Source organism: Pleurodeles waltl, chromosome 1_2, assembly GCF_031143425.1.
Source record: "Pleurodeles waltl isolate 20211129_DDA chromosome 1_2, aPleWal1.hap1.20221129, whole genome shotgun sequence".
NCBI classification, from domain to species: domain Eukaryota; kingdom Metazoa; phylum Chordata; class Amphibia; order Caudata; family Salamandridae; genus Pleurodeles; species Pleurodeles waltl.
The window spans coordinates 1,290,728,551-1,290,872,729 of NC_090437.1; positions in this window are offsets into that span (position 1 = coordinate 1,290,728,551).

Sequence of the window (144,179 nt, forward strand, 5' to 3'; positions counted from 1 at the left end):
CTTTGAAGTTTGCCTACTTCAAAGACAGAAATGGGTATAAGTTCTAGACCTCTGGCACCACATAAGAAGAATCCTTCTGGACTGAGGATATTCTGCCATAAAAAGAAGCTGGATGCTGTAGGAGGAACTGCCACTCTGCCTGTTCCTTTGCTGTGCTGGCCTTCTTCTTGCTGCTTCTTTGCTGGGAGTGAAAGGACTGAGGTTGGCTTTTTACATCCTGCTTCCAAAGGTTCTCCAAGGGCTTGAGCTGAGCTTGCCTCTTGCTAAGAAGTCTCAGGGACAATAAATACATTATATGCCAGCATCTGGGCTCTCTTCCTGAGAGTCTTGACTTGCCAAGTGGTGCCAAATCCAGTTCCTGGGCCTTTGGGAGTGAGTTCTGGTGCAACCAAGAAGAAATCAAGTATATCGACTCCAGAGCAACTTCGGAATTGGCACCGCTGTCCAGCTCCATGCCGCTGCCTGCACTGGAGCCATGGTCCGCGCTAAGTGCAATGACTGCGACTGACGGCGCAGGCCTGATGCCTCCCCAGTGCCTCTGAAGTCGTGCCACAATGTGAGTACCAGGTGCCCGCCGCAGCACCTGTGGCCCTGTGGTGTGACCATGACACAGCACTCCACAAAGTCGACGCCTTGCATCTTGACCTGCTGGATTCATCGATTCCGCTGTGTCGTAAGAAACCAATGAATCACAACTGATGCTGCATCACCTCCCCTGCAACCGTAAGGAACCAAGGCCTCACCTCCCCTGCCTAGCAGTAAGGAACCGGTACCTCACCTCCCCAGTAGCAGAAAGGAACCAACGCCTCACCAGCTCCAGTGACGCCTCACCTCCCCAACTCCAAGCAACTTCTTTATTTCCTCATTGTTTTCAAAGGTACTGTGCCTAGGGTCTGTGCAACTCCGTGACCGGCATGCACTCCCTTGTGAGTGGCATTGGACTTTTGGGAACTACTCTGTCAAGATGCCATTGTAGCCCCAGTTGGAGCTATTGTGTTTCTAAGTACTTTACTAACATTTAGGGGGTCATTACGACCCCGCGGTCCTGGATCGCCATGCCGGCGGTAGCGGTAGTACCGCCAACAGGCTGGCGGTGTCTACCAGGGCTATTATGACCGTGGCAAATTCGCCACGGTCATACCGCCGGTACCGCCAGCCTACCACCAGGCAGTCGTAATCCGCCAGGGCAGCACTGCAAGCAGCGCTGCCCTTGGGATTATGAGTCCCCATCCGCCAGCCTGTCCATGCCGAATTACAGGCAGTGAAATGCGCGACAGGTGCTGCTGCACATCAACATTGCCGCCGGCTCTAGGCTTCAATGTTGATATGACTTTTCCGCTGGCCCAACGGAAAAGTCAAAATAGGGCACCACGCATACCGCCAGCACTGGCGGTATTCTGGCGCCTGCGGCTTCGGCGGTCTTTGTCAAAGACCGCCGAAGTCGTAATGAGGGCCTTAATCTTTAAAAATGTGTATCTTTACTTGCATATGTTGGATTACTGTAATTTTGGTCTTGTTTTACTCAGATACATATTGCCTATTTTTCGAAACTGGTCTGGAGTACTTTTGTGATGTCTTCACTGTGTTATTGTGTGTGTGTACAAATACTTTACACATTGCATCTGAGATAAGCCTGACTGCTCGTGCCATGCTACCAAGGGAGTGAGCAGAGGTTATTTTAGCTGTGTGACTCCCTTACCGTGACTAGAGTCAGGGCCCCTACTTGGACAGGGTGCAAACCACTGCCAACTAAAGACCCCATTTCTAATAATTCATGTAGACCAAAAATCCTTAATTGTCAGGTACGTTGTCTGTAGTCAAACTAAAGACACATTAGGAAATGAAAATACAATTCTGCTGGTTAATTCACCAGGTAGGAGTAAACTCAGGTATGACATACAAAACTGCATTGACAGCTCAATGTTTCTTGGCCCTGCAGCCACATGGGCTACCTTCCTTGTCGTGTTGCAGCATGTGTTCAGCTGCTGCTGCATCTCAGAGGGTTGGTACCTGAGGTGGAGACACTGCTGATGATAAATCTGTCTTCGCTATCAGCCCCTTTTCTGCCTGTGACCCCTGCAGTGCGGTCAGCCTGTATTGCCTCAACCGCAGATGTTATCTTTTGCTAACCCCTTTGTGACATCGCCACTAACGTGGCCCATCTCTACCTGTGCATTGACAGTCCTCCTGCACAGGATTACTGTAGCATGTGCCAGTCACCCCGATTGACCGGCATAGGATGTCCATCCTGGCTCCACTGGGTCTATCCCTCTGTGTTTGACTAGAATCAGTGTTAGAGAGTTGTAGATACAGCTACTCGAGGGCAGCTGCCATGCTGTCCATTTTCTGGTACAAGTGGCTTTGGTTCTCTGCCATTTGTCTGGCAACATTTTGAAACCCCACTTCCACACAGTCATGCATGCTGTGGAAGTTCTTGTTTATTAACTTCATCTCTTTACGTTGCAGGCTTTGAGTTCATTGACCTTTCCAGCTCTCCATGCACCTGTGATGCCTGGGGGATTGGTGGAAGTACATGCTGTGCCCTGTGTCGCTGTCAACCATGTCTCAATTTAAGCGGCTGGCATGGTCTCACTATGGCAGTCATAGCTTCACTTGTTTGTGGATGGACCTCATCATCATAATCTGCTGAAGCGTGCTTCTGTGAAATTGTAGCTCTGGTGGGGACGGTATGCGATATGGGAAGGCAAAGTTGTGGCTGATTGGTGCCTTCCTTCTCATCCATGTGAGGTGCCTCACCTGCTTTGGACCTTGCCCCTTCTGTGTTTGGTCCTAATACACTTGTTTTGCAGAAAATAATATAGTTAACTTTTGTTTTATCTGTGTGAGTGCCTACTACTCATACCTTTTGTGTTTTAGCTACATACACTTTGATTACATTCACTCTGTGTCTAGTACTACATACATTAGTATAGCAGCAGTAAGTGTTACCTCAACATGTGTATGACACATTTGCATTAACAGTACAATGTACATGCAGCACTTACTAGGGTTGAGTTCAGGATTTGAGGTGTCTACACGTCTGAATCCAACCTCTGCCTCAAGCTCAATGGTGCCTTTCACCAGTGTCTCTATGGCTCTCAGTGGGAGTACTGTGAAGGGTCTGCCCCCTGTCACACAGCTCTCTGCAAGACTTCTGGCAATCTTCTCCTTTGTCCTCGACATGAGTCCTGAGTGACCCCAACAGCATTGATTTTTGCCTGCATGTCACTCCAGATTTTCTTCTGTTGGGCGTCAGGGACCGTCATGGAGGCCTTACCAAACATCAAGTCATGGTGGGTGCAGCTTTCATCCATTGGGATTTCAATATCTATCTCACTGAATTTACCTTTTCTCTTCCTGACTCGTTCTCTCCTTCCTGGCTTACCATATTGTTTGTATTAAGGGTGTTGTGTTCAGAAGCTCACAGTTTTAAGTGGTCAGAGCAGCCTGCCACACCTTCCTCCTCTCTCTCTCCTTCTCTGGCAGCCACTGATAAGCACTTTCTGGTTCAGGTGTTTGGACTTTGGGTGTGACCCTTGTTCTAGGAAGTGTTTTTCTACTTTTTAAATTGCATTCACAGTTTACAAATGCGAGGGGCACATCGCAGCTGAAGATAGTTCTATGCAGGGTTCAATGAAAAAAACAGTCTCAAATAAAATAAGAAAAACACAAAATATTCCTCTTAGGCAAGATGCTTCTCCACCTCTGGATGAATGTCATTCTGCCACAGGACTCCTCACTTCTTGGGCCTTCTCTGACAGCCGGCATGTTCTTTTGTCCAGAAGCAGAAAACGTGTAAATGTACTAACAGTCTTTGGAAGTAATATTTCAAGCTGCAAGGTTGCTGGAGTCCAACTCCAGCAGGCACTAAAAGCTGGAGTCCAAATCCAGCACGGACCAGAGGATATAGTCCAAGTCCAGCAGGCGGTAGAGACTGTAGTCCAAATTCAGCACGGACCAGCGGCTGGAGTCCAAATCCAGCAGGCGCTAGAAGCTTGAGTCCAACTCCAGAACGGACCAGAGGCTGGAGACAAACTCCAGCAGGTGCTAGAGACTGGAGTCCAAATCCAGGACAGACCAGAGGCTGGGGTCCAGAGGCTGGAGTCCAAATCCAAAGGCCCTAGAGACTGTAGTCCAACTCCAGTAGTGACTAGGGGCTGAACTCCAAATCAAAGCAGGCGCTGGAGACTGGAGTCCAACTCCAGCACGGATCAGAGGCTGCAGTCCAAATCCAACAGGCGCCAGAAGCTGGAGTCAAAATCCAGCATGGACCAGAGGCTGGAGTCCACATCCAGCAGGCGCTAGAAGCTGGAGTCCAAATTCAGCACGGACCAGAGGCTGGAGTCCAAATCCAGCAGGCGCTAGAAGCTGGAGTCCAAATCCAGCACGGACCAGAGGCTGGAGTCCAAATCCAGCAGCCCCTAGAAGCTTGAGTCCAAATCTAGCACGGATCAGAGGCTGGAGTCCAAATCCAGCAGGCACTAGAGACTGGAATCCAACTCCAGCACGGACGAGAGGCTGAAGTCCAACTCAAGCAGGCACTAGAGGCTGGAGTCCAATTCCAGCACAGATCAGATGCTGGAGTACAAATCCAGCAGGCACTAGAAGCTGGAGTCCAAATCCAGCATCGACCAGAGGCTTGAGTCTATATCTAGCAGGCGCTAGAGACTGGAGTCTAACACCAGCACGGACCAGAGGCTGGAGTCTAACTCCAGCAGGCACTAGAGTCTGTAGTCTAACTCCAGCATGGACCAGAGGCTGGAGTCCAACTCCAGCAGGCGTTAGAGGCGGGAGTCCAAATCCAGTAGGTGCTAGACTCTGAACTCGAAATCCAGCATGAACCAGAGGCGGGAGTCCAAATCCAGTAGGTGCTAGAGACTGGAGTCCCACTCCAGCAGATGCTAGAGGCTGGAGTCAAACTCCAAAAGGCGCTAGAGACCGGAGTTTAAATCCAGCAGGCGCTAGAGGCTGGAGACCAACTCCAGCAAGCGCTAGAGGCTGGAGTCCAACTTGAGTAGGTGCTAGAGGCTGGAGTCCAACTCCAGCAGGCGCTAGAGGCTAGGGTTGGACTCCAACAGGTGCTAGAGGCTGGAGTTTAACTCCATCCTGGACCAGAGGCTGGAATCCAAATCCACAGGTGCTAGAGACTTTAGTCCAACTCCAGTAGGGACTATAGGCTAGAGTCTAAATCAAATCAGGCCCTAGAGGCTGGAGTCCAAATCCAGGACTGGTGTGAGAAGAAGACAGGTCAGTGGCATCTGGAGCTGGAGGGGAGCAGTAGGATTTCCGATAAAAATTAGTAATTGGCCTCATTAAAATAATATTAATTATGATGGTTTCTTTGCCATAAATATAACTGTTGTGTGAGATGGCCATGGTGGGCAGTGGCTGCGCCACCATGAGTACGGTGGTGCTGCGGAGCAGGGCTTAATTTGAGCAGGTGGTTTCATGTGCGGGGCACAAGCACTTATTTTTGAGGGCCGGCACTTCTTTTTCTGCCTCAAGCATTTACTGCGAGGAAAAGACTCATATGGAAAGACTAGGAAGAAAAAAACTAAAAAGCGTCCCAAAGGGAGAACGCACAAAGTTACATGAGTGAGCTGAAGGGGCAGGGAGTGGCTATAAATGAATTAAAGAGGCCTGAGATGGCTTCAGGATTACGCTGTCTCAGTATTCTGTGCTCACACATTTGTTTGCAGCAGCAGCTTGTTTCAGAGAAGAGGTTTGGGCACCGGCACGTTTTTATTTACAAATTAAGCAAAGCTGTGGATTGTACATGCGCATGCGTGGTGGTGGCCGTTAGAGCATCATCAGCTCTATATGCACTTTGCACTTTAAAATTTGCTGCCAGTGAGCATGGGCCTGCTTCAGTCGCCCCAAACCCTTCATTTATGATTACAGGTAGGTCGTCGGGCAGGAAGAACGTAAAGCATGGAATTAATGTTGAGAGTATCTGCTTCAGAGTAAAGTTGGCTCCCTTTTTTTCACGCAGTTTGGTATCCTGATGTCAGACAATCCCTCAAAGTCGAGGTGTACCATTGAATGTTGACACATCTGATTACATCTTTACAAGGGATACCTGGTATCCTTGCATGTTGGAAGTTACGCAACTGAGATGTACAGTAAGACCGTTGTGTAGATTGCGCAATTGGGCCTGATAGGAGCAGCTCACACTGGGGCAGGTCATTGAATCCAAGACCAGATCCACAGTCCGAGTCCACCAGCAAGACCTGAGTGGTAGGAAGCAGCGGCGGCCACCCCAAATGTCAAGGGGCGGGGCACACCTGGGACAGGGGGAATAAATAATAATAATTAAAAAAAACACTTACCCTTCCTTCCTCCGCCGCCGTCTCCTGCCGCCTTGCTCCTCTGCTGTTCTGGTGTCCCAGCATTCAGTGGGACACCAGCACAGGCTCCCCAGCAATCCTGGTGCTGCTCTCATCCTAAACCTAGCATGAGAGCAGCATCAGGATTTGTCTGTGCGGATTGGACTGCTCTGGGGTCTGTTCAGTTTCCCCAGCCCGGCTGTTCAACCTAAGTGTGCATGTGTGTTTGGCCAGCCTAAGACGGCTGGCCAAACACACATGCGCACTTAGTGTGCTTCATTCCTCCTCCCACCTCCCAGGGCCCAGCCCCTCCTCTCCCTTCACATGCAGGCTGAGCCAGTAGCAGAAAAATAAAACAATAATGAAGTATCGTTTTATTTTACAGCTCCTGGCTCTTAGCCGGGAGGGGCGATGCTTCTCCGCCATTGCGGAGGAGCAACCCCTGGGTTACTAGGAAGGAAAATAGAAAATGATTTAATTAGTGCTGAAATACGCAATGGCTTTATTCTGCTTTTAAAGGGAATGTTTAAGGATGCACACAAGAAGCAGCCCATTTTGCCTAAACCATGTAAGTCCCTGTTCAGTGTCAGAGATCGCTGCACAGTGTGAGAGGCCTGGGTGTGAAGGGGATGCTGAATGCTGCCTCGTTTTACAGTGCCTGATTCCTACTAGCAGGGTCCTATTTTCTTATCCTTAATATTACATGCAATAGCACTGATTGAGTGAGTTCTCAACAGTGACTACAACAACTCTGAAGGTAATGAATGTCAGCCACACAGTACCTCTTCACTTTTCACATATTTTACTTCACCTCCCTTTTGCAATTTTTTTTTCCTTTTCCATTTGCCATGTTTCTGTAATTTTTTTCCCCTTGTAACATGTGGCTTTGAACAGTGCATACGTGAGAGTGTTTCTCACGGCCTGTCAGTGGGTCAGAAGGTTGCCAGACTACATGCACTTCCAATCATTGGCCTCTCTGAAAGAGATGGTCACATGTGCCATTTGTAAATGTGGGAGGGTGTGTGAAGGAGGCAAACAGCTGTAGAAATATGGGGAGCACTAAAGGAAAATAAAATGTACTTCCGAAAGGTGAGTGTGTGGTGGATGTTGAAGTGGAGAAGATAAAAGTAAGTATTTCCATAAGGAGAGAGTGAGAAGATGATGCTGAAGAGTGGATGTGTGAGATATGCAGAAGGAGGATTTAAAAAAGAAGTAGGGAGGAAAAGGGTGTAAGTTTCTAACAGAGTGAGGGACTGAAAAGGAAAGTGTTGTACTCAAGAGAACAGGAATGACTGAGACACTTAGAAGACCGCAACTCCTTCCTCAGACCCTAATAATGCTGAATTCACAGAGCCTTGCTTTCAGAATTAAAACATTTTCAAATCTATTCTTTACAACATTTTTTGATACTGTTCACAAGCGCTGAGGAAAGCTTATAGGTCTGGCTTATTTCAGGTGTGATCCATTATTGTCTTATGTGTATGGAAGCAATGACAGAAAACTCACAGAAAGCCCCCACCCCCTAAATACTAGTCAAGTCACTCATTAAGTAAAACATAGAATTTTAGCTCACATGTTTTAGCCATGTATTTAATTACATGGCCCATGCTTCTTTGAAAGAATCTCTGGTTATGATACTTCACCCACACCACTCTTAAACTACCCCCCACCTTTTTAATCTGTCCTAAAGCACTTCTACTAGTGCACTCACCTGATGCTTTCTTATTGTACGGTCCAGGTGCACCGACTAAGTGCTTTCTGGAGGAGAATTGGAAGGTATGTAGGTGGTAGTTCAAAATTACACAGTAAATAGAAGGGTTGGGGGCATATTTATGAAAAGTGGCGCATCATGTCAAGGTGCGCCACTTTTCTTGCGCCCCCCCCTAACACCATCATGTGTGTCTCGTATTTATGATACAGCGCACCATGGCGCATGTTAGGGAACTAGCGTCAAAAATATTGATGCTAGTTTGGTGCTTTGCATGATTAGCGCCACAAATATTGACGCTAATCCTGCAAAGTGAAAGGAGGCCCATTGAAAACAATGGGAGCCTCATTTTAACACCTGCCTTAGGCAGGCGTTAAAAATGACACTAGAAATGCCACAGTGGAATCTCATAGATTCCACTGCACCATTTTTCTAGGCTTCCTAACACCGGAACGCACCCCCTTGCATACATTATGCCTGGTGCAGGCATAATGTAGCGCAAGGGTTTACAAAGTGGCGCAATGGATGCAATGCATCACTTTGTAAATATGGCGCGGCATTTGTTGCCAACCTAACGCCACATTAGCGCCAGAAAAATGTTGCTAATGTTGTGCAAAGTGGCGGGAGGGGCTTCTTAAATCTGGCCCCTGGTGTCTCACTGTTGTGAAGAAGGGAGTGGGGTGGATGAGGAGAAGGCTACCTCAAGCCGCTATGCATTCCTTTGATTGATTGTGCTGGTTTGGAGCCCTGTTATGGATTTGCTAGTTTTTTGGCGCATGCGCACAGATCCACTCTCTTCAGTCTTGTCTCTGGAGCCTTAGGGTAAAGCATACTTCAGGGTGCATTGGGCCCCCAATCCACTTTAAAACAATGTGTTTGACCAACGGTGCTTTGGCACGATGCATCATTTTATTTTGACCAGAAGATGCATTTCTCAGGCTTAACAACTGATTCCCAGTACAGGTGCCCAATCATAGGAATGGTTGTGCATAAGGGTAGATAATGTCCCTCTTTCTCCCAGATCATCCAGACTGCACCTAGCACCTCCATCTGAGCGCAGCACCTTGCCTGCTCTACTAACTTCCCACTTCCGCAAGGTGAGGGTCTGCACCAAAACACATTCATTTCTCTGCCATCCAATCCGGCAGTCAGTGCTTAAAGATCTCCATAGCCATGTATGACTTGTGCACATTCACTGCAAAGAACTGAGTTGGTGGTGAACGCTGAATAAGGCATCTCTGGAGAGGTAGCGATGTCTGTCTGGCAGTGGCTCTCTGGGACTAACTAAACCAACCAACTATCCATTGGTGGGGGCTCCTCCACTATGGCGAAGGAGCGTCGCCGCCCTCCCCCGCCAGCAGCAGCAGCTGCAAAACTTTAAAAGTAAAACGATAATAAACATTGTTTATTATCATTTTATTTTTAAAGGGGCAGGGACCTGGGGGGATGACAGCCATGGAGGGGAGTGGTGTGCACTCCCTTCAGTGCGCATGTGTGTTTGGCTGGCCATCTCAGGCCGGCCAAACACACATGCGCACTGAGCTCTCTACCCGGTACTGTGTTATCAGGTGGGAGACAGCAGGCACAGGCTCCCAGTCAACCTGAAAGCACCATGTCATGGCGCTCCAGTCAATCTTAATGCTGCTCTCATGCAGCGTTAGGATTGGTTGCAGGTGTGCTGAGAGGAGAAGAGCAGCGATGTCAAGGTAAGTTATTTTTTTTGTTTTATTAGGTTGGTTGTGTTCTGCATTTATTGGTTTTGTTTTGTTCTGCGATCCGCGTCCCCCCTGCCCCACCCCTTTGTACTGTCTCCAGCCGCGACTGGTATCCATACCAGCCTACTCAAAGTTACTGACTCGAAATAGAGAATTCTAATTTCCATATTAAAATGTTTGGTGTTCCCAGAATGTGGTAGCAATGCAACTGTGCTTCTTCTGCAGTACAGGTGTAACAAGTTAGTAAGCTGATATCCAGGAAGATGGTCTAGCAAATATGTGTGTGCCTGCCTCAGATTAAAAGGAATCCCCATCTTCCTTCAAACCCACTTATGAACATTGCAGACAGCATTATTCATGTCTGAGACAAAATAGCAGTCTGACCCTCAAAAAACAGTATCCAGGGGTTTTATAACATTAGATCCTAAGCTTGGTAATCATAGGATCAGAGCACCGCGTCTCACTCTCCCTTCCCCTTTCACTCTTATCTTCTCTGTTCCAAGTTTACCTTCTCTTCTCAATTGGTCTCCCTCCAAGTGTAAACTGCTGCTTTACTTTCTGAAACCTCTGTCTTTGCCAGTTTTTTCCCTCTCTTAATCTCTTCAGTCCATCATTACTTTTCTTTATGTTCACTGATTCCAGCCATTCTTTATATTTCACCCCATTCTCCTCTCCTGTAACTTTAACTTTTGATCATTCTCTCTTTCCTCCCTTGTTTGGTCCTGCTTTCTGTTCTCTCCCTTCTTTAATTTCCTTTTCCTTCATTTATCTCATTTCTACAGCTTACACATTCAGCTTCCTTACCTTTGCCTCACTCACTATCGTACACATATGGCCCTCTCATCTCTTGTCTTCGTTTTCTTGTTTTTTAGGGTCGAGCCCGCGAGTGCATGTGCTAGCGCATGCGTGTCGCTTGCGAGACTCTGTTGTGTTCAGTAAAGGGTTTGTAGCCTGCCTGTCGCTCACCATTTGTTGGTTTTCGTGGTTCTCTTCTTTACAGCCTCGTAATTCGTCAAGGCATGTCTAGCATCATTTCCATTCCTCTGTGTGGAGCAGGGATCAAGCACTAATTGATTTCAACTTAATTAGTGTCCATCTACTGCTCCTGATGTGATCGAGGTACTATTTTGTTCTATCTTCCAGTGCCCCTCAAACAGAAGGCTCGGACCTGGTAAAATTGTGCCCAGCCGGACAAACAAAATTGTGAAGTTTTATTTTTTAAAGCTAACTTTATTTTATTTTGTTAAGTCATCTTTTCTCACTTTCCACTCATGTTTTTTTTGTTTTTGCTCCTGGGCGCTGTTGTCAAAAGATGACAGTTACCTTCTTTGAAATATGTGAGACCTATTACATTGCAAATGCTAGCCTCTTTTTCTTCATTCATTAACTGTTCCCAGACGTGGTACTCTCATTCCTTTTTCAACATTATTTTAATATATCACGTGTGAAGGAGCAATCACACCCCCTAAGTACTGTGATGCTCGTGGTACCACTTCCAGGACCAATTGTTCACGCTCCACTGCACTCTTATAATGTTGGTATTTGCATACTGCACATCTGCTAATGGTATTGCCTTGTAATAATGTGGGCTGTCAGGAGGGAACATATCTCCACTGCTCTGGGATTTTGTGCAGAGCTGTGTGTGGTTTGAGGAGAGTTGTTGAGTCTTATGAGTATCTGTGCGTGGCCATGCTCAGAGGGAACCACTGTGTGTTGCGTTTGTCAGATTGCCGTATTATGAGTTGGTTGGGCGGGTTTGCATATTGCCTGTGTGGAAGGAGAGGCCATGCTGGAGTGGTCTCTGTTAACACTGAACCCTTACATGAGGGGCTCCATTGAATAGCTCAAATCTATAGCTTACTGACCTTAATTTGAGCCATCTGCTCACTTCTGCATTGTACGTTTTGTAAAAGACATAGGTCCAGATTTACAAGGTCCTAGAGCCACTGGAGCGCCACTTTCAGCTACGCTCTGGTGGCGCTTTTAATTGCACCACATTTACGAGGAGGTGTTAAGCCACTTTTTGTGGCTTAATGTCTCCTTGTAAATAATGGGCCCCTCCGACGCAGTTTTCTGCATCAGAGGGGCGTGCAATGGGTGTTGCTGTGGGCATTCCACCGCAACACCCATTGCTTTTGACTCTGCCCCAGATTTACACGAAGGCGTAAATCTGAGGCAGTGTCAAAAACTAACACCACCCCAGGAGTGCAGCACACATAGAAAGAAACAAAAGGCCGTGAATGATTGTGTATGTGCAGGAAAGTGTTCTTTCCTGCACATAAACAATCATCCCAAAATGACACTTTGGTACTTCATGTGGCCAAACTGCCATTGTAGATTGCAATCTGTTCCTGTAAATACAACGCATCCCTGCGTTTCAAAAGTGGTGAAGCATGGCACTGGTGTTTTTGGCACAGCACAGCACTGCAAATCTGGGCCATAGAGCGGTGGCACTGCTAGACATTTTTCTGTGTTTTGGGGAAAGGTTTGAAGCTTGGGCAGCCTCATGTTAACAAGATGTCCTTGATTGGGCCCCCTACCTGAGCTCCAGGCCAGTGCTGTTGTCTCATTGGATCATGTGTTCCTGCTGAGTACTTTGTTGTGGCCTCTTGCTATCTTATGCATTCTCCCCACTACCTTAATGTTCCCTGCTGCTCAGCCAGTGAGTGAGGTCATTGTATGTTTGGAATGTTGACAGTGTTTGTGCGTGGATGAGTGGACAGTTGGAGTGAGAAGGGCTGAGCGGCAGAATGCTGCTCCTGGTGGGGTTTTATCTGTAACCTACAACTAAGTTAATAAACCTACTTCTTTTATAATCTATGAGCATCCATCATTGATTACAACACTGGCGACGATTTAAGAAAGAACCAACGAGTGAAAAAAGAAAGAAACTGAACCTACAGAAAATCTAAGGAGGAACCAGATTACAGAGGAAAACCAAGAGAAGAGAGATTGAAAACCTAAGAGAAAAATGGAAAACAAAAGAGACTGAAGTGAAGAAGAATGCCCTGGAAGCCCCACCAGTGTCTTTTCTACCAGACAGCCTGTACTCAACAGAAGTTAGAGGGCGAGTGACCTGTTTAACTTCAAGGCAAGCTGTTTAGTCTACTAGGTATGCAGCAAACAGGGAGTGCAGTGGCCTGAAGATTGAGAAGGTGGGCTGCTCAGCTGTGCATGGAGCCAGACCTGCTGTACCTGCTTGTATGGACTGGGCATATTGAGGAAATGGTCTGCTGAACTGCCTGTGTACAGAGTTAAAAATTTATGGCACTAAACATTTGGTAACCTAGTAGAAAGTCAGATGGAGGAACAACTGGTGTCAGCATTTAAACACTATCTGAAGAGTGATCAGTGAACCTGCGCAGCAGCCGCTTGAAGCGCTGTCCTTAGGGCACACATTGTGAGTAACATTTACAGTCTACCTGTTGACTGGGTTGCTGAGTTTCCCCATCTCCTATTCTACAAGAGAGATCATTGGGTACCTGATCTGTTTCCAGGAAGCTTTCTGAGAGGAAGACTACAGCGCTGACCTGGCACATGGGAACAGCTCATGTGCAGTGAAGAACATTTGTGCAAATTTTTCGTATGAGGATAAAGAACTGTGCGTTCATTTTAATGGGATAAACTGTACAGTGGCAATGTATTCGGGTGAGAAGTCGCTCACCGGCGTCGAGTATTTGAATATTTTCCTGGAATAATTTAACTTTAGATTTACTGTCATGTGCATTTTACTCAATACCATACATTGCTTGAGTGTATTTTTCAATACTGCTACCCTCTATTTTAAAGATGCATTGGGTTGAATTGAGTAATGTTATTTTTATGCTGACATTGTTTGCTGCTGCTGAAATAAATTTTTATTGCTGTATTGAATTGAGAAATGTTATGCCGTTACTGACATGTTTTAAAGTTGCTGAGTCGTGGCATGTATGTTACGCATGGGAGGTGCACCCTAATGCTATTTTAGCATGAAATTTTGCATACCATATTTTGCATGTGTATATTGGCCTGAAGTTTAAATCCATGCTTGATTTTAAAGATGTATAATTTGAGGTTGGATGCTAGTCACATGCAGAGTGACATTTTTATGCTGTGATATTAGTATTTTGATCCATATTTGGGATTGTGTTTTTGATCATCCTTCCTAAGGGGTTAAGGATGTGGGGGCAGTGTGTTAAGCCCAATGTTAAGGGGAGTACACCCCAGTGATATGTGCCAATCCTTCCTATGGGGATAAGGAGGTGGGGGCAGTGTGTTAAGCCCAATGTTAAGGGAGGTACACCCCAGTGATGCGTATCAATCCTTCCTATGGGGTTAAGGATGTGAGGGCAGTGTGTTAAGCCCAATGTCAAGGGGCGGTACACCCCAGTGATATTTGTCAATCCTTCCTATGGGGTTAAGGATGTGGGGCAGTGTTTTAGGCCCAATGTTAAGGGGGTAGATAGTTACATCCCAATGCAGTAGAGGGTAGGTGAAACCCTGGTCCTGTTCGAGTATAGGGTGATGGGAGTATGTGATTACACCCCAGTGCAGTAGAGGGTAGGTGGAACCCTGGTTCTGTTTAAGTGAATGGTGATAGGGGTACATGTTTACACCCCAATGCAGTGGAGGGTAGGTGAGACCCTGGTTCTCTTTAAGTGAATGGTGATGGGGTAGGTGGTTACACCCCAATGCAGTAGAGGTGAAAGAAACTCTAGTCCTGTTGAGTGTTGAGTTGTGGAAGGCCACAGGTTGGTCCTGGTATAGTGTGCATGATGTGGAGGGGAACAGGTAGTTTGTGTTCTCTGTTGGGTGAGTAGGGAAGTTCTGTGTTATTTGTACTCTTGTATTGTAAATGTGTGGAACGTATTGATTAACTGTTTTTTACCTTCTTACATCCCATTGGAGTATTGAAGTTATGCAGAGTGAGCGTTTGTTAACCTGTACTGTTTATTTCGATGGGGCAGTACTCAGTTTTGGAGGAAGGTTGATGAAGGGTGTTTTGATGTTTTCTGTTCTGTTGAAAATTTCATTCTTTTCATAAGGGGGAGATGTGTTGGGGCTTCCTGCTATCTTGTGCATTCTCCCCACTACCTTAATGTTCCCTGCTACTCAGCCAGTGAGTGAGGTCATTGTGTGGTTGGAATGTTGACAGTGTTTGTGCGTGGATGAGTGGACAGTTGGAGTGAGAAGGGCTGAGCGGCGGAATGCTGCTTCTGGTGGGGTTTTATCTGTAACCTACAACTAAGTTAATAAACCTACTTCTTTTATAATCTACGAGCATCCATCATTGATTACAACATACTTGATCTTTCCTCCCCGGGGTTCATAAATTTCGATCATTTTTTGGTGGTCTTTATGATGTCTAAGATACTTATTTGTGTTGTAAATTATAAGATTCTTAAAAAGTCTTAGGGGAGGATCCTTCTTAAATCCCTTTCAGTGGTAGGTTCACTTGCTCGTTCCACACAGCATGGGAGCTGAGATGACATGTTTTGCCAGGGCTGCTTTTGGTTCCCTGGGAGAGCTCACAGTGGAGTAGATGGACAGATGCCCAGCCAGCTCCAAGGTCAGAAAAAAGGCACTTGGGAGATCCGATCTTTGAACATTTTGGCGAAAAACAAACCCGGCCTGGTGGTTTGTTACTAGAGAAGGCACACGTCATGTGGTAGGTTGATTCTGCTCTTTTTATTTCTTTAATTTTAACTTGTGACGTGTAACTGTTTTATAAGGGTTGCAGATTACTGCTTTAAAATTCCTGACCATTTCACTGTGCTGAGCACCGGGCACTTATTCTGAAGGGATAAAATTCAGTCTAAGGTTGTAGCCTTAAACACCAATATCATGGTCACAGTAGACGATAGTAAGATAAACTCAATCTTAGGTCTGTAAAATTAGGGAAACTGAGCCACTGCCATCCACTTTTTCCCAGGTAGCAATGAGAGATGACTGGTACCCTGTCTGGGGAGACATCCTTCCATCCCGATAGCCAGTGCGTAGTTTGCAAACAAAAACGTGCAGGTGCTCAAAGCCCTCCTCTTAAACACGCGGCTGCTGCAATTAAATGTGGGAGCACGGAATACTGAGGCAGCGTAATCCTGAAGCCATCTCGGGCCTTATTTATCCATTTACAGCCATTCCCTGCCTCTTCAGCTCACTCCTGCAGCTTTCTTCTTTTCCCCTTTGTGACGCTTTTACGTTTTTCTCTTCCTCCTCTTTCCCTTATGTGTCTTTTGCTAGCAGTAAATGCTTGAGGCACAAAAATAAGCACCGGCCCTCAAAAATAAGTGCTGGTGCTCAGCACCGAAAACAACAAGCACAAATTAAGCACTGCCGGCACCCAAGTCTGTCTGTAGTTGCATCAATAGGTTTTGTCAGTTCTGGAGATATTAAGGGGAACAGCATAAGCTCTTTGGAAAATGAAACAGCAGGAATTCTGGTTTAACACAGGGTGAAAGGAGGAAGTTAGAATGAGACGGCTGCAGAAAAGGGTGGAGGGCAATTATTGTGGGAGCTGGTGCTGGAGGAAGGGAGGAGGCAGCATGTCTGATCCTCGGCAAGCATCTTTTCTGAGATGTGGCTCTTAGGATCTGGAAATTCCTTTCTCAAAATGGTGGGCCAGAGCATCACTCAAATTTTGTGGAGCGGTCAATTCATTCACGGATTGTGCCAGGTTATGGAATTCAGATGAGCTTTTTTGTGTTGTTAAGCATCAAATGTGTCTGTATATCAGTCGAAACTAAGTGATTCACCACATTTTCCATCAAAGTGAACCTACCCAATATTAGCCTGCCGCTTCGCACGACAGTGAGCTGTGGGGAACCACCCCCACCTCAGAGAATGCGCACATCCTGTCCTCGTGCCCTTCGCGGAGGAGCACCTTGAGCCTGAAGCGCACCACTTAGCGCCTCGTGAAAACCTACAATAAATGCATCACTTTCAGAACACGAAAGGATTGTCATAACGTGCAAAACCACGCAACCAACAATAGCCATTTAAATTACACGGAAATAAAGCTACCTTGCTTTGATACGGAGCGTTACGCTCCATTTGCTGCTGAGTTTCCAGCTCACAGTTGGACATATCCAATTCCACATAATAGCGACGCTGGGATACAATAGCAATCAGAGGGAAAGTGATGACAGTTCAATCAGAGCTGGCTATTTACAAGGCCCCCGACCACCCTGCCTAACAGCAACGCGTCACTGCAACAAATACATTGCTGCCAAGCGGGACGCCCCCTGCACATCCTTTCAGAAAGACAAATGCGCGCGTGGCACAGGCGGTGGGCCTGGGTGGACCTTCTGTCATGGCGCCCAGGCTGGACACACTCAACAAAAGCCAGCATTCTGCACTGCACCCTAGACAGAAAACAACCAATTGGTGACTCCAGTGTGTGTGTGTAATTTGCATCTCATTAAATAACCTGCAAGACTGCACCAGCAGTGGGCTCGACTCACAAAGGTAAAGTTAGACCAAAAATCTAACTCTACTACTTTTCGGTATTTACAAAAGTAAAGTTAGACCAAAAATCTAACTTAACTACTTTTCGCTATTCACAAAGGTAAAGTTAGACCAAAAGCCTAACTTACACCAAAAGTCTAATTTTACTACTATTCAGTTTTAAAGTTAGCCCAAAAGTCTAACTTACACCAAAAGTCAAATTTTACTACTATTCTGTATTCACAAAGGTAAAGTTACCCCAAAAGTCTAAATTAGAGCAAAAGTCTAACTGTACTACTTTTTGATACTCGCAAAGATAAAGTTAGACTAAAAGTCTAACATTACTAGTAGTAAAGTTAGACTTTTTTTCTAAGTTAGACTTTTGGTCTAACTTTACCTTTGTGAAGAGCGAAAAGTAGTAAAGTTAGACTTTTGCTTTAAGTTAGACTTTTGGTCTAACTTCACTTTTGTGAATCACGCCCAATGTCTTTGGACACACAAAATATTAATATTTGCAGTCTGTCTTCAACAAAGTTAAGATTGTTTCTTTTTTTACATCGTGTAATCACACTGGTTTCCGACTTTGTGAATGGATAAATGGATAAAAGGGGACCTTGATTAAAAAGTACATTTTAGGAATTACAATGAAAACCCTTTATGGACATATAGGGCATCTTATAATGTATTATGTGAGGATATATTTCACATTATGTCCTGATGGTTATGTTTAGTGTATATGAGGAGGGTTTTAGTTTCCCTATACCAGAGCCTAAGGCCCATATAATAATATCCATAGGCGTGATTTTCTGTTTTATGACTAAGGGTCTCATTTGGAGTTTGGTTGAGTGGTAGCACCACCATAAATCAGTTGTACTCCCACCCCGAAAAACTCACGGTTCACTCACTCTATTTAAAGCTCTCCAATACTGGGGTAGATTGGTCAAATCGTTTAATTGTTATAAGGGGAGTATCATAGCTTTACACTTAGAAATTTAACATGAGCTTTCCTTTACTAAAGTTAATCCAGAATGAAGGTCCAAAACCTTGGCGAAACGTCCACTAGATCAAAATGCACAGCTGTCTTTCCATCACTTGGTGCCTTTTTATTTGGTGATTTTTTTAGTCGTTTTGAAGATATATGCTGAAATGTGTATGTGTAATGCGCCTGTGAAAGTGCTATGTATTTAATAAAGGATCACTGTCTCTGGATAAAAAACGCAGACTATATTGTGAACACAAGATCAAAGAATAATGCACATCTGTCCACTGATGTCCTTATGCACTGTGCCTTCACCCCACCTCACTCCCTCTCTACACAAAAATAAAGCAATAGGGAGGGAAAAAAGGGGTACCGGTTCAGCGGGGAAGTTCATGCTCCAATATGTCAAACTGGTAGAGCCTTGAGCATGCTCAGTTATGCACATCTTTCCTTGGCATATCATTCAAGGTGGGAATAAATCTAAAGCGAAAATGTCAATTTAGCCCCCACTTTGGACTTGAAAAGATGGGTGAGAGTCTGAAATAACCATTGCCTTGCCCAACCGGAGGGCAGGGGTATAGTAAAAGCCACTCCCAGCCTTGCCAAGTAGCCATGGAGTACTAAATTATGCCCTCACCTACCATGTTGCTCAAGGATGGGAAGGTTTACTTTGCTTCCTTCTGGGGCCTGCCTAATAGGGGAGGGGGGATTTAATTATGCCCCCTCACCCAATCTTCCCTAAAGCGCTAAGGGGGGGAGGGTTGCTTCAGTTGCTTTTTCCTCCAGCCATGCCTTAGAGCCATGTAGAGGTAAAAATTGGCTGCAAACCCCTACTTTCCCCACTGGTGACCAAGGGGAGAGCTGACAGATGCCTCAGTGTCACACAACTCCCCCAATGCCCAACCCTAGTACCAGGGGTGGTTCATACACCTTAGCCTTTCCTAAAGGTAAGGGTACTTACTAGCATACCATCCGCATTGCCATAAGATGGGAGGCATTGGCTCAGCCTCCCTCAAATTTTCCCAAGGCCACAAGGGAGATAAAAATAGAGGATGGCGCAGCTGTCAGCTGCCAAATGCCTCCTTTGATCACCCAATGCTGAGGGGCACGCTATGCTAGTGCTGGGAATGGTGGGATTTCGATTTAAAAATTATACTTTTCCACTCTTAGGGATGGTTTTGCCTCCTCACCGCCACCGACAGCTGCAAATCTCAAGGGGAGGGACAGGCAGGGGAGAGGGGGGGAAATAAAATAATAACTAGAAAAAAAAATTGAACCTGTTTCTGCTGCTGCCGCCATCAGCCACCTCAATCCTCTTCCCTTGATGGTGTTGGTGTCCCAGAAGTCCCTGGGACACCAGCAGAAGCCCCTCATGCAATCCTGGTGCTGCTCTCGTGCTATACCTAGCATGAAAGCAGCATCAGGATTTGTCTGAGCACCTTGGTCTGCCGCTCAGACAGTGCACTGGGGTCTGTGCAGTTTCTCCAACCCAGGTATGCAGCCTTGCCTGATTGGAGAAACCTAAGGGCACATCTCAGTTTGGTCGGCCTAAGACAGCCAATCTAAGATGCCAGCCAAACGGACATGCGCACTCAGTGCACTGACTCCACTCCTCCTCCTCCCCCTTCCCATGAACCAGCCCCACCACTCCCTGCACATGCTGGCTGAGCCAGCAGCTGAAAAATAAAACAATATTCAAATATCATTTTATTTTTCATCTGCTGGCTGGGAAAGAGGAACATAATCAGAAAGAAAACATAGACACTGGATATCATGACTGTGACTCATCACTTTACTGAGCATTGACTTCTACTGGGTCATAGAGGATATCTAAAGAAATGATTAGATTAAGATCTTTAATATCTGTTCAATGTACTTCAGAGTTTAATACTTGTTATTGCAACTTATATACCTTCGAAATATCTCTTTGTCTCAGACTCCCTGTGTACTGGCAGAACTCTGAAGTTCTTGAAAACTGGCACATAAATAAAATATATGAAACCAAAATTATAATTATCTCACGCTTTTCCTTTCCTTCTGTTTTGTGAGAGCACACTTTCTGCTTAGATTAAATACTGAAGGTTATTAAAAACATATATCAAATCTATAATGGTCTATATTGACTCCAATCACTTCCATACGCTCATATCACAACATTAACACAATATGTGCATCAGGAGAAAAGTGTGAAAGCCTTTTAAAGAGAGGAGGTTCCTTTCTGCTCCTCATGCAGGTAGGTAGGTAAAAAGTATGCAAATTAAAACATGAGTTTAAACTCTTTTAAGGATAGCTCCAAAACAGTACGTAAACAATAGTTTGTTTCCATGCTACAGTCAGATTCCCAAGAATACTTCACTGTATTCAATTCAGACTTCACTGTCTTAAAAAACATAAACAAATAATACCCAAGGTTTTCCACGAGATCTAGCAACAGGGTCCTTGCTATAGTAACAATGGCCCAGATTTAAGAGGGCCTAGCGCCTTCTTGCGCCACATTAGCATCATTTTTTTATACTAATGTGGCCCACTGAGACCAAAATTGCAGCACCAAATTTACAAAGGGGCGCAATGCATGCATTGCACCACTTCGTAACCCTTTGCGCTACATTATGCCTGCGCCAGGCATAAGGTATGCAAAGGGGGTGTTTCCCTGTTAGGGGGGGGCGAAAAAATGCTGCAAAGAAATCTATGCGTCATTTTTTCGGCACTTTTAATGCCTACTCAGAGCAGGCGTTAAAAGGAGGCACACCATTGTTTACAATAGGCCTCATTGGGCTTCGCTGGACTAGTTCTGCATTTTTTACTCTAATCCTGTTAAAGCTCCGAAATAACGTAACAATTTTTGATGCTAGCTCCTTAACTACCGCCATTGTGCGCTGTATCTTAGATACGGTGCACACAATGTGGCATTTGAGGTGCGTTAAGGAGCGCAAGAAAAGTGGAGCTGCACTGGGTGCAGCGCCACTTTCCTTAAATCAGGCCCAGTATCTCTTGAGTGCCAAGCAAGGATACACTGAGCCATGAAGCATTTATACCTACAAAATGTGGGCTGCCATTTGCAAACCTTGTGAGGGTTCTGCGGCTTTATGTGAAATGTGGTCCCCTGGATTATATTCAGGTGCCTTGCTCAATAAGTTCTTTGAAGATACAAAGCCTCTGCTCAAGATCACCAACACACCGTGTATACTTCTGGACTTTCATTACTCTGACCTATCACTTCAGAGCTTCCTGAATGCAGAGAGATGCATGCAGGCCACAGATCATGGCAGCAAGAACAAGGCAGAGTTGCTGAAGGCCCCTAATGTCCTAAAAATGGAAAATGTAAGGGCATTTGCAACCCCCCATAAACCATACCTTGCCTTCATGTGGATAAATTAAAAAACTCCTCCTATCTCCTTTTTCTAAAACCTTGAGCAAGACAGAAGAGGCTTAAAGCTTGCTGTGCCCCCTCCATCTTTGAAGACGGTATGGTGCATTGAGGCTCCTCAATCATGCATATCTCAGAAAAGGTATTTTCCTGCCATGGTCCTGGCCAGTACTGGAGAGGTGGTCAGAAAGATCACCATGTCTTGACAGGTTGGACGAATAAAAAACACACTCCCCAGCTATGGTTAGTGGATGGGGAAAATTGGATTTGGCCTCTGCATTCTTTTACATTGGCCAAGGGCAGAATTTGACTCCCTCCTTGGCCTTGACTAAGAGACAGAAAGAGGTGAGTTATCCCCCACACTCTATGGGTTTCATAGCATTTTTCATTGGCCTCACATTTGGATAAGGAAGGGATGTATTTTGTCCCCTCCATTTCACCTTTCTCAGTGGTAGGAGTAGAATAGATTAGATTCACTTGGACATGACCTTATTGATCAAGTGCAGGGATGGTATTTTCTATACCCAAGTGCACAGTGGTGTGTATTTGCTTTCCCTTTATCTTATCGATAGGCAAGGGTGAATTAAAAATCCCCTCCCACCTTTTTTTCTCAACAAATCTCTTGATGTTTAAAAACATTTCCCAGGAAAAAACAATATTGTGTAAGCCACCATGGAGTAAGCTTGGTTTATGCTGCACTTGACAGTCAGAGAGACGCAGGAGCATGAAATGAAAATGGTTACCTGTTATTTTGTGTTCACCCAATGTTTATGAACATTTTCAAACTAAACTAAACACATCTGCCTATGGTAAAGGCCACTGGAGTAGGTGGGGAGATAAATGTATACCCTGCCCTTGGGCATGTTGGGGGAGGAGGCTACACAACACTCAATCTCTTGGTCAAAGCAGGGTTATGAAAAATCTACCCCTAGTCACCTGATTTGGAAGCAGTGACAGCTGCTGCATAAACATGTATGGACTTGAGAAAAGACTAAAGTTAGAGGAAGTTAAGAGGTAGTTAATGTTTACAGATGTAATAGGTGGTCTTCTGAAAAACACAAAAAAACAGGAATTCCCAGGCCCTGGCCCCAGTTCAATATAGCTCCTACGTCCCACTGCTGACTATTGCTTCGCCACTTGTTTATTCTCTGCAACAATTGAGGAAAAGGGATATATTATATGGTGTGGTTGTGAGACCTCACCATGTAATACACTGCCAGCCCTTCTAGGACAAACCAGGTTTTGTTTGTCAAACCTTAGCTCTACCCTGTGGTGAGAGTCTGTGCTCCCTCCTGCACAGCTTCACCTGCTGCTGATGCTGCTGCTGCTGATCCCTCTGAGAGCCTGCCGGCTCTGAGATCGAGGCCCACCTCCACCCGCAGCCACCTGCCTGCGCCTCATCCCTGGTGGTCTAGCGGCCATCTCTATCTGTACGCCTCTGTCTTTTTTGCCTTTTTCATCTTTTTCCATTTTTTTTGTCTGTCTTTCCTCTTTTTGCGCTCTTGTGCTGCTGCTATTGCTGTGTGCCATTTTCCTGTGCTCTGTCCCTGCCGCTGCTGCCCCGGAGGCCCCGCTCCCCTCCCTGCGAAACACTTTCCCGCCCTCCCGCCTCCCAGCTGACCAGCCCTTCCCATTTCCCTCCTCTTCTTGGTGGCAGCTGCTCAGCGATCGCACCGCTGGCGCACGAAGTCCTGCCAAAGGCAAGCCGGTCTGTTCCCATCCATGCCAGGACCGCGCCCAGCAACTAGATCCTGGTTCCCGCACCACTCACTGATACAACACCAACGCTCTGCACGCCCTCAACCCTGGCAGATCCTCAGACTGCCAGCAAGCCGACCCGAAGAATACTCATGGACCATTCTCTTGCTGCTTTTGCTCCTTCGCCTGTTGCTGCATGCCACACCACCTCACCCATAGCCCAGACGGACACCTCAAGTGGATACTCGTCAACATCCGCTAACTCGCCAAACATGCAACAGAGGTTGGGTGCCTCCTCAATTCAATTGCCCCTGATATCGCCTTCCTCACAGCGACCTGGATCGCCCCCACATCAGCCCCGGACATAGCCACCGCCATGCCTACGGCTACAAAATCGTCCACAAAGACAGAGTCATTTGACCAGGAGGAGGCATTGCCATAGTCTACAGGAACACCCTCCACATGTCGGCCACCATTGAGACACAGAACCAGCCAACCACCCTCGAACACCTACACTTCGAAATTCAGACCAACTCAAATACCTCCCTTTGTGGCACGCTTGTTTACAGACCGCCCAGGCCCCAGCCCCAGATCAGCGAATCCATCACCGATCTCATCGCCTCCACCGACTACATCATACTCGGCGACCTCAACTTTCACCTTGATAACCACGACGACCCAAACACCAAAACCCTCCTGGACAACCTCACCACCCTTGGTCTCAAACAACTAGTAAACCTTCCCATTCACTCAGCAGGTCACACCCTTGACCCTGTCATCTCGGCAGGAAACAACAGCACCAGCTCTCACACCTCTGAACACCATTGGACTGATCACAGATGCGTCCATTTTGCTTTCACAAAAATTACCCCACACCACCATGCCCCGCCCCCCTGGCAGAAAATGGAGCAAAGCCACCAAAGCCCAGCTCACCGACACACTCAGCCACTCCCCCCTCACTGGATGCCATGTACAGGAACGACTCAGCTTGCAACCTGCACCGCTGGATCACAGAATGTGCTAACACCATAGCCCCCGTTCAGAAAACCCGCCTGAAACTAGCACTATAAAAACCTAGCTGGTTCACGACAGAACTCCAAGAATCAAAATTCACCTGCAGATGACGAATGAAAGCGGAGGAATAGCAAAACAACCGCAGACCACACAACCTACAAAAAATGCACCACCATCGCATCAGAGCCTCTGAGAAAGCTGCTATTCAAGAATGCATCAGCACCAACACACACAACAGCAAGGAGCTATTCACCATAGTCAAGGAATTTACGAACCTCGGAAAAGACACCTTAGACATCCCCCCCACAAGACCTTTGCAACAACCTTACCACTTTTTTCCAAAATCCAGGACATATACGAAGGGTTCAAGAACCAAAACCGGCCCCCACCACACCCCAGCATCACCACGGACCCCACACCGCACCAGACTCTGAACCACTGGACCCCTATCTCCACAGAAGAAACTTGGTAACTCATGAACTCCATCAATTCAGGGGCACCCTCGGGCCCATGCCCACATCACAGCTTTTACTAGGCCAGTGCCACCATTGCACCAGAGCTTTTGCTGGACTAACAACAGTTCCATCAAAACCTCCACCTTCCCATCCTACTGGAAGCATGCATAGATCAACCCACTCCTAAAGAAATCCTCCGCCGACCCAAGAGAGATGAAGAATTGCAGACGCATCTCTCTTCTCCCTTTCCCAGACAAGGTAACAGAAAAGGCCATCAACATGCAACTCACAGAGTTCCCCGAGTCGAACCACATCCTAGACCCCTCCCAGTCCGGATTCAGGAGCAACCACAGCACCGAAACAGCCCTCCTTGCAGCCACCGACGACATCCGAGCCATACTGCACCACGGTGACACGGCCACTCTGATCCTCCTCAACCTTTACGTCACGTTCAACAGTCTCCCACCCCATCCTTTGCCCCAGATTCCACGACGCCGGCATCCACGGGAAAACTGTGGAATGGGTTTGATCCTTCCTCACTGGAAGAACCCAGAGTGTCAGACTCCCACCATTTACCTCAGCCCCCAAAGAAACCTGCTGGGGAGTACCTCAGGAATCCTCTCTAATCCCGACCCTCTTCAACGTCAACATGGCTCCACTCGCTAGAATCCTTAGACAACATGGCCTAAATATCGTCTCCTTCGTTGACGATACCCAACTGGTCCTCTCCCTGACTGATGACCCATCAACAGCCAAGAGAAATTTCCACAACAGAATGAGAGCAGTCATTCCTGGATGGAAACCAGCTACCTCAAACTCAGCTGAGACAAGACAAAGATCCTCATACTCGGTTCCACCCCCTTCATCTGGGACAACTCGTGGTAGCCAGTTGCCCCAGGAAACACACCCACGGACCACACAAGCAACCTGGTCATCATTCAGGACTCCAATATTTCCATGACCCATCAAGTCAATGCCGTCCCGTTGTCTTGCTTCCACACTCTGCTTCTCTTTCAGAAGATTTTCAAGTGGATCCCACTGAGACAAGAAGGATAGTCACCACGCTTTTGTCAGCAGCAAATTGGACTACGGCAACACACTCTACGCCGGTATCAAGTCAGGCTTAATGTAACAAGTTGTTTGAAACATGGAAGTACCAACTTTGTTAGTCCCATTCAGAAGTTAGCGCAGCTGAATTGTCAGTGTGTAACTGTGTACTTGCCAATGGGGCTATTAGTCTCTTTTCTAGTAAAACCAGCAATGGCATAGTTTTTATTGCCAGAACATATTAAACCCATGTTCTACATTTTAATATGTGCTCCCTGACATAGGACTTGCTACGTCTGCTGTAGGGGTGACTTATACTTATTCAAAAAGAGAGCTTGGGTTTTGCTATTGGTTAAAATGACAAAGTCGAGTTAGCAGTTTTAAACTGCCCTTCCAGTCTGCACTGTTAGGCTGGGAGTCACATCTTACCTTATTATATTAAGGGTGGCACAACAAGTGCTGCAGTCGCTGAGGGGATAATCTAAGTTACAGGCCCTGTGTACCCCAGTACCATACACTAGGGACTTAGAAGTAAGTTTGGTTACGCCTATTGGGTATTAACTTACACGTTTAAGGGTCAGGGCACTGAATCTGAGGTCTGATTAGCAGGCCTCAGTGCACTCTCAGAGACAAAAGAAACAGCAGCATCAGTCCAAAATCTTTGGGCTGACCGTATAAAAAGAGACATTTCCATACACAACCCATCTTTGATATTCTGCACAGTACCTCTTTTAGGGGGTGAAAGTTTCAGCTACAGTGTTGGTTTACTTTAGCCACTACATATCTGCTGGAACTATTTCCAGACAGAAGCAACCATTTGCCAGATAATCCCCGTATATTGGTGCCATTTTGTAGGCCATACCATTTGGTGCATATGGCACAGAGAACACAAACCTCACAAGATGTATTTTCTCAGTTTCAATTTCCCGGCTTTCATTGGTCCAAGCAACTATTACATGTTTTAACATACTACATTGACCTTATTGATATTTGTCTTTATTTCCTTTGTGTTAAAATACTCATCCTGCTGGAGCCGGTTTAATATTACCTTCTTAGCCCAACCACAATGGCATTTATATCACTTAGCACATTGAAAGTGCCCATGTTACTGTATTGTTTAGCGGTATTTTAATTTGTCAGTGATGTTGACTGAAAAATGGAAACTGTATTTCAGATGTTTGGCTGTGAAAACTACTCATGTTATTTGTAATTAAGGCTACCGGATTTATGGTGCTTATTTTTTTAACATATTCATACATATATCTTCTCATCTTTATTGTTACTTAGTGTAAAAAAATGAAGATCCAACAGGTATATTTCTACGCAGGGGCGGCTCCTCCATTAGGGTGGAGGAGCATTGCCCTCGCACCAGCAGCGGCAGCTGCAAAACCTTGGAATAAAATGATAATAAACTTTGTTTATTATAGTTTTTTGGTAAAAGGGTGGGGCCACGGGGGTGACGAGCAGTGAGGGGGAGTGCTCAGCACTCTCCCTCAGAGCGCATGTGTGTTTGGCTGTCCGGGTCTGGCCGGCCAAACACACATGCGCAGTAGACTTTCTCCGAGAGAGCTTGCACAGGCTCCCAGTCTGCCTTTGCCTGCAGCAAGAAGACGGAGGAGCAGAGCAGAGCGGAGCGGTGCGACGGCGAGGAGGTAAGTGTTTTTTTTTCTTAATTTATTTTAATTGTCATCCTTCCCCATCCTCGCGCCGCCCCCTCCCTTCTGTGCACCGCAGGCCGCCACTGTTCCCACGTTTGTTTATTTTACTGACAAACGTTTGCACATGTTTGAATGTCCAATGAGGTTAGGCCATTTACAGTACAATGCAGTCATCTGAAATGACTTGCAGTGTAGAACAATTTAAGCAGCTTGGCTGCTGCAGTGGTTTAAGCATCATTAGGAAGTCTTTTTTCTTTTTTTCACTCCACTATCTGTGAATCTGCCCAGCTATTAACTGAACATTCATGATTGACAGCCGAGAGAATTGTCCAAAAGAAAATCAATTTTATATATTTTTCCAGATGTGAAAATATTTTTCTTTAAAAAACGAAAACTGGGAGCCTTAATTTTAATCTGGAATGTGTGCAGTGCTTGATGGCCTCCACACATTAAACAATACTGTAAACAAATTAAGATATTCCACACTCCAAACTGTTTAGGTGATCCGTGATGCATGAAAGATTGTCCTTACTCATTTTGAGCATTTTTGCATTTCAAGTTACAGTGCACACTGTATCATTTTATGGTGCTCTTAAGATTAAACAGGGTTACCATGACAAAAATGTATTCATAAAGTTTTCAAGATGCAAATGCAATGTAAGCAGTTGAGGAATGATTTCAGATGAGATCGTTGATTTCTCAGACTGTGTGAAGGATATTATTTGTACATAGTTTATTTTACTAGCACAGGCTACATATATAAATGATATTTGCAGAGAGGGTTGATAGAGCCAAGTTGCTAGCGAGACGCTTTAGGAATTTGAAAATGGCTCGGAGCCCCATCCACGTCACGTCAGTGTCTTTCATTGGTCCGTGGACTTGCCGGTTAGAATCTGCTTGCTTTCATTAGTGGAAGGCACGCACACGTCATGTCTTTTCCAGTGGTTAGCCCTTCTCGAGCGCAGCGACCAAGTACAGAAAACAACAAAGAGGGCGTCTCGCCATCCAAAATCATATAATTAAATCGATTTTAACGATCTTTGTTAGAGGAATTTCCCCTAAAACATCCAGCTCTCAAAAAGTGGGAGTGGCTCGTTTTTACATTTTCTTGGTTCATTTTTGTTCGTAAATTGTGTATCTTTATAAATTGTTGAACTCCCCTTGGATTCCCGGGTACAGTATTTCGGTTCTTTATTTGTGGTGTTTGCCTCAGTGTGGGGTGGTCCTGTTAGGAGGGGGCAGGGGGGCTCGTACAGTCCTCTTCTCTCACCCGTGGGAGTGAGGCTCAGAGCTCAGTAACACAAGCTCAGAGATCCGGGGACACTAACAGTGGGAAGAAAAGACCTTTAAAGCGCAGGGGTTCGGGGGCCCAGTCAGGGGTGTTCGGGCACCGAAGGGAACCCAAGGCTGCTGTGTAGTGATGAAGCAGAAAATGAAGGTTTTGATTTATTAACGTATAAACGTAGTGCTGACATAATCATGTGTGACATTAACCGAATTAATGAAGATTGTACGGGGACAAAATGTGCCCTCAGAGTAGTTTGCCATCATTTATACGCGTGCTTTATGTAACGTGGTGTATTAAAATTGCACTAATCCGACATAATCATAAACGTGTGCTACGATTTGCCTATTTGAAATGCCTTAAGCTTAGCATTACTTTAGCGGAGGCTTTGGCCTAGTTGCCTGGTCTCACGGTTTAGATGTTCGTATTTTTCCACTGTGCTATTAAACGTGTATTTCTGCTTGAAGCTGTACTTTTCCACAGAGACTGTTCACATGCTTATCTTAAAGTTGGTGCCAGCATGGCATATTTTCTCCTTAATTCAAGGTCGGCTTGCAGGTGCGGACAATGGAGGCTCTGAGAGTAAGCTAATCGAGAGACAATGTTGCAAATTACGTACCCATCTCCAAGGATAATGTATGCTTAAGTAAAAGCTTGAGAACTGTCGTTTTTGATTGGTCAATTTGAAGCTAACCTATGAACCCACCAATGGAGACCCTACAGGACTTGAACTGTTGTCTATAAAACCCAGGTGCACGAGAGGAAAGCTCTCTCTCTATCTTCGGACATCCCGCCATTTTGACTTCGTAGCTACTATGACCCATTTTGCTGCGACGCCATTTTGAGAGACTTTGATACTTTCTCTAATCGAGAGAAAGAGACCTTAATGATTCTTGCCCTAGAGACTTAACTTTGATTTGCCCCTTTGCATGAAGTAGTAATCTTATCTTGCCGCCGTGAGGCAATTGCCCCGTTCACCTTTGCCCCTTTGTCCCGTCCCATGCTGATCGAGAAACGGTACCTGTGAGACGAAGACTTCATTGATTGCTGATTGGAATTGGTAATTATGAAAGGAAATTGTAAAATTGCATTGTGTTTCTTTTAGGTAACCAACTGCTGATTTTGATAAGGACCCTAGCTAGGAGTTTTCTAAATTGATGTTGCCAAATCGTTTTTGCATGAAGTCCCACATGCTGATGCTAATTTGAGGTTAGACGAGGATTCCATATGTCGCACGATGCAATTGGAAATCTTGTTATGCTGACTAAATGTACGCAATTAGCCCATTGCAGATTATCGTATTAGTGCTTTGCATTGCCACTATCGAATGCCTTGTGATTCAAATGCTACATAGATTACACTTGTTTCGACGTTATGGACAGCTATTAATGTTCATTTATGTCTATCATTTGGTGTTGAGACACATTTATATTGTGCTAGCTTTGTTAATATAGGGAAATAAATTCACTAACTTTGCAATAAACTGGTGTGGTTATTCCTGGCTGAAAGGTCAGGGTTCGCCGAAATGTATTCTGGATTAATTGTTAAGTGTTATGTCGTTCAAGGTGTTGCTTATGTACGTTATTGATTATCGATTAGATGAGACTGTTCGATTAATAGTACAGAGAGTTCCCACTTAGTCAAAAGATTCATCGACCTAAAGAGCGTCCGAACGCAGGTAAATTGTTACCACGTTCCGCTCTATCAGTAGATGGTAGCAGAGGATGGTTACGTCTTTTGGGACCCTGTATCAGTAGAGTACATGGTGTTGAATTAACGGTTACGCATTTTGAGGCCTCATTCGAAAAGTTTAATTAGATTTTCTTGGATGAAAATAATTGACAAGATGATGATGGGCTAGGTCCACCGCGACTTTCCCGGGATCTCGAAGCTTGCGAATGGAGAGAAAGGAGATGTGGAATCAGCGTTGGCGGTACTAGTGATGGTATGAGTGAAGTTAGGGTTTTGCGCTTGCACAGCTTATTGCCGCAGAGTGTGTGAAGAGGTTGCGAGGGTTCTCTTTTTAGGATCGCGGAGGTGCGACTCTGAGTGTAGAACTAAGAAGTCGTCGAACTTCATAGAAATAGCGGAGGTGCGGCTCCGAGTGTGAGAGTAGGGAAGTCGTCGAACTTCATGTGCGTCTGGCGCTTTGTGCATAAAAAGGTCCACGTGGTTGTTGTTGTTGAGACGGGCCCTGCGAGGTCAAGAGACTCCGGAGTATGTTGATCCATGTTGTGGTCTGGGCGGTTTAGTAGGTTGATCGGGCGTGGTCAACGAGTGGGTACGTGTGTTACGGAGTGAAAGAAACTTCGACTTCGGGCTTTGACAAGATTCTAAGTGCACTAGAACAGATCATTGACAAGTTGAGAGTAGGTCTGCGGGTCAGATTTGCTTGCGAATGTGGGGACTGAGAAAGACGGAATAGCGGCCGAGGCTGGTGAAAGAGATCGAATAGTGGCCGAGGTTAGTGAAAGGTCCCTAAGGTCCTGAAGCGACTGTGTTACCCTTCCTGTAGTAAACCGACAGATCTGTTTTAGTTTTTGGTAGCTCGCGATACATGCAAAAAGTTGTTACGGGAGGAACTGAGTGAAGGAGGATTAGCCGCGAGGCTTTGTCAGCCGCAGTGTGTGTGAGTGTGACGTCACTAAGAGCCGCGCTGGGATAGGTAGGTTGGAGAGAAGGGTCGCGCACGGATTGGACGCAGTCCGTGGCACTCGATTGGAAGGGGAAAGGCAGGTGAAGAGTATTCCGGGAATTAAAGTCACCTATTGATTACAAATTTTGTGGAATAACAGTGACCTATTGATTATAAACTTTGTGAATTAAAAGACGAGAAAATGAAATTCCTTAAAGCATTCAGGAGCGCGATAAAGGGAGAGTCTTACATCAAAGCGAGCGTAGGGGAGGAGACGCCGCCCGAGGGTACACCAGCTTACATTGTAATGGAGGAAAAAGGGGTAGCTCCGTGTCTTTAGCTAAAGCAATGGCACAAATGGACAGAGAAACATGGGAGCGTAGCATTCCCGATACATGGGACATTCAATATAAGGGTCCTAGAGAATTTGAGATTCACGATGTATGACATGAAGGTACCTCCAAGGCCAGCACAGTTTGAGGCTCTAGCAATATGGGAACTCATGGCTAGGCAGCAACAGAAGAACAAGTTTGAAACAAGGATGAGGAAGGTAGAAAAGACACTAGCGGATGCTAGGTGGGATAATGCGCAGAAGGTATGGAGGTCAGATGTATTGCAGGGAATAAAATTGTTCCCCGCAATTACTAAGGATGAAGAGGAGACAGGTAAAAAAGCTACCTGTAAGACAGACAGGAAGTGTTCCAAGGACAGAGAGGACGAGGAAAAGTTGAGAAGAGAAGAGGAGTTAGAGGATGAGGAGTTGATAATGCAATTGCTGAACGACCGTCCACCACCTTATGCAGAAAATGGACAAGGTCCAAGTACCAGTTCTGCCCCTCCGGCATCGGTACAGAACAGTGAAACGCAGAATACAGGAGTACCATCGGGATCTAAGGATCCGAGCTTACTGCTCACCCCACAGATACCGCAGGTCAGGAGAATGTACCCAGATGTGCCCGTGTTGAAACCAGCAGAACATTATCAGCCGCAGATGCCAGGGTACTACAGCAATGACAACAATGGAGGGATGATTCTAGATCCAACCGTAAGGGGCGTACAGAATGGTTACAACCCAACAATGGCACAAGCTGAATCAACTCAGTTTATGATGCCTCAAAAGCAGATGCAGGGAGGAAATGTTCATGCTCAAATGACGGGGAGTCAGATGGGCATGCCGGCAATGATGGCCCATAATATGGGGATGAACATGCCTCAGAATATGGGAAATGGACAGAATCCAGATGCAATATCACTGCCCATTACCGTAGGTCCAGTGGTACCTTTGTATAGTCAGCCTAATTTAGGTATGAGCAGTCAGGGACAAATGCTGCAGAATGGGACAGAAAGAAGGTGCATAGAAAATACTCCAGGGATAACTCCGATAGCGGCTCAGCCAACTGGACCCGGATCCTTGATGGAGTTTAGTCCCGTATGCGCTCAGTCAACACTGGTGAGGTCGAGCCCCCCACTGATAATACCATTAACATCAAACACTGAAAAGTTGCCGCAACCATCGATGGCAGTCGATGTGAATGCTACACTGATGGGGGTAAATGCGCAACAACTGACACAGTGGTTCAACAGTTTAAATTCCACACAAAGTTCAGACAGTGGGAAAGGAGACGATTACTTGAGCAGGATGAGGCTGAACATGGAAGCACAAGAATTGGTGGAAGGGAATATGGGTGTGAACAGGTTAGAATCCTACACGGAAGAGGAATTGAGGTATCTATGTCCAAAGATCACGAAAGAGGTAAACAAGGTACATAAAAGTTTGCAGGAAGTAGCAGACAGGAACGGGATTGACATAGGCAAGACGAAACACTTGAGCAGGAGCTATAGGTTGGATTTTGGGACCACAGATTTTGAACACATGAGATCAGCAGGCATGAAGGCACACCTTAGAGAATTGTTGCAGAGTGCCCAAGTGTGGAGGTGCTTAGACAAGTGGGAAAGCAGATGGGTAAAGAGGAAGGATAAGAGGAGGGACAGTGCCACAGAGCACAATGAGAAAAGACCGCAGAGCAGCGAGACCGTAACCATGTTACCCATGAGGGAGACAGCAGGGGGAAAATTAGTACATGTACCATGGCACAGGAGTGATATTCAGTCTTTTACGAATGATTTTCCCAAACTGAGGGAGAAGCCGATCGAATGGTATCAACAGACTGATAGGTTTGTGAAGCTTGCCAAATGTCTCTGGGAAGACCTGAACACTTTATTCGAGATTGTGGTTCCGGCAGATTTGTGGGAGGATTGCAAAAGAGCTGTAGGTTGGCCGACAAGTGAACTAGAGAGAGACAGAGAGACGGGTGCACCATCACCTATGGTGATGTGTCTGTACTATAAGGTGATTGAGCATTTGAAGACGAAGGTTGCCGCGAAAAATGTGGATTGGCAGAAAATTGATCGAACTGCCCAAGAGGCTAAAGAATCGATTCATAGTTACTATGAGAGGTTGTTGAAGGCGTTCAAGAATTACAGTGGCACAGAAGCAATTGAGGCGAAAGATATGCTTCATTTTGTGTTCAGATTTGTGGAAGGGCTGAGACCAGAGATAAGTCAGATGATAAAATCGCATTTGATCTGCTGGCAGTCGAAACCGATTGATGAAGTCTTGACTTATGCGAAGTACTATAGCGACGAAATTGAGGTGAAACAGAAAAAGCTGAAAGAGAAGGTGATGATGATGCAGCTTAAGGCGGCTCAGACAGGCTTGCAAGGTCTGTAAGGACTGCAAGGGTTGCCAGGGATGCAAGGGTTCCAACAGCAGATGCCGCAACAGCAGCCGCAGTTGCAGGGAAACATGGTGTTTCAGCAACCGCAGCCGCAGTTGCAAGGAAACATGGCTTTTCAGCCACAGGGCAGAGGCAGAGGCAGAGGAGGTTTCGTGAATAATGGTCCGGATTTGAACACTGTTGTGACGGGTGTGCAGGCAATGAAAAAGGTGATGCCGTGTCACCTGTGCGGAAACGTAGGTCATTGGAAACGCGAGTGCCCAATGGTGGTGCAGGAAGGCGCAGGTGCAGGTGTAGGTGTTGGTCAGCAAAACAATGATGTCAATGTATTTCAGACAATGAGAGGACCGAAAATGAGAGGTCTAAACCCAAACTTTCAGACTATAAATCAATTGCAGGGATTACAACCTATGCAGCCGCAGCAGATGCAGATGCCCCGTGTGCAGATGACGCAAATGCAGCCGATGCAACAGCAGTTACCTTTGGTACCTAATCAGCAAATGCAAATACCTTTGGCACCAATGAGTCAGCAGCAAATGATGGTTCCTCCACAGGTAACGGGTCAGGTAATGAGCACAAATGGCACAGTACAACAGTTCCCATTACACAGTGAGAGTGGAATAAACAATGTATGGGAGAGTGAAAGCTCAGAAGAGGAAGGAGATTGTGTGCTTGCGGCATCCTTGGAAGTTGATCAAAGGGGTCCGTACGTAGAGGGAAGAGTAATGGGTCATCGTGTCTCATTCCTGGTTGACACGGGAGCCACACGTTCAACTGTTAAGAGCAGTGAAGTACCAAATTTGCCACTCTCAGGGAGGACAGTTCAAGTGGTGGGCGTAGCAAACAGGCATCTGACGAACCCAATAACAGATCCGATACCAGTCAACATTGGTAACTGTCAAGGGGTACATCAGTTTGTAGTATGTGACTCAAGCCCGATTGCACTGTTAGGAAGAGACCTATTGTGCAAGTTGGGTTGTTCGATAATGTGCTCGAACGAGGGAATAACAATACAGACGAGCAGTGATGGGGAAGAAGAGGACAGTGTAGAGGGCGATGAAATAGAAACAGTTGACGAAGAGTATCCTCTGATTTGTCTTTTACCAATGATAACTGAAGAAGATATCCCAGCAGAACTACGGGAAACAGTCGGAAAGAAAGTGTGGGACATGACAGGGAAAGAGGTGGGATTGATGAAAGGAGTAGAACCAGTAAAAGTGATGGTAAAGCCCAATGCGATCTTTCCCCAGACCCCACAATACCACATGCCACAAGATACCCTCATGAAAGTTGCCCAACTTATTGACGAATTCGTGAAGCAGGGAGTACTGAAAGAAGTATTAAGCAGCCCATGTAATTCACCGATAATGGGACTAATAAAGCCAAGTGGGAAAGTCCGACTTGTACAGGATTTGAGGAAAATAAATGACATCATAATCAAGTGCTGCCCTGTCGTACCGAATCCGGCTGTGATAATGTTTCAGATCCCTTGCGAAGCTGAGTGGTTCTCAGTCATCGATTTGTCACAAGCATTCTTTTCTGTGCCTCTTCATGAGGACAGCCAATTCCTCTTTTGTTTCAAATTCCTAGACAGAGTGTACAGTTGGTGTCGAATTCCTCAGGGGTTTTCTGAGTCACCGTCAATATTCAATCAAGTCCTAAAGAAAGATTTGGAAGAGTTAGAGTTGCCATTCGAGTCAACCCTAGTACAGTACATTGATGACTTACTGGTTGCATCAAAAACAGAAAGTGGCTGCACAGCCGATACCATTGCTCTGTGGAACCATTTGGGAGGGAATGGACACAAGGTGTCTCCTTCCAAACTGCAGTTCTGTCAGAAGAAAGTGAAATACTTGGGTCACCAGATAGAGAAAGGGTCACGGAAAATAATGAAGGAAAGAATTACCAGTGTACTTCAAATGAGTCCACCAAAGACAAGGAAGGAGGTGAGGAAGTTTTTGGGAATGGTGGGATACTGTCGCCAGTGGATTCCCAACTTCTCGTCTCTAGCAAAGCCTTTACTGAAATTGACCCAGAAGGATGCCTTGGATCAGATCGAACTGAAAGGGGATGAGATGGATGCTTTTGTTGAATTAAAGGAGTGCATGTGTAGGGCTCCAGCTTTAGGTATGCCTGATTACACGAAGCCTTTCACATTGTTTTGTCATGAACGTGATGCATGTTCTTTGTCTGTCTTGACTCAAGCCCATGGTGGCGTAAATAGACCAGTAGCGTATTTTTCAGCTACTCTGGATCCGGTCGCAGCAGCACTCCCAGGGTGTTTGCGCGCCGTAGCAGCAGTTGGTATCAGCCTCACTCAGAGTGAAGGAATAGTGATGGGACACCCAGTAACAGTCATGGTCCCTCACTCAGTTGAGATACTTTTGACCCGCTCCCGAACGCAGCACATGACTGGAGCAAGACTCACAAGGTATGAAACGACTATTCTGGGCTCACCAAATGTGCAGCTGAAAAGGTGCACTACGTTGAATCCAGCTACCTTGCTTCCTGGAGAAAATGCTGAAATTGAGAACGCTGAAGACGTCGAGCATGAGTGCCTTCAGGTGACTGAATTTTGCACAAAACCCCGACCGGATATCAAGGATACAAAACTTGATGAAAATGACCACATTCTTTTTGTTGATGGTTCATGTCTAAGAGATGGGGTGGGAATTTTGAAAGCAGGATATGCTGTATGTACTGTAACAGGGGTCTTGGAAGCGGGATGGCTTCAAGGAGTCTATTCTGCACAAGTAGCAGAACTTGTAGCCCTTACTAGAGCATGTCAATTGTCTGCATTGATGAAAGTCACCATTTACACTGATAGCCAATACGGGTTTGGGATTGTGCATGACTTTGGACAACTGTGGTCACAGAGAGGTTTCCTAACTTCTTCAGGATCCCCAGTGAAAAATGGGGAGAGAATAAGGGAGTTGTTACATGCCATTCAAGTGCCAGCTGAAGTTGCAGTGGTAAAGTGCAGTGCTCACACGAAAGGACAGGATTATGTGTCTCTGGGAAATGCCTATGCAGATCAAGTCGCAAGATTTTGTGCCTTGAACTGTATATTGTTAAGGGATGATTGGAATACAATAAGTGAACCAGAACTCGAACCAGCTGAAGCATTTGCCTTGAAGGTCGTAGATACAATAGAAGAACTAAAAGCACTACAGAATAATGTCAGGGAAGATGAAAGAGATTCCTGGATTAAATCACAATGTATAAAGAGACAAGACGAGCTATGGGTTTCACATGAGGGAAAATTTGTTCTGCCAAATGGTCTCTTATCACAGCTTGCGCGGTTCTATCATGGGCAAGCTCACCTAGGGAGAGATGCCATGATAAGATTGTTCAAAACTGATTGGTTTAACCCCAGATTTCGCCAAGCTGCGGAAGCAGTTTGCCATCGATGTGTCACTTGCCAACAGATGAACCCAGGAAAGGGAACAGTTGTGAACGCGAGCCACATTGGTAGGGCAAGCGGTCCTTTTAGTCGTATGCAGATGGACTTCATTGAGATGCCTGTGCATGGAGGTTTAAGATATGTGTTGGTGATTGTGTGCATTTTTAGTCATTGGATTGAGGCATACCCCACACGTAGAAATGACAGTCTTACAGTTGCCAAGCTATTATTGAGGGAGTTAATACCACGTTTCGGATTCCCGATCTCTTTAGAATCAGATAGGGGAAGTCACTTCAATAACGAGGTGATGAAGTTACTTTGCGAAGCACTGAACATTGAGCAAAAGCTGCACTGTAGCTATCGCCCTGAAGCATCAGGACTGGTGGAGCAGATGAATGGTACGCTGAAGTCGAGAATGGCAAAAATATGTGCATCAACAAATTTGAAATGGCCTGACGCATTGCCCTTAGTGCTAATGTCAATGAGAAACACTCCGGATAGAAAAACTGGATTGTCTCCGCACGAAATTCTCATGGGCAGGGCTATGAGACTTCCTGCAGTTCCCGCAAACATGCTTTTGAATATTACAGATGATATGGTGTTAGACTACTGCAAAGGTCTGGCTGACGTGGTTCGCTCTTTCTCTCACCAGGTGGAGGCGACCACCTTGCCACGATCCAAGGTCCAGGACACGCACTGAAAGCAGGTGACTGGGTCGTGATAAAGAAGCACGTGAGGAAGTCGTGTCTGGAACCCCGTTGGAAAGGCCCTTTCCAAGTGATCCTGACAACAACTACTGCTGTGAAGTGCGCGGGGGTTCCCAACTGGATTCACGCCAGTCATACAAAGAAGGTGTTGTGTCCCACAGATGAGGAAGTTGAAGCGCTGAAACTACCAGTGCCTGATAAAACGGTGCCGAGTGCTGAGACAGAACAAAAGCGAACTGAAAGCGGACAAGCAACAGCAGAAGAAAAGGAGATATTATTGGAGAACGAAGAGTCCGACTCACTTGGGGAAGACCAAGGAGAAAGTTCAGACAGCGACGACGAAGCTGCAGGTGACAGAGAGCCTGAAGCCGCTGAGGGTAGCAAAAAGCCTGAAGCAGCTGAAGGTGACAAGGAACCTGAAGCAGCTGAAAGTGATACAGAGCCTGAAGAAAGTAACGGTGACGAAGGGCTCGAAGAGAGTGAGAAGGCAGGAGAGCCTGAGCAGAAGGGGGCTTTCCCAGAAACAGACGATACAGAAAAAGAGAAGGAAAACGTGACTGATTCCCCTGAAGGTGGGGACAAAGAAGAGCAGAACGAAAAAGTTCAAACCTCTACAGAAAAGATCGCAGGTCCATCAAATGGACACGGTGCAAAAAGAAGATTAAGTATCTCACCGATAAAAGAAAAGGGTAAAGAAGGTTTGAACGAAGGAGGAAGGCCGAAAGTGAAAGAGAAAAGAAAGGAAGTGACCGTCGTGGAACAATCGTCAAGTGAAGAAAAGGACTTGGCGAAGGAGGAGAGTGCCAGCGAAGCAGAATCAAAGAGAGAAGCAAAATTGAAAAGGAAAAGGATACCAAACAGGAGGTATTCCGGTCCTGAATGGGCATATGCAGTAAACAATGATTGGACTGATGAGTTTGTATCTCTAAGCATCGAGAACGAAGAAGGAGAAGAGATACCAATAGAAAAGAAAAGTTTCATAGACTCTGTTGATTGAAACGGTAGTAAATGGCATTGCTTGCTGCAATCTAACGTGAGACAAACAACCAGCTGAGACATTGCTAAACCGAATTGAGACAAATGCTGCTAACCGATAAGTGACTGGCCTTTTGAAGAAGACGGTGTGAACATTGTGCTCGTTCAAGCTTTGTAACTGAATTGCTAAGTAGTTTCATTTATAAGTGCTTCTAGCTTTCTGATTCTATACAGATCATGCCTGGGTACGCTCTGCAAAAAATAGAAAGAAGTATTGTAAATACGTTTGTATAGGCCTGGTACTAACATGTGTACTAATAATAATGGCAATTGTGTTTGGAATGCATGGGAAAGGTGAGAAGGAAACTATTGCTGCTTCCACTATTGTTCCTGTTACTGTCACTGAACTAACACCATTGAAAAGACTAGCATTGGATGAGAGGCTCTTGCATGATAAGAAAGAGCTTTCGTATAACGTTTTCTATCGCTTACTAACAGAATATGTTGAGACTATGGATGCGAAAGATTGTTATGTGTGTACCCAGATACCAACATCAGTAAAGGAAGGGGTGACTTATCACCACATGCCTCTTACATACGGGATTATATGTAGTATAGTAATGTCTAGGTTTTATGGTCAATCTAATATACAGTATTTTTTCTCAAATTATGATGTTACCTTTGCTTATGTTCCTATAATAGCGCAGCTAAGCGAGACTGCAAAATATTGGGATTACAAAATTATGAGGGACTTTTTCGAGCCAATGCAACCTTTTGAAACGGCTCATGCTCATAGGGAGAACCTTACTTGCTCCGTCTCTGCTGTAGAAATAAGCTTTTTAGATCGCACAGATGATAGAAGGGCACAAATGAATGCGAAATTAGAAAAGGAATTGCATAAGAGGACTTCAGTAGATAATTATGACTTTGCTGCTATAAAGACACAAGGGAAAATTGCTTTAGATGCTTGGCATGTAGGGAAATTTTGTATATATCGAGGTGAATCTTATTACGACAATATTTTTGTAGGAGCGAGTGAATGCAAACATACGTTTATCTTTAAGGCCAAATGGACATTCATGATGGACGGACTTGACCCTGTCATTCCAGGGGTGTATTACATTTGTGGGCATAATGCCTATTATCGTCTTCCAAAGGGATGGTGGGGAAGATGTTATTTGGGTATAGTGTTTCCAAAGGTTTATCAACTGGATGACATATCGATGATTGAAAAGACACCTGGATCCCATCGTATCCAGAAAAGAGAGACCGCAGCTGCTGTGGTAGGTGATATATTTGGAGCCATGATTCCTTCATTGGGAGTTGTGATGAATTCCATCAAAATAAGAAAGTTGTCTACTATAGTGGATAACATGTTGACAAAGTTTTCAGGTGCTATAATCCTGATGGATGCTGAACTTGCAGCGGAAAGAGCTATGACTCTTCAAAATAGGCTTGCTTTAGACATTCTTTTAGCAAAGGATGGAGGCGTTTGCAAAATGATTGGTGCACGTCACTGCTGCACCTATATACCTGATAATAGTGTGAAAATTAAAACTATGCTTGCTAATCTAACAAAAGAAAGTGCAGATTTGAAAGAACTGAAAGAACCAGGAGTGTGGGAAAAGGTTGGAAAGGGACTTGCTTCAGTGGGACGATGGATTGGGGGAATTTGGAATGGAATATTATTGAAAATAATAGAAGGAATATTAATAGTGATAATTTGTGTATTTGGAATTTGGGGAATAAAAAGGGGAATAATAATGATTATGGAGAAAATTAAAAGAAGAAAGGAGGAGAAAATAATGAAAAGAATGGCAGAAGAATACAAAGAGCAAACTAGGGGAACTAAAAGGAAAAGGGAGCTGACAGAATTTTAATGGGATAAAATTTGTGGGCTAAAATTGTGTGATGACAAGTAGTCATCAGAGGAGGGATTGATGAAGCAGAAAATGAAGGTTTTGATTTATTAACGTATAAACGTAGTGCTGACATAATCATGTGTGACATTAACCGAATTAATGAAGATTGTACGGGGACAAAATGTGCCCTCAGAGTAGTTTGCCATCATTTATACGCGTGCTTTATGTAACGTGGTGTATTAGAATTGCACTAATCCGACATAATCATAAACGTGTGCTACGATTTGCCTATTTGAAATGCCTTAAGCTTAGCATTACTTTAGCGGAGGCTTTGGCCTAGTTGCCTGGTCTCACGGTTTAGATGTTCGTATTTTTCCACTGTGCTATTAAACGTGTATTTCTGCTTGAAGCTGTACTTTTCCACAGAGACTGTTCACATGCTTATCTTAAAGTTGGTGCCAGCATGGCATATTTTCTCCTTAATTCAAGGTCGGCTTGCAGGTGCGGACAATGGAGGCTCTGAGAGTAAGCTAATCGAGAGACAATGTTGCAAATTACGTACCCATCTCCAAGGATAATGTATGCTTAAGTAAAAGCTTGAGAACTGTCGTTTTTGATTGGTCAATTTGAAGCTAACCTATGAACCCACCAATGGAGACCCTACAGGACTTGAACTGTTGTCTATAAAACCCAGGTGCACGAGAGGAAAGCTCTCTCTCTATCTTCGGACATCCCGCCATTTTGACTTCGTAGCTACTATGACCCATTTTGCTGCGACGCCATTTTGAGAGACTTTGATACTTTCTCTAATCGAGAGAAAGAGACCTTAATGATTCTTGCCCTAGAGACTTAACTTTGATTTGCCCCTTTGCATGAAGTAGTAATCTTATCTTGCCGCCGTGAGGCAATTGCCCCGTTCACCTTTGCCCCTTTGTCCCGTCCAATGCTGATCGAGAAACGGTACCTGTGAGACGAAGACTTCATTGATTGCTGATTGGAATTGGTAATTATGAAAGGAAATTGTAAAATTGCATTGTGTTTCTTTTAGGTAACCAACTGCTGATTTTGATAAGGACCCTAGCTAGGAGTTTTCTAAATTGATGTTGCCAAATCGTTTTTGCATGAAGTCCCACATGCTGATGCTAATTTGAGGTTAGACGAGGATTCCATATGTCGCACGATGCAATTGGAAATCTTGTTATGCTGACTAAATGTACGCAATTAGCCCATTGCAGATTATCGTATTAGTGCTTTGCATTGCCACTATCGAATGCCTTGTGATTCAAATGCTACATAGATTACACTTGTTTCGACGTTATGGACAGCTATTAATGTTCATTTATGTCTATCATTTGGTGTTGAGACACATTTATATTGTGCTAGCTTTGTTAATATAGGGAAATAAATTCACTAACTTTGCAATAAACTGGTGTGGTTATTCCTGGCTGAAAGGTCAGGGTTCGCCGAAATGTATTATGGATTAATTGTTAAGTGTTATGTCGTTCAAGGTGTTGCTTATGTACGTTATTGATTATCGATTAGATGAGACTGTTCGATTAATAGTACAGAGAGTTCCCACTTAGTCAAAAGATTCATCGACCTAAAGAGCGTCCGAACGCAGGTAAATTGTTACCACGTTCCGCTCTATCAGTAGGAACATACAAAAGTGCAATTGTGTGAACACATTAAAGCCAGGACTATTGGCTTTGCAAGGTTTGTTTCTGATGCTACATTGAAAATAAATCTCAGCCTTTCAACTTCCGTCCTCACTTAACCCGGCTCCAGCAGGAACCCAGAGCGAAGGGCAGACAGGCAGCAGCCCCTGCACTGGTGATGAGATGATGATGTGGTTCGTCCTTCTTGCCAAGCTGGACCTCCTACAGGGATCCTCTATTGCAGGTGCTTGGATACCCAAGGATGTGCCCACCAAGTGCACAGCACTGAGAGTCAAACAGCTCGAAGACCTTCCAATGTGAGCACCTCTCACCAGGGGTACCGCACCAGGTGCAGGAACCATGGCTCTGTTTGAATGGGGAGAAGATGGTCCTGTAGACCTGTCTCCATAGCCTGCCCTGAATCACTAGATGCTCCTCAGTTGCAAACAATAAATCAGATTCAATCAGAGGGAGCATTGTCAACAATAGGCTTTCCTTCCTGCTATAAACAAGCATTGGCAATGCTAACAGGTCTCACCTATACAAAATCTGTTGGTTTGTCAATGTTTTTAAATGTGTTGCATAGGTCTAAAAAACTTGCAGCTGCACAGCATGGCTTAAAGTGCCCCCCCCCAAAAAAAAAGTACGATGCCACCAGCGTTGACCTTGTCATAGCGCCTTTTAGGGTCAAGCGCAAAGCCCTCTGTTCCTGGGGGAATCCCTCTACGGGCTTGTAACCACGCCCATGTCACTCCCATCAGTTTCGTTGGTTTGTAGGCTTGCTTTTCAAAATTTGTTTGCTTTCATTAGTGAAAGGCATGCATACGGCATGCCTTTTCTGGTGTTTAGCCCACCTCGAGTATACCGACCAACTACTGAAAGCATACAAGGCTCAATGTTTTCCGTATGGTTTCTGCACTACCTTTTCTCTTTATTTCGTAGTCAGCGCGATCTCACTGGGCAGTAGTCGAGTGCTTTGCATGACATCAACCCTGTTACATGGATGTTTGCACTTTTGCCAGTTACATGGATTATTGCACTTTGGCTGATATGTTTCACAGCGAGCTAACTTCTGTTTTCTTTTGTGTTTCTGCTTTGCGCTGATGGCGGCCGTTGGCTCTTTTATGTAAACATTTACTTTTCAGCTTACGGGGCAAGAAAAGTCTGGTTAGTTATGTGAAAGTGTTTTACTTTTAATCTTCAATTTATCTGGCAAGAAAAGTCTGGTTACCAGTTTACAACACTAATAGCTCTAACTCGAGCAAATGCGAGACCCATTGCATTGCAAATGCTTGTTAGGACTGGTATTGCTATTGCTTTAATCATCATTGTGACTATGCAACCAATGACAAAACACTGGGCCCCATTCACAAAGGGAAATTTAGTTGTAAACTCAAGCTTATGTCTGAATTTGCCTGTTTTATGGCGGTCAGGAATTTTTAAAGTGATACTTAGCAGGGGTAAATCATTCATGAGTAACCACGTGTACAGGGTCCTGCAAACTAGATTATTTTACTGAAGGGATGAGAAATGAGTCTTCCATGGTGTGGTTTTCACTCCAACCAAGGGCTGGTGTAAATCCCCTTGCAGGATTGGAAGGGAATTTATTACCCTCAGATTTGGTGGTTGTTCAGATGAAGGACTTTCTCCAAACGTAAAAATATTGTCCTTTCAAAACAAAAGGGTTCATTTCGAAAAGGAATCATGTCTCCTTTGTGTGGAGTTTTCTGCTTTGGAGAACTCTTCACAGCAAACATAGGACCCAAATGGGAATGCCACACGACCTTCCTGGAAGCACGCCTGGACACCTGCACCTGGCTGAGCTTTCTAGTAAACTTTCTGCTCTGTGGATGTTTGTGAATTTCTGAGAGGTAGTAGATTATATCCAGGAAGTGGTGGAGATCCCTGCTCATTAATTTTCAACTTTCTTTGTGAATCGAGCTCAACCTCTTCTTGAGTTGACAATATTCCAAAGTGGCCACATGTACATTATTTCACTGGTCACAGAAAGATCATAAAAGAAACATGTCTACTAGACATTGGCATAACTTTAGGTGGAAGACATACACTAATGAGATGGATGGGTAAGTTTGAGGCGGAGGTAGTCATATTAAAATAATAGTACACAATTAACTGCTAAGTCAACATGGGGTCCAGGCTTCTGGGGGACGTTACTAGATGTTTTTCGGGGTCTGTCTGATGTATTTGATGAGCTATGAGGAGCTTTGTGAACCCTTCTGTAGAGTGGGAAGAAGAAGCCAGATGATCAAGCTCAGAATGGGGTGTTGTGGATAGGGGGACAGCCTATCAATACTGAAGGAGCAGCTAAAAAGGGAGAGGAATACAAATTTAAGTCATGCCCAGGTTGCTCAGGCAGCGTGAAATCAAGCAGTGAGTTCAGAAGTTTGGGGAGAGGGCGCGGTTGTGTTAAACGTTACAATAGATCAATAATGATATAAATAATTTTAGATCCGGCAGATTATACAGGATTTGGGAATACTGATTACCCTTCCAAAAAGGCTACATTATCCAACAGCATTCTTAAACAAAGAGCACAAACAAGATCCCAGCTTGCCCCCTTGGAATCAAGAAAATGTTTACATACAGTTGTGGAGGAAACTCCCTCAAAGGCCATGGTCTCTCTCAAGAATTGCAGCAGGCCCTCTTCAACCAATCGTACCTGCCAAACTTCAATCTCTAATCGTCTCCACGCATAATCGGGTCGGAAGACACTGCAAATTTGCTGCACCATCAGATGAAAATCCTTAGGAGGACTAGGAATGGCTTGCTTCAACTCTAGCCAGACCAAAACCAAACTGACTTGGGCCTAAGGATTACAACAAGCCGAAGCCAATGTTGATGGTTGACAATACGTGTGCCATCATGTCCTTAGTCCCCTGGAACGTGGCAGGATTGGAAAATCTACTAACAGACTCTGATGCAATGTCTTTTTTTTAACATAGCAGGTATCATTTGAGTTCAAGAATTCTGGTGTGTTACAGATACACCAATAAAAGGCTATTTTGAATTTTTCTCCCCTGCTACTAGATTGCACACAAGGGGTCATGCAAAGGGAGGCCTTTCCATTTTTCTATCAGCCCGTTGGGATTTTACTGCCTTTGAGTACGCTACCAGATACAAGATTTTCTATGTATCAAAATTAACAATTGCTGACACAACCAAACAAGCTGTAACTTATTTCTTTTGAATGAGTACATCCATCCAGCACTCTCAGGGATACATGAGAAGGTAAAGAAACTGGAGCAGTTGATTTCTGAAACTAAGCATAATCATTCTAAGGCCCACCTCTTCTTGAGTAGATATCTTAATTTAAATTTGCTACACGCATTGCAGAAGAAACAGCGGATACCCGGTGGATGATTTTCTTTCACGCCACAAAGAGCAGATCCCACTGGATGCACCTTGCTAGCAACATTAGAGGCACTGTCCCTGCGAGCACTGAATGGACGCTTTACGGAAGACCGATCACTGCATCCTACTCATCTCCATCTGAAGAGATCAGCTGTGTTGGACCATACATTCTGCTCAGTCACTCCGCTTAATACTATCACTTATTTCTTATCCATCCATGGTGTGAAAGGGACCATATACCCCAGACTTTGTGTATCAAAAACTCTACCAATGCTCACACCACCTAAAGTCTCATTGGCTCAAGTGACTCCCACCATAATTGGAAAAGGCTCAGATGGAGCTCGGAAGTTGCCATAAAGTATAATAACTGGAAAGAATTATCACTTAACCAAGACAGTGCTTCAATACACACAATTAATGATTGGGAAATGCTAGTGCAAAGGTTACTCTCTGCTCTTGCTACCAGTCATTGAGCTAACACTTCAACAATGCTCACTTCTTCAAAACCATGGTTTACAAAAGACTTAAGGATCCAGAAAAGAACATTGAGCAAGAAGTTGCATTCACTTAAGCCATGGTCAAACTCCATCTTGTTGGCAGAAGCTGACACCTTACACAGGGAATACAAGAAACAAATTTGGGAAGCTAAGCATGAGGAAGCAGTCCAGATCAAACTCTTTTTAGCCTGCTGAAAAAAAAATTCAAAGGACTCTTGGATGATAATTCACCGCTTAAACAGGGAAACAGAACCAATTAACATAAATGGGAGCAATGTCACCCCGGAAAATTGGATAAAACACGTCACCACTCTGTATAAAAACCACAACTAAAGGGCCCAACCAACAGCTCACCCTGAGCGAGCAAAAACTCGGGTATCAGAGTTCTGAGGCAACAGAAGCACCGAACCAGCATTCTGCGACAACTCTAATGGCCACAAGAATAGCCAATTTGATCCAGAAAATTAGGCCTACATCTGCCCTGGACCCCAACGGAATTCCAGATGTCGCATATAAATAAGACATTGAGTTCTGGTCTGGGTCCTTGGAACATTTGTTCAACCTCTGCATATTCACTGAATCTATTCCATCCTCCTGGCGAGGCTCCATTTTACACCCTATTTATAAAAAGGGACCTGTGGCACTTCTTGACAGCTTTCGTCATATTCCTCTTTTGAAAGCAGAGACCAAATATTTTGCATTGCTTTTGCTGGAGGATTTAGAGGAATGGGCTACCACAAACAACCTTTTGCCAAGCTGGCTTCAAACCATTCTCTGGCTCTGTTGACAACCTTGTGGCCATAGGGATCCCTGCAGCAGAACAGATAATGAAAAAGGAGCTGCTTTGCTGCTGTTTTATAGACTACAGCAAGGCGGTCAATCATGTTAGTTTCCAATTGATAATCTCCAAGCGCAAAGAGTAGCAAATCCCGGAACCATTATTCCATGACATTTTGATGCTCTACTCTGACACATGGACAGGAGAAAAACTGGGCTACAACACAGCAGATCCTGATAAAATTAATACGGAACAGGGTCTCACGCAGGGGTGGGTATTAGCTCCAGCTCTCTACAACATGTTTATGTCTGATCTGGTACCTCCATTAAATCTAGCAGTCAGCCATGGACCAAAATTTGTGAAGCATCACATCACATTGCTACTCCATGCTACTCTGAGCTCTAAAGACTGCTTGATGTCCTACTTAGCCATTGTTGTTCAAACGGCATGATCATAAATTATGAAAAAACAAATATTGTGATTTGTGGTAGGAAGAAGGAAATAGGTGGCTCATGGCATCTTAACAACCATTGTAAATGTAAATAACTAGACTGTTGGGTGGATGACAAGGGAGGTCATTTATTGCACCTTAGTTCATTAAAACCAAAACCCTCGTTACAATTTGCCTTTCAAGCCATCTTAAACAGCACAAAACAGCAAACCTTTGAACCATTGCTGAAAATTGTTTCTGCCAAACTTATACCAACCTTAGCATATGGGTCAGAAGCTTTACCAGGGAAATTTAGCGCCTTTCTGAACATTTCACAGACCGCTGTATTTAGGGCATTGTTCAAACTCTCACATAACACTTCTCCAGACCACATTAGGATGGAATTTAAGATGAACAACTAAATCTTATGTGGTTAGAGACTTCATAGAGACTTCACATGACATATGACAACATATGACAACAGCCTAAATCTTCCAAATGCTTGGTCGATTGCTCTTTCTAAGGCCCTGGAGCTATAAGGTGCTGCAGCATTGTGGATTCTAAATCTACCATATCCACAATATAAAAAAAGCTTTTGCATCTGATTATCGGACCTTTAACTGCGTTAGTCTTTTCTAGCTATGCTCAAAGAGGGGTTAACAAAAGTCACTGAACCATTCTCATCGTATTATAAAACCAAGATTTGCCAACTTCGAATGGGCTGCTTTTCATCATTAGATCTATTGCCCCCATGGATATATGAACCAGCAACCAAACTTGCCATCTACACAGCCTGTTTCAGGAGTCGTTAACACATCTGCTCTGTATATGTCCTGCCTTACTCGATGAAGGCAGAAGGTTCCATCGACATCCCTTGAGCAAAGAGGGGACACTGACAATTCCAGCAGCCGTGAAATGTCTGCTGAACGATGCCCAACCACATGTGTTCACCAGACGACCATACATTTCTGGATGTGGTGGATAAATCCTTAAGGCAAAAAAAAAAAAAACACCACCTCAAACATAGGCCCAGTCTCACAGATTCAGAAATAAACAATGCAAAACTTTCACCAGAAATGACATGTTTAAAAAAAAAAAATCAAAATATTTCTAAGCTGTCCTTATTTTTCCCTGTCGATTTTTTGAGAACCATTGCCACAAGCAAACTATTTTGCTATGCCATAAAATTGTATTAACTTTTAGGGTTTGAAACTAAATCTCTTCGCTTTCGAGGTGCAGACATTAACTGTCAAGCGCTAAATTGTTTTTATTATATGGCATTAACAATACCAATTTTTTATATGTGGTACGTTTATGTTTTTATCTGTGTTTACTTTATAGGAATTTTCAGAAACTCTATGAGTGAGATGCTGCTATTTTCCCTCAAGTTACATTTTAATTTGTTCAATTTTAGGATTTAAGGTGCTTTTAGCTGCACATGGCACTTTAATGGACTTGATTGTCTAAATAAATTATATTGTGATTTGATTTTAATTTTAAATATAAAGGTAATCAAGGAAATTGAAAGTAAAGACAAGACTGATGAGATTGGGGAAGGCTAAGACCTTAGTAAGAGGGTTTTCATCCGAGGAGGTTCTCCAGGTGGCCGGTAGAGATGTAGAGGGTGAATCAGTTGTACACTAGTGATGCCAGGGACCTGGAATCAAAGAAAAATAACTCAATGAAGTGGTTGAGTTAGTAATGGGGCTGAGTAACATGGCAGCAGTAGAGAGAGAAAGGAAGGAGGGTTTCTAAACGCATGTGGCATGAGTTTTGCAGGAGTAATGTCTACAAAGTTGAGGGTGTGAATGCAATATAACGTCATTTTTAGAGTGGTAAGGGTGTATGTGTAACGCAGGTATCATCCAGAGTAGTGACGTGCAAGTACAAGTTTGTGGCAGTAATATCTCGAGAGGTGAGTGTGTAAATGTGTCTAATGGGAGCGCCTTCTAGAGTAATCCAGAGAGGTGAGCTTGTAGATGTCGGAATGATCATGGATTGCAGGTGAGCTGCGTAGTGGAAGAAGGGATAAGTCCTAGAAAGTGCTCAATGCCGACCTCATGCCTTCATTGGGCAAGGAGAGAAGGTCATGGTGGGGTTAGGAAAGAGAAGAAGGATTTCCTGGAATCTTACAACGGGCTCATGTACTATGGGGCATATTTACAAGAAAGTGGCGCATCGGTCCCGATGGGCCCCTGCCCCACCTAACGACACTGTGGTTGCGCTGTGATTTACATTAGAGTGCACCATGGCAGTCGCTGGACAATAGCATCAACAATTTTTATGCTATTATGACGCTATTGTGGCGTTTTGCTCCACAAGCATCAAGGTTATTGACGCTAGTGCAGCAAAGCACAGGGAAGCGCATTGATTAAAATGGGTGCGTCATTTTAACGCCTGCTCTGAGCAGACATTAAAAATTACGGAAGAAATGGTGCAGTGAAATGTTGTAAATTCCAGGGCATCATTTTTTCGGGCCTCCCTGTCTGGCGAAGGCATAATGTGGTGCAACGGTCTACAAAGTGGCCCAGTGCAAGCATTGGGCCAATTTGTTTTAATACGCGCGGGGGAAAGTTCTCCTTAACACCAACTTATCGTAAAAAAAGATAACACTAGGTCGGCACAAGGTGCTGCTATGAGCTTGTAAATGTGCCCCATAGTGTTGATGAGGGCTAGTAATGAAAATGAAAGTACGTCCACCATCGGAGAGGGAGGTACCAATGGTGCAGGTGTGGCCTTACAAGGAGATGGGGACATTATAAAATGCACTCCTGAATCTGCCAGGTGAAAGATGCTCTAAATGGAGTAAACCTGTGTTTTTTCGAGGTGATAAAAGGGAACAATCCACGCCGTATCTCCTCTGCATGGCAGATGAGGTGCCGACCGCTGCTGATGAATTGAAACACGTAGAATGGCCTCAGGAAGCAAAGTCAGTGACATTAGATTAGTCTGATGAATCTGTTGTCAGACAACCACTCCATCCTGTCTGCGACGATCACCTCATCATCACTATTCATCACACATCCCTGCAAGCCCACACACACTTCCAAGTCACAGACACATTTAAAGGGAAATGTTTCACCTCAAAATGAGTGTTGAATTGTGATCGGGATTCAACACGGTGGCTCTTATCACATGGCGTGAGCATTGCAAGTGGCAACTTAAACTTCGGGCTCTGGCAGTTTTGAGCAGTCTGGGGCCTTAAATAGTTGAAGAGCTGGAGCAGCGATATTTTACCACCCTTGACAGTGAGAAATGGCTGCTTGTTGCAAGAACCTTAAAGGTATGAGCTGCTTTTGGCTAGAAATGTAGAGGTATTTGTTGACATCTTGAAAGTAAACAACAGAACATAACACAATAACATTCATAAAGCAACACAACAACGCAATTAAAACAAACAGAGCACAATGAAAGAAACAGTGCAGTGCTTAATTTGTGCTTGTTGTTTCTGGTGCTCAGCATTGGCACTTTGTTTGAGGGCTGGGGCTTATTCTTCTGCCTCAAGCATTTTCTGCGAGCAAAAGACACATATGGGAGAGACGGAGGAAGAGAAAAAGGAAAAAGCATCACTGAGGTAGAAAGCAGAAAGCTGCAAGAGTGAGCTGAAGGGACAGGGAGTGGCTGTAAATGGATTGAAGAGGCCCGAGATAGCTTTAGGATTACGCTGCTCCAGTATTTTGTGCTCGCACATTTGAATGCAGCAGCCGCGTGTTCAAGAGGAGGGCTTTGGGCACCGGCATGTTTTTATTTACAAATTAAGCACTGAAACAGTGCAACACATCATCCACAGCCCAGCTTCACATTGCTATAATGCAGTACAAAACAGCATCCCAAAAATACAACAGAATGCATCACCATTGCAACAAAATGTGACAGAACAAATATGCACAAACGTTCTTGTCACACATTATCACCTCCAGAAATCAGCTTTCAGAATGCAATGGTAAAAGGTGTTTGCACCAAACACTGCCTTACTTATGAAAAAAAAATGAAATAGTGGCAGTCAAGAACTATTGGTTAACTGGCCCTATTCACTCAGCATCTCTTCCACCGCCCCAAGCTCATGTGTAGTTTCATGGGGTGTACACAATAGGTATTTTTTGTATTTGACGTTGAAGGCACTAGCAATCATGGCAGGTGACTTTAAGCACAATAGTCCTGAGTGTTTGTTTTCCTGATTTTGTTATCTAAAATATTGCATACCTAAAGAACACCCACACCTGCCAACTTCCCCAAAAAACTCAGTGTGAGGAGGGGGCAGGACTGGGAGGGAGCGTGGCCTCATTCCAAGATGCACCTATGAGGCACTTTTGCCCGCGGCCAAACCCCAACCTCAGACAAAAAAATCCATAAGCTTGCTGAAGCTGCTGCCGATGTTCTGCGGTGTTTTCACACCCATTAATGGACATCAGCAGTTAAAAGTCCCCCCAAAACGGGCTGAAATCCACTGTTTACAGTGGTTTTCAGCTCATTTTCCCTGTCACTGTGTGATATTGGCTCCTCACCGGGTGACCGTGTGAGGGGAGCCAATATCGTGTGTCACTCGGTGGCACCGTGTGAGTTGGCAGGTCTGAACACCCCAAAACTGATTTAGCGTAACAGATAGGCCCCGATCACTGGTGGAGGAAGGTTCAGGCACACTTTGACGACCTGCACTGAGCATGTAGTAAATGTGTGTTGGAGCGCCTATGTCGGGCGGGGAACAAGAGGTGTTGGAGGTGGATGGAGAAGGGAAGAAGAAGATGTCACCTTGACTTGCCTGATGGTTGGGTGAGGAATCCTGAACACATATGGGCTGTAATGCAGCCCATTTCCGAAACAATTTTACTAAACAGAATTTTTGGAGTTTCATTCAAGGAATTTGTAAAGCGCACTACTCACCTGTGAGGGTCTCAAGGCGCTAAAATCGAGTGCAGTGTCCCCGCACCTGGAAAATTCAGGTATGGGAACTCTCTGTCGGTCTTGATGGGTGGAGCTGAATTCAACACAGGAATTATGCTCCACCCAACTATTATTTTTTAGTAAATACCTTTCATTCCATGTTTGAACTCCGAAATAAGACAAAACATATAGAATTCTGTGCTTTCCACGCCAAATTGCACCTCCTACTAATTGTCAGGCATTTTTCACAATTCAGCATCATTTCTACAGGTCTGTCGGGCGGAAATTGTTCAGTGGATAATTGTGAGGGCTTGGCTTTTAACCCATCCAGTAATTACCGACTGCGGTAAAATCTACTGTACTGAACAATCTTTTCCCTGAACAGAAATTGAACAGGGATCTGAATTTACCACCGCACCTTTGGTGACCTGCGAGGAACTCTGTTATGTACCTTTCACCTCAATGAACAAAGGTTTTATTTCAACCTCTGTTGGTGGTATTTCCAAGCAGTGCTCAATGCAAGGGCTCAACCCTGTGTGGTTATTTTATTTAAGCACCATAAATGTTTGGAATGAGGCTGAAAGCCTCAGCCTGGATTTTAGGGAGTGTGTAATGTCTTTGTAGTATCTGGTTATGTACCAGAGTGCCCACTAAAAATCCTTTATTAATTTTGAATGTCTGAACAATTAAATTGTTTACACTTCCATGCAGAGATATACTGGGATGTCAGAGCAGGCTCCTTTCTCTGTTTTTAGGGGAGTTGCTCTATTCCTCGGCCTCTGAATACAGAGGTCAGACACTCACTTCTCATTGCAACTGGAAAGTTGGAAAACGTTGATTAATCATGCTGGTTAAACTTTATCAGACTTGACTATATGTTTCATGTCCTGTACACAAAGAGCTCTAGGCCCCGAGAAGTACAAAGTAAAAAACATGCCTTGCACCTAGCATAATTGTCATATTCCAAAATAGACCTCTATGCAAGTAACATACCATAACTCTATGAGGTGTTCTATTGATCTTGTAGATTGACTAGTAATATATCTTATCTGCCACTAGGCGCTATGTCCTCAGGAAATGTATTGATATGAGCGTATGCTTACCCCTGACAATTCGCCAAATTTGTCTAGTATGTCAATTACAGGTGCATCCTGGGTACAGCAAAACATCATCGACTTACAGCGAGATTGCATGCATGTGACCATCTATCTGAATACCCCTGGGGCCCCTTCATCTGCAAGTATGCAATAAGTGGTTATTTTGCTAGCAAAAACGGGAGGGGAGGCAAGGCGCTACCCTGTTGAGTCCTTTGCGTCACCTGCCAGGTATCAGATACGATAAAGTAGTTTTCTCAAGGTCGTTATTTCTTCTGCTAACCCCATTTCGTTCAGGGCTGTGGACAGAAAATCTCAATATAATGCAGAAAATGTGTTCTCCAGATTTAAAGGGGCTACTGATAATTTTTTCTGTGTAGACCAATGAGTTATTCAATAGATAAAACAGGCAAGGTGCTTGTATGAGGCACAAGACTAGATTGCTTAGGGTGCAGTGGCGAAACCCAAAATGATGGGTCCCCTGCACAGTGTGATTCGGGTGGCATGAGCCCCCCATATCTCACAGATGTTAATTGAGCTTGATCTGAATGGGGGCTACGTTGAAGGTTTGGGGTGCCCTTGGAGGGGTGGGCCTCACTCAGTTCCCCCGCCTCTTGGAGGGATGAGCCCCCCTGCACCACGGGGGCTGCAGGGACTTGTGCTACCTTATGTTTCTAACTGGAAAGATTTTCCCCAATAATTACGAACTAAGTTAAGGACCTACTGTGTAAGTTACCTTTTTGCAGTTTGGACAATGATACTAAAAAGGCTTCTTTTGTTCCTTCAGGCACAAGACCTATATCTTTTCCTCCTATGTCCACCTCCAATCGGTGGGGTGACAGTCTGGTATGATAAATTGCATGAAAATTGGCACACAGCCCATTACTTCAGTGTGTTTTGTCCTTTATAGTTTTTCTGAAGCAGCTTTCAACCCCACCAACAATAAAAGGGTGTTAATTTATTCAGTATGTGTTGGAGACAGTCTAGCTCCTCCAATGTAATTTCTCAGTCCATTTGGAGGGTGATTGGACATCTTATATTAGATAGTTTATGAATGTAACAGTTGGTCAATGTATCATTGTCATCTGTTTGAGCATATAGGACCTCATTACAACCCTGGCGGTAAATCCCGCTGACCGCCGTGCCGACGGCCTCCAACATACCGTGTCCGTGGCGGAAATCCGCAATGGGTATTGTGACCCACACTGAGTATTCCTCCACTATACAGACACCCACACAAGTCCGCCAGCCAAAAGGTCAGTGATAAACTGGCAATAGCAAAACCCACACCATTACTCCAACAGGAATACACCCACAGTATCACGACCCATGAATCAACGCGGCGGTCTTTCAACCACGGTAAACCATTAGCGGTACACACCACCGTGCTCAAAATAGACACACACTTCCAAAACGACACCACATTGGACAATTCAAACTACACACACCTGACACACATACACACACCACACCCACACATCCACACCACTATAATACACCCACCCACATTACCCACAACCCCTTACATTGAAAATTTTTGAAGAAGCAGAGAGAGAGAAAAGCAAAGACCACACGAGCATCCAGAGGCACACAACACCATCACTCATACACCATCCACGCACAACACACCACACACATCAAATCAACCATCACCTCACACATCACTCACACCACATCATAGCACCTTAAAGACACCCCAGGTTTTCTGAGGAGGAGCTCAGGGTCATGGTGGAGAACATCATCCGGGTAGAGCCACAGCTATTTGGATCACAGGTACAGCAGACATCCATTGCAAGGAAGATGGAGCTATGGCGGAGAATTGTCGACAGGGTCAACGCAGTGGGACAGCATCCAAGAACAAGCGATGACATCAGGAAGAGGTGGAACGACCTACGGGGGAAGGTGCATTCCATGGTATCCAGACACCAGGTAGCCGTACAGAGGACTGGCGGTGGACCCCCACCTCCTTCCCCACAACTAACAACATCGAAGGAGCAAGTCTTGGCGATAATGCATCCTGAGGGCCTTGCAGGAGTAGCAGGAGGACTGGACTCTGGTAAGTCAAATCTTTACTATTATATCCCCCACCCTACCTGCATGCCATCACATACTCCCACCGTCACCCTCACTCCCATGACTCCACCATCTCCCACACACCCCTCCATCACGCCCCACCACTCCCACAACCAAGCCCTGCATGCAACAACAATGCATGGACACCCATCACAGTCATGCATAGACACCCATCACCAAAGTATGTCCAATAGAGAGACTCACCCAGGGCACACAATCACCACTCACACAAGGGCCAAGGCGATAGTGCAAGCACAGTAATAGAGGGAAACACACCCATTACACAAGATGGCACACACAGATAAAATAACAATGCATTTACACCCCAACAGGACCCCTACCCAACGTCACCGGGCAGGAGGTGCCAGCCATATCCAGTCTCCGCACAGAAGATGCCCACAGTGACGACAGCATCTCTGCACGCCTGAACCAGGATGACCAGCCTGGCCCATCAGGGACCTCTGGACAGTAGGTTCCCCTGCCACAGTCCCAAGCCACCACAGAACCTCCCCCCTCAGGAAACACCACCACAGCACCCACCCAGCGGGTCCAAGCCACTGTCCCCAGGACACGTCAATCAGCAGTGTATCCACCACTACAGGGACCCCAGGTAACCCCACAAACCCAGGACGATCAGGGGCCTGGGGTCCGTGGCAATGGGCACACGGTTCAGGGGACAGAGAGGCACAGGACAATAGGGAGGCTGGGAGGACTGCTGTGCGACAGGGGGAGGACAGGCCCAGGGAACCGACCCTCCACGAGGCACTATCAAACATCATGGGAGCATAGCACCATTCCCAAGAGACCATGGGCATGGTACTGGCAAAGTTTCAGGAGACCCAGCGGCTGCAGGAGCGATACTACATGGGGATCAGGCAGGACCTCACCAACATCTACACCATCCTGGTCACCATAGCAGGGGTGCTGGCTGACATAGGCAAGACCATGAGGGAGGCAGTGACACAACAAAGGGCCCCTGACATTAGCCAAATTGAGGAACAGCCCTCCACCTACGCCGGCGTTAGTGGACAGGAGACCCAGCCACAGGAACAACAGCCCACCAGCACCCCACCCCCGCAGAAGGAGAACCACCCCGCAAGCGGTCCCTGTGATCCAGGCAGAAGACAGAGAACATTTCCAAGACCCCCGCCAGTAAATAGGACCCTCCTGATTGTCACCCTTTTGTCCCACTATGTCACCCTGTCCACCTTGAACTGCCGTTACTCCCCTTCCTATTCCCCATTGGACAATGACCCTGTGATACAAAGAGACTGGACTCTACTATGGACCTTCCTCCACCATCAACCCAGCCCCTTGCACGTACCCCTATACCCATTAGCCCCTAAATAAACACCCTTGAATCACAAACCAATCTAGAGTCAGTCTGTTCTTTCACAAATGTATTATTACAAAATCACCAACAAATATCAATGTAAATGTTCATTTGCTCATACCAATGTATGACAGTTGTTGGGCAGCATACATATAGCAGAAGGCAGAATGAGGTATCCAGATCTGAAAAATGGAAAGCCAAAGTGAACTGTCAGTGTCCATAGACAGAGGTGAAGAGGCTGACTTATACAATGTCCTACAGTATTCAGAAATGTGAGGAATAGTGACAGTCTCTTACCTGTGTGTCACTGGAAGTACTGCATGATGATGTTCGTTCGGTTGTCAATATCTTCTTCCTCTGCCTCCTCTTCCTCACTGTCCACAGGCTCCACCGCTGCCACAAGACCTTCATCAGGCCCATCCTCCTGCAGAAAAGGCACCTGGCATCGCAATGCCAGGTTGTGCAACATGCAGCATGCCACGATTATCTGGCACACCTTCTTCGGTGAGTAGTATAGGGAGCCACCTGTTAAATGGAGGCACCGGAATCTGGCCTACAGGAAGCCAAAGGTCCTCTCAATGATATGCCTAGTTCGCCCATGTGCCTCGTTGTAGCGGTCCTCTGCCCCTGTCCTGGCATTCCTCACTGGGGTCAGTAGCCATGAGAGGTTGGGGTAACCAGAGTCACCTGCAAATATTGAGGGACAACTGTTAGACACACACTAACCCTTATGGACTGCCTCATACCCAGACACCTACTCATACTGTGTGGGGACCTTGGGCTCACCTATTAGCCACACATGGTGCCTCTGGAGTTGGCCCATCACATAAGTGATACTGGTATTCCTCAAAATGTAGGCATCCTGCACAGAGCCAGGATACTTGGCATTCACATGAGAGATGTACTGGTCCACCAAACACACCATCTGCATATTTATTGAATGGTAGCTTTTTCGATTTCTGTACACTTGTTCATTTCTGCGGGGGGGACAAATGCCACATGTGTACCATCAATGGCACCAATGAAGTTGGGGATATGTCCCAGGGCATAAAAGTCGGCTTTCACTGTGGGCAAATCCTCCACCTGTGGAAACACGATGTAGCTGCGCATGTGTTTCAGCAGGGCAGACAACACTCTGGTCAACACGTTAGAAAACATTGGCTGAGACATCCCAGATGCCATGGCCACTGTAGTTTGAAAGGAGCCACTTGCCAGGAAATGGAGCACTGAGAGGACCTGCACTAGAGGGGGGAGTCCTGTGGGATGGTGGATAGCTGACATCAGGCCTGGCTTCAATTGGGCACGCAGGTCTTGGATTGTGGCACGATCAAGTCTGTAGGTGATAATGATGTGTCTGTCTTCCATTGTCGACATGTCCACCAGGGGTCTGTATACCGGAGGATGACGCCATCTCATCATCTGCCCCAGCGGATGTGCCCTATGGAGGAGAATGGTGAGCAGAGGGTCATGTACCACATTAGTTGCACAAGTGTGTTTGCAGTAATGTGAGTAAATCCGTGTGTGGCATAGTTTTTCCGTATGTCTGCCAAATTGTGCTGTGACACAGTTAGGTGCCATGCCAAGTGCCCCCCTGAAATGGCGGCTGCCTGACCTGTGAGGAGGGACAAGGGGAAATGAGGTAACTGCACTGGCGTTGTGCAGCCAATGATGATGTACGCCGGAGGTGACGGTACGCACCGCCGCGGACGTGACCACCATTTTCTATCTGTTCACTCACTTGCTACCTGACCTTCAACAGCAGAGGACCTACACTGCAAGTGCTGCTGTGACCTGAGTCTGGAAGCGACAATGGCTACAGTGTCTAGGGAAAGGGCCCCTGCCTTCACCATGGAGGAGTTGGACAAACTGGTGGATGGGGTCCTCCCCAAGTACACGCTACTCTATGGTCCTCCAGACAAACACGTGAGTATACTGTGAGCATGATGCGTGGGCAATGCCTGTTTGGAGTGGTGTTGATGGAAGATATATGTGGGGGGGAGCTAAGGCGTGCATGTAAGGATGGTGAGTGTATGTGTGTCAGGGCATGGGTGGGAACTGGTGGGCAATGAATATAACGGTCCGGACGGGTGAGTAATTTCCTTTCCTCCTGTACCTTTCCTCTAGGTCAGCGCCCACCAGAAGAAGGGTATTTGGCGTGCCATCGCCAAGGAAGTGCGGACCCTGGGGGTCTATCACAGACGGAGCACCCTCTGCCGCAAGAGATGGGAGGACCTGCTCTGCTGGAGCAAGAAGACGGCGGAGGCCCAGCTGGGGCTAGCCTCCCAAAGTGGAAGGGGTGCCCGTAGCACCATGACCCCCCTGATGTTCCGGATCCTGGCGGTGGCATATCCGGAGTTGGATGGGCACCTGAGGGCATCACAGCAGCCACAAGGGGGTGAGTACAGTGTCATTAAGCTGACTCTGCATGCTTTACGAAGTGTCTGGGTGGGGGATGTGGGATGTGGGATCCCCTAGGCCAGGGCGAACTTGGTAGGGTAGGTCCCATGTTGGGAAATCTCTGAAGCACTCCAACCCCAATATTTTTAGTGGGCATCTACAACTGGACAGGCTCCTATGGGTTCCAGATGCGCAGCAAATGGTGTTAGGCATAGTACCCCATGGCTTGGAGAATTTCCTACTAACTGCTAGTGCATGGCCTAGTGCATAGGGCTGCTCTCTGTGTGTTGTGTCCGCCAATGGAAGTGGTGTTGCTGGCATTGACCATGTGTGTATTCTGTCTTCCTCCCCATTCTTGTTTTGTCACCCTGTCCTTTTGTGCATTAGCATCATCTGGCGGAGGAGCAGAGGCACCAGCGACGGAGGGAGCTGCATCCCACATGGCCATAGAGGGTGAATCTACAGAGGGTGAAGGCACCAGTGGGACGGAGGGCGAGGGGAGCTCCTCTCCCCAACTAACAACATGGGAGTAGCCAGTCTTGGCAATCATGAATCCTGAGGGCTTGGCCGGAGTAGCAGGAGGACTGGACTCTGGTAAGTCAACTCTATAATTCTACTACCACCTTACCTGCATGCCAACACAAACCCCCACCCTCAACCTCACTCCCATCACTTCCCACACCCCCCACCATCACATCTCACTCATCCCAATGCCAAGCCCTGCATGCCATACTAATGCATGAACACAACTCACAGACCTGCATGGACACCTATCACTAAAACATGCACACTAGAGAGAATCAGCTAACCCACCACATACCAACTTACACAAGTAAAAGCTGCCAGGGCAAATACAACCAAACAGGGCAACCCACAGATGCACAATATGTCACACACAGAAACAATAACACTACATTTGCATCCCCACTGGTACCCCAGCCAATGTCAGCAGCAAGAGGTGCAAGCACTATCCAGTCCCCCACAGAAGAGGCCCACAGTCATGACAGCAACTCTGGTCGCCTGAATCTGGATGACCAACCTGGCCCATCAGGGATCTCTGGACATTCGGTTACCCAGGCACAGTAACACACCACCACAGAGCCTACCCCCTCAGGAAACACCACCACAGCACCCACCCAGCGTACCCATACCTCTGTCCCCAGGACACGTCAATCACCAGTGTGTCCACCTCTATTGGGACCCCAGGACACACCTCGCACCCAAGACAATCAGGGACCTGGGGTCAGTAGCGGTGGGCACATGGTTCAGGAGACAGAGGCACAGGACAACAGGGAAATTGGATGAACTGCTGTGTCCCAGGGGGAGGACAGGCCCAGGTAACCGACTCTCCAGGAGGCACTCACTGAGATCCTGGGAGCAAATCAACATTCCCAGGATACGCTGGGCCAGATCGTGGCCAATGTGCAGGAGAACAGGCGGCTGCAGGAGGGACGGTACCAGGGGATCAGGGAGGACTTGCAGGCCATTTACACCACCCTGGTCTCCATTGCAGGGGTGCGGGCAGACATGGCCAACATCATGAGGGAGGCAGTCCTACAACAGCGGGCCCCTGCCCTGGGCCAGATATCTGAACTGCCTTCCACCTCCACTGCCGCTAGTGGACAGGAGGCCCCGACACAGGACCAACAGGCCACCAGCACCCCTCCCCCCGCAGAAGGAGAACCACCCCACAAACGTTCCCTGTGATCCAGGCAGAGGCCAGAGACTATTGCCAAGACCCCTGCCAGGAAATGAGACTTTCCTGATTGTCACCCTTCTGTCCCACTCTGTCACCCTGTCCACCTTGAACTGCCATTGCTCCCCTTCCTATGTTGCCTTGGACAATACACCTGTGCTACCAATAGACTGGAACAGTACCCTGGACTTTCCTCCATCATCACCCCAGCTCATCTTACTTGCCCTTCTACTTCTTAGCACTTAAATAAACACACTTTAAAAAAAATACAAGTATGGAGTATGTTAAACTTATTTCAGTATGTATTGGTTTTACCAGGTTCAAACATTGCAAATCAACTGTACCGTAATGTTCAAATAGGAAAGACCTGTAGTTGGCTGCAGTGATCACACCAGGAGCAATAGTGTGGCACCAACATCTGCAAAATGAGTTGCCAAATGGTACAGTAAGTGGGCATAAAAGTGGGAAATAACATCATGCCAGTGACAAAGATAAACCGTAAATTGAAAGTAAAATATAAAGTAACACTGTCTTACCTGTGTGTCATTGGTAGTACTGTCGAATCACTGCAGTTCTGTTGTCCTCATCCTCTGCCTCCTCATCCTCACTGTCCACAGGGTCCACTGCTGCCACACGGCCATCTCCAGCCTCCTTCTCCTGCAGGAAAAGGCATATGGCGTCTGAGGGCCAGGTTGTGCAACATGCAGCATACCACGATTATCTGGCAGACCTTCTTGGGTGAGTAGCACAGTGATCCACCTGTTAGATGGAGGCACCAAAACCTGTCCTTCGGGAGGCCAAAGGTACATTTGATAATCCTTCTTGTTCGCCCATGTGCCTCACTGTAACGTTCTTCTGTTCTTGGGATTCCTCACAGGGGTCAGTAACCATGATAGGTTTGGGTAACCCGAGTCACCTGCAAATATCGAGGGACAAGATTTAGCCACACACCATCCCATATGGGCTATATGGGATGGTGTGTGGCTAAATCTTGTCCCTCGATATTTGCAGGTGACTCGGGTTACCCAAACCTATCATGGTTACTGACCCCTGTGAGGAATCCCAAGAACAGAAGAACGTTACAGTGAGGCACATGGGCGAACAAGAAGGATTATCAAATATATCCATATCCATATCCATATCCATACACCAACATCTACTGGGTGGGAACCAGGGCTCACCTATTAGCCACACCCTGTGCCTCTGTAGTTGGCTCATCACATTTGGGATGCTGCTATTCCTGAGGATATAGGCATCATGCACCAACCCGGGATACTCAGCATTGACATGTGAGATGTACTGGTCCGCCAAGCACACCATCTGGACATTCATTGAGTGAAAACTCTTTCGATTTCTGAATACCTGTTCATTTTGACTGGGGGGACAAATGCAATATGTGTACCATCAATTGCCCCAATGATGTTAGAGATATGTCCCATTGCATAGAAGTCAGCTTTCACTGTGGCCAAATCCTCCAGCTGGGGGAAAACAATGTAGCTGCACATGTGTTTAATCAGGGCAGACTACACTCTTGTCAGCACTATTGAGAACATTGGTTGTCACATTCCTGCTGCTAAGCCCACTGTTACTTTTAAAGAATCAGTTGCCAAGAAGTGGAGCACAGAAAAGACTTGCACAAGAGGTGGGATCCCAGTGGGGTGACGGATAGCAGAAATCAGGTCAGGCTCCAGTTGGGCACACAGCTCCGTGACTGTGGCCCTGTCAAGTCTGTAGGTGAGGATAATGTGCCTGTCCTCCAGTGTTACCAAGTCCACCAGGGGTCTGTACACAGGGATATGTCTTCATCTCCTATTCATACGCTGTGGTAGCAACCAATGGGGCAAAAGAGTGAGGAGCTGGTCACAAACTGAACATCGTAGCCACAAATGTACAATGCATGATGTTAAATTTCACTGTGTACGTGGCATTTGTCCTGTATGTCAAAATTTGAATTGTGACACAGTTTATATCCAGGGCCTGCCCTCCCCCTCCTGAAATGGCATACGCCTGTCCTGTGTGGAGGGACAGGTGGAAGTGAGGTAATTCTGCTGACGTTGTACGCCGTTACGGGAGGCGGTCAGGAAATGCCGTAAAATTCCTCATTGGTTAGCATTGTGCCCTATGGGGTACAGTGGCCAATAGAGATGTATGCTGGCGGTGACGGTATGCACCGCCGCGGATGTGACCGACATTTTCTATCTGATCACTCACTTGCTACCTGAACTTCAACAGGAGAGGACCTACACTGCATGTGCTGCTGTGACCTATGTCTTGAACCTACCATGGCTCGTGTGACTGGGGAAAGGTCCCCTGCCTTCACCTCGACGGAGTTGGAGTGACTGGTGGATGGGGCCCTACCCCAGTACGGACTGCTGTATGGACCTACAGACCAACAGGTGATTACACTGTGAGCACGATGCATGGGGTTTGAATGCATGGAGTTGTGTGTGTGAAGGCCTCAGGCGGGGAGGGGTGGTGGATGTCCCCTGGGCGGCGTGCAGCTCGTGTGCTGGGCCCAGTGTGTGCAAATGGCGATGTGAAGGGCTATGGTGGGCCTTAAGTGTAACAGGCAGGACCGTTTGTCTAAATCTATTTTCCTGTGTGTAATACCTCTGCAGGTCAGCGCCCATCAAAAGAATGGTATATGGCATGCCATTGCCAAGGACGTGCACCCACTGTCAGAAACTGTGGGAGGACCTGAGACGCTGGGCACGGAAGACGGTGGAGGCCCAGCTGGGGATGATCTCCCAACAAGGAAGGGGTGCCCGTTGAACCCTGACCCCCCTGATGGCCCACATACTGGTGGTGCCTATCCAGAGCTGGATGGGAGCTTCAGGGCATCACAGCAGCCACAAGGGGGTGAGTACAGTTCCCATCATTACAACTTTCACATGGTAGGGGGGTACCGGGGTGGGGGATGTGTGTCAGTGGGTGCCCCCAGGCCAGGCCTGACATTGTAGTGTAAGTCCCCTGGTGGGTAGAGTTCTGTAGGGATAATCCTGCTACCTAGCTTGCAGGCATCCACTACTGGTCAGGGCTGTGTGGGTCCCAGGTGTGCTGCAGTTGGCGGTATGTGTCCCTCCCCATGCCATGTTGGCTAGAATTATCACTGGTAGTGCATTGCTTTCTGTGTAGGGCTGTTCCCTGTGTGTGACGGTGGTGTGTACGCCAATAGTGGTGTTGAAGAAACCATTGACCAAGTGCATCCTTTGTCTCTTCCCCCACCTTTTTGTTTTGTCACCCTGTCCTTATGTGCATTAGCATCATCTGGCAGAGGAGCAGAGGCACCGGTGACGGAGGGAGCTGCATTCCACAGGTCCCAGGAGGCAGAGCCCACCGACGGTGAGGGCACCAGTGGGACGGAGGGTGAGGGGAGCACCACGGCGGAGACAGGAGGGAACAGTTCTGACACAGATACCTCCTCCGATGGAAGCTCCCTGGTGATGGCAGACACTTTTGTGACCACTCTAGCTACAGGTACAGCCGCCAACCTCGTACCAGCACCGCCCTCCCAGCAGCCCCTCATTGAGTTGCCCGTGCCCGCTCACCCATGAGGGTGGGCATCTTCTTCGCCCCAGGCACCTCAGGCCCTTCCCCAGTTAGCCCTCCTGCCCTGAGTGAGGAGGCTATTGATCTCCTTCGATCCATCTCTGTAGGGCAGTCAACCATTGTGAATGCCATCCAGGGGCTGGCACTCCAAATGCAACAGACCAATGCATTTCTGGAGGGCATTCACACTGGCTTGGCAGCCCAACAGAGATCAATCCAGGGTCTGGCCTCCTCTCTGATGGCAGCCATTGTCCCTGTTTCTACCGTCCCCCCTCCAGCGTCCTCTTTCCAATCCCATTCCCCTCAACCCCAAGCTATCCCAAGCACACAGGCATACCAGCATGCACACAAGACAACATACAAGAGTGGCACAGGCAAACACAAGCACCACACTTCATCCCACAGGCACTCACACAAACACCATCCAGATGCAGACATACCAACATCCACTGCCTCCACTGTGTCCCCCTCATCCTCCTCCACCTCCACCTCCACCTCCACCTCCCTCCCAGTTGCGTCTACACTCACACCTGTATGCACTGCACCATCATCCACTACCGGCATCACCACCACACCTAGCAGAACACACACCTCACTTGCAGACACCACTATAACAGCCATGCACATGTTCCTTGTGTCCTCTCCCACTGTGACTGTCCCCCCCCCACGGTACATAAATTCAAGTACTCAGACATCCAACAGCCATCCACCTCACAACAGCATAAAGCCCATGCACCTGCACCCAAACACAGCAGACAGACACCTCCTACAACCACTTCCTCTTCCTCCACTCCCAAACCTTTTCCCTCTTCCCACCCTAGTGTCCCTAAGAAGCTTTTCCTCTACACCATTGACGTCTTCCCTACCCCTCCCCTATCCTTCACGTCTGGCCAGGGTGCCAAAAACCCAGGCAAGCACCTCAGCCACCCAGTCCACGGGACCACTAGTCTCCACACCCGCTCGTGGGGGTAAGGATCCAGGGCACCAGCCAGCGTCAAAGTAAGTGTGCCTGCCCCAGCTGCTGCCCAGAAGGGCAAGGAGCCATCCCCAGCTGCTGGCCGTAAGGGCAAAGAGCCTGCCCCAAGTGCTGCCCGGAAGGGCAAGGAGCTATCCCCAGCTGCTGCCAGGAAGGGCAAGGGGCCTGCACCAGCAGGCAGGAAGGACAAGGGGCCTGGTGCAGGGACTCAGTCAGAGCCCCCATCACCAACTATGGTTGTGCAGCCATCCGAGGCTGCAGGGGATGGGCTGGAGCCTCCCCCCACCATCATCATCATCAGCAGCAGCACCACCACCAGCAATGGACAGCCATCTGAGGCTGCAGGGGATGGGCTGGAGCCTCCCCCCACCACCATCAGCAGCACCACCACCACTGAGCAGCCGTCACCGCCGGCGGACGGTCTGTAGTCTTGCCTCCATGGGCTGGGGTGTGGCCTGCCCCCTTCAAATCCTGTGGGAATGACACCCAGCTGAGAAACTGTGACCTTGCACTCCCCAGGATCAGACGTGCAAGGCACGATGCCTCCTCCAGAACCAGGGGTAAGCCGCCCACTCACCCCATCCTCCCCAGGATCAGAAGCACAGGGCATGTTGCCCCCTCTAGAGCATGTGGGCAAGTCACCCACTTGAGAAACAGTGGCCTTGCACTCCCCAGGATCAAGCACAGGGCATGTTGCCCTCTCCAGGACCAGTGGGCAAGTCACCCACTTGAGAGACTGTGGCCTTGCACTCCCCAGGATCAAGCACAGTGCATGTTGCCCCCTCCAGAACCAGTGGGGTATTCACCCACTTGAGAGACTGTTGCCTTGCACTCCCCAGGATCAAGCACAGGCCATGTTGCCCCCTCCGGGACTAGTGGTGTTGTTCTATCTCCCGGCTGAGGTGCTCCTCGTCCCACTGAGGTGCCTGCCTATTTATCAACTGATGCCCCTGCAGTGTTCGCTCCGTGTTGTTGCAGGTGACAAGTGGGGCGTTGGATTTTGGCCTGTGGCCCTGAGGCTCACGGACAATATGGACTGGGTAGTGTCCCTTGAACTGTACATATGTATATACCATTAGATTAATTTTTCGTATTTCTACAGTATTTATATTATTACACTCACTTTTCATCAATTCCTGTAGTCCTTGCATTATTCCTGAGGGGTACGGGGTAATTAAGTTTTATTATTGCATTTGATTGTGTATGGTGTTGGGGGGGTGTGTGTTGCGTGTGTGTGTCACTCTCTTTTCCTCCCCCTTCCCCTGTGTGCTAGGCGGCTGTACTCACCTTGGTCGTCTTTGCCGTCGTTGATGTTCGTAGTGGAGAAGGACATAGAAGAGCATGGGGAAGATCTGTAGTTCAGGCTCCATGGCAGCGTGGTTGTTCCCTGTGTCTCCCAAGGTGAGTCCTTTCACTTCTGTGCAGTGTTTCTGCCAGGTTTTTGATGCCGTTGGTACCGCCCCAGAACAGGTGGCGGATTGGGTTGTCATAATATGGTGGGCGGAACATCGACTTCTGCCTGGCTGTAGGCGGCTACGGCTGTGGTGGCTGTTGTTTTCGCCCTGGCAGTCTGTGTGGTAAAGTGGCTGTCTATAAGAGTTCTCACCGCCATGATCATAATTTGGCGGTAGTAACCGTCAGCCTGTTAGCGGTATTACCACCACTTTATCACCGACCGCTAGGGTTGTAATGAGGGCCATCGTATGTCTCATTTTTCATTCCTTAATGCGGCAGTGGGTGAGTCTGTGGTTTATCATCAGATACGCTGGGTGAGTCTTTGGTTTATCATCAGTTGCGCTACATGAGTAGTCGATCAGCCTTAACATACTTCTCATGACATCTTCCTGAATAACTTTTGAATTTAGAAATCCTTAATTTCTATTAGTTTTGCAAAATCAGATTAATTCTGCTTAAATTGTTTTCTAAATTTTGTGTCTGTAACTGATAGAGCGGTCCGTAGTAATAATTTACCTGTATTCGGACGCTCTTTAGGTCGATGAATCTTTTGACTAAGTGGGACTCTCCGTACTCTATATCGGTCAATTTAATCAAATCAATAATCAATAACGAACATAAGCAATACCTTGATCAACATAACACTTGACAATTAATCCAGAATACATTTCGGCGAACCCTGACCTTTCAGTCAGGAATAACCACACCAGTTTATTCAAAGTTAGTGAATTTTATTTCCCTATATTAACAAAGCTAGCACAATATAGATGTGTCTCAACACCAAATGATAAACATATATGAACATCAATAGCTGTCCATAACGGCGAAACAAGTGCAATCTATGTAGCATTTGAATCACAAGGCATTCGATAATAGCAATGCAAATCACTAATACGATAATCTGTAATGAACTAATTGCATACATTTAGTCAGCATAACAAGATCTCAAATTGCATCGTGCGACATATGGAATCCTCGTCTAACCTCAAATTAGCATCGGCATGTGGGACTTCATGCAAAAACAATTTAGCAACATTAATTTAGAAAACTCCTAACTAGGGCTCTTATCAAAATCAGCAGTTGGTTACCTAAAAGAAACACAATGCAATTTTACAATTTCCTTTCATATTTACCAATTACGATCAGCATACAAGGAAGTCTTCGTCTCACAGGTACCGTTCTTCGGTCATCATGGGTACCGTTTCGATCAGCATGGGACGGGGCAAAGGGGCAGGGGTGGACGGGGCAATTGCCTCACGGCGGCAAGGTAAAACTACTACTTCATGCAAAGGGATCAAATCAAAGTTAAAGTCTCTAGGGCAAGAATCATTAAAGTCTCTTTCTCTCGATTAGAGAAAGCATCAAAGTCTCTCAAAATGGCGTCGCAGCAAAGTGGGCCATAATAGCTACGAAGTCTACAAAATGGCGGGATGTCCAATAATGGCCAATGATAGCGCAATGGCAATCATAGCGCGTAATGGCTGTAATGGCTACCTTCTTCTCGTGCACCTGGGTTTTTATAGACAACAGTTCAAATCCAGTAGGGTCTTCCATTGGAGGGTTCATAGGTTAGCTTCAAATTGTCCAATCAAAAACGACAGTTCTCAAGCTTTTACTTAAGCATACATTATCCTTGGAGATGGGTACGCAAGTTGCAACATAGTATACCAATTAGCTTACTTTCAGAGCTTCCATTGTCCGCACCTGCAGATCGACCTTGGAGTAAAGAGAAAATATGCCAGGCTGGCACGAAACCTTAAGATAAGCATGTGAACGGTTTCTGTGGAAAAGTACAGCTTCAAGCAAAAATACACGTTTATTAGCACAGTGGAAAAATACGAGCATCTAAACCGTGAGACCAGGCCACTAGGCCAAAGCCTCCGCTAAAGTTATGCTAAGTTAAAACATTTCAAACAAGCAAATCATAGCACACATTTACGATTATGTCGGATTAGTGCAATTCTAATACACCACGTTACATAAAGCACACTTATAAATGTTGGCAAACTGCTCTAAGGGCACATTTTGTCCCCGTACAATCTTTATTAGTTCGGTTAAAGTCACACATGATTATTTCACACTACGTTTACGCATTAATAAAAGCAAAACCTTCATTTTCTGCTTCATCAATCCCTCCTCTGATGACTACTAGTCATCACACCAAATCATGCCCACAAATTTTATTCCATTAAAATTCTGTCAGTTCCCTTTTCCTTTTAATTCCCCTAGTTTGCGCTTTGTATTCTTCTGCCATTCTTTTCATAATTTTCTCTTCTTTTCTTCTTTTAATTCTTTCCATAATCATTATTATTCCCCTTTTTATTCCCCAAATTCCAAATATGCAAATTATAACTATTAATATTCCCTCTATTATTTTCAACAATATTCCATTCCAAATTCCCCCAATCCAATGTCCCACTGAAGCAATTCCTTTTCCAACCTTCTCCCACACTCCTGGTTCTTTCAGTTCCTTCAAATCTGCACTTTCTTTTGTTAGATTAGCAAGCATAGTTTTAATTTTCACACTATTGTCAGGTATATAGGTACAACAGTGTCGTGCACCAAGCATTTTGCAAACGCCACCATCCTTTGCTAAAAGGATGTCTAAAGCAAGCCTATTTTGAAGAGTCATAGCTCTTTCCGCTGCAAGTTCAGCATCTATCAGAATTATAGCACCTGAAAACTTTGTCAACATGTTATCCACTATAGTAGACAACTTTCTTATCTTGATGGAATTCAACACAACTCCCAATGAAGGAATCATGGCTCCAAATATATCTCCTACCACAGCAGCTGCGGTCTCTCTTTTCTGGATACGATGGGATCCAGATGTCTTTTGAATCATCGATAGGTCATCCAGTTGATAAACCTTTGGGAACACTATACCCAAATAACATCTCCCCCACCATCCCTTTGGAAGACGATAATAGGCATTATACCCACAAATGTAATATACACCTGGAATGACAGGGTCAAGTCCGTTCATCATGAATGTCCATTTGGCCTTAAAAATAAACGTATGTTTACACTCACTTGCTCCTACAAAAATATTATCATAATAAGATTCACCTCGATATATACAAAATTTCCCTACATGCCAAGCATCTAAAGCTATTTTCCCTTGTGTCTTTATTGCAGCAAAATCATAATTATCTACTGAAGTCCTCTTATGTAATTCCTGTTCTAATTTCGCCTTCATTTGTGCTCTTCTATCATCTGTGCGATCTAAAAAGCTTATTTCTACTGCAGAGAGCGAGCAGGTAAGGTTTTCCCTATGAACGTGAGCCGTTTCAAAAGGTTGCATTGGCTCGAAAAATTCCCTCATTATTTTAGCATCCCAATCTTTAGCAGTCTGGCTTAGCTGCGCTATTATAGGAACATAAGCAAAGGTAACATCATAATTTGAGTAAAAATACTGTATGTTAGTTTGACCATAAAACCTAGACATTACTATACTACATGTAATCCCGTATGTAAGAGGCATGTGGTGATAAGTCACCCCTTCCTTCACTGATGTTGGTATCTGTGTACACACATAACAATCCTTCGCATCCATAGTCTCAACATATTCTGTTAGCAAGCGATAGAAAACGTTATACGAAAGCTCTTTCCTATCATGCAAGAGCCTCTCATCTATTTCTAATCTTTTCAATGCGGTTAGTTCAGTGACAGTAACAGGAGCAAAAGTAGAAGCCTCAATATTCTCATTCTCACCCTTTCCATGCATTCCAAGCACAATTGCCATTATTATTAGTACACATGTAATTACCAAGCCTATACACACATATTTACAATATTTCTTTCTATTGTTTTGCGTCATGATCTATATAGAATCAGAGAGCTGGAAGCACCTATAAAGAAACTACTTAGCAATTCAGTTACAAAGCTGAACGAGCGCAATGTTCACACCGTCTTCTTCAAAAGGCCAGTCACTTATCGGTTAGCAGCATTTGTCTCAATTCGGCAATAACTCAGTCTTTATCAGTTCAGCAAGTCTCATCCGGTTTAGCAATGTCTCAGCTGGTTGTTTGTTTCACGTTAGATTGTAGCAAGCAATGTCATTTATTGCCCTTTCAATCGACAGAGTCCATAAAACTTTTCTTTTCTATTGGTATCTCTTCTTCTTCTTCGTTCTCGATGCTTAGAGATACAAACTCGTCAGTCCAATCGTCATTGACTGCATATGCCCATTCAGGACCGGAATACCTCCTGTTTGGTATCCTTTTCCTTTTAAATTTTGCTTCTCTTTTCGATTCTGCTTCGCTGGTACTTTCCTCTTTTGTCAAGTCCTTTTCTTCACTTGAGGATTGTTCCACAACAGTCACTTCCTTTCTTTTCTCTTTCACTTTTGGCCTTTCTCCGTCGTCCAAACTTTCTTTAGTCCTTTCTTTTACTGGTGATATACTTAGTCTTCTCTTTGCACCATGTCCATTTAATGGACCTGCTGTCTTTTCTGTGGAAGCTTGAACTTTTTTGTTCTGTTCTGCCTTGTCCCCTCCTCCTGGGGAATCAATCACGTTCTCTTTTCCCTTTTCTGTATCGTCTGCTTCTGGGAAAGCCCTCCTCTGATCAGGCTCTCCTACTTTTTCACCTTTTTCGAGCCCTTCGTCACCGTTACTTTCGTCCGGCTCTTTATCACTTTCAGCTGCTTCAGGTTCTTTGTCACCTTCAGCTGCTTCAGGCTCTTTGCTACCCTCAGCTGCTTCAGGTTCTCTGTCACCTTCAGCTGCTTCGTCGCTGTCTGAACTTTCTCCTTGGTCTCCCCCAAGCGAGTTGGTCTCTTCGTCCTCAGAGAATATCTCTTTCTCTCCTGTTTCTGCCTGTTCGCCTTCAGTTCGGTTTTGCTCTGTCTCAGCACTCAGCACTGCTTTGTCAGGCACTGGTAATTTCAGCGCTTCAACTTCCTCATCTGTGGGACACAACACTTTCTTTGTGTGACTGGCGTGAATCCAGTTGGGAACTCCCGCACACTTCACAGCGGTAGTTGTCGTCAGGATCACTTGGAAAGGGCCTTTCCAACGGGGTTCCAGACACGACTTCCTCACGTGCTTCTTTACCACGACCCAGTCACCTGCTTTCAGTGCGCGTCCTGGACCTTGGATCGGTGGCAAGGTGGTCGCTTCCACCTGGTGAGAGAAAGAGCGAACCACGTCAGCCAGACCCTTGCAGTAGTCTAACACCATATCATCTGTAATATTCAAAAGCGCGTTTGCGGGAACTGCAGGAAGTCTCATAGCCCTGCCCATGAGAATTTCGTGCGGAGACAATCCAGTCTTTCTATCAGGGGTGTTTCTCATTGACATTAGCACTAAGGGCAATGCGTCAGGCCATTTCAAATTTGTCGATGCACATATTTTCGCCATTCTTGATTTCAGTGTACCATTCATCTGCTCCACCAGTCCTGATGCTTCAGGGCGATAGCTACAATGTAGCTTTTGCTCAATGTTCAGCGCTTCGCAAAGTAACTTTATCACCTCGTTATTGAAGTGACTTCCCCTATCTGATTCTAAAGAGATCGGGAATCCGAAACGTGGTATTAACTCTCTTAACAATAGCTTGGCAACTGTAAGGCTGTCATTTCTACGTGTGGGGTATGCCTCAATCCAGTGACTAAAAATGCACACAATCACCAACACATACTTTAGACCCCCATGCACAGGCATCTCAATGAAGTCCATCTGCATTCGACTAAAAGGCCCGCTTGCCCTACCAATGTGGCTCGCGTTCACAACTGTTCCCTTTCCTGGGTTCATCTGCTGGAAAGTGACACATCGATGGCAAACTGCTTCTGCAGCTTGACGAAATCTGGGGTTAAACCAATCAGTTTTGAACAATCTTATCATGGCATCTCTCCCTAGGTGAGCTTGCCCATGATAGAACCGCGCAAGCTGTGATAAGAGACTGTTTGGCAAAACAAATTTTCCCTCATGTGAAACCCATAACTCGTCTTGTCTCTTTATACATTGTGATTTAATCCAGGAATCTCTTTCATCCTCCCTGACATTATTTTGTAATGCTTTTAATTCATCTATTGTATCTACGACCTTCAAGGCAAATGCTTCAGCTGGTTCTAGTTCTGGCTCGTTTATCGTATTCCAATCATCCCTGAGTAATATACAGTTCAAGGCACAAAATCTTGCGACTTGATCCGCATATGCATTTCCCAGAGAAACATAGTCTTGTCCTTTCGTGTGAGCACTGCACTTTACCACTGCAACTTCAGCTGGCACTTGAATGGCGTGTAACAATTCCCTTATCCTTTCCCCGTTCTTCACTGGGGATCCTGAAGAAGTCAGGAAACCTCTCTGTGACCATAGTTGTCCAAAATCATGCACAATCCCAAACCTGTACTGACTATCAGTGTAAATGGTGACTTTCATCAATGCAGACAGTTGACATGCTCTGGTAAGGGCTACAAGTTCTGCTACTTGTGCAGAATAGACTCCTTGAAGCCATCCCGCTTCCAAGACACCTGTTACAGTACATACAGCATATCCTGCTTTCAAAATCCCCATCCCGTCCCTTAGACATGAACCATCAACAAAAAGAATTTGGTCATTTTCATCAAGCTTAGTATCCTTAATGTCCGGTCGAGGTTTTGTGCAAAATTCAGTCACCTGAAGGCAGTCATGCTCGACGTCTTCAGCGTTCTCAATTTCAGCATTTTCTCCAGGAAGCAAGGTTGCTGGATTCAACGTAGTGCACCTTTTCAGCTGCACATTCGGTGAGCCCAAAATTATCGTTTCATACCTTGTGAGTCTTGCTCCAGTCATGTGCTGCGTTCGGGAGCGGGTCAAAAGTATCTCAACTGAGTGAGGGACCATGACTGTTACTGGGTGTCCCATCACTATTCCTTCACTCTGAGTGAGGCTGATACCAACTGCTGCTACGGCGCGCAAACACCCTGGGAGTGCTGCTGCGACCGGATCCAAAGTAGCTGAAAAATACGCTACTGGTCTGTTTACGCCACCATGGGCTTGGGTCAAGACAGACAAAGAACATGCATCACGTTCATGACAAAACAATGTGAAAGGCTTTGTGTAATCAGGCATACCTAAAGCTGGAGCCCTGCACATGCATTCTTTCAGTTCAACAAAAGCATCCATCTCATCTCCTTTCAGCTCAATTTCATCCAAAGCATTCTTCTGGGTCAGTTTCAGTAGAGGCTTTGCTAGAGTCGAGAAGTTGGGAATCCACTGGCGACAATAACCCACCATTCCCAAAAACTTCCTCACCTCCTTCCTTGTCTTTGGTGGACTCATTTGGAGTATGCTCGTTATTCTTTCCTTCATTATTCTCCGTGACCCTTTCTCTATTTGGTGACCCAAGTATTTAACTTTCTTCTGACAGAACTGCAATTTGGAAGGAGACACCTTGTGTCCATTCCTTCCCAAATGGTTCAACAGAGCAATGGTATCGGCTGTGCAGCCACTTTCTGTCTTCGATGCAACCAGTAAGTCATCAATGTACTGTACTAGAGTTGACTCGAATGGCAATTCTAATGCTTCCAAGTCTTTCTTTAGGATCTGATTAAATATTGACGGTGACTCAGAAAACCCTTGAGGAATTCGACACCAACTGTACACTCTGTCCAGGAATTTGAAACAAAAGAGGAATTGGCTGTCCTCATGAAGAGGCACCGAGAAGAACGCTTGTGACAAATCGATGACTGAGAACCACTCAGCATCGCAAGGGACCTGGAACATTATCACAGCTGGATTCGGTACTACTGGGCAGCACTTGACTATGATGTCATTTATTTTCCTCAAGTCCTGCACAAGTCGGACCTTTCCGCTTGGCTTTATTAATCCCATTATTGGTGAATTACATGGACTGCTTAACACTTCTTTCAGTACCCCCTGTTTTACAAATTCGTCAATAAGTTGAGCAACTTTCATGAGGGTGTCTTGTGGCATGTGGTATTGTGGGGTCTGGGGAAAGATTGCATTGGGCTTTACAGTCACCTTCACTGGTTCCACTCCTTTCATCAATCCCACCTCTTTCCCTGTCATATCCCACACTTCCTTTCCGACTGTTTCCCGTAATTCAGCTGGGATGTCTTCTTCAGTTATCATCGGGAAAAGACAAATCAGAGGATACTCTTCATCTACAGTTTCCATCTCGTCCCCCTCTACACTGTCCTCTTCTTCCCCATCACTGCTCGTCTGTATTGTTATTCCTTCGTTCGAACACATGATCGAACAACCCAATTTGCACAATAGGTCTCTCCCTAACAGTGCTATCGGGCTTGAGTCACATACCACAAACTGATGTACCCCTTGATAGTTACCGATGCTGACCGGTACCGGATCTGTAATTGGGTTCGTCAGATGTCTGTTTGCTACTCCCACCACTTGAACTGTCATCCCTGAGAGTGGCAAATTTGGTACTTCACTGCTCTTAACAGTTGAACGTGTGGCTCCCGTGTCAACCAAGAATGAAACACAATGACCCATTACTCTTCCCTCTACGTACGGACCCTTTTGATCAACTTCCAAGGATGCTGCAAGCACACAATCTCCTTCTTCTTCTGAACTTTCACTCTCCCATACATTGTTTATTCCACTCTCACTGTGTAATGGGAACTGTTGTACGGTGCCATTTGTACTCATTACCTAACCCGAGACCTGTGGAGGAACCATCACTTGCTGCTGACTCATCGGTGCCAAGGGTATTTGCATTTGCTGATTAGGTACCATAGGTAACTGCTGTTGCATTGGCTGCATTTGCGTCATCTGCATATGAGGCATCTGCATCTGCGGCGGCTGCATAGGTTGAAGTCCCTGCAACTGATTTACAGTCTGAAAATTTGGGTTTGGACCTCTCATTTTCAGTCCTTTCATTGTCTGAAATGCATTGACATCATTGTTTTGCTGACCAACACTCACACCTGCACCTACACCTTCCTGCACCACCATCGGGCACTCGCGTTTCCAATGACCGACAATTCCGCACACGTGACACGGCATCACCTTCTTCATTGCCTGCACACCAGTCACAACAGTGTTCAAATCCGGACCATTATTCACAAAACCTCCTCTGCCTCTGCCTCTTGCCTGTGGCTGAAACGCCATGTTTCCCTGCAGCTGCGGCTGCTGTTGCTGTACCTGCTGTTGGAACCCTTGCATCCCTTGCAAACCTTGTAAACCTGTCTGAGCTGCTTTAAGCTGCATCATCATCACCTTCTCTTTCAACCTTTTCTGTTTCACCTCAATTTCGTTGCTACAGTATTTCGCATAATTCAACACCTCATCAATCGGTTTCGACTGCCAGCAAATTAAATGCGACTTTATCATCTGACTTATCTCTGGTCTCAGCCCTTCCACAAATCTGAACACAAAATGAAGCATGTCCTTCGCCTCTATTGTTTCCGTGCCACTGTAGTTCTTAAACGCCTTCAACAACCTCTCATAGTAACTATGAATCGATTGTTTAGTCTCTTGGGCAGTTCGGTCAATCTTCTGCCAATCCACATTTTTCGCGGGTACCTTCGTCTTCAAATGCTCAATCACCTTATAGTACAAGCTCATCACCATAGGTGATGGTGCACCCGTCTCCCTGTCTCTCTCTGGTTCACTTGTCGGCCAACCTACAGCTCTTTTGCAATCCTCCCACAAATCTGCCGGAACCACGATCTCAAAGAGAGTATTCAGGTCTTCCCAAAGACATTTTGCAAGCTTCACAAACCTGTCAGTCTGCTGATACCATTCAATCGGCTTCTCTCTCAGTTTGGGAAAATCGTCCGTAAAAGACTGAATGTCGCTCCTGTGCCATGGTACATGTATTAATTTTCCCCCTGCTGTCTCCCTCATTGGTAACATGGTTACTGTCTCGCTGCTTTGTGGTCTTTTCTCATTGTGTTCTGTAGCACTGTCCCTCCTCTTTTCCTTCCTCTTTACCCACCTGCTTTCCCACTTGTCTAGACACCTTCACACTTGGGCACTCTGCAGCAATTCTCTAAGGTGTGTCTTCATGCCTGCTGACCTCATGTGTTCAAAATCTGTGGTCCCAAAATCCAACCTGTAGCTTCTGCTCAAGTGTTTCATCTTGTCTATGTCAACCCCATTTCTGTCAGCTGCTTCCTGCAAGCTCTTATGTACCTTGTTCACTTCCTTCGTAATCCTGGGACATAGATACCTCAGCTCTTCTTCCGTGTAGGACTCTAACCTATTCACACCATTAGTCCCTTTCACCAATTCTTGTGCTTCCATGTTCAACCTGACCCTATTCATATAGTCTTCTCCTTTCCCACTGGCTGAACTTTGTGTAGAATTCAGACTGTTGAACCACTGTGTCAGCTGTTGCGCATTCAACCCCATCAGTGTAGCGTTCACATCGACTGCCATCGATGGTTGCGGCAACTTTTCAGTATTCGATGTTAGGGGTATTATCAGTGGGGGGCTCGACCTCACCAGTGTTGACTGAGCACATATGGGACTAAACTCCATCAAGGTCCCAGATCCATTTGGCTGAGCCACTATCGGAGTTATCCCTTGAGTGTTTTCTAGGTACCTTCTTTCTGTCCCATTCTGCAGCATTGTTCCCTGACCGCTCATACCTAAATTAGGCTGACTATACAAAGGTACCGGTGGACCTACAGTAATGGGTAGTGATATCGCGTCTGGGTTCTGTCCATTTCCCATGTTCTGGGGCATGTTCATTCCCACACCATGGGTCATCATTGCCGGCATACCCATCTGGCTCCCCGTCATTTGAGCATGTGCTGTTCCCCCCTGCATCTGCTGTTGGGGCATCAAAAACTGGGTTGATTCGGCTTGTGACCATGTCTGGTTGTGACCATTCTGTACTCCCCTTACGGTTGGATCTATAACCATTCCTGCTCTGTTATCACTGCTGTAGTACCCTGGCATCTGCGGCTGATAATTTTCTGCTGGTTTCAACACGGGCACATCTGGATATATTCTCCTAACCTGCGGTATCTGCGGGGTGAGCAATAAACTCGGGTCCTTAGACCCCGATGACGCTCCTGAACTCTGGGTTTCACTGTTCTGTACCGATGCCGGAGGGGCAGAACTGGTACTTGGACCTTGTCCATCCTCCGCATAAGGTGGTGGACGGTCGTTCAGCAATTGCATTATCAACTCCTCATCCTCTAACTCCTCTTCTCTTCTCAACTTTTCCTCGTCCTCTCTACCCTTAGAACACTTCCTGTCTGTCTTACAGGTAGCTTTCTTACCTGTCTCCTCTTCTTCCTTAGTAATTGCTGGAAACAGTTTTATCCCCTGCAATACATCTGACCTCCACACCTTCTGTGCATTATCCCACCTAGCGTCCGCTAGTGTCTTTTCTACCTTTCTCATCCTGGCCTCAAACTTCTTCTGCTGTTGCTGTCTGGCCATTAGTTCCCAAATCGCTAGAGCTTCAAACTGTGCTGGCCTTGGAGGCACCTTCATGTCGTACATCGTGAATCTCAAATTCTCTAGAATCCTTATATTGAATGTCCCGTGTATCGGGAACGCTACGCTCCCATGTTTCACTGCCAACTTGTGCCATTGCTTTAGCCAAAGACACGGAGCTACCCCCTTCTCTTCCATTACAATGTAAGCTGGTGTGCCCTCGGGTGGCGTCTCCTCTCCTACGCTCGCTTTAATGTAAGACTCCCCCTTCATCGCACTCCTAAATGCTTTAAAGAATTTCATTTTGTCGTCTTTTATTTCACAAAGTTTGTAATCAATAGGTGACTTTAATTCCCGGAATACTCTTCACCTGCCTTTCCCCTTCCAATCGGGTCCCACGGACTGCGTCCAATCCGTGCGCGACCCTTCTCTGCAACCACCCTATCCCAGCGCGGCTCCTAGTGACGTCACACTCACACACACTGCGGCTGACAAAGCCTCGCGGCTAGTCCTCCTTCACTCAGCTCCTCTCGTAACAACCTTTGCATGTATCGCGAGCTACCAAAAAACTAAAACAGATCTGTCGGTTTACTACAGGAAGGGTAACACAGTCGCTTCAGGACCTTAGGGACCTTTCACTAGCCTCGGCCGCTATTCCGTCTTTCTCAGTCCCCACGTTCGCAAGCAAATCTGACCCGCAGACCTACTCTCAACTTGTCAATGATCTATTCTAGTGCACTTAGAATCTTGTCAAAGCCCGAAGTCGAAGTTTCTTTCACTCCCTAACACACGTACCGACTCGTTGACCACGCCCGATCAACCTACTAAACCGCCCAGACCACAACATGGATCAACATACTCCGGAGTCTCTTGACCTCGCAGGGCCCGTCTCAACAACAACAACCACGTGGACCTTTTTGTGCACAAAGCGCCACACGCACATGAAGTTCGACGACTTCCCTACTCTCACACTCGGAGTCGCACCTCCGCTATCTCTATGAAGTTCGACGACTTCACTACTTCTACACTCGGAGTCGCACCTCCGCTATCCTCTAAAAAAAGAAAAATCCTTGCAACCTTTTCACACACCTTGCGGCAATAAGCAGTGCAAGCGCAAAACCCTAACTTCACTCATACCATCACTAGTACCGCCAACGCTGATTCCACACCTCCATTCTCTCCATTCGCAAGTTCCGAGATCCCGGGAAAGTCGCGGTGGACCTAGCCCATCATCATTCTGTCAATCTGTTTTATCCAAGAAAAATCTAATTCAACTTCTCGAGTGGGGTCTCAAATGCGTAACCGTTAATTCAACACCATGTACTCTAGGAGTACAGGGTCCCAAAAGACGAAACCATCCTCTGCTACCATCTACTGATAGAGCGGTCCGTAGTAATAATTTACCTGTATTCGGACGCTCTTTAGGTCGATGAATCTTTTGACTAAGTGGGACTCTCCGTACTCTATATCGGTCAATTTAATCAAATCAATAATCAATAACGAACATAAGCAATACCTTGATCAACATAACACTTGACAATTAATCCAGAATACATTTCGGCGAACCCTGACCTTTCAGTCAGGAATAACCACACCAGTTTATTCAAAGTTAGTGAATTTTATTTCCCTATATTAACAAAGCTAGCACAATATAGATGTGTCTCAACACCAAATGATAAACATATATGAACATCAATAGCTGTCCATAACGGCGAAACAAGTGCAATCTATGTAGCATTTGAATCACAAGGCATTCGATAATAGCAATGCAAATCACTAATACGATAATCTGTAATGAACTAATTGCATACATTTAGTCAGCATAACAAGATCTCAAATTGCATCGTGCGACATATGGAATCCTCGTCTAACCTCAAATTAGCATCGGCATGTGGGACTTCATGCAAAAACAATTTAGCAACATTAATTTAGAAAACTCCTAACTAGGGCTCTTATCAAAATCAGCAGTTGGTTACCTAAAAGAAACACAATGCAATTTTACAATTTCCTTTCATATTTACCAATTACGATCAGCATAAAAGGAAGTCTTCGTCTCACAGGTACCGTTCTTCGGTCATCATGGGTACCGTTTCGATCAGCATGGGACGGGGCAAAGGGGCAGGGGTGGACGGGGCAATTGCCTCACGGCGGCAAGGTAAAACTACTACTTCATGCAAAGGGATCAAATCAAAGTTAAAGTCTCTAGGGCAAGAATCATTAAAGTCTCTTTCTCTCGATTAGAGAAAGCATCAAAGTCTCTCAAAATGGCGTCGCAGCAAAGTGGGCCATAATAGCTACGAAGTCTACAAAATGGCGGGATGTCCAATAATGGCCAATGATAGCGCAATGGCAATCATAGCGCGTAATGGCTGTAATGGCTACCTTCTTCTCGTGCACCTGGGTTTTTATAGACAACAGTTCAAATCCAGTAGGGTCTTCCATTGGAGGGTTCATAGGTTAGCTTCAAATTGTCCAATCAAAAACGACAGTTCTCAAGCTTTTACTTAAGCATACATTATCCTTGGAGATGGGTACGCAAGTTGCAACATAGTATACCAATTAGCTTACTTTCAGAGCTTCCATTGTCCGCACCTGCAGATCGACCTTGGAGTAAAGAGAAAATATGCCAGGCTGGCACGAAACCTTAAGATAAGCATGTGAACGGTTTCTGTGGAAAAGTACAGCTTCAAGCAAAAATACACGTTTATTAGCACAGTGGAAAAATACGAGCATCTAAACCGTGAGACCAGGCCACTAGGCCAAAGCCTCCGCTAAAGTTATGCTAAGTTAAAACATTTCAAACAAGCAAATCATAGCACACATTTACGATTATGTCGGATTAGTGCAATTCTAATACACCACGTTATATAAAGCACGCTTATAAATGTTGGCAAACTGCTCTAAGGGCACATTTTGTCCCCGTTCAATCTTTATTAGTTCGGTTAAAGTCACACATGATTATTTCTCACTACGTTTACGCATTAATAAAAGCAAAACCTTCATTTTCTGCTTCATCATAACTACCTGTTGTTCCCATCGTTGTATATCGGTTTTCAATTCTACGGAGTCTCTGTTTAAGACCATTTTCTCTCCGTATGATGTTTTAAAACATATTCCTCTTCGGTATACTTTAAAGACTTCCTATTTAGTCAGGGTCTTACTGACTGATGACATATTTTTTATTTAAGTATATCTTTATATTTTTTCCTATGTCGCTCCTGAAGGCTGTGTCTACAAGAGACTCTACTCTTAGTTGTCACGTGGATAATGATGTCAGTCATCTGCTATAGTTAATCGCCAAGTGGATTGTCCCATAATGGCCTGCCTAGGTATTCTGCCACTCGTGTTTGGCCCTGTAGATGGGACTTCATAAGAAACATATCCAGTTTGTAGTGTGGACCATAAATGGGGGAATGGAAGAGTTTTCCTTGTTGTTCTTTGGTGTGTGGTTTGGTGTGGTTTGTTTTGTGGTTGGAAAGCCCTTGAAGCATCACCCTGATGCGAGAAGGTCTATCTGACCCACAACTGTGTTGCGGTCTCTTGTCACTCCACCATACCTTTGTGTAGCTGAGCAGATACACTGTAACCAAGGATAATGTTTTAAACACAGGAAGTGAATCACACCGCCCTGTGCATCCTTGAATACAGATCAATCTGGATTGTATAGGTCGAGTGCGCGGTTTGCCTAGGCTTCAGTTCCTGAAGAGAGCTGTGCATTCAACAAAATTATACATCATCCCTTAGATTTCTTGCAACAATTACATCACTTCTCAGTGCTGATAATACCCAGGGCACCATCCTGCAGGGTGGCACAGGAGAGAGTGAATGGGAAGTGATTACCGCCCATTCTTCGCTGTTCAGACCCTGCACCAAGGGAATAATTGGCCATTCACTCTGTGTTGACTCTTTGAAAGCTGCCTCGGCAGAAAAATGGGAGTCTTTATGTATTTATTCTGCACAGTGATTTCGAATAGAGAGTGCTCTACATGAAAGACCTGATAGTACGAGTGTGTCAGTCAGTTTAAAAGACCTGCATTTCTAGTGTGAGTTTTGAATATTTCTGACTTCAAAGGCACTGATCAGTGGCTGCCTCTGAGAGGTTTTATTCCCTGCCAACTGCGTTCAGTTCCAGAGGAGCCCTGGCATAACCAGGTTTCTGAAGACAGAAGTACTAGAAAGCATAAGAAAAGTTATAGCAAGAATACTATAGGCAGGGGACAGATGTAGGACACAATGAGGTGACCAGGCTGTGTCCGTGAGTCTCCCAAATAAAAAAACTCTAGATATGTACACCTACGCAGATTTGTTTCAGTGTTTTAGAACTTCCATGTGGTGGTATATGGTAATTCACATGCACCTATTTCCTAACCCCATGTGAGGGGAGTCCACTGCTTAATTTGTAAATAAAAACGTACCGGTGCTGAAAGCCCTCCTCTTAAACACGCGGCTGCTGCAATTAAATGTGGGATCATAGAATACTGAGGCAGCTAATCCCGTAGCCATCTCGGGCCTCTTCAATCCATTTAAAGGCACTCCCTGCCCCTTCAGCTCACTCCTGCAGCTTTCTACTTTCTCCCATATTGACGCTTTTTCGTTTTTCTCTTCCTCCGTCTTTCTCATATGTGTCCTTTGCTCGCAGCAAATGCTTGAGGCAGAAGAATGAGCGTCGGCCCTTAAAAATAAGTGCCGGTGCTCAGCACCGGAAACAACAAGCACAAATTAAGCACTGGGGACCCTCTGAATACAGATTGTCTTTTCTCACTAGTACATTTCAACCGCGTGCTTAAACAGTGCAATTCAGTCTATTTTTCATCGGTTTCTCTAGCAATTACACCTCTAGGGAAGTGTAAAACTGCACCTACGTGCTCGAAAAGGCATTTCACGTGTATAAAAAATTATAAATCACATCTAGCTTAATTTACAATTTGTTTGCACAATATATGGGTACATAACTTCAATTTACGCGCAAAAACTCATGTATTTGAACGGCTAAAACCCGTGAATGAATGAGAAGTTTCCTTAATAAGTATGGTGGAATTTGCACGTGAAGAAGTCGACTGCAATTGGCAGAATTGGGCGCATCCATCATCAGGCTTGTGGACATTCATTCATACACTTGCATGTCATTTCTGCATTACATCTGCTCCTGGCAGTATTAGACTGGTTGCTTCCGGTTTATTCGGCGTGTTGCTCATCATATCTCTCTTTCCAGGCCCCATGGTCTGGTTTCAGGACTGGCAGAGTGTCCTGAACCCCAGCCACCGCGCCAGGAGTGGTCAGTGAGATGTGGATGATGCTCATCTGTCATCTGGTGCTGTACCACATGATGCCACATCAGTTTAAACTGCTTTGGGGTGATGGGAAGTTCATTCTTAACTATGATTTTCAAGACATTAGTTCAGGCTCCTCACCTTTTTCTCCAGGCTGGACTATTGTAACTCTCTCCTCATTGGCTCTCTGAGCATGCATCCACACACTACATTTAAACAAGGTGATATGTGGTTGTGGTCAGCTCTTACCCGTGATTGACATTACTTTTGTCTATGCCCATATAATCGCTTATGACCAAGATCTATGTTTAATGTGGGCTCTTCTGCGTAGCGCTCTAACCCCATTGGGTGGCGCTACAGAAAACCTGCATGAGTAAATAAATGCATAATTAAAATAAGACCATCATCCACATCTTGAATTGTTGTTCTATGGCTGAGCCTCTGACATAGGGTGTGCCCAGATAGGCCTGTGTTCAAGAAGGGGTTGGCAGGACTGAGTATGCTTGAAGTTTGAACAATTAGAGACTAGAAAGACACCCATCAACAGCACTCTTCACTATTGGCATGTCTGATGCTACACATACACTGAATGGCAGCGCAGGGCTCAATGAGATGCAGCATGTTCACTAAGTGTATGTGTGATGTCACACATGCCAACCGCAGGGAAAATGATGTGCTCAGGAGCGTTGAGTCCAAACAAAAGGCTCCATTGTCTGTTGACAAAGTCTGGGTGAGCCGTAGTGCTGGCCGGGAGCAGGAACTGAGGGTGCATATAGCTTTGTAGCCCAGTGATGAGGACTATTCTAGTTGTGAAAGCTGCTGAACCTGAGGGCCTATAACGAGGGAGAGGGCCTTTGACAACCGGTGCAGCCTGAGGCATAGAGGCTATAAGGCTATTAGAACATTCTCCCCCTTCACTTAGGATACAATGTTACAAATATAAAGGAAGAGGCAGAATGACAACCATTGGAATGTTGAAGCGGAAGGTTTACAATAGCCTCTGTAACCCCTGAGCCACTTCATTGTCCTAAGTGGAACTCCCACCATTCTAATCTTTGAACAAATAATAAGACATTTCCAATGCCGTGTGCTCATTTGATGCCCTCAACATACAATCGTATACTCAATATTGAGCACAGGGCACTAGCCTCCACCTGCCCACACTACATCAACATGCAAACAGGGCAAAAGGTGAGGGTCTCCAGCTGTCACTTAACACAGCTACAAACTCATTTCTGTGTGTAGAAAGCAGACTCAAACTAGCCTAAATACAAATGCTGGGGGGAAAGGTAAGGGTTGGGACTCTTAAGTGAAATGTGAAATGAAAGATGTCCTGCGGTTCATGGAAGAGTGTGGTGCGACACAGGCAGATATTCCAACAACATGAACATGAGTGGGTGGTCAGCTATGGTGCAGAGGGGAACGACATGCTGACCTATTTAGAGAGGTGGCGGACGGATGAAGTGTCCCCTGAAGGACCATCACCATTCTATGCCTTGAAAAGAGTATACAGAGTTCCAGCGTGACTCCGCAACCAGTAGTTGCCAGATGTTCACATTAGACTGTAGACTAGGATCATATGTAGCTCAGGCCAGACAGAAGGGTGAACGTAAACTTGAAAACAGTAGAATTATCTTCTTTCTCGACTTTACCAAAGAAGTGCAGAAGCAACAGACAACATTCATAGAAGCAAAGAGGTGCCTTTGCCAAATGGGAGTGTCCTACGCTATGTTGTTCCCCGCCAGACTCAGAGTTGCAACCCCGGAGTACAGTTTTTCAATATCCCACAAGATGTGTGGGAATGGATTGATCTGCCCCACAGGTCCCAGTCAGGGTCCCATGACACCTAGTCCCGTAGGTGGAAACGTGGAGAATGAGGACTGAATCCCAGGAACAGAAGCCCTCATGGGGGTGCCCCCTGGAGAGTGGAGGGCCATAGAGAACAACAAAAGGCCACTGAGATGGCAGCCGCGGATGAGAAATCCCAGCCTCCACGCGGTGGGCAATGCAAACTGCCCATCGGATTCGGATGGAGACTCCAACTCACTCACTGACTCAGAAACTGAAATGCTCAAGGTGACACCTGGCACTGTCGATGAACTGATATGATGTGAAAATGGTGATGCACGCCTTGGTTTTTTTTCAAAGGTGGGAGAACACAAAGGGTTGGGAGGGGGAACATTGATGCTGATATGCAATGAATGAGGAGGGATCTGCTGCTTATTCTTAGTACTCTTCGGGTCAAGTGGGAAGCAGAGTTGGGGTATCCAATACCAGACAAAGACTGGATCGAAATATTACAAAGGGAACCCAAAATGTCAAGGAACGCTCGCTTTAAGCTGATACATTTGGTTGTGATACACAGAGCATATCTGACACAGAGAAATATTAATCAGTATTTTGCTACCCCAAGTGCCAGATGTCCAAGGTGGTGCAAGGAGGAAGGAGCTGACTTCCTGCATATGTTTTGGTCTTGCGCAACAGTCGCACTCTGTTGGGAGGAAATAACTGCTATACTCACTAATCTCATTGAGAGAGAGGTCTCATGCACCTCACAACACTGCCTTTTAAGCTGGTTCGAACTGCTAAAAGCAAAGCCACAAGCAGGTTTCAGGGCCTGGCATTCCTGCTTGTGAAGCTCAGAATGGTCCCCGGGCGGGAGTATGGCAAAGGGAACTCAAGTAATGGGCTGGTGATGAAGAAGCAGTGATGGAAGAGAGGCTAGAGAGGGGCGGGACTCAGTGGAAATGGCCAGAGCTTGGGAAACAATAGTTAATAATGTGAAGCATCCAGATCCTTTTCCATTGGGAACTCCAGCTAGAAGACCCTAATAGCAGGCACTTACATCACAGATTCTTAGTACCCCTGCCACACCAAAGGTTATGGATGTCACACGTGGAATAGGCCCTCGATGATTGCAGAGCTCCTTGATGACCACCAGCGTTCATAGGAAACAGTCGACAACATCCTGCCTACTCCATCAACAAACGTCAATATCAGGAGGCACGACAGGTATTGGCAGGTGGGCTTGTTTGGTGGGTTAGCAATGTTTTGACGGTACAGGTGAAACTGCAATAATATCTGTACAATTGTATAGTTCAGAATTCCCAGCAATGTGTGAAGGTTTATATCAATGACATTCAATAAAATCTGTTTTAAAAAATAGTAGAGGGAGTTTTCTGGTCACTTAAAAAAGTTGTTGGTGACAACTAGAGAGCGGTCTGTGCACGTCAGAGAGGGGTTTCTAAGCATTAGAGAAAGTTGTGTGTTCTCTGCATGTGGAGCAATAATGCCCAGCAGAGATCATTTTTGGTGCACTGCAAATAGAGACCTTTCTGCAGAACAGAGAGAATTGTCTGTGCAGAGCAGAAAGAGGTGTCTGCAGTACCAGAAAGCAGGAAGCAGAGCTCAAAAAGAGTTGGTAAAATGCAGATGAGGTGTCTGTGTAGGTCAGGGGAGGTGTTTGCGAGGGACAAAACGTTGTGGCTTCAGAGGACACCGAAAGCTCCAGAACACTGCAGAGTGGGACACTTGTGGACCCTACACCACAGAGAGAGGTGCTTGTGGAAGGCAAAGAGGGTTGTCTGTCAACTGAAGATGGGGGAGCAACTGAAGATGGTGTAGGGGGGTGTTGGTGGACCCTGCGAGGCAGAGGGGTGTCATCCCCTCTGAGAGTAATATGTATGTGAACTGCAAAGCGAGGTGTCTCTGCAACAGCGAGAGGCGCCCAGGCCAATGATGTGGTGTTGACTTAGGAAGGTTGCCATACTGTCCAGGTGCTGCTCCCACCTGCTGCAGGTGAAATGGTAGTTCCTTCCTCTGATAAGGATGTGACGCTGCAGAGCACTGTGGCCCGTATTTATACTTTTTTTGCGCCGCAGTTGCGTCGTTTTTTGACGCAAAAACGGCGCAAACTTGCAAAATGCCATTGTATTTTGTAGGTTTGCGCCGTTTTGCGTCAAAAAGCGGCGCAAATGCGGCGCTAAAAAAAGTATAAATACGGGCCTGTGTGCCTTGGTAGCGACTTTCATTGCTGATGATCTATCCTGTCCAGAGGCTATTGCGAGTGCTGCCCCCTCAAAGGGTAGTATTTTTTGTCCTGCAAATGAATGGGGCACAGTTTCCCCTGCCCAGTGAGGAGATAATGATGTCATCAGCCCACTGACTGAGGAGGCAGTGGTGTCACTGGCACAGTGAGTGAGGAGGAGGTGGTGGCACTTTACATCACACACATATTGTACAGAGGCAATGAGTCATGGAATTGTGTAAATCAATGTACAGGAAATGTTGTTTAAGACAATGAGGAGTACAAGGTGTAGGTGTTATATGTCATCGGTACTGGTAGGCCTTACATGTGAAGAGTGCTTAGTCTGAAAAGCAGATCAACTAAGTTTTGATGCTGCGAGTAATCAATGCTGCACTGCATGAAATAGAAAGAGCACAACAGCACCACATTTCTCTTGCATTGCTGGTATACCTCAGGCTGCCTTGCACCAATTTTGTGTGATGTCAAGTTTGTGTTTTATACTGGAAGGGTACCCTTCCAGCACAAAATGCTATGCTTTGACAAAGTTTAATACTTTACCACTCCTCATGTATGCTGCTTTTCTCCAACTTTATGCCTGCCTCAAGGACATGTCATTTTTTTCTACCAAAGTTAGTAGATAGGGATTAGCGTCAAAATTCATGGATGAGTGCATGGGAACATCCATGTACTATCCATGGTATATCTCCCTGACGTAAACTAGAGTGTAATGCTACTTTGAGTTACATTAGGATTTGCCATGGTAAGTAAGCGGTGAAACACTTTGTACCAGGTTTGCATCACTTCTGCGATGCAAACCAGGCTCTAAGAATTTGTAAATCTGCCCCATAAACTTAAACAATGATCGGGGTGTCATGCTAATAAAATTGTATTGCTACCCAAATGAACCATTTTTAGCAACTTTAGAATAATGAAAGATGGGGGAGTGTTAGAAATTGGGCTTCTGGTTGGCAGAGATATGCACGCTGTCCAAGCAAAAACCACAATCCTAGTCAAGGTAAGTCATGTACATACACTAAATTGACCTGTGCTCATCCCATGGTAGCTTGGCACAGAGCAGTCAGACTTAATGTCAGATGCAGTGTGTAAAGTATTTGTGTAACACTTCAAACAGTAAAACAGTAAAAACACCTTACAAAAAGATACCACACAAGGTTAGAAAAACAGATTTTGATTTAATAAACAAGACAAAAAAGGGCAAAATCCAATTAGTAGAGCTCGAGATATGAATTTTTATATAATAAACTCAGTTGTGTTTATAAGCATAAAGCACCAACTGATGTTATCTAGTTGCTCTAGACCAGGTAAAATTTTACAAGTCAGGCTGACTGCAATAGAGTGTGAATTGGATACAGGAACGAGCCTTGGTCCACTGAAACAGTACCTTTGTTCGGAGATGCATCAACGTCAAGAGCAAGATGCGAGGAGCAAAGGAGGTGATGCACTGGTGTTGATACGGAATTTGTAAGCAATGTGTTGGTTCCGAGCTGTGCAAAGTCGGAGATGCGTCGGGAATGGATATGATACGTCCTGCAGTCAGTAATACAGTGTTCCCAATCCTCGCAGCAGGAGCAACACGCAGGCATCATCAACAGTGCAGACTCCACGTTCCTCGCAGCACTGGGGATGTGTCAGCATTGATGGAGATATGCTGGTTCCAAGTGGTGCAACAGCATTGATGCATTAATTTTGCACTTTGTATCTACTTCCAAGGGCCCAGGACTGGATTGGCACTACTTGGCAGGGCAATACTTGCAGCAAGCAAAGTGCAGGTGCTGTAGGTGAAGAGGTGGAAGTCTTTTGTGTTCTTGAGATTTGCGTTAGTCTGCTCTAGGGAGGCATTCAGTGGGTGGGGTATGGGTGTTCCCATGCATCTACCATTGGATTCTGGAGCATTTCCAGATTTACTAACACTGGTAGACCTTGGAATGTGCCAGAATGCTACACCTTCCCAAGGCAGGTGTAACAAGAAGAAATATATTTTTTTCTTCTCGTTTTTTCCTCTTTCATCATGTGCTGCATTGTGCGGCACATGTAGAAAGAGGAAAGAACCTCAGAGGATTGTATTTGCCTGTAACACAGGTACCCTTGTACCCCACATTGCACTAGGCAGCAGATTGGTGCGTCAGCGCAGGCAGACAGCAGGAACGCACCATATCACAATAGATATGGCACATTACTGCCCTCTCACTTTCATGCAGTGCAGAACAACAAGTTGTCTTGCTGCGTTGCATGAAATGTGGTGAATTCAGTTCAGCAGGCATTTTGGAAGATTTATCTGCAAGTAGGCAAGCACGCTACAAAGTGGAAACATTGCTTACCATCTCCCTCCTCATTTCCTCCTTCTAAAGAGGGTACGGGAAGTGAAAAGGAAAAAGAGAGGACTAGGAGTAATTATTTTCAAGACTTTTGCCCTAATTATGAACTTAGCGGCAATCACCGCCGACCGCTGTGGTGATGGTGAACAGAAGACCGCCAGTGGTGGAAGACTGGACACCGCCGAAGTATGATGCCAAAAAGTAAAACATCCAAAAATCCTGCAACCTCCACCCACCATCAGGGCCCACAACGGCGGAAAGGCAGTACAACCCACCCCGCCACCACCATGCAGACAAATCCGCCGCCCTCCAAATAATGAAGTACAAATCAGCGCGGCGGATAGTGGATGCCCAAGGACAATTGGTGGTACGGACCGCCACGGCCAGCAATGGGACCCACCATCATCAAATGCACACATTGGCAACTTTGAAACCCAAACACCTGACACACATCCTCAACACTATAAAACACACACATACACTCCCCACAATCCTTTGCATCGCCAATAGCACAACTGAGATTGACAACACAACACGCATACACTGAACACAACATAACACAAGTCACACACAGAAATACACCACCAAAACACATACAAACCCCAAACACCTTTATAAGCCACACACACAACCACACAACAGCACCCTCACCAATACATCCACAGCACACCAACCACAACACACACCAGGGCACACCCTAAGCACCCCCGCTTCACAGATAGGGAGCTAAGGACCATGGTGGACGAAATACTCAGGGTCAAGCCACAACTATTCGGGGCACAGGTGCAGCAGACACCTGTGGCCAGGAAGATGGAGCTATGGCAGATGATTGTCAACAAGGTCAACACAGTGGCAAATCATCCATGCACAAGGGATGACACCCGGAAGAGATGGAGCGACCTGCGTGGGAAGGTTCGGTCAATGGCATCCAGGCACAACATCGCCGTATAAAAGACCGGTGGCGATCCACCACCTACACCCCCCAAATACACTGACTGGGAGGGCCTCACTGGACTCACTGGAGGACTGGACTTGGGTAAGTCAACCACAATACCTTAACAGGCACCCCACCTATAATGCATGTATCACCCCACCCCTCTCGCTCCCACCAGGACTCCATCCCCAGCCAGTCCACAACACCCACATCCAACTACCCTGGATGCTCACTATCCCACAAACAGACCTCCATCCTGCTCCTTGTGCACAGTCACCTACCCCTGCATGGATTCCCAGTGGCACTACAGCACCCACAATGCGCCTCCACCCCCCACATTAAATGCAAAGATATGTACAAGAAGGGCCCTTGCATGCCCCAACAGGGGAATATAAGCACAAAATAGGGCAGTGCATCAATTGCCAAAAAAGTATCTGACACCCACATGTCCATTACCCCCCCACAGGCACCACCATCCATGCTACCAGGACGTAAACGCCAAGGCGTGCCAGTGCCCCACACTCATGCAGAAGCCTCACTCAGGAGAGTGCAGAGGGATGTATGGAAATTGAGGAATACCCTGGCCCATCACACAGTCCTAGACTGTCACCCTCCAGCTGCCCCACCCAGGATACCACTGACAGCCCTACCACCCAGCCATCATCATCAGCTCTGGCCAGACGACCCCACACCAGTGTCTCCTGGCCACAGACTGGCGGCCCACATGTACAGAGGCCACAGTGTCCACCCACCAACAGGCAGGATGATGAAGGGCCCAGTGCAAGTGGGACTGCCAGACCTGTGCAGGGGACACAGGCACAGGGCACTTGGCCAGTGGGAGGACATCAGTGGCCCAGGGGGGTGGCCAAAGGATGGATGCAGAAGACCAGGATTTGATATCTGAGGTCCTGGGAGCATACCACCATACCCAGGACAGGATGGGCCAGATCCTGGCCACCTTGTATCAGACTCAGAGGCCGCAGACAGCACACCACCAGGAGGCCATGGAGCAATGGAAACAGCTAAATGCAACCATGGCCACCATTGCAGGGGTGCTACAGCACCAGTATCACAGCCAGTCTGAGACCTCCACCCACCTGCAAGCCCCTACCACTAGCAAGGACACTGCCCTGCCATCTACATCTGCAGCAGCTACTGGACTGGTGGCACTGCCAGAGGACACCCAGGAAACCAACACCCCATACCCCTGCAGCCTAGCTCCAGCCACGCAAACGTGCCCTCAGACCCAGACATGCCACTGAGACACAAGCCAAGACCAAGCCCACCGCTAGGAAGTGACCCTGCCCTGAACTCTCTCCCTTGTGTGCCACTGTGCCCCCTTGTTGACTAGCCACTGCCAACACACCATCGTCCAATGGCCACATGGAACAAAACCCAGTGCTACCAATAGCTGAGCATATGTATCTGAGTATGAATATGGATATGCACCATGTGCCCCCTCGCTATCACTGTTCCAAAAAATATGTATATTTTGTCACTTAATAAATACACCTATGCACTCAAATGGTATGTCCCTTGTCAATATGAGATATCAATTGTGAATGTGTATGCATTAGCCAGTCAATTTCATAATCATACCTTTATTGCAGGAGGGCATCCAACGCACTGTAGTGTCTGAAGTATGTCACACTCTACCTAATATTGGGTTACCTGGCACATGCCACTTCAGTCATCAGTTAACAGTGTTAATGACTATAGACACCACATTACCAATTACATGAGTCAGACTGAAACTATGCAGTGAAGACATCAGCATCATTGAACCGTACCTTACAGTCACTGGAAGTATAGGCGGATCAGCTGGTTCCTGGAGTTGATATCTTCCCCCTCTTCTTCCTCATCATCACTCACATCCCCTCTCTGAGGCCACCACTATCTTACACAGCTTGTCAGGGACATAGCACAGGGATCCCCCGGAGAGATGGAGGCAACAAAATCTAGCCTTCTGGAGACCTATACGGTGCACAATCACCCTCCTAGTACACACATGGGCCTCATTATAATTCCTTTCTGCATCTGTTCAGGGATTCCTCACAGGTGTCAGGAGCCATTGAAAGTTGGGATAGCCTGAATCACCTGCAAATGTGGGTGAAACAGGACCTTAAGAAACTGACTTTACATGCACATTGGCTGGCTGTCAGCTATGTACAGATCCAGTGTCATACACACTCACCTATGAGCCATCCTCTATTCCCTTGTATTTGTTCCATCAAGTGTGGTGCACTGCTGTTTCCCAGGAGAAAGGAATCATGGCCTGAGCCTGGGAACCTGGCATTGACATGTGAACTGTACTGGTCAGCAGTACACACCAATTGTATATTTGTGGAGTGATAGTTCTTCCGATGCCTGTACCCCTGTTCATTCACTCTTGGGGTACAAAGGCTATATGTGTTCCATCAATGGCACCAATCACATGTGGGATGTTAGCAAAGGCATACAATCCAGATTTGATGGCAGGAAGTTCAGCCCTTTGGGGAAACTGGACATATGCTTGCAGGTGTTGGACGAATGCATCCAGGAATTTTTACAGGATGAGGCTGAACACTGGCTGTGAGACCCTTGCACCCATGCCCACTGTCACCTGAAATGAGCCTGTAGCCAAATAATGGAGTACAGATAGCACTTGCACAGTTGTAGGGATGGCATGCTGATTCCAATTAGCCAGTTTCAGTACAGGATCCATTAATGCACAGAGGTCATGGACAGTAGCTCTATTGAGTCTGTAGGTGACAATGATGTGATGTTCCTGCATAGTTTCCAAATCAACCAGAGGTCTGTAAACAGATGGGGCCCTCCCTCGCCACATGGATCTGTACCTATGGGGGAGGAAAGAACACATATTGAGTGTAAACATACACCTACATCACATGATGTGACTGTATCTTTGTAAGTGCGACACGTAGGTAACACACACAGACGCAAAGTATGAAGTACACTGTCAGGCATATATGTGCTGAGTTAACTCTTTAATAATGGCATCCCAGTGTGGACACAATTCCAAAGATGGGTGCATGTGAGGATCCTAAACTCATGTCAGCAAGCGACTAAGGTTGGAGATTTGGAGGCCTAGGATGAGGCCCCTGACCAGGCTATGGTGACGTAGTGGTAGCAAAATGGCAGCCTCCTGCCATCCAGGTATGAGGGAGTGGAAATGACTTCATTCCGCTGGCATTAGTCGTCATAGCCGTGCACCCGATCATCGGTTTACATGCTTATCAATGGGGAACCTGGGCCAATCATGATCGCCGCCAATGGTGACGGAGCACACCGCCGCGGTACCTATGCCATGTCATCAGCCCCTTGACACTTGACTCCTGATTCCCGTGCAGGGTAGTACTCCACTGCGTGTGCTGCTGTGTCCTGACTCTGGTCCCTGAGATGGCGCGGGTCACAGGGGAACGGGACCTGGCCTTCACCGCAGAGGAGCTGGAGAAGCTGGTGGACAGGGTCCTACCCTTGTATGCCAAGTTGTGTGGGCGACCAAAGGAGCAGGTGAGTTGGCGTCTGTCATCCTTAGATGTATGTGATTGTGGCGGATGCCTGTATGCATGTGGGTTCGATATGTGACTGTCCAGCCGTAGACTGTATGGCATGTACTGTATGTGAGTTGATAACATGGCTTTCAACAATGGCCGTTCCATAGGGAATGACATGTCATCTGTATTCAGTGCACACATACTGACGTCTGTTTCTTTGCTCTGTGTGTCCCATGCAGGTCAGCGCCCATCAAAAGAAAGGCCTGTGACAAGCTATCGCCAAGGAGGTGCGGACCCTGGGGGTTTTTCAACCGGTGGAGCACCCTTTGCAGGAAGCGGTGGGAGGACCTGAGGCACTGGGCCAGGAAGACCGGAGAGGCCCAGCTGGGGAAGGCCTCCCAATGAGGAAGAGGTGCCCGTCAGACCCGACCCCCCCAAATGGCCTGCATTCTGGCGGTGGCCTATCCGGATTTGAATGGGCGCTTGAAGGCAGCACAGCAGTCACAAGGGGGTGAGTACCAACACTGTTGTGATACTGCTTTGATGGATGTATGTTGGTGCTGTGGTATGTATGCATTCTAGTGCCAGGCACTTGGCCAGGTGTGTTCCTGCAGTCCTGCCCCCTCAAAGTCCCTGTAATGATGTGACGGCTAGTTTGGGCAGTCTCAATAGGCTCATGGGCGGTCCCCTTTCTGTCCTCTGGTATGCTTTGTGGTCTCATGGACTTGTAAGTGCATTAGCTGGGCATGGTCCCTCATGGGTGTACTCCACACAGTGTATCAGGTCCGTGTTTTCTGTGGGTAATGTTGTGTATTCTGGGGTAATGTTGGGGTGTGGTGTGCACATGTGTGTACTTTGGTGCAGGTCTTTTATTGACTTGTGTCTGGTAAGTACATCTTGTTATGGTATGTATGGGTTGGGCTGGTGGGAGGGGTTGGGAGTGCGTTGTGAGGAAGTACACAGATTCCCAGACTCCCCTCAGCCAATCACCAGCCTGACAGAAGCATTGTGATTAGTGTGATTGACCTGGTTCGACGCTCACACAGGGAGTGGGACCTTGTGCACTTTCTCCTCGTGGAGAAATGCAAAGTGCTCAAGGCTGGCCAAACAGACATGCACACTGAAGGTGCACAAACCACTCCTCCTCCTGCCCGCCCCGTCCCGATCTAACCTGGCTCCATATAAAAATAAAATGATAGTAACGTTCTGTTATTATCATTTTTATTTTTTTACTTCTGCTGAAAGCAGAGGCGATGATCCTGCAAAGCACTAGAATACTTCCTTTTCCAAAGTCGGAAGAGATCAGAAGGCACTACAAGTTGATGGTGATGTTGGTAGCAACGGCTTCTAAACAACGGAGAAAAAAAAGAGAATTGTGCAAATACACATAAGTGATGACTTTCTCTAATGCAGGCTTGCACTGAATATTAAATTCTGCTTTGTGGGAATCCCAGCATTGGGAAACATAAGGAAAGAAGAAATCAGTTCTACGACATGGAAAGTAACTAAAAATATAGATTGGATTTAAGACTTACTCAAATTAATTGGTGGGAAATAATTGTTTTGTTATTTCAAAAAGAACAACCAAATTAATATAATTCTCTACTGAATTTCTAGAACTGAGTGACTAAGTGAATTAATAAGTGATTATGAGTTCATATTCAAAGATACACAAATGTACATGAAAGTAGGTGCTTATCTAATTTGATACATCAATAAAATCCACAATACTTCCTGAATTCATTCTTTTTTTTTTTGTCTTTTTGTTTATGTTTATTTAAAAAATTATTTATATTTTCTCTAGTTAGAGTTATATCTTTGGAAGACATGGGTCTCCTATATGCAGGTACACAATATTTATTAGAAGATATAATTTATGTATCAAATGTCTTATTAAATTATTAAATCTGTATTCATCTTGTATAAATCTGATTTCAAAATTCCTTAAGCGGTAATACATAGAAAATTGAAGAATGTGCTTTTACACAGTTCCATCTCCTACATCTCCTGGATTGTCCACTAAACAGACGATATAGGGAAGTCTGCATGACAGAAGTCTATGCTTCCACCTCTTTTTTATGTGTATAAGAAAAATATATAAAAATTGTAAACAGTAGTGTATATATATTTGTGCATGTATTTAAATGTTCTGGCTCGTGCCCTTTATCTCCTTTCCAATGCTGTGGTTCGGGAAGGTTCATGAGTGCAGAGTGCTCAAGTAGAACAAGGTTCTCAAATGTTCTTTCATAGATTGTGATCACTTTCATTTACTGGAAGATCTGTGTATCATTATCAATCTTGAAAGTAATCATTACAGTAAGCTAATAAATTGCACTCCATCGAGTAAACACACCAGATAAAAAAGAGGCTTTGATCTGGATCAGACAAGGTAGGGAAATGTATTGAAGTATTGGTCTCAAGTTGGAAATGTAACCATGGTACAATGAGACAAATGATGTGCTGTTGTCAAGCTACTTGTTCAGTCTAATAGTATTCTTGATTCTGTGTAACCATGGGAATACTTGCTTTACAAACTATGGAATTATCTACAAAGCAGTTAAATACCAGGTGCTATAAAAATAAGCATGCCATAAATAGATGGTTTACTCGGATCTGAACTTCAGTAAGAGATACAAAATAATGAAGTTGTGTAACTAGTGCCAAGCTCACTCATAAGAAGGGGTTATGGACTCAAATCATTATGACCATTAAAGTGAAAAATGACTGTTACTTTTGGTCCTTTATATCTCTTGGTATTGAGGGTACCACAACAAGCACTAAAAATGGGAGAATGATGCTCAGGACAATATGAAGTATTTAAATGTTAATGATACAGGTTCTAATACACAATCACATAATGGATCTAAGGAGCATGTAGAACCCTTCTTCCCGATTTTTGTTAGGAGATCTGTGAGGTCAATAAAGCTTTCAAAGGTTCAAGCTCCTAGCGCTAATGACTTACCTGATGCATTGTTGCATCTGTTATATTAATCCTTCTTACAGCAAGGCATTTACAATTTTACCTTGTTCTCATAGCAGGTTTATAACTATTCACAAAAAGGAAGCCAAATTGAGGCAGGTTTATTATTGTATGATAGTCCCCCTAGATTTTGAGGGAACTTGTTTTGCAAAATTAATTTTGAAATCCTCACAAGCTTTGCTAGATGACAAGGATATCTCACCTTTGGAGCAAGCTGGATTTAGATTTCAGTTCTTTATGATGAACTATACCTCGGTTGTATGTTGTTTGGCCTCCCATATTATCCACCTAGGCAAACAAAGTATTGCCTAGTTGATTACTTAAATGCCTCTGACAAAATAAGCTGAAATAGTTGTTGGGTTCTGCTGGTGATTTATAATAAATATTGTGTTCCTCTTGATTCAGAGGTTCACAATGACACCTGTGTAACAGCAGATCTGGAACTAGCCCAGGCCATTTATTAAAAATGGTCTTATGCAATGATGTATGCTCCCTCCAACTTTATTTTAATTTATTTCATAAGGATTTGCCATTATATCTCAATAACATCCATCATTGATGTATGCTGATGACCAAGTGTTAATTAACTAGATTTACAAAACCGCTAAATGAACTGGCAACTTATACAGAGGTAGTGTTTTATGGTGAACCTGTTGAAAACTATAATTCAGCAGGAAAAGACCCAGCTTTTGTTTGGATCTTTGAGAAAGTCACATAGCACAAGTAAAGCCTTTACATATTTACAAACGCCTATTACATCCAGCTTAACTTGAGGCCTAAAACCTTTCTCGATTACAAACAAATTTAAAACTATTGGGACAGGTCCACGATTACTAAATAGATAACTTGGGAGAAATACTGATGACACCAGCTTCATATGCTTTTGATGTTAAAATCAATGCAACTACTGCATTTAATGTATTGTATTCAGCTTTAGAAGATGGAAACCATAAATATATTAAGGGGCATATTTAACAAGCGTGGCACTGCACACAGTGCAGCGCCACTTGTCCCGCATCCTTTACCGCCCCCTTACCGCCAGGATGTGCGCTCTGTAATTTTTTTAATACGGTGCATAATGGCGCAGGTTAGACAGCAATAGCGTAATTTTTTATGACGCTACTGATGTACTCTGCAGCAGTAGCACCAATATTTTGGTGCCACTCCTGCAGAGTACATAGGGGCCCATTGTAAACAATAGTGTGCCCCCTTTTAACACCTGCTCTGAGCAGGCGTTAAACGTGCCACCAAAAATGACGCAAGGAAATCTTTTAGAATTCCTTGAGTCATTTTTTTGCCCCCCCTAATGGGGGAATGCCCCCTTTTCATACATTATGCCTGGTGCAGGCATAATGTACCTCACAGGGTTATAAAGTGGCACAATGCAAGCATTGTGCCACTTTGTAAATATGGCATGGGGGTTTTGGCCTGGTTGGGCCACCTTCGTGTGAAAAAAATAACCCTAATGTGCCGCAACGAGGCAGTAGGGGCTCTAAAATATGCCCCTAAGTGTAATAACCTGAGACACTTACTCTATCTTCACAAAAGTATTCCTCAGCAGTTACTGACAGTCGAGTTGAGTACATTTGCATTAAACTAGATTGAGGCTAAATTAACAGCACTTTATTGGTTTAGACTTTAGAGCGAAACAATCTGACCCAGTGTCAACTCAAGCACAAGGTCAACGAGGCTTCAGTGCTAAGGGCAATGCCTTAATGTGCAAATGACTAGAAGATGTCTTTAAAACTGATCTGTTTGTTAATAGAAGTTCACCCTTTATTCAAAGGTCAATGTAGCAAGCAGCTGAAAGACATACTAATTAGCTAAAGTTTTGTTAATAATGTCCAAATTATGACAAAGTTAAAACTTTTGCAGAGCTGCATATTTCGTTTGTGAAAACATTAACATTTCAAGTTCAAGGAACCTTCATGAAATTCCATTTTTGACAGATTCTTATTATATGTTTATTAGCATGGCTCTTTCTCCAAGTACTCTTAAATGCTGTAGACAATGTTCATAAATGCAGTCTTTAACAGCTGACAAAGTTCGTACCACCTTGACAGGAGCCCTGTTTGTCTGTGGTAAAGTTAGGAAATTAGGCATGTGTTATTTAATTTGTTTCCCATTTCTGTTTTGATGTCTGGCTACGTTTTATGTTTTCAGTTGTATTTAAACATTGTGTAGCAGTGTTTTTATATTTTTCCTTGTGGTGGCTTTGTTTGATAAACAATCGTCATACAATGTTTTGAGTTATTCTTTTATTTTTTATTGTACTGTATATACGTTTACTATTTGCTAAAGTTAGTTTGTTACCTAATCAGCAATTACCAAATATATTAAAGTATGCATTGATTCATTCATGAGCACTTACAAATGGGTTGACCAATAATCTCATGAGCTACACTGAAACAAATAAACGGGAGATGACAGAAGATAATTTCAGAAACTTAGCTAATAATGTTCTTATGCATACTTGTTCAAATCAAATTAAATAAGTCTTTATTTGATCATACAAATAGATCATAAAAGAATCACATTACAATCCAAAATATAAAAACGTATTATATGTACAAAACTTTTTCCATAAAAACCAACCTAAAAATCCCACTAAAAACAGAGCATCTCATCTTGTTATCATAAAAAAGTTAAAACAACAGCTTCTTGTGCCAGGCGACCACTCCTTTCAGGAAGTGGCCCACCGAACTGTATACAGCAAAATCATTCAACTGGTGAAGGAAAAATAAAGCGGCCCTATAATTAGTACAATTTTTTTGCATTAACAGCAGTACCAAGTACAGTTTTTTAAAAGGCTTGTAGAATTTACAAAAAAAACCACAAAATGCAAAAGCGTTTATGGTGATTGTTCATCACAGGGGCAGATACAGATATCGCCAACGGAAAACTGCCCTTGGGGGAAGGACAGCATCCAGCTGAGAGACCCCAGCCTAAAACGGGTTAAGAGCATCCGCTCAGACACATTATGGACATACAATAAATAACTGGGCTCGGTGACATTTGCGCCATACAGTACTCCCTGACTGTCACTTTAGCTACTTCATTTGCCTCTCGGGCCGCCCATCTATGCTCGAGAAAGCGATCACAAACCCACGATTTATCCTTTTGGGATATTAGATGTGGATTCTCGAACAGATGTGGACAGCCCACATCCGTCAAAGAGACTTTAATATATTTCAGCCACAGGATTGAACAGGCAAGATCACTAGCAAGGCAGTCCTTGATGATCAGCTGATTAAGGACAGTCTCCTCATTGGTCCAAATCACACACTATAGGTCCAGCGGAGTGACACTAATTCTATCCTGTAGTTATTCCAAACCCAATTCCTGGTGGGTAGAGAAGTGTGGTGTGGAAGGCGGGGTACCCAGCAGCCAGTGGCAGAATCGATTTTCCTCTGCCTGGAGGCTCCCAACCAATTTATAGCCCCACAACATAGGTCACGGCCGGAAAACATTTCCTCTTATAAACTTCCAGTATGGGGGCAACCAGCTTCCTCCCTAAGTTAGCGGCTAGGGAGTTGGTCATTCTTACTGTGCGCGTAAAGCGTAAGTCCCTATTTTTCAAGCAGGGGTGCCAACTACATGCCTCATCAAATTCTAAACCCAAGTATGGAAAGGAGCTTACTTTTGCCAAGGTATGTCCTCCTATATGCATTGGGCGCGTCTTGGCATTTTTAGGGCTGTAGACCATTACAAAAGTTTTCTCACAGTTGGTTTTGAGGTCCAAGCTTTTTAATGAACCCAGCAAAACTATCAACCAGCTGCTTAAGTCCATTAGCTGTCCTAGCCAGCAGAACTGTATCATCGGCGTATAGTAGAGCCGGGATGGCATTATTGCAGATGCGAGGGACATCAGCTCCTATGGAGACCAAAGTGTTCTTCAAGTCATTGATGTATAGAAGGGAAAAATAGGGGCGAGAACACACCCTTGGCGTACACCCCGACTGACTCTATAGGTTGAGGTGGTCTCGCCATTTGACCCATACCTCACTTTTGCCCTCCGTTCCTGGTGTAAGAGTCTCAGGAAATTTACCAGCCCACCATCAAGACCCATGGACAATAAAATTACCCAAAGATTTTCCCTGCTGACACAGTCAAAGGCACTCGCTAATTCCATAAAGGCTAAGTGAATGGATCCACCCTTCACGTACTTATGCTTGGCCATGAGGAGGTGGAGGATAAGGCACTGCTCAATGGTGCCGAATCCATATTGAGCTTGAGGTAGAATTTTTTTCTCCTGCACCCAAGAGTTCAGGCGTTCCAGCACCACCTGCCCTATTAATTCATAAGAGGAGTCTAGCAACAAGATTGGTTGATAGCACCTGGGGTCTAGGATATTACCCTTTTTAAAAATTGGAACCACTACAGATGTTCGTTAAGATATAGGCGGTCCAGTTTTACACACCATGTTAAAGATATTAGTTAGAAGGTGTTGTGCTACGGGCCTCTGCGACCCCGGCAGGGGAACCGGTTCGGTCCGCGGTTGGCGCCGCCGTCCGTTTTCCCGGCCGCGGGGCTCATCGCGGCCCCTCTTTCCGGCCACAAGTCATCCGAGGCCCAGGAATTGGCATCGGGCCTCAACTGGTTCGAGGCGCAGCGTGCCCTCGGCGTTAGGAGTTGGCCCCCTCCACCCCTCACTTACCTGGTGTCTTGCCTTTTTTTGGGGCTTCTTTTTCTTCTTTTCCTTTTATCTAAGTAGGGGCCATGTTCTCCTTCTCCTAGCATGCCTTTCTTCCTGTCTTCTTCCCTGCATGCATCTGGTTCCCTTTCTAATATCATCTATCTCATTCTATAGTCTTTACCCAATCCAACATGATGTTCTTGCTTTTTCCTGTATGTCACTTCCTGTTCAGGGGTATTTAAGGAGTTGGATTCTTGCTCTCCTCGAGCTGCAACACTTCCTTTGGTGGTGATCACACTCCAGTTGTTTTCTTCTGATTCAGGCCTTTTTTCCTGTTTGTTCCAGCTTCCTTCCAGTTATTGTTCTTGACTTGGAAGTCTGATATTTTTTCATGTCTTTTCTTCTGTTCCAGGGAGTTCCTGTCATAGAGGTTTTTTCCCTTAGGGGTTTTCCTCTGGGACTCCTTCTGGAGTGCACGGACTGCCTTGACATACCATTGTCAGCAGCACCGTGGCTATCGGAAAGGGCCACCCTTAACTTGGCCAGAGCAGGACCTGCAAGAATCGAGATCGTACTCAGTTCCTGCTGACCACGCAGTAAGCAAAGGGTAGACCGTGACAGAAGGGGTGGTGGCAAAATTGTGGATATTTTATAAATAAATCCATCGGACTCCTATCCAGCCCAGGGGCCTTGTTGGGAAGGCTATCGCGAATGGTCTTTCATACTTCCATCTCTGAAAAGGGGGGACTGAGATTCAAAGGTAGAATCACCTGTACAAAATTACCCATAGATGCCAGAAAAGTGGCCGAGCACCCTAAATCCCATATATACCTTTAGATACCGAAAATGTGGTCGAGCCAAGCTGCAGGGGAGCTATGCGTGGAAATAACTTCCAAGGGTTTACCATTTGCAAGACCAGCCCGAACCACCCGTCAGAAGGCCTGGGAATCCTTTTTTTGGCAGGCTACCACTATGTTTTCCCACGGCTCTTGCATGACTTCAGCCCTCTGCTGCTTCAGGGCCCAGATGTATGCCTTTCTACAGGCAGAGACAGTAGCCTGATCTCTAGAAGTTTGAGAAGTCCCTATTATGAGACAAAAGCTCAACAAAGCCTGACAAAGAGTTGCGAGGATCACCACTATCTAATTGACATAATGTTAACAGAAATGGGCAGGCATTTTGTAACTGGTCCATATTAAGTGCCAGGTTTGCAGAACACCAAACCACCCTCCTGGTGTTATCCTTAGTCCCTAATTTTTGTCTGGGGCCAGACTCCCTCAATTCTGCCTGAGAAGGTGCTTTAAAAAGTAGGGCCAGGGGGTTATGATCACTAAAGACTAATGGGATTACTTCTATCCCATAAATCAGGGCTAAAAGGTTCCAAGAAACAAATACATAATCAATGGTCGAGCTACACCCCGCCCAATAAAAGTCAGGACCACCATGGCATCTGAACTAAAGGTAGGTCTGGCCAGATCATGTGCCAGAAGGAAGGCATGTAGGTGCAGCCCCTTCAAATTCAAACCCACTTGATCCACTTCACAGCTGAAATGGTCAAAAGGGAAGTCTACTTGAAGGGATATTTCTCCCAATTTGGCATTAAAATCCCCTATCGGAAGTAAATTAAAAGGCCCACCTTTTGTCTGAGCTGTATCAGCCAAAGAGCTAATAACTAAAGAAAGATCTTGAAAGGTAATGTTATTATTAGATATGAAATCACTATTGTCGCAGTTCACCTTATAGATTCTTAACTGGCCGCCCCAGCTAACCTCCAACGCCTGAATCCCACCCGATTCTGTTACTATTGGTAGGACCTTGTACCCGATATTAACCTTAAACCATGCCACCAAGCCTCCATTGACATGACCCGAGGTTGAGGAAGTGGCAAAGTTGCTGAAGCTAGTGTACCCATCAAGAAGAAGTTCCAAAACAGCCCTGGTTTCTTGCATAAAAATAATGTCGAAACCGCCTACCCTTGACCTCTAACTTTGAGGCCAAGCCAGCTACATTCCAACTGAAGAGTTTCAGATACAGTGTCTTACTGGTGGAAGGTTGCAAGTTAGTAGAGAGAGTTGTCACCTCCCCGAGGGCATTTGCAGTGGGGGGGCTAGTCTCAGACCCAATCAATGTAGCAATGATATGCCCCTCCACCACCTGCTCCTCTCCCAAGCTGCTCTGCTATGCACATTATAGAAGTTACAAGTGGTTGTCAATCAACATCTTCCAATTAATTCAAAGCTGAGTAACAATTACTAAGTGGTAGAGGGGTAAGGAGAGAACAGCTCCCCATGCCTGGCATGGGAACATGGTGAGGAATTTAAATTTTGTCAGCGTCTCCCACAGGGGTTAGATATTTGTAAAAAAAACAATGGTAATATTCTAATCTGCTTATGCCCCACCATGCCGGCTCCTGTAAGAGCTAGCACTTCCCTAGCAACATTAGGGTCACAAAAGTTGATAATCACATGGTCACCAAGAGACTGCCTCCTTAGTGGGCCTATGCCACCCACCTGACGAACAAACTAAATCTTTTTGAAAAGTTCCCACTTACAGTATACATTTAAGTTTAGCCAAAAAATTACTTTATTTTTGAGAGCTGAGGTAGATTCGAAGGTGGGCCCTTGAAGCCTGGGCACATTGCCCAAGATAACCATATAGGGGCATGAAGCTGAGGGATGATCTATAACCGGGAGCTGAGGCAGAGGATGCTCTGCCCATTGTTGCCTACGCTGACTGACAGAATGTGGCATTCTATATGAGGTTTGGGGAGTTGAATCCTGTATACAAGAGTTAACAGAAATGGTGGCTAATTGATTAACAGAGCCACTCTCTCTACCCCCAATCTGTAGACTGGGGAGAAGTCTCTGAGCAGCTACCCAAGGCGAGCAGCTAGGACCCGGGGCCGCCACCTTTGGTGAGGATCAGTCAGAGACCATTTCCTGGGTTGCTACAGACTGTGCTTGCACAGGACCCTTCTCTACCACAGAAATCAAATTATCCAAGCTAGATTCTAGCGAGGCTAGTCAGCTATGAATATGTTGTAACGTGGAGTCGAACAAATCATTGAACCAAATCTTCACCAGGGCCCAGGAATCAACATTTGGAGGGTGCGAAGGTACTGGACTAACAGGAGTTTCGTAGATCAGGAGCTGTGTCTTTGTTGCTGGTTTGGGTTTTGGCTTTGGGGCCCTCCTTCGCATTTTTGGTAGTGGGCCAAAATCCGGGGAACCACCCAAGGCACCAAGGCACCAGAACAATCAGCTACATTCAGGCCTTAATCTGCCACTGAATTGCCCATGACTGTCCACCTAATTACACACCGGGGTTTGAGGAATAGAAGCCACAGAAGAGGTATCATGCGGTGTATCTCCAACAGAGCCAGTATTACACATAACAGCAGGACTTGAGGGCTTACTAATGGGCATAGATTCAATGTCCTCCACCACTAGAGAAAGGCGACGCTCTGCCAACTTAATTTAATTCGACACCAAGTCCACAGCCCATACTGGGAAGTTATCAATGGAGGGCCAAGTGTGATTTTGCGGGGGGTTAGGCGTAGGGCCAGTGGTCACCTTCCTTTTCCCCACGATGCCCAAACTTCCTGAAGGGGGGCTGAAAATACCCCAACAAGGGTTGCCAGAGGTTAAACAAATCAAAATAAAGTAACTTTGAAAAAGTGTGGTCCAAGCTCAGCCTCTAACGGTCTCTGCAGGGCTAAGACAGGCACACCAGGAAGTGCTGCCAAGTTTTATTCACCTCCGGGCGCAAATGTCCGTACCAGCGGCATCCTTCCACGATGGAGTCTAGGTCTGGAAGTGCGTGGTTCTGATGAAGCAGAAAATGAAGGTTTTGATTTATTAACGCTTAAACGTAGTGCTGAAATAATCATGTGTGACATTAACCGAACTAATAAAGATTGTACAGGGACAAAATGTGCCCTCAGAGTAGTTTGCCATCATTTATACGCGTGCTTTATGTAACGTGGTGAATTAGAATTGCACTAATCCGACATAATCATAAACGTGTGCTACGATTTGCTTATTTGAAATGTTTTAGCTTAGCATTACTTTAGCGGAGGCTTTGGCCTAGTTGCCTGGTCTCACGGTTTAGATGCTCGTATTTTTCCACTGTGCTATTAAACGTGTATTTTCGCTTGAAGCTGTATTTTTCCACAGAAACTGTTCATCTGCTTATCTTAAAGTTAGTGCCAGCCTGGCATATTTTCTCTTTAATTCAAGGTCGACTTGCAGGTGCGGACAATGGAGGCTCTGAGAGTAAGCTAATTGGGAAACAATGTTGCAACTTGCGTACCCATCTCCAAGGATAATGTATGCTTAAGTAAAAGCTTGAGAACTGTCGTTTTTTGATTGGTCAATTTGAAGCTAACCTATGAACCCTCCAATGGAGACCCTACTGGACTTGAACTGTTGTCTATAAAACCCAGGTGCACGAGAAGAAGGTAGCCATTATGATCATTACGGCCATTACCCGGACACTACGCCATTTTGACTTCGTAGCTATTATGGCCCACTTTGCTGCGACGCCATTTTGAGAGACTTTGATTCTTTCTCTAATCGAGAGAAAGAGACTTTAAATGATTCTTGCCCTAGAGACTGTAACTTTGATTTGATCCCTTTGCATGAAGTAATAGTTTTACCTTGCCGCCGTGAGGCAATTGCCCCGTTCACCCTTGCCCCTTTGCCCAGTCCTATGCCGATCGAAACGGTACCTATGATGACCGAAGAACGGTACCTGTGAGACGAAGGCTTCCTTGTATGCTGATCGTAATTGGTAAATATGAAAGGAAATTGTAAAATTGCATTGTGTTTCGTTTAGGTAACCAACTGCTGATTTTGATAAGGTCCCTAGTTAGGAGTTTTCTAAATTAATGTTGCTAAATTGTTTTTGCATGAAGTCCCACATGCCGATGCTAATTTGAGGTTAGATGAGGATTCCATGTGTCGCACGATGCAATTTGAGATCTTGTTATGCTGACTAAATGTATGCCATTAGTTCATTACAGATTATCGTATTAGTGATTTGCATTGCCATTATCGAATGCCTTGTGATTCAAATGCTACATAGATTACACTTGTTTCGACGTTATGGACAGCTATTAATGTTCATATATGTTTATCATTTGGTGTTGAGAAACATTTACATTGTGCTAGCTTTGTTAATATAGGGAAATAAATTCACTAACTTCGCAATAAACTGGTGTGGTTATTCCTGACTGAAAGGTCAGGGTTCGCCGAAATGTATTCTGGATTAATTGTTAAGTGTTATGTTGTTCAAGGAGTTGCTTATGTTTGTTATTAATTATTGATTTTGATGAAAATCGATCGACTAAGAGTACAGAGAGTTCCCACTAAGTCAAAAGATTCATCGGCCTAAAGAGCGTCCAAAACAGGTAAAATTATTAGTACGGACCGCTCTATCAGTAGATGGTAGCAGAGGACGGTTTCGTCTTTTGGGACCCTGTACTAGTAGAGTACATGGTGTTGGATTAACGGTTACGCATTTTGAGACCCCATTCGAGAAGTTGAATTAGATTTTTCTTGGATAAAACGGATTGACAACATGATGATGGGCTAGGTCCACCGCGACTTTCCCGGGATCTCGGAGCTTGCGAATGGAGAGAATGGAGGTGTGGATTCGGCGTTGGCGGTACTAGTGATGGTATGAGTGAAGTTAGGGTTTTGCGCTTGCACAGCTTATTGCCGCAGGGTGTGTGAAAAGGTTGTGAGGGTTTTCTTTTAAGGATAGCGGAGGTGCGACTCCGAGTGTAGAAGTAGAGAAGTCGTCGAACTTTACAGAGTTAGCGGAGGTGCGGCTCCGAGTACGAGAGTAGGGAAGTCGTCGAACTTCATGTGCGTCTGGCGCTTTGTGCATAAAAAGGTCCACGTGGTTGTTGTTGTTGAGACGGGCCCTGCGAGGTCAAGAGACTCTGGAGTATGTTGATCCATGTTGTGGTCTGGGCGGTTTAGTAGGTTGATCGGGCGTGGTCAACGAGTCGGTACGTGTGTTAAGGAGTGAAAGAAACTTCGACTTCGGGCTTTGACAAGATTCTAAGTGCACTAGAACAGATCATTGACAAGTTGAGAGTAAGTCTGCGGGTCAGATTTGCTTGCGAATGTGGGGACTGAGAAAGACCGAATAGCGGCCGAGGCTGGTGAAAGAGATCGAATAGTGGCCAAGGTTGGTGAAAAGTCCCTAAGGTCCTTAAGCGATTGTGTTACCCGTCCTGTAGTAAACCGACAGATCTGTTTTATTTTTTGGTAGCTCGCAATATATGCAAAAGTTGTAAACGAGAGGAGGTGAGTGAAGGAGGACTAGCCGCGAGGCTTTGTCAGCCGCAGTGTGTGTGAGTGTGACGTCACTAAGAGCCGCGCTGGGATAGGTTGGTTGGAGAGAAGGGTCGCGCACGGATTGGACGCAGTCCGTGGGACTCGATTGGAAGGGGAAAGGCAGGTGAAGAGTATTCCGGGAATTAAAGTCACCTATTGATTACGAACTTTGTGAAATAAAAGTGACCTATTGATTATAAACTTGGTTAAATAAAAGACGAGAAAGATGAAATTCCTTAAAGCATTCAGGAGTGCGATGAAGGGGGAGTCTTACATTAAAGCGAGCGTAGGAGAGGAGACGCCGCCCGAGGGTACACCAGCTTACATTGTAATGGAAGAAAAGGGGGTAGCTCCGTGCCTTTGGCTAAAGCAATGGCACAAGTTGACAGAGAAACATGGGAGCGTAGCGTTCCCAATATATGGGACTTTTAATATAAAGATTCTAGAGAATTTGAGATTCACGATGTACGACATGAAGGTGCCTCCAAGGCCAGCACAGTTCGAGGCTCTAGCAATTTGGGAACTAATGGCCAGACAGCAACAGCAAAAGAAGTTCGAGACCAGAATGAGGAAGGTAGAAAAGACACTAGCGGATGCTAGGTGGGATAATGCACAGAAGGTGTGGAGGTCAGATGTATTGCAGGGGATAAAATTGTTCCCAGCAATTACTAAGGAAGGAGAAGAGACAGGTAAGAAAGCTACCTGTAAGACGGACAGAAAGTGTTCCAAGGATAGAGAGGACGAGGAAAAGTTGAGAAGAGAAGAGGAGTTAGAGGATGAGGAGTTGATAATGCAATTGCTGAACGACCGTCCACCGCCTTATGCAGAGAATGGACAAGGTCCAAGTACCAGTTCTGCCCCTCCGGCACCGGTACAGAACAATGAAACTCAGAGTTCAGGAGCATCATCGGGACCAAAGGACCCGAGTCTGCTGTTCACCCCGCAGATACCGCAAGTTAGGAGAATATATCCAGATGTGCCTGTGTTGAAACCAGCAGAAAGTTATCAGTCACAGATGCCAGGGTACTACAACAGTGATAGCAGTGCAGGAATGATTCTAGATCCAACCGTAAGGGGAGTACAGAATGGTTACAGCCCAACAATGGCACAAGCTGAATCGACTCAGTTTTTGATGCCTCAGAAGCAGGTGCAGGGAGGAAATGCACATGCCCAAATGATGGGGAGCCAGATGGGCATGCCAACAATGATGACCCATGGTGTGGGAATGAACATGCCTCAGAACATGGGGAATGGACAGAACCCAGACGCGATATCCTTGCCCATTACTGTAGGTCCAGCGGTACCTCTGTATAGTCAGCCTAATATGGGTCTGAACAGTCAGGGATCAATGCTGCAGAATGGGACAGAAAGAAGGTGCATAGAAAACATTCCAGGGATAACTCCGATAGCGGCTCAGCCAACTGGATCTGGGTCTTTGATGGAGTTTAGCCCCATATGTGCTCAGTCAACACTGGTGAGGTCGAGCCCCCCACTGATAATACCTCTCACATCGAACACTGAAAAGCTGCCGCAGCCATCGATGGCAGTTGATGTAAACGCTACCTTGATGGGGGTGAATGCGCAACAGTTGACCCAGTGGTTCAACAGTCTGAATTCCACACAAAGTCCAGCTAGTGGAAAAGGAGAAGACTACATGAATAGGGTCAGGTTGAACATGGAAGCACAAGAATTGGTGGAAGGGACTATGGGTGTGAACAGGTTAGAGTCCTACACGGAAGAAGAGCTGAGGTATCTATGTCCCAGGATTACGAAGGAAGTGAACAAGATACATAAGAGCTTGCAGGAAGCAGCTGACAGAAACGGGGTTGACATAGACAAGACGAAACACTTGAGCAGGAGCTACTGGTTAGATTTTGGGACCACAGATTTTGAACACATGAGATCAGCAGGCATGAAGGCACACCTTAGAGAATTGCTGCAGAGTGCACAAGTGTGGAGGTGCTTAGACAAATGGGAAAGCAGGTGGGTAAAGAGGAAGGATAAGAGGAGGGACAATGCTACAGAGAACAATGAGAAAAGACCGCAGAGTAGTGATACAGTAACAATGTTACCAATGAGGGAGACAGCAGGAGGAAAATTAGTACATGTACCATGGCACAGGAGTGACATTCAGTCTTTTACGGACGATTTTCCCAAACTGAGAGAGAAACCAATTGAATGGTACCAACAGACTGATAGGTTTGTGAAGCTTGCAAAATGTCTCTGGGAAGACCTGAATACTCTGTTTGAGATTGTGGTTCCGGCAGATTTGTGGGAGGATTGCAAAAGAGCTGTAGGTTGGCCGACCAGTGAACCGGAGAGACACAGGGAAACGGGCGCACCATCACCTATGGTGATGAGCTTGTACTACAAGGTGATTGAGCATTTGAAAACGAAGGTACCCGCGAAAAACGTGGATTGGCAGAAGATCGACCGAACTGCCCAAGAGACTAAAGAATCGATTCATAGTTACTATGAGAGGTTGTTGAAGGCGTTCAAGAATTACAGTGGCACGGAAACCATAGAGGCGAAGGACATGCTCCATTTTGTGTTCAGATTTGTGGAAGGGCTGAGACCAGAAATAAGCCAAATGATAAAGTCGCATTTGATTTGTTGGCAGTCTAAACCGATTGACGAAGTCTTGACTTATGCGAAATACTGTAGCGACGAAATTGAGGTAAAACAGAAAAGATTGAAGGAGAAGGTGATGATGATGCAGCTCAAGGCAGCTCAAACAGGTTTGCAAGGTCTGCAGGGTCTGCAAGGCTTGCAAGGGATGCAAGGGTTCCAACAGCAGGTACCACAGCCGCAGTTACAATTGCAGGGAAACATGGCATTTCAGCCACAGGCCAGAGGCAGAGGCAGAGGAGGTTTTGTGAATAATGGTCCGGATTTGAACACTGTTGTGACGGGTGTGCAGGCAATGAAGAAGGTGATGCCGTGTCACGTGTGCGGAATCGTCGGTCATTGGAAACACGAGTGCCCGATGGTGGTGCAGGAAGGTGCAGGTGTAGGTGCAGGTGTAGGTGCAGGTGTAGGTGCAGGAGTAGGTGCAGGTGTTGGTCAGCAAAACAATGATGTCAATGCATTTCAGACAATGAGGGGACCGAAAATGAGAGGTCCGAACCCAAATTTTCAAACTGTAAATCAATTGCAGGGATTACAACCTATGCAGCCGCAGCAGATGCAGATGCCTCGTATGCAGATGACGCAAATGCAGCCAATGCAACAGCAGTTACCTATCGTACCTAATCAGCAAATGCAAATACCCTTGGCACCAATGGGTCAGCAGCAAGTGATGGTTCCTCCACAGGTAACAGGTCAGGTAATGAGTACAAATGGCACCGTACAACAGTTCCCATTACACAGTGAGAGTGGAATAAACAACGTATGGGAGAGTGAAAGTTCAGGAGAAGAAGGAGACTGTGTGCTTGCGGCATCCTTGGAAGTTGATCAAAGGGGTCCGTACGTAGAGGGAAGAGTAATGGGTCATCGGGTCTCATTCTTGGTTGACACGGGAGCCACATGTTCAACAGTTAAGAGCAGTGAAGTTCCAAATTTGCCTCTCTCAGGGAGGACAGTTCAAGTGGTGGGAGTAGCAAACAGACACCTGACGAACCCAATCACAGATCCGGTTCCAGTCAGCATTGGTAACTATCAAGGGGTACATCAGTTTGTGGTGTGTGACTCAAGCCCGATAGCACTGTTAGGAAGAGACCTATTGTGTAAATTGGGTTGTTCGATAATGTGTTCAAACGAAGGAATAACAATAGAGACGAGCAATGATGGGGAAGACGAGGACAGTGTAGAGGGGGATGAGATAGAAACAGTCGACGAAGAGTATCCTCTGATTTGTCTCTTCCCGATGATAACTGAAGAAGATATCCCAGCCGGACTACGGGAAACAGTCGGAAAGGAAGTGTGGGACATGACAGGGAAAGAGGTGGGATTGATGAAAGGAGTGGAACCAGTGAAAGTGATGGTAAAGCCCAATGCAATCTTTCCCCAGACCCCACAATACCACATGCCACAAGATACCCTCATGAAAGTTGCCCAACTCATTGACGAATTTGTAAAGCAGGGAGTACTGAAAGAAGTGTTAAGCAGCCCATGCAATTCACCGATAATGGGACTAATAAAGCCAAGTGGGAAAGTCCGACTCGTGCAGGATTTGAGGAAAATAAATGACATCATAATAAAGTGCTGCCCAGTAGTACCGAATCCTGCCGTGATAATGTTTCAAGTTCCTTGCGATGCTGAATGGTTTTCAGTCATCGATTTGTCACAGGCATTCTTTTCTGTACCTCTCCATGAGGACAGTCAATTCCTCTTTTGTTTCAAATTCCTAGACAGAGTGTATAGTTGGTGTCGAATTCCTCAAGGGTTTTCTGAGTCACCGTCAATCTTCAATCAGATTCTAAAGAAAGATCTGGAAGCATTAGAACTGCCATTCGAGTCAACTCTAGTACAGTACATTGATGACTTACTGGTTGCATCAAAGACAGAAAGTGGCTGCACAGCCGATACCATTGCTCTGTTGAACCATTTGGGAAGGAATGGACATAAGGTGTCTCCTTCCAAATTACAGTTTTGTCAGAAGAAAGTGAAATACTTGGGTCACCAAATAGAGAAAGGGTCACGGAGAATAATGAAGGAAAGAATTACAAGTATACTCCAAATGAGTCCACCAAAGACAAGGAAGGAGGTGAGGAAGTTTTTGGGAATGGTGGGATATTGTCGCCAGTGGATTCCCAACTTTTCGTCCTTAGCGAAGCCCCTACTGAAATTGACCCAAAAGGATGCCTTGGATGAAATTGAGCTGAAAGGAGATGAGATGGATGCTTTTGTTGAATTGAAAGAGTGCATGTGCAGGGCTCCAGCTTTAGGTATGCCTGATTACACGAAGCCTTTCACATTGTTTTGCCATGAACGTGATGCATGTTCTTTGTCTGTCTTGACTCAAGCCCATGGTGGCGTAAACAGACCAGTAGCGTATTTTTCAGCTACTTTGGATCCGGTTGCAGCAGCACTCCCAGGGTGTTTGCGCGCCGTAGCAGCAGTTGGTATCAGCCTCACTCAGAGTGAAGGAATAGTGATGGGACACCCAGTAACAGTCATGGTCCCTCACTCAGTTGAAATACTTTTGACCCGCTCCCGAACGCAACACATGACTGGAGCAAGACTCACAAGGTATGAAACGATAATTCTGGGCTCACCGAATGTGCAGCTGAAAAGGTGCACTACGTTGAATCCAGCAACCTTGCTTCCTGGAGAAAATGCCGAAATTGAGAACGCTGAAGACGTCGAGCATGACTGCCTTCAGGTGACTGAATTCTGCACAAAACCTCGACCGGACATCAAGGATACCAAGCTTGATGAAAATGACCAAATCCTTTTTGTTGATGGTTCATGTCTAAGAGTTGGGATGGGAATTTTGAAAGCAGGATATGCTGTATGTACTGTAACAGGTGTCTTGGAAGCGGGATGGCTTCAAGGAGTCTATTCTGCACAAGTAGCAGAACTTGTAGCCCTCACAAGAGCATGTCAACTGTCTGCATTGATGAAAGTCACCATTTACACTGATAGTCAATACGGGTTTGGGATTGTGCATGACTTTGGACAATTATGGTCGCAGAGAGGTTTCCTGACTTCTTCAGGATCCCCAGTAAAGAACGGGGAGAGAATAAGGGAATTGTTACATGCCATTCAAGTGCCAGCTGAAGTTGCAGTGGTAAAGTGCAGTGCTCACACGAAAGGACAGGACTATGGCCCTCATTCTGACCTTGGCGGGCGGCGGAGGCCGCCCGCCAAAGTCCCGCCGTCAGGTTACCGTTCCGCGGTGGAAAGACCGCGGCGGTAATTCTGACTTTCCCGCTGGGCTGGCGGGCGGTCTCCTTCAGACCGCCAGCCAGCCCAGCGGGAAAGAGGCTTCCACGATGAAGCCGGCTCGGAATCGAGCCGGCGGAGTGGAAGCTGTGCGACGGGTGCAGTTGCACCCGTCGCGTATTTCACTGTCTGCGCAGCGGACAGTGAAATACATTTAGGGGCCCTCTTACGGGGGCCCCTGCAATGCCCATGCCAGTGGCATGGGCACTGCAGGGGCCCCCAGGGGCCCCGCGACCCCCCCCTACCGCCATCCGGATCTCGGCGGTCCGACCGCCGGGATCTGGATGGCGGTAGGGGGGGTCAGAATCCCCGCGGCGGTGCAGCAAGCTGCGCCGCCGCGGAGGATTCAATGGGGCCGCGGTACACTGGCGGGACCCCGCCAGTGGTGCCGGTCCGACCGCGGCTTTACCGCCGCGGTCGGAATCCCCATTGAAGCACCGCCGGCTTGTCGGCGGTGCTCCCGCGGTCCTCCGCCCTGGCGGTCAAAGACCGCCAGGGTCAGAATGAGGGCCTATGTGTCTCTGGGAAATGCATATGCAGATCAAGTCGCAAGATTTTGTGCTTTGAACTGTATATTACTAAGGGATGATTGGAATACAATAAGTGAACCAGAACTCGAACCAGCTGAAGCATTTGCCTTGAAGGTTGTAGATACAATAGAGGAACTGAAAGCACTACAGAATAATGTCAGGGAGGATGAAAGAGATTCCTGGATCAAATCACAATGTATAAGGAGACAAGACGAGTTATGGGTTTCACACGAAGGAAAATTTGTTTTGCCAAACAGTCTCTTATCACAGCTTGCGCGGTTCTATCATGGGCAAGCTCACCTAGGGAGAGATGCCATGATAAGATTGTTCAAAACTGATTGGTTTAACCCCAGATTTCGCCAAGCTGCAGAAGCAGTTTGCCATCGGTGTGTCACTTGCCAGCAGATGAACCCAGGAAAGGGAACAGTTGTGAGCGCGAGTCACATTGGTAGGGCAAGCGGTCCTTTTAGCCGAATGCAGATGGACTTCATTGAGATGCCTGTGCATGGGGGTCTGAAATATGTGTTGGTGATTGTGTGCATTTTTAGTCACTGGATTGAGGCATACCCCACACGTAGAAACGACAGCCTTACAGTTGCCAAGCTATTGTTGAGGGAGTTGATACCACGCTTCGGATTCCCGATCTCTTTAGAATCAGATAGGGGAAGTCACTTCAATAACGAGGTGATGAAGTTACTTTGCGAAGCACTGAACATTGAGCAAAAGCTGCACTGTAGCTATCGCCCTGAAGCATCAGGACTGGTGGAGCAGATGAATGGTACGCTGAAGTCGAGAATGGCAAAAATATGTGCATCGACAAATTTGAAATGGCCTGACGCATTGCCCTTAGTGCTAATGTCAATGAGAAACACTCCTGATAGAAAAACTGGATTGTCTCCGCATGAAATACTCATGGGCAGAGCTATGAGACTTCCTGCAGTTCCCGCCAACATGCTTTTGAATATTACAGATGATATGGTGTTAGACTACTGCAAAGGACTGGCTGACGTGGTTCGCTCTTTCTCTCACCAGGTGGAAGCGACCACCTTGCCACCGATCCAAGGTCCAGGACACGCACTGAAAGCAGGTGACTGGGTCGTGGTAAAGAAGCACGTGAGAAAGTCGTGTCTGGAACCCCGTTGGAAAGGCCCTTTTCAAGTGATCCTGACGACAACTACCGCTGTGAAGTGTGCGGGAGTTCCCAACTGGATTCACGCCAGTCACACAAAGAAGGTGTTGTGTCCCACAGATGAGGAAGTTGAAGCGCTGAAAGTACTGGTGCCTGATAAAGCAGTGCCGAGTGCTGATACGGAACAAAAGCGAACTGAAAGCGAACAGGCAGAAGCAGGAGAAAAGGAAATATTCTCCGACAACGAAGACGCCAACTCGCTTGGGGGAGACCAAGGAGAAAGTTCAGACAGCGACGAAGAAGCTGCAGGTGACAAAGAGCCTGAAGCAGCTGAGGGTAGCAAAAAGCCTGAAGCAGCTGAAGGTGACAAGGAGCCTGAAGCAGCTGAAAGTGATAAGGAGCCTGAAGAAAGTAACGGTGACGAAGGGCTCGAAAAAGGTGAAAAAGCAGGAGAGCCTGATCAGAGGAAGGCTTTCCCAGAAGCAGGCGACACAGAAAAAGAAAAGGAGAACGTGATTGATTCCCCGGAAGAAGGGGATAAGGGAGAACAGAACAAAAGAGTTCTAGCTTCCACAGAAAAGATCGCAGGTCCATCAAATGGACATGGTGCAAAGAGAAGACTAAGTATCTCACCAGTAAAAGAAAAGGGCAAAGAAAGTTTGAACGAAGGAGGGAGACCAAAAGTGAAAGAGAAAAGAAAGGAAGTAACTGTTGTGGAACAATCGTCAAGTGAAGAAAAAGACTTGACAAAAGAGGAGAGTGCCAGCGAAGGAGAGTCGAAAAGAGAAGCAAAATTGAAAAGAAAAAGGATACCAAATAGGAGGTATTCCGATCCTGAATGGGCATATGCAGTCAATGATGATTGGACAGACGAGTTTGTATCTCTAAGCATCGAGAACGAAGAAGAAGAAGAGATACCAATAGAAAAGAAAAGTTTCATAGACTCTGTTGATTGAAAGGGTAATGTTTGCTACAATCTAACGTGAAAGAAACAACCAGCTGAGACATTGTTAAACGGGATGAGACATTTGCTAAACTGATAAAGACTGAGTTATTGCCGAATTGAGACAAATGCTGCTAACCGATAAGTGACTGGCCTTTTGAAGAAGACGGTGTGAACATTGTGCTCGTTCAGCTTTGTAACTGAATTGCTAAATAGTTTCATTTATAAGTGCTTCTAGCTCTCTGATTCTATACAGATCATGACGCAAAACAATAGAAAGAAATATTGTAAATATGTGTGTATAGGCTTGGTATTAACATGTGTAATAATAATAATGGCAATTGTGTTTGGAATGCATGGAAAGGGTGAGAATGAGACTATTGCTGCTTCTACTATTGCTCCTGTTACTGCCACTGAACTAACCCCGCTGAAAAGACTAGCACTGGATGAGAGACTCTTGCATGATAAGAAAGAGCTTTCGTATAACGTTTTCTATCGCTTGTTAACGGAATATGTTGAGACTATGGATGCGAAGGATTGTTATGTGTGTACCCAGATACCGACATCAGTCAAGGAAGGGGTAACTTATCACCACATGCCTCTTACATATGGGATTACGTGTAGTATAGTAATGTCTAGGTTTTATGGTCAAACTAACATACAGTATTTTTACTCGAATTATGATGTTACCTTTGCTTATGTTCCTATAATAGCGCAGCTAAGCGAGACTGCAAAATATTGGGATTACAAAATTATGGGGGAATTTTTCGAGCCAATGCAACCTTTTGAAACGGCTCATGCTCATAGGGAAAACCTTACTTGTTCAGTCTCTGCTGTAGAAATAAGCTTTTTAGATCGCACAGATGATAGAAGGGCTCAAATGAAAGCGAAATTAGAAAAGGAGTTATATAAGAGGACTTCAGTAGATAATTATGATTTTGCTGCTATAAAGACACAAGGGAAAATAGCTTTAGATGCTTGGCATGTAGGAAAGTTTTGTATATATCGAGGTGAATCTTATTATGACAATATTTTTGTAGGAGCGAGTGAATGCAAACATACGTTTATTTTTAAGGCCAAATGGACATTCATGATGAACGGACTTGACCCTGTCATTCCAGGTGTATATTACATTTGTGGACATAATGCCTATTATCGTCTTCCAAAGGGATGGTGGGGGAGATGTTATTTGGGTATAGTGTTTCCAAAGGTTTATCAACTGGATGACGTATCGATGATTCAAAAGACATCTGGATCTCATAGTATCCAGAAAAGAGAGACCGCAGCTGCTGTGGTAGGTGATATATTTGGAGCCATGATTCCTTCATTGGGAGTTGTGCTGAATTCCATCAAGATACGAAAGTTGTCTACTATAGTGGATAACATGTTGACAAAGTTTTCAGGTGCTATAATCCTGATAGATGCTGAGCCTGCAGCAGAAAGAGCTATGACTCTTCAAAATAGGCTTGCTTTAGACATTCTTTTAGCAAAGGATGGAGGCGTTTGCAAAATGATTGGTGCACGTCACTGTTGCACCTATATACCGGATAATAGTGTGAAGATTAAAACTATGCTTGCTAATCTAACAAAAGAAAGTGCAGATTTGAAAGAACTGAAAGAACCAGGAGTGTGGGAGAAAGTTGGAAAGGGAATAGCTTCAGTGGGTCATTGGCTTGGGGGAATTTGGAATGGAATACTATTGAAAATAATAGAAGGAATATTAATAGTAATAATGTGTATATTTGGAATTTGGGGAATAAAAAGGGGAATAATAATGATTATGGAAAGAATTAAAAGAAGAAAAGAAGAGAAAATTATGAAAAGAATGGCAGAAGAATACAAAGCGCAAACTAGGGGAACTAAAAGGAAGAGGGAACTGACAGAATTTTAATGGAATAAAATTTGTGGGGATGATTTGTGTGATGACAAGTAGTCATCAGAGGAGGGATTGATGAAGCAGAAAATGAAGGTTTTGATTTATTAACGCTTAAACGTAGTGCTGAAATAATCATGTGTGACATTAACCGAACTAATAAAGATTGTACGGGGACAAAATGTGCCCTCAGAGTAGTTTGCCATCATTTATACGCGTGCTTTATGTAACGTGGTGAATTAGAATTGCACTAATCCGACATAATCATAAACGTGTGCTACGATTTGCTTATTTGAAATGTTTTAGCTTAGCATTACTTTAGCGGAGGCTTTGGCCTAGTTGCCTGGTCTCACGGTTTAGATGCTCGTATTTTTCCACTGTGCTATTAAACGTGTATTTTCGCTTGAAGCTGTATTTTTCCACAGAAACTGTTCATCTGCTTATCTTAAAGTTAGTGCCAGCCTGGCATATTTTCTCTTTAATTCAAGGTCGACTTGCAGGTGCGGACAATGGAGGCTCTGAGAGTAAGCTAATTGGGAAACAATGTTGCAACTTGCGTACCCATCTCCAAGGATAATGTATGCTTAAGTAAAAGCTTGAGAACTGTCGTTTTTTGATTGGTCAATTTGAAGCTAACCTATGAACCCTCCAATGGAGACCCTACTGGACTTGAACTGTTGTCTATAAAACCCAGGTGCACGAGAAGAAGGTAGCCATTATGATCATTACGGCCATTACCCGGACACTACGCCATTTTGACTTCGTAGCTATTATGGCCCACTTTGCTGCGACGCCATTTTGAGAGACTTTGATTCTTTCTCTAATCGAGAGAAAGAGACTTTAAATGATTCTTGCCCTAGAGACTGTAACTTTGATTTGATCCCTTTGCATGAAGTAATAGTTTTACCTTGCCGCCGTGAGGCAATTGCCCCGTTCACCCTTGCCCCTTTGCCCAGTCCTATGGCGATCGAAACGGTACCTATGATGACCGAAGAACGGTACCTGTGAGACGAAGGCTTCCTTGTATGCTGATCGTAATTGGTAAATATGAAAGGAAATTGTAAAATTGCATTGTGTTTCTTTTAGGTAACCAACTGCTGATTTTGATAAGGTCCCTAGTTAGGAGTTTTCTAAATTAATGTTGCTAAATTGTTTTTGCATGAAGTCCCACATGCCGATGCTAATTTGAGGTTAGATGAGGATTCCATGTGTCGCACGATGCAATTTGAGATCTTGTTATGCTGACTAAATGTATGCCATTAGTTCATTACAGATTATCGTATTAGTGATTTGCATTGCCATTATCGAATGCCTTGTGATTCAAATGCTACATAGATTACACTTGTTTCGACGTTATGGACAGCTATTAATGTTCATATATGTTTATCATTTGGTGTTGAGAAACATTTACATTGTGCTAGCTTTGTTAATATAGGGAAATAAATTCACTAACTTCGCAATAAACTGGTGTGGTTATTCCTGACTGAAAGGTCAGGGTTCGCCGAAATGTATTCTGGATTAATTGTTAAGTGTTATGTTGTTCAAGGAGTTGCTTATGTTCGTTATTAATTATTGATTTTGATGAAAATCGATCGACTAAGAGTACAGAGAGTTCCCACTAAGTCAAAAGATTCATCGGCCTAAAGAGCGTCCAAAACAGGTAAAATTATTAGTACGGACCGCTCTATCAGTTCCCCCTTTAGGAGAGCTGGAAAGAACCCCGCACAGCGAGAAATTCTTCCAAGTTTTATGCATCTCCGGGTGCGATTGTCCATACCAGCGGCATCCTGCTGTGATTGAGTCTGGGCCTGGAAGTGCATAGCCCCCCTCAAGGCTAGCTGGAGAGTGCATACTTATTATTTGCCCCTCTTAAAGTTAATTCTGTCAGGGCTATACAGTGAATTGTACTGCAGTGATTTATTAAATTATGAATCACCATTTTTTGTTTAAAATAATGTCCAAGTACTGTATTGGTACAATAGCTGGAGAATATCCCAACCCTGGGCAAAATGTGTGGAGGTTTGCTGGGGTGAACTTTCCAAAGGCCATGTGCAGCCAGGGGTGGCAACCCACATGGGCCATTGTAGGTGAATGAAGTGCCTCATAAAAAACAAATCATTAAAAAACAGATAAAGTTGTCTTATGGTTCAGCAAATACAAACCAGTAAAATCCCTGAAGTTTGTCAGTGTTAAGCAATACTCACAATGCACACCATAACACACACTACCACTATGCTTTTCTCATACACAGAGCATGGTGTGCAGTAGTGACCCAAACCATTTTGCTGGATTAAATCAATTAATTGTGTTGCATATATTGCACTAACAAACGCTGTGCTTCAGAAAATAAGAAGTAGAACTTTTCAGTTTGATCGTTTTTTTTAAACACCCATTAGGTGTTTGCTAAAAGTTTCAATTCATTAATTCATTGCCTTAAATTTTTCAGAGCAAAAAAATCTGCTTTGTAATTATACAGGTAGTGATGGATTAAATAATGACAAGTATAGCTAATTGTATTTATGCGTACAAATCCAAGGGTTGCAGAATTACGTGACCACAAGGGAATTAGGTAGGAGGACCTGCAACATAGTGTGACTGACTATACATGCCTGTGCTTAGAGTGAGGAGTACAGTTTATGTATTTTTCCATCCTTAGACCAGCCTGCTGCTTCTGCCCAGAGTCAAAGAGGAAGGTCCACAACAAAAGGCTTGATGGGAGATAGCCATATTGTCACAGTTATACAAACCTGAGGCAATAGTGGAGGGGGGAATTCTGATGGTGGCACTGGCAGCGAGTCATCAACTTATCCACAGACAGCTGAGACACACCACTTCTGCACCTCAAGGAGGCCAAATATACCCCCTTCTCTCCACATCCACCAAACTCCTCTGCCATAAAGTGCTGCAGGGTCTGCAGACCCAAAGACAGGGTCACAACCACATTAAAAAAGATTGCCCATTTTAGAGAGGTGTTTTTGTTAGGGAGGCAAGTAGGTCAATCGCAGGTGGTGTGGGTGGGGTATTGTTAGAAATGGGGTCTCTAGTTGGCAGAGGTATACACCTTTGTCCAAATAGGGACCACAATCCTAGTCAGCGTAAATCACACATAGTCTAAATTAGCCTGTGCCCGACCTCTGGTAGGTTTTCACTGAGCAGTCAGGCTTAACTCAGAGGGTGTAATGTGTAAAGTATTTGTGCAATAAATCATGCAATAACACAGTGAAAACACCACAAAAAATACACCCCACAGGTTTAGAAAAATATATGCTATTTATGTAGCTAAATTAAGGTTAAAACAATAAAGATTCAATAAGCACAAGTTGAAATATCACTTAGATCTTAAAAATCAACAGTTGTCTCTTGTTTGCACAAAGTACCTGGTTTGCGTACAAATTTTCACACCCGGACACAGCAGAGGAGATGTGAGAAAAAATAAGGTGTGCGTCGGATTTTCCGACGTGGCACAGACAATGCCTCATTTCTTTCCAGCGTGCAGTCTTGGCTTCTCACTGCGATGTGGGGATCTTTTGACACCCAGGGACGATACGTGGAAATCCTGGGCATGCGGGACGAAGTCTCAGGTGCTGCGTCGATGCAGTAGGCGGTGCGTCAAATTTTCTGTCACACAGCAGGTGCTGCATCGATTCTTCACTCTGGAAGTCGGGCTGCGTCGTTCCGGCTCGGCTGTGTGGCGATCCAGTAGGGATGTGTGTTGAATGTCCGGTCTCAACGCAGGCGCTGAGTCAAGGCAAAAAGTTGGAGGATGACCAGCCTAAGGCTGTCAGGCCTAACAGATATGTTGGCAAAATGTTAGATTGGTTTGTGTTTTGTAGGATTTATGAAGAGATGAGTCTGTTGTGGATCATGAGGGACAGTTGATTTTGTAAAGAGGTAGTTTACGTTTGTGTTCTGTAGGATTTATGGGGGTGGAAAGGTCTCTTCTGGGTAGATTGTGGTGCTTAACTCGGGAAAAGGTAGTTTAGGTTTACTTTTTTTAGGGTTTAGGAAAGCAGGTCAGTCTTCGGCTCGGGCATTTAACTCGGGAGCGGGCCTTTAATAGCCGGTAGAGCCCGCTACGGCGTGTTCTAAGGCTATAATAAAATGCACCAGGGCACACTATGGGGTAATTTTTACCCTGGCGGTACGAGACCGCCAGGGCTAAATTGACAGAAGCACCGCCAACAGGCTGGCGGTGCTACCTGGGGTATTACGACTGCAGCGGAAGCGCCGCGGTCGCACCGCCGGGGCCGGTCGTATTCCGCCACATTTGCCCCGGCGGTGATAATCCAGGGGATTACGAGTCCCCGACCGCCAGCCTTTTTCTGGCGGTTTGAACCGCCAGGAAAAGGCTGGCGGTACGGGGAGTCGTGGGGCCTCTGGGGGCCCCTGCACTGCCCATGCCGCTGGCATGGGCAGTGCAGGGGCCACCTGACAGGGCCCCATGCAGCTTTTCACTGTCTGCTCCATTTGGAGCCGGCTCCCATGTTGCGGCCGACATCCCCGCTAGGCCGGCGGGTGGAAACTTGGTTTCCGCTCACCGGCCCAGCGGGGATGTCAAAAGGGGCACCGCGGGACTTCAGCCGCATTGGCGGCCACCTGGCGGTTACAACTTGGCGGGCGGCGCTTGCCGCCCGCCAATGTTGTAATGAGGCTCTATATATTTAATTCCCACCTACTGAGTTCTGGCCAATAGATCAATGGGTCTGTGCCTACTTAGAAACATGGTTGATCATCCATGTACTCCAGTAACATCTTGTCTGTTGTGATAGTTGACCTTTGCTGCTCCTGGGTTTCCTTTATCTGTGCACTTGATATAAGTCCTGGAACTTCCAAAAACCAACCCAGTACAGAGGATGCTTCTTGTGGTGGTGCTGATGTTGGTTTTGTAGCAGAAGGTGTGATTTATAATGTTGATTTTTTACCAGTGGTGGGTGTGACTCTTGTTACATACTCCCAGAGGTACAAGCATGCTCTCCAGAGGTTGGTGAAGACAGCACTTGAGTCCTTTTTGGCTCTTTGATCTTAAACTTCAGCTGCTTTCTTGAGATTAATTTCTTATAAATGGCCGCATCCAGAACTCAAAATCAATAAAAGTTGACAGTCCGTATTTATACCATGGACACAGTATAGTGGCTCAAATGTGTTCTTTGGAGACCATGATCTCTCATTGCAGTCTGATATTTGTTGGGCCCAGGGGAGAAATTTCAAATATGCAGCATAATTTGAGTGACTTTGGGAATTTCATGTTTCACTTGTTGCATGAAATTGCCAAAATTACATCATCATTCCACTTTGCGTAATTGCATGCCATTCATTGCAAAAAATTACAGCTAATGTGATATTTGCAGTAAAACTTTACAGTGAATGCGCGTAAACAACAACACAAGTGGCTGTTGATTAAGATGCCTTTGCTTTTTGCACTATTTTGTTTGTGTGAAATGCATTCCTTTGTCTACAATTGGTGCAACAATGTGTTTTATACTAAAAAATGGGTCTAAACATTGTGAATTTGCATTTTGTGTAATTACAAGAACTGCGCACAGGTAACCTGGTGCTGAAGGGACCATGCAGAGTGAGCGGTGATCTGGAAGAGGCCCTATGATGTGGATGTACGCATGCAAGGGAAGGTCAGTGTGCTTTACTGTCTTGACTGTAGTGACACTCTATTATATTCCAATAGGAAAGGCTGCAATAGGGCACAATTCCAGTTCCCTAGCTTCCACAGACTACAGAGTCACACCAATGTACACTGTAACCTGTATGAAAAGAAAACTGATGTGGAGTACAAAAGCATATCTGTACAGGGTGGGCTCCTTTGAAGATTTGCTAGGAAAGACCCTGGCAGGGAAGTCAGGGAGGGGTGGAGGTGAGACCTCCAAAGCACACGTGGCAACTGACTCATGGGTGACGCCATTCTGAGCTATCCCAGAAGACTGTGCAGAGAGGTTGGGACAGAGGCGGAGAGGTAATGTGGCAAATCAGAAAAGGCCAGAGGCGCAGCCCTGCTGGGCACTTCCACTCCCACTTAAAAGGTCTTGCACAGGGTAGAGTGGATGTGCATTCCTGTGGAACACAGGGACTATAGATGGCTCCATGGATAATAGGAATGAGGAACCCCCTGGCTGCCCACTGCATCAATGACTCTGCCTCTGGGACCAGGGAAGCTGGTCCCCTTATACCTCCTGAGGACCAGTTGGGGGGAAGACTGGGCTTCTGCCCAAGGAGGGTGCGATGCCACAGAGAGGCAACCAAGTCAAAGGCTGGCTCAGGGAGCCAGTGAGACTTGCTCCCTACTAAATTGGGCACAGGAGCAAAAGAAGACCAGAACCATCAAAATCAGCTCACTGGGGCCCGAGATATGCCCTCTCCTGATCTGTGAAGCATGTGGGTCTCCACCGCTGTACTTCTTTTCAGCCCCAGGGGTAAACCAGGGCCCGGGGACTGCCACCAAGAAGAAAAACTGCCCGGAAGTGCCCTTGACATCTCCCGGCAATGAAGACTGGTGCGAGAGAATGCCATTGCACTCTCGCGGCTCTGAAGAGGGGGGCCCATGAACCAATCCCTGTGCCCCAACAGCAAACAGAAGTCTGGAGCACCATTGAAGTTTGCCAGAGGGGCCCAAGACCCCATCCCTAGTCTCTGGAGAAGAAGATAAGAAAGGGAGTGCCATTGCACCCCCAGAGGAGTTGGCCTGGGGTCTGGGGCCCCATCCCTGGGCCCCAGCGACACAAGTGAGGAGGGGGGAGCACCACTGGGCTCCCCCAGGTGGCCCACTTGCCCCCGCCTTCCAATACACATCTGCCCGCAGGAGTGGGCAGACCAGGAAGAAGCGCTGGCTCATGCAGCAGTACGCGAGGGTGTTGGCTGTGCAGGGAGCCGGCAAGAGCAGCCAGGGGTGGCAGTGCTTAGTTTGTAAATAAAAAGGTTCCAGAGGCCAAAGCCTTCATCTTAAACATGCAACTGCTGCAATTAAATGTGTGAACATGGAATAATGAGGCAGCGTAATCCTGAAGCCAACTCGGGTCTCTTCAATCCACCTACAGCCACTCCCTGCCCCTTCTGCTCACTCTTGTAGTTTTCTGCATTCTCCCATTGTGATGCTTTTTTGTTTTTCTCTTCCTCCTTCTTTCCCATCTGTGTCTCTCGCTCACAGTAAATGCTTGAGGCAGAAAAACAAGTGCTGGCCCTCAAAAATAAGTGCCCTACACCGAAAACAACAAGCACAAATTAAGCACTGAGGGGTGGGCTCCCCGAGCTGCTCTCCAACATTGTGGAAGACCGCAGGTTGCTCAGGGGCACTGGGATGGTGAGAGGCCACATTTGGAGAAAAAAAAATCATAAACTAAAAGGGACGTGGTTCTCTCCATCTCAGCATGAGAGCTGCTGCTTCAATATTTATTGAATCGTGCAAGGCATGTCCCATAGTGCCCTACTGGGCATGGTCACATGTTTCTCCAGGAGAAAACACTCATAATACTGGAGACCCCCATAGGGAGGGATAGGAATGATTACGCAATGTTATCCAAAAGTAATACCATCAGCTTGTGTAAATTGTTGCATAGTGTTGAATGATGTGTGTAATAAATTTACTTTTTCCTTTTTCAGAAGAAAAAGCACAGACTGGACAACCATTTATTGAGTATTATTATTGTGTATCTGTGAATGGTGATTACTAGTCCACACCACTTCCCTTGAGTAAGCCTTGGACTGCTCTGCTTTACTACCCAGTGAGAGTCAAGCGCTACAATATGGTGTTTGGTTCCCAGTGGAGGACGAATGTAGACCCACTTGTGCAGGTCACACAAATAATTACCCATTTTCCAACACACATAATTTTGTATGGTCTGGAAAATCAATCCCTGAGTGATTACCAGTGGCTGAGATTAATTCAAGCATTCCATCTACCACTTTTTTGTATACTTTTTTGTATATCCATGTTGCAGCCCTGTTTCTATTGCACAATTTATTTTATTGTGCATTCTCTAAGAGCATTTACTTCTATATGTTGTTTCTATAGTTTTTTCATGCAATGTATGACTCTGAATTGAGCTGCCTTCAGGTGTTTGGTTGAGTTTATGTTGAGGGTGAGTGTTTGTGACGGTTAAGATCTCTGGAGATGAGACTGAAGGAAGTGTGAATTTCTCACAGTGCCTGTCAGTGGGTCATTAAAGAAAGGTGTTTATAATACATGCACACCAAATACAATGAATAGTGCTGAAAGAAAAGAAAATGCAGTGCTTGCGAGTGAGTGGGTGGGTTGTGTGTGTGTGTAGGGAGGATAAAACGGGGGAGGTGAAACAAAGTATGTGCAGAAGGGCAAAGTTAAAAGAGAGTGCTGAAAAAGAAAGGGATGATGTCCAGTGGCATAATATTAACCTCCACAGGCCCCACAGTGTGGGGGACCCCTGAGCTCCAGGTCCCCCCAGCACAGTACACTGACTGATTCTGAGAGGTGCTTGGTGATGGGCCGAGGGAGGAGGGCCATATCCATGTACTTTACGGGGTGGCTCAAGTTTTGTTACCTCACTCGACACGTGAGATGTGCAGATGGAGGTTTTGAGAAAGATATAAGAGGAAAAGGGGCACACATTTTTAACAAACTAAGAGACGGCAATGGAAAGTGGTGTAAAAGGGAGAACAGAGGTGACTGAGACGCTCTGTAAACCACTATCCCTTCTGCACATCTAAATAATGTTTACTTTACACCCTCATAGTGTCAGCATTGAAATATTATTAATTCCAATCATTGAGAATAAAAACATTTTAAAGCCACACACCTGATTATATAGAGTTAATGAAAAGGATTCCTAGTTATACTTATTTTGCTGCACACATTATAGAGACCCCCCTACCTTTTTTATTCAATTCAGACAATGTACATTTAGTTGACGAATTACATTGTTGTTGCTTTCCTGGGCTTCTAGTATGTTTTGAGAAGCTGCTGTGGCAATGGACTGCCTCAGCCTGTTGTTCTGCATCCATGTGGTACTTAATTGTAAACAGGGTTAGGTAGTTCTCGCTACTTTCAGCTGAGGGAGACACAGGTTAACCCTAGCATCCTCTTTCGCTGGCTCCGTTTTTGTCTGCCCATGGACTCTGCACACTTTACCACTGCTAAACTGTGCTAAAGTGCTTGTGTTCTCTCCTTAAAACATGGAAAGATAGGCTTATACCCAAGTGGCACATTTAGTTTACTTCTAAGTTCCTAGGAAAGTGTCAGTTATGTGCCTAAGGCCTGTAAATCAAATGTTAATAGTGGGTCTGCACCACTGTTTGTGCCACTCTCTTAGGTATCACTTCATAAAATAAACCTTTTGCCGGACCCAAATATTCCTTTTTAATACATATGTCATGCCTAGAGTAGGCTCGGGACTGCAAGTTGCGGTCTATTTAAAATGTTGGACATGAACGTTTTAGTTTTACATGTCCTGGTTGTGGAAAAAACTTCTAAAGTTGTTTTTCAGTACTGCAACGCATACCTCTCCCATAGGCTAACATTAGAATTACCCTTTTACCTTTTTTAAGTGTAATTGCCAAATGGGAACAGGTCCCTAGTTCATGTTTGGTTTCTTTGGAATTGTAATTAAAAATTAAGAAGGGACACATTCCTGCACATTAACAATCAATCCCCTCAAAGCAGACACCCCTGTACTATGGTACAAGGATGCCTGTGTTGGCACTGGCAGCTAAATTTAGCACCGGAGCAGGGGGAAACACAGGGGTGTGCCGTATTTCAGTAAATTCGACGCATCCCTGCATTTCTAAAGTGGCGCAGTGAGGCGCTGCAAATTTTGGTGCAGCACCGAGCTGCGCACTTTTGAGTAAATCTAGCCCATAGTGACAGTTGAATGTGGCGGAGTTGGAGAAGGGAAAACATAAAAAGAAAGAATAACAGGTTCTTTGGAACGCCCTCAAGTATACAGGGGTGACTGTGCAGTGCCCTCATCTTGCATGGCCCCTTTGTCCACTTCATTTGCGGACGCCATTTTGACTGCTGCGCACACCACAGCGCCAAGGGCACACTGTGAGTAGCTAGCTACACTTGTTGTTGTACCGCCTACACCACCGTTACACACGAGAATGAACAATGTGTGAATGGATTTCTACGGAGCAACAAGAAAGAGCCTCCTTCAGCCTTTTGTGAGAGGGCGCATGACGTGTACTTAGTAGGAACGCACAGTACATCACCTTGGCAAAGACCACCGTGGGGTAATAGTCACTTAATCAACATAAGAGTGTGTCTGATGCACTCGCCGTCCTCACAGGACCAAAGCCGTAATAAAAGTTACATGAATGTGTCAGCTTTGCTTTATTGCCTGTGGGCCTCCGGGCAGCCGGCCAGTCAGGGTTTCCATTCAGTAGTATTTTAAATCGCTAAATAGTGAGATAAACAGAGCGCTTAAACAACACGATAATGGCAAAGCAACACATCAGTTTAAGCCCTATTTTCATCAAGAGGACACGAGGCAAATTATCTCTCTTTCCCATGTGTGAAGCTGGCAGACAAATAGCTTCTGCTCAAAGAGGATGTCTCCTTCCCGCATGTTGTCCATATAGATTGTGTAAATTGCCAGACTTAGTTCTGCTAAGTCACGGTGGTGCGTTATCCTCCTGGAAGCTGGTACTCGGAAGCAGCTGCACTAATGCAGTAATGTGTGTTCTGATCTGCTGCCTGTGTGCCAAGAGACAAGCGAACACAGCATCATGGCTTTACGAAGCTGCCAAACCTACACAGCAGTGAGACATGCCCTGCATCCGTGGTAAATCTCAGTGGCGGGTAGCAGCGAAATAAATTGGAGGGGCACGATAAACGACAACATACACACATAACTTGCATAAAATGCACACATAGCATAAACACACAAAACATACACACATAACATACACACACATAACATACACACATAACATAAATATTAAAGAAAAACACTTACCATACTCGATGTCCTACAACACTTCCTCGTTCTGTAGTGCTTCCTCAGAGCGCAAAGCCCACAGCCAACTCCCTCATCCAAGCAAGACACTTTTTTCAGGCTGCTAAGTAGCATGAAAAAAGTGTCTTGATTGGCTGGAGTGGACTGACTCCACACTCCAAAAAGACACTGTGGGGGTCATTCCTACATTGGCGGGCGGCCCAGCGGGAAAGGCCCTGCAACATTGAAGCCGGCTCCGGCGGTGTTGCAGGGGTGCGACGGGTGCAGTTGCACCCGTCACGATTTTCACTGTCTGCTATGCAGACAGTGAAAATCATGCTGGGGCCCTGTTAGGGGGCCCCACGACACCCGTTCCCGCCATCCTGTTTCTGGCGGTGAAAACCGCCAGAAACAGGCTGGCGGGAAGGGGGTCGGAATCCAAGCAGCGCCGCCATGGAGGATTCTCCCAGCCGGGGGTAATCCGGCGGGAAACCGCCGGACCCGGCTGGGCGACCGCGGCTTTAGAGCCGTGGTCGGAATGCCATATGAAGCACCGCCAGCCTGTTGGCAGTGCTTCCGGCGACCTCCACCCTGGCGGTCAGGGTTGGAATGAGGGCCTGTGTGCCTGTGCCTTCTCTCCAACCCAGCTGTCCAAGACAAGCGGGTTAGAGAGGTTTGAAATGCGCATGTCGGTTTGACTGTAGCAAGGTAGCCAGCGAAACCACCATGCGCACTTCAAACAAAGGGACCACTCCTCACTGTGTAATTCCACAGAGGTGATGTTCTATGAGCCGTAGAGTCCTAAATGTGCCAGATATCGGAAGCAGGGTTGTGTCTGGTTAGCCAGGCCCAACTATGCCTAGCGCTGCCGAGATCGGATACATTCAGGAGACGGCCATAAGCACTGAGACCTGCAGTTTCTGGCCTCTAGTGCTTCTGCTCATGCTGCAGTCTCATAAAGAAGAAAATAAGAATTATGCAATATCCCCAGTGTTCTAATTTCCTGTATGTCTCAACTTGTGTCTGGAATGCTCACAATGAATGTTATAATCAAATGTTAGGACTGTCAGTGATCTAAACTCCCTCCAACTGTGCCAATCTCCTAGCTTCCCCTAAGACAACAAACCAACATTTTTGGCGGAGGATGAGAAGTTGTATGGGAAGTACCACATGATGTGCTGAGTTGGGTATGTATAGTACCTTGCTGTGAGAAGTTGCATGGTGGACAACTCAATGGGTGCAATTTTTGACAGAAAAAAAGGTTGTGAGAGGTGTCAAGGGGAAATACCCCATGGAGTGAAAAGTGTGAATTGTTGTACCCTGTAGTGTTGCACTTGACAACCACATATCTTGCCTTGAGTGTTGTGGGTGATAGTTCACCTGAGTTAGTGAATTTCTTGTAAGAGTTGACAGTTGGGTAGGTTATGAGGCAGAGTAGGTTTGTAATTGTTTCGTTCATTTTATTCGGTTTCTGTCTAATGGAGTCAGTCAATGTTGTAGTTTAGTAGTAGTGTTGAATATAGCTTTAGTGTGTTGTAGGCGAGCACTTATTTAACTGCAATTGTGGTCCATTGTCAATGATTGTATTGCTCAGCTGCTTTTAGAGTTAGGTTGTTGTGCTAATACTTTTACAGTATGTGTCTACTAAAGGATGTCATCATTGTGTTCAGAAGATATCCTGAGTTTTTTCTCATACAGTTTCCAGAGGTCATAATACTGGGTGCAGACTAAGAGGCAGATTTAAGAAAAGTGGTGCTGCATCCAATGCAGCGCCACTTTTCTTGTACCCCTTAGCACCCCACAAATGCCACCATGTGTCTGCCGTATTTAAGATACGGTGCACCATGGGAGTTGTTAGGGAACTAGCGTCAAAATTATTGATGCTAGTTTGGCCCTTTGCAGCATTAGCATAAAAAATGTTGATGCTAATCCTGCAAAGCAAAATGAGGCCCATTATCAATAATGGTGTGCCTCCTATTAATGCTTGCTCTGTGCAGGCAGTAAACATGCCGCAAAAAATGGCGCGAAGAAATCTTTCAGATTTCTTTGCGCCATTTTTTTAGCACCCCATGTCGAAGGGATGCTCCACTTGCATACATTATGCCTGGCGCAGTCATGATGTGGCACAAAGGGGCTACAAAGGAGCTACAAAGTGGCACAATGCATGCATTGTACCACTTTGTAAATATGGTGCAACGTTTTTGCCATAATATCTCCGCATTAGCTTCAAAATAGTCATGCTAATGTGGCAATCTCTGGCACAAGGGGCTCTTAAATTTGCCCCTAAGTGCTTTCTTAGGTTGCCTCCTGCTCTTGTTTTTCTGGCTAGCTAGTGTGGCTAGATGTTGCATATGTTGAAGTGCTTGGCTGCACTTTTCTTCCTGTGTGTATTAGTGCATGTGTGTCTGTGCTTGTGTTTGTGTGTGTGTGTGTTTGTGTGGGATGGGATTTGTTCTCTTTGTGTGGAATGTGCGTTTTGCTTGTGGGAGATAGAGAATTTGTGAGGTTGAGGGTATTTGTGTCACCTGCGTAGTTTAGTAATGAGATGTGGATGTCGGGAGACATTATGTATTTGTGTTGTGATGACAGGTTTTATGTTGGGATCTGGTCAAGGGAATTTTCACTTACAGTGATTTATTGTTAAACTTACCATTTTTGTTTTGTTTGTGCCTTGAATATTTAGTATTAGCATGATCTGGAAAAACGTTGTCGAAAGAAGCAGATGAGTTCTGTGCTCGGGCTGTCGCATGGCTGAGAATCCATGACTAAATGTCCTGTGTGAATATATGTTGTATTGGGTCATTATGCATGTGCAGACGTGGTGGAAAGGCCTTGTGTCTGAGAAAATCATAAGACATGCATATTGTGACCTTTGTACAATGGTTGTCATAACCTAGTTGTCCTGTTTCTTAATTTGACATGAAGTGTTGGAGCCCTATGTCCTAACCTGTTGTAAAGTATCAGTGACTGCTATTTGTTGTCTTTGTGTGTCTGTGTGGGTTTAACAGGTAGTTGTTGGGCGAATTATAAGCTAGATATGTTGGAGATTGAGTGATTGCCCCTGCCCTTTAAGTGCAAGAGAATGGCTCTTCTTTGTTGTGTTGTTTGTAAGAAAGGGATATGGCTAGTGTCTAGTATGTTCCAATTCCCTGTAATGTTGAGAGAAATTGATGTAGCAGAAGGCCCCTAAAAAGACGTTGCTACCAAGAAAGTGGCCAGTGAGAAGAAGAAGTATGTTGCCAGTACCACCATTGCTATCAAGCCCTTATCTTTTTTCTGGTAATGAGACATGCATGCTGTGAAGGTAAAAGCTGGGGGAAGGATCACTCCTGGATCATCAACCACACCACCACCATCAAAACCAGAGCAGATGCTCCCATTGCTGCAGTGACAGTCACGGCTGTGAGCAGTGAATCAGAAATAGAATTGTGCAAGCTGCAAACAGAATCTTCACAGGAAGCTCAACAGCAAACACTGTGTGCTGCACCTGCTGCTTCAGAGGTAGGAGTGGAGCATATAGTTCAGTTTGCTGCTCAACAAGGTTTTGTGGCTGCTCTTCCACTGCTCAACTCCATGATTTCCTGCAAGGAAAAGAAAGAGCACACCCATATCTTCTCCAAGCCCCTTCTAATTATTTTTGACATTGATTGGACACCCATCAAGACCTGTTAGGAGAGAGAAATGATGAGGAAACTTCCTGAAAGCTGTGGAAGTGAGGAAGATGATGAACCAGTCATTGTTTGGAAATTGACGCAGAGGAAGTGCAGATCACCTCTATTCAACCTGCGCTGAGTGCTGTAGTAGGCAACACCACTTGCATCCATCTTTTCAGGAAGATAGAAATGTGCAGCAACCACCACAACATCTACTGCAGTCAGAGCCCACTCTTGAGAAAGGCAAACACAACCACCTAGTTCTACCTCAATACGTTCTTCAGCTATTGGCTTGATAAGAAAGCTCTCCTCTCCCTGTGTGGAATTCTTAACACTGCACGAGAAGTTAATCGCAGAATGGTCACTTTGCCATAAAATCAGATGGCCATGGTAAGCCAGGTGGGCATTACAGTGCAGGGCCAATTGGCTCATCTGAAGAATCAGCATGCAATTGTGTGGTAAGAGCATCTCAAAAAGATGGCCACTGGTGAGAAGGGAGTAGAAGTTTTACTGATAGAAGAAGGTGGTTGCGAGGAGGAAGAAGATGTTACCATGTGAAGCAGCCCTGAGATTGTCGCTCATAATGTACATTAACAATCTGCACCAATCTAAAAATACCACAAAGATAGGTGGTATATAGTCACTCTAAAACACTGAAGCAGCTTTTATGTGTTTAGATCATGTGGATGCATCCTCATAAGAACAGTCACAGCAATCCACTATCAAATCTATGTTCAGCAAGTATTAGTCGCTGTACCACTAAACCTATGAGCATGTCTATTTATTCAATGAGAAGCTGGTAAAAATATTAGTGATTTACCTTCTGTCTTTTTTGGTGGAAGGAGAGTTTTTTTCTGGAATTTGATGTGACACTGTGTAAAATGGAAGATTCCATGCCAGTCTTACTTTTCCACTGTTGCTGTGCCAGAGCTTCACTATCACGTGCTGGAATTGGTTGGCAAAACAATGAAGGATAGCACTGTGCAGTCCATCTACCTAACGATAGACATGTGGACCAGTGGTGAAGCCACAGATTACATGGGCATCACTTAATACTGGGTCTCCTTCAAGGCAGTCAAGCAAAGGCTAGCCACTGATTTCACGCTTGAGGATGGTTTTCATGGCATTTTGCACCATGCAACAGTTGCCTTGCCATTCATGGAGAAATCCCATAGAACTGCCAGCATCTTGGAATAATCTGGCACCAAAGTCAACAAACAGCTTCAACCCAAATGTCTCCGCATTGGATTGTTTGCCAATGACAATGGCAGTAATATTGTCAACCCTGTGGCTGAAGGAGGGTACTTCAGAGTCTAATGTCTAGTGTACCAATCTAATTATGTTGGACTTCCTCAAAGAAGAAGTAGTATCTAACAGCACATTGGCAACCTACTGCCCAGTTTGCTCTCATTTCGGTCATTGCTTCCATCCTGGAAGCAGTTGAGAATCATTTTGCGTGCTAATATAGTCCATGTGAAAGCCCTCGCACAGATGGTGCCAACCAATTAAGAATTTCCCCTTTTACATGCTGCAATGCCCATTTAACAGTAAAGGCCAAATAACGATTTTTTCTTGTAAAGAAGAGGGGATGCTATTCCCAAAACCACAATGCTGGAGGTTGATAAATAGGGACTAGTGTAGTCCTGATCCAAATGCTAGCGTCGTTTGAGATTTAGACACTGGAAGTCAACAAGGAGGGCAGTAACTTTAGCCAAGCGATTCTATTGTTGCCCATGCCCTGGGAACATTTGCAAAAAGGTGAACCAAAAAATTAAGAAGCAGCTATTTTGGGAAGCAAGTTACATAAATCAAAGCTGCAAAAAAAGTAAATATGTGCCATGGTACTCGATCCACATTGTAAAAAAACTCTGCCCACTTCCATTCCTTTTTCAACAGTAGATTCCTCAATTTATAATAATGAGATTGTGAGTAAAGAAGGCAATCTAGAAGATAAACAATTGCAACTTTGAGGAACTGGATTGTTGCTTTCAGCCTCTGGAGAGTGTGGTGCCGGCCCAGAATTGAGACATATGCTGCAACAGCAGCAGAAACATCCACCAGTGGTAACATTATCACCTGCTGCTAAGCCTACAGCACCAGCAGCTTCACTTCCAATGAGTGCAATGGATTATTTCATGAATATAGCAGACCTAAATCAAGTGCACAGACACAGACCATGCCTAAACTATAGCTGTCAATAACAATGATGCTTGGCAAGATGCTACAGGACTATTTGGATGACCCATCAGAGGTCTACCTGAAACAAGATCAATTCATGTGGGAAGAAAGAACACTGACTAGAACTTAGCAAGCCGGCAACAAAATATCTGGTATGTCCTGTAGCCTTTGTATCTTTGGAGTACATATTCATTGCAGCTAAGACAATTGTCACATTCAGGACCAGCCTCTCTCCTCAAAACAGAGAGACTGAAAAAATTAATATATACTGTGATATATTAAAGCTCCAGAACATACAAATGTGGATGAGAGAACTTTCTTTGGAAGTGTCTTGGATAGCATAGGTGTGGCAAGTAATCATCCTTTAGAACTCTCCTGAATTGGAGGGTAAAATCCACTTTCCAGATTCAAAAAGAATCAATAACACAACAGAAATGTCTGCTTTGAAAAAAAGAAAATGAAAGGAAAACATTTTTAATTGTAGCTTTGGTGAGTAGGGTGGTGGAGCACCCTGTTCTGCAGATAGGAAAAAATACAACAAATGGAACATCTGGACATAATAACAATTAGTAACTTTAATAATAAAAAGTAAAACCCGTAATTAGTGAAATTTGGAATATTCGTTTTGTTTCTAATAACAAATAAACCTACCGTAGTCTCTCACAATAAGACCACCCCTCCCTAAACCATCAAAAATATAGCAACATAAAATCAATGCCTTCTACAACTATCTCACATTCACCACCCACAAAAAGCCTGCCCCTCCCTAAACTGTCAAAAAGGCCTAAGAAAATCTACCCCTTACTCGACTATCCCGGCTACAACAGGGTCCCAACTTATACCACCAAAAAACATCCTAAGAAAAATTACTCAAATGTTCCACCCTTATCTCCCACAACAGGCCTACCCTTTCCATAATAAAAGAGCCCATCAGCTTATCAAGCCTTTGGAAATAACTGGCTTGGTTAGCTTTAACCTCCTCCAGGCTTCTCATAATCCTGCTGAGGAGGTGGACTTCTGTGGAGCAGTTAGGATGCAGACTCCTCTGGTGGTGATGGTACTGCTGGATGAAGGTCTAAGCTGCCAGTGGTGGATGTAGCATTGGTGCTGCCTTCTCTCTGCTGGTTGGACTGTGCAGGCAATAGAAGCTGCCTCCTCCTCCTGTTGAATAACTAGTCAATAGCTGTCACCATAGCATCCATTTTCTGGAGGCACAGCTGTGCCACTACCTCCCCAAGAGACTGTCCAGTATCTCTGGGGCAGGGGCTCTGTTGGCTTGCTGGACCTTACAGTCAGTGGCAGCCGCCTCTTCCGGAAGAATAACTTGACAATAGCTGTCACTATTGCATCCATTTTTGGAGGCACAGCTGAGACGCCTTCTCACTCGGAGACTGTCCAGTATCTCTTGGGTTTGGGGCACGGTCAGGGATAGCTGGTCTGAGGAGTTCCATTAACTTCTAAAGGAACTCAACCTTCTGCCTCTTTCCTTCAAATGGTAATAGAACTCCATTGTGACCTGCAATACCCTTAGAGTGTATGGCCTGTACACATATCTTTGACATAGAGTCACTTCTCTTTTTTCTTAATCTCATCGTTACTGGACCTCTGAGTCCTCAGCACTCAGAAATTGCATGCCCATTGTGTGGGCTGCTATGTTAGTCAAATTGCTAGAGAAAGTTTTCACCATCCATTTGCAGGACAGTTTGAACAGCTGTCATCTGTATAAACAGTGGCATCAATACGTCATCAATGTGGCACATATCAGTCTTGTAGACATTGTTGGAGCTCATCTTGGCTTCATCATGCTATGAGACATCTGTACCTCCTTTACCACGCGGATCATTGCCTTTTGATTCATGACAGGGGCACTGTTTCTGGTGATGGGGGTATACCTTTGCAGTGGTTTATCGCTTTGCGGTGCCAGGAGGGTCAAAAACTTAAATTAGCCACATTTGTGGTCACCTACAATCCCCTAAATAATTGTGGGGCATATATGGGGCATTTTGGTGACTAATATTGCACCTTACAACCAGCAAAGGTAGGATATGAGGACCATAGTTTCCGGCAGTATTTTGGATATCTTGCCAGCTGCCAAAGAGGAACCAAGTCATAATTTATATTTATCTGGTCACAGCTCACGTTTGAGAAGACTGAGGGCATTGGAACCAAGAGTTATATAAACATCATGCTTCCTTTACTCGCCCCATCTCTTTTGGCCACACTTCCGATGGTAAGATCAAGGGCAAACATTGAGTATTTCTGTATAAAAGTTTTTGAATGGGCCCAAGTCAAAACGTTTGTGAACAATATGATAGTGCATCTCTCATGTGTCTTAAAGTTTTTTGTGTCCAAGTCACAAACGCATTTAGAAGTAAGTGAAGAAGTAGTCCTGCAGTGCCACTACTCTTACTTATAAATTCCTTTGTGAATTTGCCCTAATGCTTAGAATATGAATGAGTATAAAAATGTTTTTCATGCGGGCCAAAAGAGTGATCATTAAAAAAGTAAACCGCCAAAACGGAAACATCAAGTTAGTGTTAGCTTAAAGTTTATGGGGCCAATTTACAAATGCATTTAGGATTTTACCTTTATTACTACTTCACAAACGCATAAATGCCTTTGTGACCTGGCCCCATAGAATTAATTTAATTCCTGCACCTTATGTCCTACACTGCTTGGGGCCTGGCTAGCTCTATGTTAAGTGAATTTATCTGAGATTTGCTGCAGGCAGATTTTCCCAGCTTCAGAGACCACTAAAAGCTTGAGTCACTTCACTGCCACAAGACAGTCTCTCTACTTCCCACTACAGAGTAACAGTGCACCTTCCATGCTTTGCCTATTTCATTGTATCATTAGCTTGTAGGCATCAACTAATACCACTTGATTCTCGCTTTCCCCATTGCCAAATTTCAGATCCAACAATACATATCAGGTATGGAATTTCAACAATGCTACTAGCAGTGACTTGAATTGGCAGCTGAATGAATGGCTTGGCTCATAGTTGTAACTGCATTTGTCAAGAACTAGGGCTATCCAGCACACCTGAGTGGAACCTGGGTAATTCATTGCAGACAGTATATAAGTTCCAGAAAGTGTTCCATAAAGCAACCATTCTGTGCAAATATTGTATATTAGTCAACGGTGTACTAAGAAAGGATGTCCGTGGCCTGTGTCCCGGGAAGATAACTGCTTGAACCTGCCACTCCAAGTACCCGAGTGCACCTGCCGCTCACTAAAGGACATATGCCCTGAGGGAGAATTAGGGTTCACAACTTCTCACTTCTCACTTTTTTCCTACATGATTTACCCAGCTTCAAAGTCAGACATACAAGATGGCTACCTCCTTTGGCCCTTCATACCCTTACATGAGCAGCGAAATACACACAGCTGATAAAACAAAGATATATACACCTCAGGTATTCACCCTGATTGTTTAACAGGAATTTCAAGACGGATTTTATTGAAATACTGTCTGTATTAAGATGAAGGTCAGGCAATCCTCATACAGACAAAATGGCTACTGACATGGATGTTGATTGCCCCTCACACTGCATTAGATATGCTGTCTGACTACTTTAAAGCATCATAACTTATAGGGTATATCCGATTTCGATACTCCTCACTGTTGGACGCTCATCACATCGGACCCTTTTCTTTAGCCCTGATCATTATCCGATACTGTTGATACTGAAGAGGCTCTAATTATACAGGCAGGTAATTTTGCTTAGGACTCAAAGAGTTGCATCTTCAGGTGACTGAGGGCGCAACTACAGCTTGTATTTCTATGTTGATACCTCCTTAAAAATTGCCTGATACCTTTATTGCACAAGTGGATCCTGTCCCTCTTTCCATGTATATTTGTCATGGCAGTGACCAAGGAGAAAGAAATGAGGAACAACAAAGATGCAAAAATTAGTCAAAAGAGGCTTACATCTATGCCTCAGCTACTGGACTCTCCACTTAAACCCAAATCTGGCCACTCAACCAACATGGATCTAGTACTGCAAGAACTATCAATGCTGCTTATATTGGACCAAAGCATGAAGGCAAATACAGATCTTATGCAAATGGACATTCAGGGTTTAAGGAACAACTTTGAAGATCTGGCTGGAGGAACTGCTGAAGCAGAGTCTTGCCTAGAGGATGAAATTGGAAACCCCCAAAAAATGTTGTATTCGTGCTTAAGTCACCTCCTTATCTATAGACATTGCAAACTTAGAAAACAGTTGCAGAGGCAGTCTTAGAATATTTGGCCTTCTGGAAGGAGTGGAAGAGTCCGCAAACTCTTGTACAGAATTCCTTGAGGCTTGAAACACCATATACATTTGGAATATCCTTCAACAAAGATTTTGAAATACAGAGGGTTCATAGAGTTCAGACTACTTACCCCCTCTGCTGATTCTTCGAAACCTTGGAAGTTCCCTGAGACATAATCTTTAGGGCTGTGAGATGCAAACAATCTCCAACATAATCTGCAAACATAATATTCAACCTTCCATATGTGAACCATTCTATTAAACGGAAAAAATAATTGATTATTGTTACAGACTCAGAGGGAATATTATTTCTCCTCAAGAAACTGGAATTGGACCTAGAGATGCGGTGAACATTAACTATACTTGGATTAATGACTACTTTAGCTCCCCTGTGTACAAAAAGAAGAATGGGGTTATCATTCTTACATCTAAATAATCAAGCATTATAGTGAGACTATATAAATCTGACAATTTAGGCAGATGGGTGGTTATATCAATGCAGAAAAAAGCTCTTGATCTCTATATTGTCAATATCTACTCACCAAATAATGATGACCCATCTTTAAGGTTGACTAGTAATCAGGTTCTCTCCGGCCTACCTCAAAATAACGCTATGATATTGGGGGTGATTTTTATCTACCAATGGATGGCAGCTTATTTAGGCTATCAAATGTGAAGTTTAAATCCACCAAATCTCATACTCAGCCCATGAATCTATGCCAGTCACATAAATTGATAGATGTATAAAGAAGTCATAACACAACTGATAGTGAATATACCTAATATTCACAACCACACAACTCTGACTCCAGGATTGACTGCTTGTTTGTGGAGGTAGTCTCCTTCAAAATACTCTCTTACCAAAAATTGAACAGATTATAATTTTTGATCATGCATGCATCCTTATTTGGGCTAGATATACGACATCTTCCACTCCTCTGAGGCTACGGAAAATGGATGACATTCTCGTTGATGACGATGATCTAATACAGGTGATTTACATGGATAATACTAACTATATTAGTAGAATGCATCACTTCTCCTGAACTATTTTGAGATGCCCTAAAGCAACCATCAGAGGCTGTATGATTAATTTCATGGTGGGCAAAGAAACACCAACGTAACCTAAATGAGGTAGAAGCTAAAGTTATGAAATTAGAATTCACAATTGATCATTCCCAAAGGGTCAGCAACTCTACCTTAACTAAAGAGATTTAAGTATGAATTCAGTAAGATCCTAGGCAACAGAGCACATAGTGGGTAGCAATGAGGACAGCCGGCAAATGGTTGAAAAGAACAGAGCTGGAAAATACTTAGCTAACTATATAAAATTTGGGAAAAGTAGCCTGACTTTTGTTGTCATCAAAAATCATGATAGTCTTATCATTACCTCTTCAGAGATATTAGAGGCCTATAGAACTTTGTATGAAAACTTATATTAATGAAATAAACCTATTAATATAGATTTCTGTAACAAATCCCTAGATAAATTCTGTCTTCCAATGTTGGATACAGAATCTAAAGACTCTCTCAATGTGTTTATAACACAAATCAACATGTTAAAGACCATCCAAGGACTAAAAACAAGGAAAGCGCCTGGGCCAGATTAGTTCACAAGCAAATTTTACAAGACTTACTCCTCATCTCTTACATAATCTATTTTGATACTTTGTCAAAAAAGGCAGCATCCAAGGATCTGCTTCTATAGTATCAATAATAGTAATCCCAAAAGAAAAATACCTTCTGTGAATCAAAAATTACAGTCTCATTTCACTTATAAATACTGACTGTAAAATCTATGCCAAACAAATTAGAGAAGGTCCACCACCTCTAAATTCACCCTGCACAGACTGGCTTTCTTAAAGGAAGACAAGGGTGTGACCACATAAGGACATTTTACCATGTTCTTGACAAAGCCATACTACTCAATTTCCCCCACTGCAGCCCAGCCTTGGATTCTGATAGGGTCTCTATGACCTTTCTCAGAGCCCTTTTAATAAGTACAACACAGGAGTAGATGTCATACCTATGACACGAGCTCTATATTCCAATGCTCATGCTTGTTAGAATAAATGGTTCAACTTCACAACCCCTCATATTACTATGATAATTACTAATGTTTTTATTGACTATTGAACCTCTTCGTGACTCATTGATAGTTAACATAAACATCAAAGAAATACAATTTAATTCAGGCCCCTAAAAAGTAGATACATATGTGGAAGATGTGCTTTTCTCATCAATAATGCTTTACCTTATGCTCTGGAATCTATAGCTGAATATGGCAAGTTTTTAGGATAATATTGATTAAGGATAAAACTGAACTCTTCCCACTTAACCCTCTTTGCCTATCATTGATTACACATATTACAGAAATAAAGTGGCAAAATGAAGCATTGAAGTATCTAGGTGTCTAGTTTGGGAGATAATTAGAAAATACAATTTTTTGATAAATAAAAACAAAACTTTATAAAAGATAAAGGAGACACTTCAACAACGGTCTTCTAAATTTATCGTGTGGTGGGGTAGACAAGAAACTATTAAAATGATGGTAATACCTCTCATTAGCGTCCCGATTAGCATGTTCCCTTTAAAATTCTCAAACACCTTCTTTAAAACAATTAATAATGTGCTGACTGACTTTCTTTGGAAAAATAATAAGAAGAATTTCTCTGAAAAAGCTTAGCTTAAATATCAAGGAGAGCAGAGTTAGATTTCCTGACTTTTAAAGGTACCAATTGGCATTTCTAGACAGACAAGGGGCATGTTGGTCTTCTCTTGACATACCGAATTGGCTTCTTATTGGGGAAAGGTTTGCCTTTAACGCTCTCTCCCGGGCGCATTATTAACATTTGCTCATACTAAATGCATCCATATCGAATACTCTCATCACATCATCCAGCGTACATTGGGCACACTTTACACATTAGAAAAAATTGTGTACAAATTAGACAAGTCTGAAGTTGCTTCCCTCAGATTAAATAAGGACATTAAGATCAATGGCACCCCGTGTTTTGGGAAAGCTGGGCAAAGAAAGAAATACATTTTATGAAAGACCCAGGTACATGTGAGAACCCTGTGTCTTTTTCTGAATTACAAGAAGAATATAATTTTCCTAACCTAGACTTTTACACCTTTCTCAAGCTTAAATCTGCCTTAAGAAAACTAGGATAGATCTCTACTCCAGATCTCCCAGCACTGCTAATAAATTTAATAAAAGTAGGTAATGTAGCATCAAAAATATTAAATTTTTTGCTGACACCAAAACTATATCTCACTAAAAAACAGATTAACATATGGAATTCTCACAACAAGGGTATTTCAGGGGAAGAACATCTGGACTTCTGTCTGTAAAAGAAAAATGACCCCATCCTTTCACAAACAAGACTGTGCACATTGTATAATACATATTGTACTGCAATGAAGCTGCATAAATTGGCCTTTCTTGAATCCAGTCTGTGATGGAAATGTAAAACTGATGCTGGAGATCATTTACATATATTCTTCAACTGTGGCACGTCATCCCACTGTGGCAAGACGGTCACTGCTACAAACAATGTTCAAAACTACATTTCTTGTAGATGCGATTCCAGTCCTCCTAGGTGCCCATGCTTCTCCAGCTGCACCTACGATGAACACTACAGATCTCCAACTGATTGATCCTATGCTCGCTGTTGGTTCAAATCGATACTTTCAGAATGGAAAAGTTCTCCAAACATCTCATTCCATAGATGGTGGGCCTGGCTAAGCTTTGTTCACGGTGCTGCTAATATCTATTTTCAGAATTTGTGTTCTCTTTTGCTCTTCAAGATCACTCTGGTGCACTCTAAGTGGGGTACCCACAGTACAACAAATACCCTTAATTCACACAATGACATGACTACACTCCGCTCTGAAAGTGAGCAATGTAGCAAACCCATGCCCTTGTTCACTGATTTCTTGGTGCAGCCTTTCTGATATATTAACCTACCTTTTATCGAGGTTTTACTATTTTACATTTATTTATTTTTTTCCATTTATTTTTCCTTTCTTCTCTTTTTATATATGAACTAGTCATAAATTTACTGTGTAAGATACACTGAGAATACAGATACATTTGTTGTGTGCATAGTTCACCTTTCCTGATTTTTGCACAAGACTCCTTTCTTTTTTTATGTTATAATATACAAACATAGGCTCCTTGTGTCCTATCAAATAATTGTATATGATGATTATCAGTTTTGTTGAGCAATTTTGTAAGCCAACTACATTTTA